Source organism: Mustela erminea, chromosome 10 (genome assembly GCF_009829155.1).
Source record: "Mustela erminea isolate mMusErm1 chromosome 10, mMusErm1.Pri, whole genome shotgun sequence".
Taxonomy (NCBI): Eukaryota; Metazoa; Chordata; class Mammalia; order Carnivora; family Mustelidae; genus Mustela; species Mustela erminea.
Window position 1 is genome coordinate 4,775,645 of NC_045623.1, and position 132,830 is coordinate 4,908,474.

The 132,830-nt window shown below is 43.6% G+C and overlaps 3 long non-coding RNA genes and 12 other non-coding genes across 19 annotated transcripts; 8 read left to right on the plus strand and 7 right to left on the minus strand.

Moving 5' to 3' along the window:
• The first annotated feature begins 4,121 nt into the window (after positions 1–4,121).
• On the plus strand, positions 4,122–6,913 carry LOC116567704. Its single transcript, XR_004276305.1, has 4 exons — positions 4,122–4,317; positions 4,765–4,934; positions 5,610–6,007; positions 6,767–6,913. It is a non-coding gene; the product is annotated as an uncharacterized LOC116567704 (long non-coding RNA).
• A 60,871-nt stretch (positions 6,914–67,784) lies between these two features.
• Positions 67,785–67,858, plus strand: TRNAN-GUU. Its single transcript has one exon. It is a non-coding gene; the product is annotated as a tRNA-Asn (tRNA).
• Positions 67,859–78,117: 10,259 nt separating this feature from the next.
• Positions 78,118–78,190, plus strand: TRNAV-CAC. Its single transcript has one exon. It is a non-coding gene; the product is annotated as a tRNA-Val (tRNA).
• Positions 78,191–82,730: 4,540 nt separating this feature from the next.
• TRNAN-GUU lies at positions 82,731–82,804 on the minus strand. The gene has a single exon. It is a non-coding gene; the product is annotated as a tRNA-Asn (tRNA).
• A 547-nt stretch (positions 82,805–83,351) lies between these two features.
• On the plus strand, positions 83,352–83,423 carry TRNAH-GUG. Its single transcript has one exon. It is a non-coding gene; the product is annotated as a tRNA-His (tRNA).
• A 1,622-nt stretch (positions 83,424–85,045) lies between these two features.
• On the plus strand, positions 85,046–90,044 carry LOC116567172. 3 transcript variants are annotated; one of them, XR_004276139.1, is made up of 4 exons: positions 85,046–86,180; positions 86,602–86,804; positions 87,401–87,404; positions 88,354–90,044. It is a non-coding gene; the product is annotated as an uncharacterized LOC116567172 (long non-coding RNA). The 3 variants fall into 3 exon arrangements; XR_004276140.1 differs by having other exon boundaries at positions 85,046–85,891; positions 86,042–86,804; XR_004276138.1 differs by having other exon boundaries at positions 85,046–86,804.
• TRNAE-UUC lies at positions 85,274–85,345 on the plus strand. The gene has a single exon. It is a non-coding gene; the product is annotated as a tRNA-Glu (tRNA).
• Positions 90,045–91,205: 1,161 nt separating the features above from the next.
• Positions 91,206–91,276, minus strand: TRNAG-CCC. The gene has a single exon. It is a non-coding gene; the product is annotated as a tRNA-Gly (tRNA).
• A 6,538-nt stretch (positions 91,277–97,814) lies between these two features.
• Positions 97,815–97,885, plus strand: TRNAG-CCC. Its single transcript has one exon. It is a non-coding gene; the product is annotated as a tRNA-Gly (tRNA).
• A 1,161-nt stretch (positions 97,886–99,046) lies between these two features.
• On the minus strand, positions 99,047–104,044 carry LOC116567171. Of its 3 annotated transcripts, none has more exons than XR_004276137.1 (4): positions 103,199–104,044; positions 102,286–103,048; positions 101,687–101,690; positions 99,047–100,737 (listed from the first exon to the last, which is right to left on the minus strand). It is a non-coding gene; the product is annotated as an uncharacterized LOC116567171 (long non-coding RNA). The 3 variants fall into 3 exon arrangements; XR_004276136.1 differs by having other exon boundaries at positions 102,286–102,488; positions 102,910–104,044; XR_004276135.1 differs by having other exon boundaries at positions 102,286–104,044.
• On the minus strand, positions 103,745–103,816 carry TRNAE-UUC. Its single transcript has one exon. It is a non-coding gene; the product is annotated as a tRNA-Glu (tRNA).
• Positions 104,045–105,667: 1,623 nt separating the features above from the next.
• On the minus strand, positions 105,668–105,739 carry TRNAH-GUG. Its single transcript has one exon. It is a non-coding gene; the product is annotated as a tRNA-His (tRNA).
• A 547-nt stretch (positions 105,740–106,286) lies between these two features.
• Positions 106,287–106,360, plus strand: TRNAN-GUU. The gene has a single exon. It is a non-coding gene; the product is annotated as a tRNA-Asn (tRNA).
• Positions 106,361–110,918: 4,558 nt separating this feature from the next.
• On the minus strand, positions 110,919–110,991 carry TRNAV-CAC. The gene has a single exon. It is a non-coding gene; the product is annotated as a tRNA-Val (tRNA).
• A 10,253-nt stretch (positions 110,992–121,244) lies between these two features.
• Positions 121,245–121,318, minus strand: TRNAN-GUU. The gene has a single exon. It is a non-coding gene; the product is annotated as a tRNA-Asn (tRNA).
• Positions 121,319–132,830: the final 11,512 nt, after the last annotated feature.

Genomic DNA, 132,830 nt, shown 5'->3' on the forward strand with positions numbered 1-132,830 from the left:
CAGGCAGCTCTCAATTCTTATCATTTGACTTGCTAAGCATTCTTCAAGAGGGCCCTCCCACCTGCAAAGTAAGATAGGAGCTTCCAACTCAGACGAACAACACCTTTTGTGATCTGACCCCCAAACTCAGCTTCTGCAAGTCAGGCTGCCACTCCTCTCCCCCAACCAAGATCCCCCAGTCCAACTCACTGTCCTGTCCCTACCCCTGGCCTACATACCACTCTAGTCACATATCTGACACTGTGAACACCCTCAGGGCAAGAATTCTACCACTCTTTCTCATGACCAGTGTTACCCTGGGACTCCCTTACTGGACAGGAGGAAGGAGCAGGCTGGTGTACTTCACCTTTCTACATCATTGCCATGTGTATTTCCACTACCAGCTTCCATCTCCCCTTGCTTGGAACTGCCTTCCTGCTGCGCTTCCCATATGCTAACCTTGCTCTGTCCCGTACGCAGCTACTAGCCACATACAGCTACTGAGCCCTTAAAATGCAGCTAGTGTAAAATGAGACGTGCTAGAAGTGTCCAACACGCACTGGATTTCAAAGACTTGATATGAAAAACAGAACGCAAAAAAATAATAATGTTTTATATTGGTTACCTGTTGATATAATACAGACTAGAGCTGTGGGATTCAATAAAATGCATTATTAAAATTAATGTCACCTCTTTCTTTTTACTTTCTTAAATGTGGCTACTAAAAATTTTGAAGTTACACATGTGGCTCAGTAGTCTAGACAACCTTCAAGGGACCAGCATGAGGAAAGCCTTCCTCAAAAGGCCCTTCTGTTTGTGCCACTCTTCATGATCTTTTCTGATCCTTTGGAATCCTAAAATGGAGTCCAACATAGAAGCCACTATCTAATTATATGCCATACTATATGCTTCCTGGTACATCATTCTTCTTGCTACATCAATACCATTTATAGATGGGGATTTGTAGTAGGGACTCAACCTTTAACTAAACATGGCATCTTTGCTGGAATAAGATAGCAATACATGGATTTTTTTTGGTTTCTGTTTTGTTTTGTTGACTCATTTACTCTCCCATTGATGATTTCAACAATGCAGGGAGAACTGGAAGTCAGGGGACCTAATGGCTCTGTGGTCTACCTGTAATTAACACAATGCATATAGGTCATGTGCACATAGATCCACGGCTTGGCCCCTTGCAAGGTCTATCTGGTCCTCAGTCTCCACCCTTGTAAAATAAGGTTAATGGTATCAGGCCAATCTACAATACACAGTCAGATTAAAGTAGCTAAATAAGTTCTAACTGGAATGAGAACTACTCTACTTTCCACAGTTCGTTGGGTGTCTCGCAGTTTGTCTTTAACACAACTAATTTTTAGAAAGAGAGAACAAATTTACAGCAACTATCCAAATACCAGGGGTGGTGTGGGAAAGTACCTATCAAAATACTTTTCCTAGTCTGTTCATGATGGAAGACCAGTAATAGGAGAGGAAACTATTACATGCCTGCTGCAAGCTGAAGTCATTTATACCTTATACTCACAACAAATTTTACAAAGTAGACATGACCATACCCATCTGACAGAGTAAAGAAACCGAGGTTCAAAGACAGGCTAAGTAACCAGCCAAAGTGATGTTGCCAACGACTGGAAATCCAGGTCAGTGGTATCATCTTTGTAAAAAAGAAAATCTTTATTATTGCTTGAAGACAAAATATGTGAAAATCAAGAGTATTACAAGAAATATGCAAATAAAAATACAACAATAATGTCTATTCATTTCCTTCAGTAGTTTTCTTGCTCTTGGCTAATTCTTGTCTTTCAGATCAAGAGACCATTTTTTTTTCCTAAGTAGACTTTTCCTTTAAGTAGCAAACAAATAGGGTATATGATGTGCTAGGAACTAGTCCATGAATGTACTGTATTTCTTTAACATCTTTAAACCAGAGTTGTTGGCCAGAGTTTACGTGAGACATTATCACTAGAAGTCTCCAGACACATTTGCAAAAATGTAGTCCCTATGGGTAAGACTGCAGCCAGAAAGGACACTGGGTCATTCTACAAACAAATGCATCCACAAAAAACAGCCTCATATCAAAGAACCTGCCTGTGTTACAAACTGAGGTCATCATGAGCTCAACGAACTGAAAAAAGAAAGTTCCTCAAAATAAAATACTGCACCTTAAAGTGAAACCACAATTACACAGTCTCAAAAATGAACGACTTTCTCAGACTGGTAACAATGTACTGTGCATCTCTAAGAAGCCAAACTCATCTAGGTTTAATTGATTCCACCTTTACAAAATGGAGCCAACATAATCCTGCAGATTTGGACAGAACAAAAGTTCAAATTCTCTACTACAGAAACAGTCCCAGAGTATCAAATCTGTTCCTTTATCAAGTGTCCCCGCAGTAGTATTTATCAGTCACTAGAAGAACTCTGCACAATGCAACCTGTGTGAGCATGAGATTTTACTACAGGGAGGAGACAGGTCAGTTTACCAAGGACACCACACTTCACTTTCACAACTCTTGAAAACTAATCTCTAACAGTAAGTAATTAACAGTAAGTAATTAACACCACACTTCACTTTCACAACTCTTGAAAACTAATCTCTAACAGTAAGTAAGTAATTTTCATTCATTCCAAACTGAAGGAGATAGTGTAAACCTCAAGGAATCTGAGATTGTAAATAACCTCACTTGGGAACCAGGTGTGTGTGTGTGTGTGTGTGTGTGTCCTCTGAGGTACTTCACAGGGTATAAAAAGAAATAATTAGCAAGTTTTAATCTCATGAACAAGATCTTTATCTAAAATTCTCACATATAAAATGAATTCTTTTATGTCATATTTCCTCAAGTGTGTTTTTTCCCTCATTTTAAGAATAAAAAAGACATCCAGAGGAAACAAGGTGTCCTTTTCTCAGCCTCCAAAAACACTAGGGACAGCACAGGTAGCACAGGTGTTTGGTCTTAAACAAAAGTTAAGACTAAGTAGGGAAGAAAATGGAAAACAGAACACAGCCTAGCAAAGCAGCCAGAGATCACATGCAGCAGGTGACAGGAAGCCTTGGGGACACTTCACAGCCACCAGGATGAGCTTCAGGGCTCCACAGAACCTCCACCCAGCAGTCCACAAAAACAAAAACGAAAGGCGGCAAAGAACTCTCACTGTCATCCTGGCAAGAAAGCAGCAGCAGCCTCCTTGAACCCAAGAAAGCCATCCCTCCCTCCACAAACAGGAGGAGCCCCCTTCACACCAACCACACAAGGAAGCCCAAGCGGCCAGACCCAAAATAAAAATAAGAGGAGCGCGGGAAGATAGACGACAGCTCAATTAAATTTATCCTGGGAGCACTGGGAGGCTCCGTCTCTCTGAAGACTCCAACTCAAAAGTAAAAATAAAATTTAAGGGGAGGGAGCCCACAGAAGAGAGGACAATTCAGTTAAGTCTGGGCTGGGAACACTTGGAGACTCTACTTCAGGTGTCAGAGTCAGAAATAAAAATTAAAAAACAAGAGGGGGAGGTGTCAGTTTATTTTGTGTGTGAGTGTGCGTGTGTGTCTGTGTAGCACCTGGAGTGCAGGATTTGCCAGGGAGGGGAAAGTGGCGGCTCCGCCGGTCTTGAGGTGACCAGGCTCAAATCCGGGGTGAGTTTACGCCCTGGGCGACAGGGCAGAGTCCGAGGCCAGACTGCCCGCAGTCGGGAACAATGCTGGGCCCGGGAAAGGAGGGTCTCACACCACTCCCACGGCCCCCGCATGCCGTCGGCATCCCAGCCCCCACCCTCCCCCGGCCCACGTCAGGGCAAGAACGCCCGAACCCGGGGTCCCAGAGCGGGCCTCACCCAGCAGTCAGCGTCAGCCCGTCCTTCTCGGGGTCCAGCACCTTCTGGGTGGACTTCTTCGCAACCCTGTGGCAGGGAACGTCCCGCCGCCGCTGGAAACCGCCCGCTGGAAACCGCCGCTGGAAACCGCCCGCTGGCGGGGCAGGGGCGCCTGCGCCTTGCGGATAACCGCATAGGATCCGGGTCCCTGTCGCGCGGACCCCTAGCCAACCGCCGGCGGCCGTGTCCGTTGCCTGAGCCGCAGCCGCCGCAGCCGCCGCAGCCGCCGCAGCCGCCGCAGAGGAGGCTCTAGGGAGGAGGGGCGGGGGGGGGGGGGGGGGAGGTACTGCGAAATCCAGGGGCAAAAAGGCGGTGTCCACGCGGAATCCCCGCTGCACTGCGGGAGATGCGAGTCAGCCTTTCGGATGCCGGGCGAGCGCAGCCCACTTGGACCTGCCAACGGAGGGCGCTAGTTCGCGGGCCGGCTCTGAGCTCCTTCTTCCTCCTCCCCCGGCTGTCGGTGGCAAGGCCTCTCGGGAAATATAGTTCTTTAGGGGACGAGGTGCAGGGAACTTACCTTTCCAGAGTCCCCAAGTTGCTGGACAGCACCCGCCTGCCCCTTCCAGGAAGAGGCCCAGAGTTCCCAACCCTTCACTCCTTGCTCTGGGCCACCAGCCCATTTTCCTCTAGTGCAATGTGAACCACAAGAACATCTCATTAAGAAAAAGTCAAGGCTTTAAAATGCAAACTATTGAGGAGACTGGGTGGCTCGGTGGGTTAAGCTGCTGCTCAGGTCATGATCTCAGGGTCCTGGGATCGAGTCCCCAATTGGGCTCTCTGCTCAGCAGGGAGCCCGCTTCCCTCTCTCTCTCTCTCTGCCTGCCTCTCCACCTACTTGTGATTTCTGTCAAATAAATAAATAAAATCTTTAAAATGCAAACTATTTTTCCTTTTGACTTCTAGGATTCACACAAAGGAGGGAGTCCGAGTCCCTTTGACCAAACTAAAATCAGAGCTCCAGCTTCACACGAATATCAGTGGCTTTGGCAGCAAGGAAGAGCATCCCTAGACTGTGCGTGAGGAGTCCAGACGGTACACTTGGTTCCTGGGATCCAGCTTCACTGGGGTATGAGGTAGACTTGCCTAGAGGGCTCCTCAGGCTCTTGTCTCTTGCTTTGTAGGAAGTGCACCCACCTTCCCTGTGGTGTGCAAGGTCCCACAGCAATCCAGTAGCAGAACCAGAAATAGAACCTGAGGGACCTGGCTCTCAGGCTGGTATGCTTTCGCAGATTAGGTGCCTGAAACCTGGAACAAAACTTTGAAAAGGAAAATGGCCTGGAGATTTCTTACAAGAGATCTTTAGGATTATTTACTGGCCTCTCGATCCTCTCACACTCCAAATGTGGACAATTGAGCGAGTACTTAAGCTGGCTCTTTAAAATCATGGGCTTTCCGTCCACTTGGAGCACAATTTTTCTCATTCAAGGGAACCTGTATCTTGGGGAGAAACCCAAGAGATGTGACATAGCTTTGTATTCTCATAATTAGCATAATATTTGACCTCTAGAAGCACTTGCTAAAAGTTTATTACAGAAAATGGAATAAGAGCTAGTTCCATCTATGCTATTTGGACAACTCTAAAAATAGAAAACCTCTAACAACTAGAAGAAATGTGTTTGCACGCCTGGGTGATAGAAATGTCCATATCCGAATCCAAGGAACATGGGATTGTGACTATTTCTTAGAAAAAGGAAATCATCTTCGATGATCTGGGTGGTCCCTAAATCTAATGACTGTCTTCTATTTAGAAGAGACAGAAGAGGAGAAGACACAGAGAAGGCCATGTAAAAATGGAGGCAGAGATTGGAGTCATGTAGCCATAAGCCAAGTGATCCCTGGAGCCACCAGAAGCTAGAAGAAACAAGGATGGATTCTGTCAGGGGGTTGTCCAGAGGGAGCACCAACACCTTGATTTTAGACTTCTGAACTTAAGAAATCAGAAAATAAATGTCTGTTATTTTAAGCCACCTTGTTTGTGGTACTTTGTTGTAGCAGCCCTGGAAAATGAATACCACCAGATGCTGGAGACAACCCAGTGTGACTGTCTAGCAAGATCAGAATGACCAATATTGATTATAAGACCTTGAATAAATAAACATTCAAGAATCCATAATGAAACTCAAAAGAATGCTTTGTGATGTCCTAGGTGGGTGTTTCCAGTAGAAAACATAGCATGTACTTTTGACTATTTGGGGCAGAGTTGGTTTTTTGTTTGTTGGCTTTTGTTTTTGTTTTTAGCTTATTTATTTGAAAGAGAGAGTGAGAGAAGGGGGAGGGGTGGGGAGAGGGAGAGGGAGAGGGGCAGAGGGAGAAGAAGAAGCAGTCTCCCTGCTGAGCAGGGAGCCCCATCTTGTCTCTAGGCTGATTATCATCCAAGGACCCTGGGATCAGGACTTGAACTGAAGGCAAGTGCTTAATGGACTAGGTCACCCAGGCCTCCCTGGGTGGGCATTTTTTTAAAAAGAAGAGAATGTGAGAGCCCCAGATGGCTAAGACCCTTTCTCAGTAACAAATGGAGAACCTGATCTGAACTGGGTATGTGTTTCACGATTCTAACCAGGGAAGAGTGCAGGGCCTTAGAGCTTTATAATCCCCCCCCCATACGTCACATACCAGAAAGGATCATGTTTTCCTGATGACAGAAAATTGAATTCACGTCTTCAGGAAGACAGAGCCCAAGAAACCAGGACTGAGTGAGGGAAATGAGAAACCAAAAGGTCCAAAGAATGAGAGAAACACTTACCAATTCTTGATGTTGTCTGCAGGAGAATTTTAGATTTTTGTTTTGTTTTGTTTTTGTATCCAATTTACATATATTCAAACCAACACATATTTACTGAACAAGTCATACCATTAAACTGTAATGACCATAGTTTTCTAATTCCCATTCTTTTCTATTTCACAGAAAATTGTTCTTTCAAGGGCCATGTGAAAACTGCAACTCCTGCCGTTATTGATGTTAAATACTTATCAAACAATTCTACCATTCCTCATTGTTGGGCTTATACCCAGCACAGGGCCAGGGTCAGCAGTCAATCACTATTTGTGGAATAAACAAAATCATTCATTTCTTCGTTAATATCTCCATGAGCATTATTAAGGAATGTTGTTTAGTACAATGTTTTCAATTTAACTAATGTGTTATGAATCCAAATGTTAAAATTCTACCCTTCTTCCCTCAGAAATCTTTCTAAAATATGGGGCACCTGGGTGGCTCAGTGGGTTAAGCCTCTGCCTTCGGCTCAGGTCATGATCCCAGGGTCCTGGGATCGAGCCCCACATCGGGCTCTCTGCTCTGCAGGGAGCCTGCTTCCTCCTCTCCCTCTGCTTGCCTCTCTGCCTACTTGTGATCTCTGTCAGATAAATAAAAAAAAAATCTTTAAAAAAAAAAAAAAAAAAAAAAAAGAAATCTTTCTAAAATATAAAGAGACCTCCCTGTCTTCTTAAAGAGCTTATTCACTGTTTATGAAATCACAATCTGCCCCACCCATCCACTGTGATTCCCTTCAACTCCTCTTACAGGGGTGTTGCTACCAGACACAAAGGAGAAATGCCTGGTAGATCTTCCCCATCTAATTTTAACCATTTTTTGACCCCAAATTCAGTCTCTGCTACCAGAGATCATTTGTTTACCTTTTGAACATCCATATTGGAATGTTTCTATATGTTTAGAACTTCCAGTTCTTAGTTTCCAGATAATCTAAAGGTTAAGGTATTTTACTTTCTAGTTGTCTCTCATCAGAGTTTTTCAGTTTGGAAGGATTTGGGGTTTCTTCAGGTTGACTAAATTATCCTGTGCCTGAACATCAGTCCTAGTTGTAATGATTATTCTATTAATTTTAATGTGTGTGAAAATTCAACTTTTTGATGCAAATTTTCTTATCAGATAAGCTCATTGTGCCTGTCCTCAGAAGTAAGATCTTTTTGTATGCTAGACGCACTGTGGATCTTCATTTGGATATTGCCACAGAGAGCCAGCCCCAGTGAACTTCTGTGACATAGTCTATTTTTATTGATCTTTGCATTCTTATTTTCTTAAATGGGAAAGCAATGATCTAATAAATTAATTTTTTATATCAACTCTTAGCCTAAAATTTAGAATTCATTCGATGTGTATGCTGTGCCCCTGAGAATCTGCATCTATCTAAAATTCCTAAGAAAAGAAGGATGCCCCTCCCTAAGAATGAAATGCCAAACTCAACACCTAAGAAACAAGAAGCCCAATGTCCTTGTTTTCCAGATGCTATATTACTGTAGACACCAAAAACATGTTTTTTCCTCCAGAAAGATTTCCAAATAGTCTTTTCTTTCCAAATATCTGTTAAATGAGGAGATTTAATACTTTAAACTTGATTATAAATCATTTTATATGAGAATTTCACTTCAGGACAGACTTGAAAATGTTTTCAAAAATATGCTAGCCATTTTGATATGTCTGATGGACGCTTGATAACAAAGAAATGCTTTAAGGGGAAAAAAACCTAATCACTTTTTTTAAAAATTAAATTAATTTATTTATTTTCAGAAAAACAGTATTCATCATTTTTTCACCACACCCAGTGTTCCATGCAATCCGTGCCCTCTATAATACCCACCACCTGGTACCCCAACCTCCCACCCCCCCCGCCACTTCAAACCCCTCAGATTGTTTTTCAGAGTCCATAGTCTCTCATGATTCACCTCCCCTTCCAATTTACCCCAACCCCCTTCTCTCTAACTCCCCATGTCCTCCATGCTTTTTGTTATGCTCCACAAATAAGTGAAACCATATGATAACTGACTCTCTCTGCTTGACTTATTTCACTCAGCATAATCTCTCCCAATCCTGTCCATGTTGCTACAAAAGTTGGGTATTCATCCTTTCTGATGGAGGCATAATACTCCATAGTGTATATGGACCACATCTTCCTTATCCATTCGTCCATTGAAGGGCATCTTGGTTCTTTCCATAGTTTGGTGACTGTGGCCATTGCTGCTATAAACACTGGGGTACAGATGACCCTTCTTTTCACGACATCTGTATCCTTGGGGTAAATACCCAGGAGTGCAATGGCAGGGTCATAGGGAAGTTCTGTTTTTAATTTCTTGAGGAATCTCCACACTGTTCTCCAAAGAGGCTGCACCAACTTGCATTCCCACCAACAGTGGAAGAGGGTTCCCCTTTCTCCACATCCTCTCCAACACATGTTGTTTCCTGTTTTGTTAATTTTGGCCATTCTAACTGGTGTAAGGTGATATCTCAACCCCCAAAATACTAGAACTCATATAGCAATTCAGCAACGTGGCAGGATACAAAGTCAATGTACAGAAATCAGTGGCTTTCTTATACACTAACAATGTAAATACAGAAAGGGAAATTAGAGAATCGATTCCATTAACTATAGCACCAAGAACCATAAGATACCTGAGAATAAACCTAACCAAAGAGGTAAAGGATCTGTACTCGAGGAACTACAGAACACTCATGAAAGAAATTGAAGAAGACACAAAAAGATGGAAGACCATTCCATGCTCTTGGATCGGAAGAAAAACATTGTTAAAATGTCTATACTGCCTAGAGCAATCTATACCTTTAATGCCATTCCGATCAAAATTCCACCGATATTCTTCAAAGAGCTGGAGCAAATAATCCAAAAATTTGTATGGAGTCAGAAGAGACCCCGAATCGCTAAGGAAATGTTGAAAAAAAAAAAATAAAGCTGGGGGCATCATGTTACCTGAATGCAAGCTTTATTACAAAGCTGTGATCACCAAGACAGCATGGTCCTGACATAAAAACAGGCACATAGACCAGTGGAACAGAGTAGAGAGCCCAGATATGGACCCTCAACTCTATGGTCAATTAATCTTCGACAAAACAGGAAAAAATATACAGTGGAAAAAAGACAGTCTCTTCAATAAATGGTGCTGTGAAAACTGGACAGCTATCAGTAGAAGAATGAAACTCAACCATTCTCTTACACCGTACACAAAGGTAAACTCAAAATGGATAAAAGACCTCAACGTGAGACAGGAATCCATCAGAATCCTAGAGGAGAACATAAGCAGTAATCTCTTCGATATCAGCCACAGCAACTTCTTTCAAGATATGTCTCCAAAGGCAAAGGAAACAAAAGTGAAAATAAACTTTTGGGACTTCATCAAAATCAAAAGCTTCTGCACAGCAAAGGAAACAGTCAAAAAAACCAAAGAGGCAACCCACAAAATGGGAGAAGATATTTGCAAATGCCAGTACAGACAAAAGGTTGATATCCAGAATATATAATGAACGCCTCCAACTCAACACACACGAAACAGGCAAACATATCAAAAAATGGGAAGAAGATATGAACAGATACTTCTCCAATCAAGAAATACAAATGGCTATCAGACACATGAAAAAATGTTCATCATCACTGGCCCTCAGGAAGATTCAAATTAAAACCACATTGAAATATCACCTAATCACTTTTCTAAATTTACTCAAGCAGATATCTTTGGAGCTGTGCATTTCAATCACAATGTCATCTGCTTTGGATATATTTTCTTTTCTTTTCTTTTCTTTTCTTTTTTTTAACATCAGAACAGTATTAACATTTCAGTGGTGAATCCTGGTAACACATCAACATTACAAGAATGTAAGACCATAACCTTTTATAAATTCAAAAAATTATCTTTGAATGATAAGGTCAGAAAAATAAAGAATCATGGAAACTCTCTAGATAGTAAATACAACTTGCATAGAAGGACGATGTAAAAAGGCTGGAGAGAGATGAAGTTTCATAGGTGAGAAGCCTGTGAAAATATGCTCATGACCTCACCTCTTCCCCCATTACACAAAATGTCACTATTAGGTTTAATATTAGGTAAGACGTACTAAATAATTTAGAACCAGGTGCTAGATTTTCTGAAAATGAGTGGAGGAGGAGGAGTCAAGATGGCGGAGGAGTAGCAGGCTGAGATGACATTAGGTAGCAGGAGATGAGCTAGTTTATCAAACCATTCCAAACACCTACAAATCCAACAGGAGATCAAAGAGAAGAAGGTCAGCAATTCTAGAAGCAGAAAATCAACCACTTTCTGGAGGGCAAGACCTGTGGAGAAGTGAATTCAAAGCCACAGGAAGATAGACCGCGGGGGGAGGGGCCGGCTCCCTGCAAGCAGCTGAGCAATGGAGCACAAAATCAGAACTTTTTAAAGTCTGTTCCACTGAGGGACATCGCTCCAGAGGCTAAGTCAGGGTGAAGCCCATGCTGGGACAGTGTGTTCTCAGGTCCTGTGAGATCAAAGAAGGATTGGGGGTGTCTGAGTGTCACAGAGCTTGCAGGTGTTAGAGCGATGAAGCCAGCTACAGAGACAGAGCTGAGGAGTGAGATCTTAACTCCGGGTTACCTTAAACTGTGATCCTTGGGACAGTCAGGCCACTGCTCTTTGAGTGGGGATCACACAAGATCCGGGGGACCCCCCTGGAAGAGTGCAGGGATCTTCTGGGTTTGGAGACTCCAGACAGGGCTGTGTGCCAGAGACGGAGAAGCTTGGCCGCAGGCTGGGTGAGCTCAAAGCATGGCCAGAGGCCAGGGAGACAGGAGTGATTGAGCGCTTTCCTCCAAGGATGCACTGAGGAGTGGGGCCCCAAGCTCTTGGCTGCTCTGGGCCAGAGAATGGGAGACAGCCATTTTCATTCCCGTCCTCCAGAACTCTATGGAAAGCATTCAGGGAAAAAAGGCTCCTGAAAGTGAACCCGAGTGGATTACTTAACCCAGCCCCTGGTAAGGGCGGTGAAATTCTGCCTTGGGCAAAGACACTTGAGAATCACTACAATAGGTCCCTCCCCCAGGGGATCAGCAATAAATCCAGCCAAGACCAAGTTCGCTTACCAAGGAGAACAGTGGAATTCCAGATGAGGAGAAAGCAAAGCATGGAATTCATGCCTTTCTCCCCATGATTCTTTAGCCTTGCAAAGTTAATTTAATTTTTTTAATTTTATTTTTTTCTTATGCTAATTTTTTAACTTTTTAATCTTTCCCTTTTACCATTTTTAACTAGTTTAACAATACCTTTCATAAAAAAATATTTTTGAACCTTCCTTAATATAGTCATATTTTATCCTATATTGTATCTAACTTGATTTTTTTTTATACACATAAAGTTTTCTCTTCTAAAAAAAATCTGGGATGCAACTTCTTCTAATAGATCAAAATATACCATAAATCAGGCACAGGGCTTTGCTCTAGTCTCCAGCCTGAGTAAATTCTCTCCACTTTTTATTCTTTATACTTCCAAACAACTTATCTTATTCCACTCCTATTTTAGAATTTTTTTAAAAAATTTCATCTTTAGTGTCATATTCCATCCCTTCATCGTCTTTACCCTTATTTTGTGTAGTGTGTGTGTGTGTGTGTGTGTGTGTGTGTATTTTCATTCTATAAAATTTTGGAAGGTAGTTTCTTCTAAGAGACCAAAAGACTTCCAAAATTAAGTGGGTGACTCTGTGACTCTGTTCTCTTCACCAGTCTAATATATATATTTTTTCTTTTTTTATATGTTTTCTTTTTTTCCCCTGAACTTCTTTTTATCCTCTCTCTTCCCCCCCAAGATTTGGGGCCTCTTCTGATTTGGTTAAAGCACATTTTCCTGGGGTCTTTGGTACCTTTTTAATATTTTACTCTCTCCTTCATATATTCTTTTTTTTTTTTTATTTCCAGCATAACAGTATTCATTATTTTTGCACCACACCCCGTGCTCCATGCAATCCGTGCCCTCTGTAATACCCACCACCTGGTACCCCAACCTCCCACCCCCCGTCCCTTCAAAACCCTCAGATTGTTTTTCAGAGTCCATAGTCTCTCATGGTTCACCTCCCCTTCCAATTTCCCCCAACTCCCTTCTCCACTCTAAGTCCCCATGTCCTCCATGCTATTTGTTATGCTCCACAAATAAGTGAAACCATATGATAGTTGACTCTCTCTGCTTGACTTATTTCACTCAGCATAATCTCTTCCAGTCCCGTCCATGTTGCTACAAAAGTTGGGTATTCATCCTTTCTGATGGAGGCATAATACTCTATCCCCAGGGGTACAGGTCTGTGAATCACCAGGTTTACACACTTCACAGCACTCACCAAAGCACATACCCTCCCCAATGTCCATAATCCCACCCCCTTCTCCCAAACCCCCTCCCCCCAGCAACCCTCAGTTTGTTTTGTGAGATTAAAAGTCACTTATGGTTTGTCTCCCTCCCAATCCCATCTTGTTTCATTGATTCTTCTCCTACCCACTTAAGCCCCCATGTTGCATCACCACTTCCTCATATCAGGGAGATCATATGATAGTTGTCTTTCTCTGCTTGACTTATTTCGCTAAGCATGATACGCTCTAGTTCCATCCATGTTGTCGCAAATGGCAAGATTTCATTTCTTTTGATGGCTGCATAGTATTCCATTGTGTATATATACCACATCTTCTTGATCCATTCATCTGTTGATGGACATCTAGGTTCTTTCCATAGTTTGGCTATTGTGGACATTGCTGCTATAAACATTCGGGTGCATGTGCCCCTTTGGATCACTACGTTTGTATCCTTAGGGTAAATACCCAATAGTGCAATTGCTGGGTCATAGGGCAGTTCTATTTTCAACATTTTGAGGAACCTCCATGCTGTTTTCCAGAGTGGCTGCACCAGCTTGCATTCCCACCAACAGTGTAGGAGGGTTCCCCTTTCTCCGCATCCTCGCCAGCATCTATCATTTCCTGACTTGTTAATTTTAGCCATTCTGACTGGTGTGAGGTGATACCTCATTGTGGTTTTGATTTGTATTTCCCTGATGCCGAGTGATATGGAGCACTTTTTCATGTGTCTGTTGGCCATCTGGATGTCTTCTTTGCAGAAATGTCTGTTCATGTCCTCTGCCCATTTCTTGATTGGATTATTTGTTCTTTGGGTGTTGAGTTTGCTAAGTTCTTTATAGATTCTGGACACTAGTCCTTTATCTGATATGTCGTTTGCAAATATCTTCTCCCATTCTGTCAGTTGTCTTTTGATTTTGTTAACTGTTTCCTTTGCTGTGCAAAAGCTTTTGATCTTGATGAAATCCCAATAGTTCATTTTTGCCCTTGCTTCCCTTGCCTTTTGCGTTGTTCCTAGGAAGATGTTGCTGCGGTTGAGGTCAAAGAGGTTGCTGCCCGTGTTCTCCTCAAGGATTTTGATGGATTCCTTTCGCACATTGAGGTCCTTCATCCATTTTGAGTCTATTTTTGTGTGTGGTGTAAGGAAATGGTCCAATTTCATTTTTCTGCATGTGGCTGTCCAATTTTCCCAGCACCATTTATTGAAGAGGCTGTCTTTTTGCCATTGGACATTCTTTCCTGCTTTGTCGAAGATTAGTTGACCATAGTGTTGAGGGTCTATTTCTGGGCTCTCTATTCTGTTCCATTGATCTATGTGTCTGTTTTTGTGCCAGTACCATGCTGTCTTGATGACGACAGCTTTGTAATAGAGCTTGAAGTCCGGAATTGTGATGCCACCAACGTTGGCTTTCTTTTTCAATATCCCTTTGGCTATTCGAGGTCTTTTCTGGTTCCATATAAATTTTAGCATTATTTGTTCCATTTCTTTGAAAAAGATGGATGGTACTTTGATAGGAATTGCATTAAATGTGTAGATTGCTTTAGGTAGCATAGACATTTTCACAATATTTATTCTTCCAATCCAGGAGCATGGAACATTTTTCCATTTCTTTGTGTCTTCCTCAATTTCTTTCATGAGTACTTTATAGTTTTCTGAGTATAGATTCTGTGTCTCTTTGGTTAGGTTTATTCCTAGGTATCTTATGGTTTTGGGTGCAATTGTAAATGGGATTGACTCCTTAATTTCTCTTTCTTCTGTCTTGCTTGTTGGTGTAGAGAAATGCAACTGATTTCTGTGCATTGATTTTATATCCTGACACTTTACTGAATTCCTGTATAAGTTCTAGCAGTTTTGGAGTGGAGTCTTTTGGGTTTTCCACATATAGTATCATATCATCTGCGAAGAGTGATAATTTGACTTCTTCTTTGCCGATTTGGATGCCTTTAATTTCCTTTTGTTGTCTGATTGCTGAGGCTAGGACCTCTAGTACTATGTTGAATAGCAGTGGTGATAATGGACATCCCTGCCGTGTTCCTGACCTTAGCGGAAAAGCTTTCAGGTTTTCTCCATTGAGAATGATATTTGCGGTGGGTTTTTCATAGATGGCTTTGATGATATTGAGGTATGTGCCCTCTATCCCTACACTTTGAAGAGTTTTGATCAGGAAGGGATGCTGTACTTTATCAAATGCTTTTTCAGCATCTATTGAGAGTATCATATGGTTCTTGTTCTTTCTTTTATTGATGTGTTGTATCACATTGACTGATTTGCGGATGTTGAACCAACCTTGCAGCCCTGGAATAAATCCCACTTGGTCGTGGTGAATAATCTTTTTAATGTACTGTTGAATCCTATTGGCTAGTATTTTGTTGAGTATTTTCGCATCTGTGTTCATCAAGGATATCGGTCTATAGCTCTCTTTTTTGGTGGGATCCTTGTCTGGTTTTAGGATCAAGGTGATGCTGGCCTCATAAAATGAGTTTGGAAGTTTTCCTTCCATTTCTATTTTTTGGAACAGTTTCAGGAGAATAGGAATTAGTTCTTCTTTAAATGTTTGGTAGAATTCCCCCGGGAAGCCGTCTGGCCCTGGGCTTTTGTTTGTTTGGAGATTTTTAATGACTGTTTCAATCTCCTTACTGGTTATGGGTCTGTTCAGGCTTTCTATTTCTTCCTGGTTCAGTTGTGGTAGTTTATATGTTTCTAGGAATGCATCCATTTCTTCCAGATTGTCAAATTTATTGGCGTAGAGTTGCTCATAGTATGTTCTTATAATAGTTTGTATTTCTTTGGTGTTAGTTGTGATCTCTCCTCTTTCATTCATGATTTTATTTATTTGGGTCCTTTCTCTTTTCTTTTTGATGAGTCGGGCCAGGGGTTTATCAATTTTATTAATTCTTTCAAAGAACCAGCTCCTAGTTTCGTTGATTTGTTCTATTGTTTTTTTGGTTTCTATTTCATTGATTTCTGCTCTGATCTTTATGATTTCTCTTCTCCTGCTGGGCTTAGGGTTTCTTTCTTGTTCTTTCTCCAGCTCCTTTAAGTGTAGGGTTAGGTTGTGTACCTGAGACCTTTCTTGTTTCTTGAGAAAGGCTTGTACCGCTATATATTTTCCTCTCAGGACTGCCTTTGTTGTGTCCCACAGATTTTGAACCGTTGTATTTTCATTATCATTTGTTTCCATGATTTTTTTCAATTCTTCTTTAATTTCCCGGTTGACCCATTCATTCTTTAGAAGGATGCTGTTTAGTCTCCATGTATTTGGGTTCTTTCCAAACTTCCTTTTGTGGTTGAGTTCTAGCTTTAGAGCATTGTGGTCTGAAAATATGCAGGGAATGATCCCAATCTTTTGATACCGGTTGAGTCCTGATTTAGGACCGAGGATGTGATCTATTCTGGAGAATGTTCCATGTGCACTAGAGAAGAATGTGTATTCTGTTGCTTTGGGATGAAATATTCTGAATATATCTGTGATGTCCATCTGGTCCAGTGTGTCGTTTAAGGCCTTTATTTCCTTGCTGATCTTTTGCTTGGATGATCTGTCCATTTCAGTGAGGGGAGTGTTAAAGTCCCCTACTATTATTGTATTATTGTTGATGTGTTTCTTTGATTTTGTTATTAATTGGTTTATATAGTTGGCTGCTCCCACGTTGGGGGCATAGATATTTAAAATTGTTAAATCTTCTTGTTGGACAGACCCTTTGAGTATGATATAGTGTCCTTCCTCATCTCTTATTATAGTCTTTGGCTTAAAATCTAATTGATCTGATATAAGGATTGCCACTCCTGCTTTCTTCTGATGTCCATTAGCATGGTAAATTCTTTTCCACCCCCTCACTTTAAATCTGGAGGTGTCTTCGGGCTTAAAATGAGTTTCTTGGAGGCAACATATAGATGGGTTTTGTTTTTTTATCCATTCTGATACCCTGTGTCTTTTGACAGGGGCATTTAGCCCATTAACATTCAGGGTAACTATTGAGAGATATGAATTTAGTGCCATTGTATTGCCTGTAAGTTGACTGTTACTGTATATGGTCTCTGTTACTTTCTGATCTACCACTTGTAGGCTCTCTCTTTGCTTAGAGGACCCCTTTCAATATTTCCTGTAGAGCTGGTTTGGTATTTGCAAATTCTTTCAGTTTTTGTTTGTCCTGGAAGCTTTTAATCTCTCCTTCTATTTTCAATGATAGCCTAGCTGGATATAGTATTCTTGGCTGCATGTTTTTCTCGTTTAGTGCTCTGAAAATATCATGCCAGCTCTTTCTGGCCTGCCAGGTCTCTGTGGATAAGTCAGCTGCCAATCTAATATTTTTACCATTGTATGTTACAGACTTCTTTTCCCTGGGCTGCTTTCAGGATTTTCTCTTTGTCACTGAGACTTGTAAATTTTACTATTAGGTGACGGGGTGTGGGCCTATTCCTATTGATTTTGAGGGGCGTTCTCTGAACCTCCTGAATTTTGATGCTCGTTCCCTTTGCCATATTGGGGAAATTCTCCCCAATAATTCTCTCCAGTATACCTTCTGCTCCCCTCTCTCTTTCTTCTTCTTCTGGAATCCCAATTATTCTAATATTGTTTCGTCTTATGGTGTCACTTATCTCTCGAATTCTCCCCTCGTGGTCCAGTAGCTGTTTGTCCCTCTTTTGCTCAGCTTCTTTATTCTCTGTCATTTGGTCTTCTATATCACTAATTCTTTCTTCTGCCTCATTTATCCTAGCAGTGAGAGCCTCCATTTTTGATTGCACTTCATTAATAGCTTTTTTGATTTCAACTTGGTTAGATTTTAGTTCTTTTATTTCTCCAGAAAGGGCTTTTATATCTCTCGAGAGGGTTTCTCTAATATCTTCCATGCCTTTTTCAAGCCCGGCTAGAACCTTGAGAATTGTCATTCTGAACTCTAGATCTGACATATTACCAATGTCTGTATTGATTAGGTCCCTAGCCTTCGGTACTGCCTCTTGTTCTTTTTTTTGTGTTGAATTTTTCCGTCTTGTCATTTTGTCCAGATAAGAGTATATGAAGGGGCAAGTAAAATACTAAAAGGGTGGCAACAACCCCAGGAAAAAATGCTTTAACCAAATTAGAAGAGATCCAAAATCGTGAGGGGGGAGAAAGGGGATAAAAAGAGGTTCAAAAAGGAAGAAAGAAAAAAAAAGAAAAAAGAAAGAAAAAAAAAAGAAAAAAGAAAAGAAAAGAATTTTTTAAAAAAAAGGAAAACACCTGAGAAAAATGTAAAAATGAAAAAATATATATATTAGATAAACTAGTAAAAAATCGTTAAAAAAGAAAAAGGTAACAGTTAAAAAAAAAAAATTTACCCGAAGGCGAGAAAAGAAAAAAACAAAAAAATGAAAAAGAAAAAAATTGAATTAACTGCAAGACTAAAAAAAAAATCACAGGGAAAAAGCCATGAGTTCCGTGCTTGGCTTTCTCCTCCTCTGGAATTCTGCTGCTCTCCTTGGTATTGAAACCGCACTCCTTGGTAGGTGAACTTGGTCTTGGCTGGATTTCTTGTTGATCTTCTGGGGGAGGGGCCTGGTGTAGTGATTCTCAAGTGTCTTTGCCCCAGGCGGAATTACACTGCCCTTACCGGGGCCGGGGTGAGTAATCCGCTCGGGTTTGCTTTCAGGAGCTTTTGTTCCCTGAGCGCTTTCCGTAGAGTTCCGGAGGATGGGAATACAAATGGCGGCCTCCTGGTCTCCGGCCCGGAGGAGCCGAGAGCCCAGGGCCGCACTCCTCAGTGCGCCCTCAGAGAACAGCGCCCAGTTACTCCCGTCTGCCTGACCTCCGGCTGCGCTCCGAGCTCTCCGAGCCTGCGACCAGTTCAAGGTAACACCGAGCTGTGAGCTTACTGTCGGCTCTGTCTCTGTAGCCGGCTTTCCCGTTCCAATACCCACAAGGTCTGCGACACTCAGACACCCCTGATCCTTCTGTGACCCTGCGGGACCTGAGGCCACGCTGAACCCGCGTGGGCTTCGCCCCGGTTTAGCCTCTGGAGCGATGTCCCTCAGCGGAACAGACTTTTAAAAGTCCTGATTTTGTGCGCGGTTGCTCCGCCGCTTGCCAGGAGCCGGCCCCTCCCCCCGGGGTCTATCTTCCCGTCGCTTTGGATTCACTTCTCCGCCGGTCCTACCTTTCAGAAAGTGGTTGTTTTTCTGTTTCCAGAATTGCTGTTCTTCTTCTCTTCGATCTGCCGATGGATTTTCAGGTGTTTGCAATCTTTAGATAAGCTATCTAGCTGATCTCCGGCTAGCTGAAGCAGTCTCAGCCTGCTAATTCTCCGCCATCTTGACTCCTCCTCTACTTTCTCCTTCATATATTCTTATCTGGATAAAATGACAAGACAGAAAAACTCACCACGGGGGGGGGGGGGTGAAACAAGAGACAGTATCAAAGGCTAGGGACCTAATCAATACAGACATTGGTAATATGTCAGATCTAGAGTTCGGAATGATGATTCTCAAGGTGCTAAATAATAGAGAAACCCTGTCTGGAGAAATCAAAGCCCTTTCTGGAGAGATAAAAGAACTAAAATCTAACCAAGCTGAAATCGAAAAAGCTATTAATGAGGTACAATAAAAAATGGAGGCTCTTGCTGCTAGGAAAAATGATGCAAAAGAGAGAATTAGTGATATAAAAGACCAAATGACAGAGAATAAAGAAGCTGAACAAAAGAGAGAGAAAGAACTACTGGACCATGAGGGGAGAATTCAAGAGATAAGTGATACCATAAGATGAAACAACATTAGAATAATTCAGATTCCAGAAGAAGAAGAAAGAGAGAGAGGAGCAGAAGGTATACCAGAGAGAATTATTGTAGAGAATTTCCCTAATATGGCAAAGGGAACAAGCATCAAAATCAAAATCCAAGAGGCACACAGAACCCCTCTCAAAATCAATAACAATGGTCCACACCCCATCATCTAACAGTAAAATTTACAAGTCTTAGTGACAAAGATAAAATCCTGAAGGCAGCCCGGGACAAGAAGTTCGTAACTTATAATGGTAAAAATATTAGATTGGCAGTGGAAAAGCCATCAATATGCTGTCTACAAGAAAGTCACTTTAGACCCAAAATCACCTCTGGATTTAAGGTGAGGGAGTGGAAAACAATTTACCATGCTAATGGACATCAAAGGAAAGCTGGCATGTCAATCCTTATATCAGATCCATTCAATTTTAAGCCAAAGAGTATAATAAGAGATGAGGAAGGACACTATATCATATTCAAAGGGTCTGTCCAACAAGAAGATCTAACAATTTTAGAATTTTTTTTATTTATTTGACAGAGAAATCACAAGTAGGCAGAGAGGCAGGCAGAGAGAGAGAGGGAAGCAGGCTCCCTGCTGAGGAGAGTGCCTGGTGTGGGGCTGGATCCCAGGACTCTGAGATCATGACCTGAGCCAAAGGCAGAGGCTTAACCCACTGAGCCACCCAGGTTCCCCGAATATCTAACAATTTTAAAAACCTATGCCCCTAACACGGGAGCAGCCAACTATATAAACCAATTAATAACAAAATCAAAGAAACACATCAACAATAATACAATAATAGAAGGGGACTTTAACACTCCCCTCACTGAAATGGATAGATCCTCCAAGCAAAAGAGCAACAAGGAAATAAAGGTCTTAAATGACAAACTGGAACAGATGGGCGTCACAGATGTATTCAGAACATTACACCCCAAAGCAACAGAATACACATTCTTCTCCAGTGCACATGGAATATTCTCCAGAATAGATCACATCGTGGGTCATAAATCAGGTCTCAATCGGTACCAAAAGACGGGATCATTTCCTGCATATTTTCAGAACATAATGCTCTGAGCTAGAACTCAATCTCAAGAGGAAATTTGGAAAGAACCCAAATACATGGAGATGAAAGAGCATCCTTTAAAGAATGAATGAGTTAACCAGAAAATTAAAGAAGAATTGAAAAAATCCATGGAAACAAATGATAAGAAAACACAACACTATGAAATCTGTGGGGCACAGCAAAGGCAGTCTTGCGAGGAAAATACATAGCAGTACAAGCCTTCAAGAAACAAGAAAAATCTCAAATACACAACCTACCCATACACCTAAAGAAGCTGGAGAAAGAACAACAAAGAAAGCCTAAACCCAACAGGAGAAGAGAAATAATAAATATCAGAGCATAAGTCAATGAAATAGAAACAAACAAACAAACAAAAATAGAACAAAACAATAAAACTAGGTTCCTTGAAACAATAAAACAATAAAATTTTGGTTCCTTGTAAGAATTAATAAGGTTGGGGCACTGGGTGGCTCAGTGGGTTAAAGCCTCTGCCTTCAGCTCAGGTCATGATCCCAGGGTCCTGGGATTGAACCCCCCATTGGGCTCTCTGCTCAGCAGGGAGCCTGCTTTCTGTTCCTCTCTCTCTGCCTGCCTCTCTGCCTACTTGTGATCTCTGTTTGTCAAATAAATAAATAAAAGCTTTAAAAAAAAAAGAATTAAAGATTGAGAAACTCCTGGCCAGACTTATCAAAAAGAAAAGAGAAAGAGCCCAAATAAATTAAATCATGAATGAAAGAGGAGAAATTGCAACCAACACCAAAGAAATACAAACAATTATAAGAACATACTATGAGCAAATATACGCCAGCAAATTTGACAATCTGGAAGAAATAGATGCATTCCCAGAGACTTATAAACTACCACAATTGAACCAGGAAGAAATAGAAAACCTGAGCAGACCTATAACCAGTAAGGAGATTGAAGCAGTCATCAAAAATCTCCCAACAAACAAGAGCCCAGGGCTAGACAGCTTCCCAGCGGAATCTACCAAACATTTAAAGAAGAATTAATTCCTATTCTCCTGAAACTGTTCCAAATAATAGAAATGGAAGGAAAACTTCCAAACTCATTTTATGAGGCCAGTATTACCTTGATCCCCAAACCAGACAAAGATCCCATCAAAAAAGAGAATTACAAACCAATATCCTTGATGAACACAGATGCGAAAATTCTCACCAAAATACTAGCCAATAGGATCCAACAGTATATTAAAAGGATTATTCACCATGCCAAGTGGGATATATTCCAGGGCTGCAAGGTTGGTTAGACAGTCGCAAATCAATCAGTGTGATACAGTACATTAATAAAAGAAAGAACAAGAACCATATGTTACTCTCAATAGATGCTGAAAAAGCATTTGACAAAGTACAGCATCCTTTCCTGATCAAAATTCTTCAAAGTGTAGGAATAGAGGGCACATACCTCAATATCATCAAAGCCGTCTATGAAAAATCCATCGTGAATATCATTCTCAGTGGAGAAAAACTGAAAGCTTTTCCACTAAGGTCAGGAACACGGCAGGGATATCCATTATCACCACTGCTATTCAACATAGTACTAGAAGTCCTAGCCTTAGCAATCAGGCAACAAAAAGAAATTAAAGGAATCCAAATCTAAAGAAGAAGTTGACTATCACTCTTCACAGATGATATGATACTATATGTGGAAAACCCAAAAGGCTCCACTCCAAATCTGCTAGAACTTGTACAAGAATTCAGTTAAGTGTCAGGATATAAAATCAATGCACAGAAATTAGTTGCATGTCTTTACACCAACAACAGGACAGAAGAAAGAAAAATTAAGGAGTCAATCTCATTTACAGTTGCACCCAAAACCATAAGAAACCTAGGAATAAACCTAACCAAAGAGGCAAGGAATCTATACTCAGAAAACTATAAAGTACTCATGATAGAAACTGAGACAAAGAAATGGAAAAATTTCCCGTGCTCATGGATTGGAAAAACAAATATTGTGAAAATGCTATGCTACCTAAAGCGATCTAAACGTATAATGCAATCCCTATCAAAATCCCATCCATTTTGTTCAAAGAAATGGAACAAATAATCCTAAAATTTATATGGAACCAGAAAAGACCTCGAATAGCCAGAGGAATATTGAAAAAGAAAACCAAAGTTGGTGGAATCACAATTCCAGACTTCAAGCTCTATTACAAAGCTGTCATCACCAAGACAGTATGATACTGGCATGAAAACAGACACATAGATCAATGGAACAGAATAGAGAGCCCAGAAATAGACCCTCAACTCTATGGTCAACTAATCTTCGACAAAGCAGGAAAGAATGTCCAATGGATAAAAGACAGTCTCTTCAGCAACTTCTATTGGGAAAATTGGACAGCCCCATGCAGAAAAATGAAACTGGACCATTTCCTTACACCACACACGAAAACAGACTCAAAATGGATGAAGGACCTCAATGTGAGAAAGGAATCCATCAAAATCTATGAGGAGAACACAGGAAGCAACCTCTTCGAACTCAGCCACAGCAACTTCTTCCTAGGAACATTGCCAAAGGCAAAGGAAGCAAAGGCAAAATGAACTATTAGGACTTCATCAAGATCAAAAGCTTTTGCACAGCAAAGGAAACAGTTGACAAAACCAAAAGACAACTGACAGCAAGGTGGTCTTTAGCTTCCAGGTGTTTGAGTTCCTTCTGAACTTTTCCTTGTGATTGAGGTCCAGTTTCAAAGCATTGTGATCTGAGAATATGCAGGGAATAATCTCAGTCTTTTGGTATCGTTTGAGTCCTGATTTGTGACCCAGTATGTGGTCTATTCTGGAGAAGGTTCCATGTGAGCTTGAGTAGAATGAGTATTCTGTTGTTTTAGGGTGGAATGTTCTGTATATATCTATGAGGTCCATCTGGTCCAATGTGTCATTCAATGCTCTTGTTTATTTATTGATTTTCTGCTTCGATGATCTGTCTATTCCTGAGAGAGGCATGTTAAGATCTCCCACAATTAGTGTATTCATATCAATATGACTCGTTATCTTGATTAACAGTTTTCTTAAGTAATTGGCTGCTCCCATATTGGAAGCATAGATATTTACAATTGTTAGATAATCTTGGTGTATAGTCCCTTTAAGGATTATGTAGTGTCCTTCTGGATCTCTGACTACAGTTTTTAGTTTGAAGTCTAATTTATCTGATATGAGAATCGCTACCCCAGCCTTCTTTTGAGGCCCATTGGCATAAAAGATGCTTCTCCATCCCTTCACTTTCAGTCTTGGTGTATCTTTAGGTTCAAAATGGGTCTCTTGTAGACAACATATGGATGGGTCCTGTCGTTTTATCCAATCTGCAACCCTGGGCCGTTTTATGGGCGCATTTAGGCCATTCACATTGAGGGTGATTATTGATAGATACGTTTTTATTGACATCGAGTTACCTTTGAAGTCCTTCTTTCTGTAGACTGCTATTCTTGGGATTTTTCCTCTTTTATAGAACCCCCCTTAATATTTCCTGCAGTGTCGGCTTGGTGGTTGCATAGTCTTTTAAGCCTTGCCGGTCTTGGAAACTCTTTATCTCTCCATCCATTTTGAATGTCAGTCTTGCTGGATAAAGTATTCTTGGCTGCATGTTCTTCTCATTTAGTGCCCTGAATATATCTTGCCAGCCTCTTCAGGCTTGCCAGGTCTCTGTGGACAGGTCTGACGTTATTCTGATGGGCTTCCCTCTGTAAGTAAGGAGCCTCTTTGCCCTGGCGGCTTTCAAGAGATTATACCTACAATTATAATTCCTCAATTTGACTATCAGGTATCGTAATGTTTCTTTGGAATGTATAATCTTGGGTGGAGACCGTTCAGCCTCTAGTACATGAACGCTGGTTCCATTCACGAGATTGGGAAAATTTTCATGAAGGACTTGTTCCCCTATATCTTCTAGACTTCTTTCTTTCTCCTCCCCTTCAGGGATTCCAATAATTCTGACCTTGGAACGTTTCATGGCATCATTTATTTCCCTGATTCTGTTTTCGTGGCTTCTAAGCTGTTTGCTCCAGGCTTCCTCCTGATCCTTTCTCTCTGTTTGTCTTCCAGATCACTAATTCTATCTTCTGTCTCAGTTACTCTAAATTTGAGAGAGTTTAGATTAGATTGGAACTCATTGAGAGCATTGTGAACCTCCTCCCTGGTAGCTTTAAGCTCCGCCCTAACATTGTAAACATTCTCTCTGGTCGCTTTCAGTTCGGCCCTAATCAATTCTGTTTGGTCATCCATGGCTTTCTCGAACCTAGCTATTGCCTGGATAATTGTTAGCCTGAATTCTCTTTCCGACATATTGTCTGTTGATAGCCGTTAGCTCTGTTGCAGAAGGTCCATCCTCTGTATTTTTCTTCTGTTGGGCATTCCTCCTCCTAGTCATTTTGGTGGGAGATGACTGAACAGATGTAGCTAGATGTATCAACTGTGGTGCAGTCAAGGTGCACCCTGGAACACTTCTGAGCAATCAGGATTCCCCACCCAAACGAGAGACAAAAGAAAAGAAAAAGAAAAAGAAAAAAAGAAAAAAAAGAGAGAGAGACAGAGAGACAGGAAAGGAAGGGAAGATGAAAAAGAAGGTTCAGCCCAGATGGGCCCCAAGGTAAGATTTATGAAGTAGACAAACAAAAAGAGATAAAAAGTCTGATACAAGTATATGACAAGAGAAAAATATATATATATATATATGCAAATAAAGAAAGAACCTCGTCAAAAAGAACCCCAAGTGTAAAATTTATATGCTATCAGGACAAACACAAAAAACACAGAAACACTGGTGGAAGAAGATGGGAGAGTTCTTATAAATTCTCAGTGTGTGCGAGGAAGTTTGTTTTTATTCCTCCTGGATGTATCTTGATATCTTTGTTAAAGCACTCAACTTTCCTAAGATAAAGGGGATTAAAAATTGGTTTACCTATAGGGGTAGTATTGATTGGGGAAAGGGGATTACTTTGAAGTTTAACTCTATATGAATATTAGAGGATAAAAATAAAAAGGAATAAAGTAGACTAAACTAACCTAAAATTTTTAAAAAGGAATTCAAAAAATTAAAATGCAAAATAAAAACATAGGTGTATGTATCAAAAAGTTCAGGTTAGAAAGGTATTATGGAATTTGATGTACTGTACAGCTCACTGTGATGGTAAATAGGTTTAAAAAATTACCTATGTGTAAAAAAAAAATGAACCAGAATAGTGGGAACGAGTGAACAATACAAGTTTTCCTATGAAGTAGTGGTTGTTCTCTTGTAGTCCTTTCTCTCTCTCTCTATCTCTTTTTTTTTTTTTTTTTTTTTTTTTTGTCTTTCTTGGTTTGTTTTCTGGGGGAGGGGCCAGCCACGTGGGTTGTCAGTCAATGATGTTTCCTGAGTTAAGGCCTCCTGCCCTCCTCAAGAGGGTGGGCTCTGAGGAAACTGGTTTTTTTCAGGCTTTTGTTCTCTGGCGGTTTTTATGCTTGTTCACTTTTTTTTTTTTTCTCTCAGCTTGACCGCCTTTGATGGTTTTTGTAGTTTTAGAGGAAAACAAACCGCACCCTGATCTCCCTCTCAGAGAGAAGCCTCAGTCTGGGTGCAGAGCCTAAATAAGTTCCCCCTTGGCTGCTGGCAGAGCAGGTTCCAAATTGCAGACCCTGGGGGCGCAGGATCTTTTGCTTGTACCCAAAGCCAAGGCAGTGGCAGCTGTCTGGGAGCTCCCGACAGCCAGAGAGGTTCCAAGCAGCAATCGCACACTGAGATTTTGCCGCTGGACTGGGCTGGGAGTGACCGGCTTGCGCGCACCTCTTTCAGAGGTGGCTATGGGTCGCGCGCACGTCTCAGGCACTGAGAACCGGGCGCAGGTCCATAAGCACCAGGCTGGGCTTTTGCGCACCTCTGTCAGGGGAGAGTTTGGGGTGCGCAGCTTAGGCTTTGAAACAATGGCGCGGGTCAAAGAGCGCCGGCCGGGCCTTTGTAACTCAGGGGAGCATGAGGGACATGTGCACGTATCTCAAGCTTTGTGGTAGGGCTCGCGCGTTCTGCCGACTGGCGTGGCTCCCATCCCCTCACAGGAGCTAGAACCCATGCATTCTCGGGCGCGCTGGTGGCTTAGGGACCAAGAGCTGGTTTCTCCGCCGCACTCTCTCTGCCTCGGCCCGGGAGGCTGTCCTGGGAACAGGGACTTAAGCCCCTGTCCCTAGCCGCCCCGATTCCCACAATTTCCCCCCACAATCCTTTGCTCTTTTGGAGTGCTTTCAACCAGTCTCCAAGTTAATGCTGGTCCCCAGATGCAGGGCACTCTCGCTCGTATTGGGGTATTACTTTCCAACCGGTCGCCTCTGGTGGCTCCCTCCCCCTTTTGTTTATCTTCCGTTATCAGTCCACCAGTCCCACTCCACTTTACCTGCCCACTGGCGTCTTCTGCCCTTGTAGAGATCCAGACGTATATAATTCTGATCTCAGGGTGATTTCATGGGTGATCGGAGTTCTTTGGTAGGTAATCAGCTCACTTGGGGGTACTGGCTGAAAAGGCGCCTCCTCCTACTCCCCCGCCATCTTGTCAACCAGGAGATCAAAGAAGAACTGAAACAATTCATGGAAACCAATGAGAATGAAGACACTTCAGTCCAAAACCTATGGGATACAGCAAAGGTAGTCCTAAGGGGGAAATACATAGCCATCCAAGCCTCCCTCAAAAAAAATGGAAAAATCCAGAATACACCAGCTGTCTCTACACCTTAAAGAACTGGAGAATCAACAACAAATCAAACCAACTCCACACATAAGAAGGGAAATCATCAAGATTAGAGCTGATGGGGCGCCTGGGTGGCTCAGTGGGTTAAGCCGCTGCCTTCGGCTCAGGTCATGATCTCAGGGTCCTGGGATCGAGTCCCACATCGGGCTCTCTGCTCAGCAGGGAGCCTGCTTCCTCCTCTCTCTCTCTGCCTGCCTCTCTGCCTACTGGTGATCTCTCTCTGTCAAATAAATAAATAAAATCTTTAAAAAAAAAAAAGATTAGAGCTGAGATCAATGAGGTAGAAACCAGAGGTACAGTAGAACGTATCAATGACACTAGAAGCTGGTTTTTTTGAAAGAATCAATAAGATTGATAAACCATTGGCCACACTAATCCAAAAGAAAAGAAAGAAAGCCCAAATTCATAAAATTATGAATGAAAAGGGAGACATCACAACTAACACCAAGGAAGTAGAAACAATCATCAGAAGTTATTATCAACAGTTATATGCCAATAAGCTTAGCAACCTAGATGAAATGTATGCATTCCTGGAAAAATATAAACTACCAAAATTAAACCAGGAAGAAATCGACAACCTGAATAGACCGATATCTAATAACGAGATTGAAGCAGTGATCAAAAACCTCCCAAAAAACAAGAGCCCAGTACCTGACGGATTCCCTGGGAAATTCTACCAAACCTTCAAAGAAGAAATAACACCTATTCTCCTGAAGCTGTTTCAAAAAATTGAAGCAGAAGGAAAACTTCCAGACTCTTTCTATGAAGCCAGCATTACCCTAATCCCCAAACCAGGCAAAGACCCTACCAAAAAGGAGAATTTCAGACCAATATCACTGATGAATATGGATGCTAAGATTCTCAAAAAGATCCTAGCCAACAGGATCCAACAACACATTAAAAAGATTATCCACCATGATCAGGTGGGATTCATCCCTGGGTTACAAGGATGGTTCAACATTTGCAAATCAATCAATGTGATACAACAATTTAATATGAGAAGAGAGAAGAACCACATGGTCCTCTCAATTGATGCAGAAAAAGCATTTGACAAAATCCAGCATCCGTTCCTGATTAAAACGCTTCAAAGTCTAGGGATAGAGGGAACATTCCTGAACCTCATCATATCTATCTATGAACGACCCACAGCAAATATCATCCTCAATGGGAAAAAGCTTGCAGCCTTCCCTTTGAGATCAGGAACAAGACAAGGATGCCCACTTTCACCACTCTTGTTCAACATAGTATTAGAAGTCCTAGCAACAGCAATCAGACAACAAAGAGAAATAAAAGGTATCCAAATTGGTAATGAAGCAAACTCTCTCTCTTCACAGATGACATGATTCTTTATATGGAAAACCCAAAAGACTCCACCCTCAAACTACTAGAACTCATACAGCAATTCAGCAACGTGGCAGGATACAAAGTCAATGTGCAGAAATCAGTGGCTTTCTTATACACTAACAATGTAAATACAGAAAGGGAAATTAGAAAATCGATTCCATTTACTCTAGCACCAAGAACCATAAGATAACTTGGAATAAACCTAACCAAAGAGGTAAAGGATCTGTACTCGAGGAACTACAGAACACTCATGAAAGAAAATGAAGAAGACACAAAAAGATGGAAGACCATTCCATGCTCTTGGATCGGAAGAATAAACATTGTTAAAATGTCTATACTGCCTAGAGCAATCTATACTTTTAATGCCATTCCGATCAAAATTCCACCGGTGTTCTTCAAAGAGCTGGAGCAAATAATCCAAAAATTTGTATGGAATCAGAAGAGACCCCGAATCGCTAAGGAAATGTTGAAAAACAAAAATAAAATGGGGGGCATCACGTTACCTGATTTGAAGCTTTACTACAAAGCTGTGATCACCAAGACAGCATGGTCCTGGCATAAAAACAGACACATAGGCCAGTGGAACAGAGTAGAGAGCCCAGATATGGACCCTCAACTCTATAGTCAAATAATCTTCGACAAAGCAGGAAAAAATATGCAGTGGAAAAAAGTCTCTTCAATAAATTGTGCTGGGAAAATTGGACAGCTATATGTAGGAGAATGAAACTTGGCTATTCGCTTACATTGTACACAAAGATAAACTCGAAATGGATTAAAGACCTCAATGTGAGACAGGAATCCATCAGAATCCTAGAGGAGAACATAGGCAGTAACCTCTTCAATATCAGCCACAGCAACTTCTTTCAAAATATATCTCCAAAGGCAAAGGAAACAAAAGTGAAAATGAACTTTTGGGACTTCATCAAGATCAAAATCTTCTGCAGAACAAAGGAAACATTCAAGAAAACAAAGAGGCAACCCACGGAATGGGAGAAGATATTTGCAAATGACAGTACAGACGTAAGGCTGATATCCAGGATCTATAAAGAACTTCTCAAACTCAACACACACAAAACAGATAATCATGTCATAAAATGGGCAGAAGACATGAACAGACACTTCTCCAATGAAGACATACAAATGGCTATCAGACACATAAAAAAATGTTCATCATCACTAGCCATCAGGGAGATTCAAATTAAAACCACATTGAGATACCACCTTATACCAGTTAGAATGGCTAAAATTAGCAAGACAAGAAACAACGTGTGTTGGAGAGGATGTGGAGAGAGGGGAACCCTCTTCCACTGTTGGTAGGAATGCAAGTTGGTGCAACCAAGTTTCTTAAGACTCCTTAAGAAATTAAAAATGGAGCCTCCCTATGACCCTGCAATTGCACTACTGGGTATTTACCCCAAAGATACAGATGTAGTGAAATGAGGGGCCATCTGTTCCCCAATGGCCACGGTCGCCAAACTGTGGAAAAAGCCAAGATGCCCTTCAGTGGACAAATGGATAAGGAAGATGAGGTCCATATACACTATGGAGTATTATGCCTCCATCAGAAAGAATGAATACCCAACTTTTGTAGCATCATGGACGGGACTGGAATAGATTATGCTGAGTGAAATCAGTCAAGAAGAGAGAGTCAATTATCATATGATTTCACTTATTTGTGGAGCATAACAAATAACATGGAGGACATGGGGAGATGGAGAGGAGAAGGGAGTTGAGGAAAATTGAACGGGGAGATGAGCCATGTGAGACAATGGGCTCTGAAAAACAATCTGAGGGGTTTTCAGGGGTGGGGGGTGGGTGGGAGGTTGGCGGAGCCAGGTGATGGGTATTATGGAGGGAACATATTGCATGGAGCACTGGGTGTGGTGCATTAACCATGAATTCTGTTACGCTGAAAATAAATTTAAAAAAAAAATAGCTTTAACCATGCCGGGGGGCGGGGGGGGGGGGGGGGAAGAATGGCATGTGTAAGGTTTTATAGGTGAGATAAACACAACACCAGGGAAAGTTGCGCAGGGTATGAAGTGGGCACACTGGGGCATGGTTCTGCAACTCTAGAAAGCAGAGTGGGGGAAGTCTGCTGGGAGGGAGTTGGTGGGGGTCTTTTATCTGTCTTCTGCATAGGTATCGGGTTACCTATGGAGACATGACCTGGGCATACATTCTTTTGCGGGAGAGTCAAGTGTTAAGGAGGGGGGCAGGTAGGCTGGAAGATGGCCTGACCCCATTGGTGGCCATTTCCTGGCACCTTATGAAATCTCCATTGAAACCTCCCTTCCCCTCCCATTCCCCCAAAGGCAAGGTACACAACCTGCCATCTCTCACAACCCCGGGGCAGCAGCTCTTCCTGCCCATGGGTCCTGTCCCCATGCTTTAATAAACCACAATTTTGCACCAAAGATGTCTCAAGAATTCTTTCTTGGACATCGGCTCCAGACCTCAAGCCCACCGAACCTCAACTTGGTTCTAGAACTTCATCACTGTTGCATTCCCTCCTTTTTCCTCTGTCTTGTGGTCCTCTGCCGTCACTCTTCTCCTTTCCCTAGGTGTCCTCCCAAGTCAAGCCATGTGCTCACAAGCCCTCAAGAGTCTCAGGTGAGGTGGGATGAGTCCACATCCTAACCATGACAGAATTATAGTGGAATCTAAAATAACTCCTAAGGAGCACCTGGGGGGCTCAGTGGCTTGAGCCTCTGCCTTCAGCTCTGGTCATGAACTCAAGAGTTTTGGGATTGAACCCGCATTGGGCTCTCTGCGCAGCAGGGACCTTGCTTCCCCCTCTCTCTCTGACTGTCTCTCTGCCTACTTGTGATAGCTCTCCCTCTCTCTGTCAAATAAGTAAATAAATTTTTTTTAAAATAAAAGAACTCTTATCTAAAATTTCTTTGCCTTTGGAGACATGTCTTGAAAGAAGTTGCTGTGGCCAATGTCGGAGAGGTTACTGCCTATGTTCTCCTCTAGGATTTCGATGGATTCCTGTCTCATATTGAGGTCTTTTATCCATTTTGAGTTTATCTTTGTGTATGCTATGAAAGAATGGTAGAGTTTCATTCTTCTCTATATAGCTATCCAATTCTCCCAGTACCATTCATTGAAGAGACAGTCTTTTTTCCTTTGGATATTTTTTCCTGCTTTGTCAAAGACTGTTTGACCATAGAGTAAAAGCAAAGGAAACAAAAGTGAAAATGACCGTTTGGGACTTTGTCAAGATCAAAAGCTTCTGCACAGCAAAGGAAACAGTCAACTAAATGAAGAAGCAACACAGAGAATGGGAGAAGATATTTGCAAATGACACCACAGACAAAGGGCTGATCCCCAAGATTTATAAAGAACTTCTCAAATTCAACACCCAAAAAACCAAATAATCAAGTCAATAAATGGGCAGAAGACATGAGTAGACACTTCCCCAAAGAAGACATACCAATGGCTAACAGACACATGAAAAATTGTTCATCATTATTAGTCATCAGGGAAATTCAAATCAAAACCACATTGAGGTACATCCTTACACCAGCCAGAATAAAAATTTAATTAGATTTCAATTAAAATTAGAAATTAACAAAATTAAAAATTAACAAGGCAAGAAACAACAAACATGGGAGAGGATTTGGAGAAAGGGGAACCCTCTTACACTGTTGGTGGGAATGCAAGTTGGTGCACCGCTTTGGAAAACCGTGTAGTGTTTCCTCAAAAAGTTGAAAATAGAGATACCCTATGACCCAGCAATTGCATTACTGGGTATTTACCCCAAACGTACAGATGTAGTGAAAAGAAGGGCCATGTGCACCCCAATGTTCATAGCAGCCATGTCCACAATAGCCAAGCTGAGGAAAGAGCCTAGATGCTCTTCAACAGACAAATGGATAAAGAAGATGTGGTCCATATACAGAATGGAATATTACTCAGCCATAAGAAATGATGAATACCTAACTTTTGCATCAACATGGATGGGACTGGAGGAGATTATGCTGAGTGAAATAAGTCAAGCAGAGAAAGTCTATTATCATATAGTTTCACTTACTTGTGGAACTTGAGGAATAGCATGGGAGACATTAGGAGAAGGAAGGGAAAAATGAAGGGGAGGTCATCAGAAGGGGAGACAAACCATGATATACTGTGGACTCTGAGAAACAAACTGAGGGTTTTAGAGTGGAGGGAGGTGGGGGATGTGTTGGCTTGGTGATGGGTATTAAGGAAGGCATGTATTTCATGGTATTGTACATAAACGATCTTGGAACATTACATCAAAAACTAATGATGTACTGTATGGTGACTAACATAACATAACATAAAAAATAATAAAAAATAAAATAAATAAAATTCCATCTGCCCACAGACTGGCTTTACTGAATTCAGTTTTGTAAACAAAGCTTGAATCCAATCAAATAGCCATTTTTGTCAGTCTAAATGATATCCAGTCACTGTCCCAATTTTTATGTGCTGGTTCTTGGGATTGTGTATACATGGTCTGAACATGATGCAAGTCAATTTGTTAGTTTCTCCTTGTATTTCTGTCAATTTTTACTTTATTCTTTTGGAGTTATGTTTTTAGGTGTATACAGGTTAAGAATTCCTGAATTTTCCTCATGACCATTTACCATATGTAATTTTCTTCTTGATCTCCCATTCTATTTTGAACTATAGCCCATTTTGTCTGGTATTTAATTCATATTTATTTGGTAAATATTTTCCATGCTTTCAGTATCAATATTTCCGTATATTTACACTTTTAAGTTGAGGTATATTGCTTAAAAAAGTATCTAATTGGGATTTTTTTAATCCATGTCAACAATCTTTGTCTTCAACAAGAGAATTTACTCCATTTACTTGGAATATAATTATTGACCGTTTTGAATTTGTTTTCACTAATTCTTTTTTATGTGTGTGGGAAAACTTCTCACCTTTCTTTCTTTTTTTCTTTTAAATGTGTTTCTCCTTTCTTTCTATAGCTCAGATTGCTCAGATTCTCTTATTTTCCTTTCCCTGCTACTAGATTAAAAGTTGTGTTTCTATTTGTGGTTAATCTAGAAATTGTAACAGTCATATTTACTTAAATTCAAAGCTCTCCCAACCACTGGATGGATTATAGGATGCTACTTTCACCACTTCCACAGTCTTGTTGTTCAGGATTTTGTTTCCATCTCTGATTCACTCCACCATGTAGACATTGCTGTTCCAGTTATATAGCTAATGATTGTTTTGATTTACCCCCAAGTGCAACAACTTCCTTGCTTATGGCCTCTTAAATTTTAGATCTTCATTTGGGGCTAATTTCTTTTTCTCCTGAAGGAATTCGTTAGCGAGGGAGTTGTGTGGAGAACTCTATTAGTTTTTGTTTTGTACTTTGCACTTGTTCTTGAAAAATGGTTTCACTAACTACACTATTCACAGTTGGCAATTATTTTCCTATAATAGTTTAAAGATATCCCACCTGTGCCAGATGTCAATCTAATCACCATTCCTGTGTAGGCGATCCATCTTTTCTTTCTGTTTTTATGACCTGCTGCTTGTCTTGTCTTTGCTTTCTGACAATTTTACTATGATGTGTGTAGGTGTTGATTTCACTTTACTTAATCTGCTTTGACTTGTGCACTTCACAGGCTGAGTATGTCTTTCGCTAATTCTGGAAAATGTGCAGCTTTTAAATCAATGAATATTGCCTCTTCTTATTCTCTCCTTTGGAACTTCAAGTGTGTGTGTGTGTGTGTGTGTGTGTGTGTGTGTGTGTGTGCGTGCGCACCACACTGCATGTCTTGCATCCTATTTTTCAAATTTTCTATCATTTTGACTCTATGCAACATATTTAATAGGTAAAATTTGATTAATTATAGCTATTACAGATAAGATGTTTGGACATACATCCCCTGATCTTGTTTTATATTTTCTAACTTACCTTTCTTGCTTTGTCCTTTCCCATGTTACTCAATCCAGCTTGTATTTTTGTTTTGTTTTGTTTTGTTTTTTGATTGGCCAACTTTTGTTCCATTTCATTCACCAATGGTTTGCAGTTACATTCTCTATTTCTAGTTTTCTAAGATTATTTCTGATTTCTAAAAGCATACTCTATGTGTGTTTGGGCTATAGTTTCTTCTCCAAATTCCACCATTTGCCTTCCATATGGCAGGGGTTCCTCCTCAGGATTTTTCTCCAACCATGGTGTTACGGACCAGACGTTTGTGTGCCTCCAAAACTTGTGTGTTGAGATCCTAATCCGAACGAGCTGACATTAGGAGGTGAAGCTTTTGGGAGATGCTGAGGTCATGAGGGTGGAACCCCCAGGTTGGGTTTAGTGCCCTTGTAAATGAGACCCTAGAGTGATTGCTTGTCCCTCCCACCATGTGAGGGCACAGTGAAATGATGGCTGTTTATGAGTCAGGAAGAGGGTTCTCCCACCAGACACTGAATCTGCCAGCACCTCATCTTGGGACTTACCATCCTCCAGATCACTGAGAAATTAACTTCTGTGTTGAAGTCATCCAGTTGGTTGTACTTGTTATAGCAGCCCAAATGGACTGAGATATGAAGCTTATCTTTCCCATTTTATCAGAATTCAAAAATAAACTATTTTGATTCATTCATATACCCAGTCCACCACCATGATCTCTTTCTCTCTCTTTCTCCCTACCATATATGACAGATGTTTCATGTCCTTAACCAGAGAGTGTGTCCTTTAAGTTCAGGACTGCCACACTGCTTTGGACACGATCAATCTTTGCTCAGGAACTCACTAAAGAGACAGAAACTATTTCAAGGGGTCTCATTATTCAGAAAACCCTCTTGAATTTCCTTTGATGATGACATGATTTCAAAGAATGTATTGTGGTCATCTGGTTGACCTGTCTTGTAGTACAAATATTAGGTTTCCCAGACAGGATTGGAAGTAACATTAACATTAAATGTAGACTTCCCATAAAAAAAAAAAAAGAATATCTTGCCATTTGCAACCACATAGATGGATCTACAGAGTATTATGCTAAGTGAATTACATCAACCAGAAAAAGACAAATACCTTATAATTATACTCATATGTGGACTTTTTTTTTTAATGTGTGGAATTAAAGAAACAAAACAAATGAGCAAAGAAGGGGGGGAGCAAAATCAAGAAACCTACTCTTAATTAGAGAGAACAAGGAAGGAGGTGTTTTGGGAAAATGGGTAAAAAGGGGGACTGGGATTAAAGCCTAGACTTAATAATAAAAAAAGTTAAATGAAGAATTCATCACCAGGTGGCAGTGTTGGTCGGCTTTAAATTTCTCCAAATACCATACTATCAGATGTTTGGTGCTACCAGATTTATATTTTCTACCAATAGTTTTCTGAAGCAGTCAATGAGTACACATCCTCCTGTATTCTCAGCTGGTGCTTTCAGGGTTGGGGTCCTGTTTAATCTGTCTTTGGAACCAGCACCCAGAGAAAGCAGTGTCTTCCCCCAGAGAAAGCAGGGTCTCCCCAGGTGGCCAGCACCTGTTTACTGGCTGAGCCCTCTGTTTTCAGGGTGTTTGTCTCAAAGTTGTGCTGTATGTAAAACCTCATATTTGGGTTGTTGATTGAGGTGAGAGGCTGGGGAGCCCATGGAAGCATTCTTGTTGCCACAGGCAAAGATAGCAAGAGTGGTTTCAGCTGCCTTTTGCCTTCTTGGGGCAAGAAAAGGGGCCCGATAGCTCAGACCTGCTCAAAGACTGCTCCCTGGATGCCCTTCCTCCCCCGTAGACTCTTGCGATGGAGAACCCAAGCATCCAGGGTGTTCGCTGCCAAACAAGTGTCTGAAAAGTAGAAAACCAACTACCTGAAGTTACCAGTCTCTGAGTCTCCTTAGAGCAAGAATTCTTTCCTTTCCTTCTCTGGATTTCTAGTGCTTAGTGTCTCATAGATCATCAATATTTTTAAAAATCCATTTAGTATTTAGTTCAACAGACATGTGTTAAGCACCTGCTATATGTCGGGCACATATCTAGGGATGGTAGATATAACAGTAAACAAGCCAGCTCTGTTTGCTGTTCTCTGAGAGTGCATATTTCAGACCAGAGAGAGACAATAAGGAAGTAGGTACATAAACAAGAATGAATGTGCTCAGTCCTATGGGGGAAAAAAAAAACAGGATGGCATGATAAAGTATAGTAGGTGGGGATTAGACCCAGTGGCATGGGTCTCTAAGGAGGCTGAGTCTTCAATGATGAGCAAATGAAGGCAATGTGAACAAATCAGCAAAGAGAAGATCTCCCAAAAGGAAAGGGGACAGAGAGTGAACAGGTCCCATGCAGGGAAAGAGTTTGGCAGGTATGAGGAACAGAAAGAGGGCCAGAGGGATCGGGACCCCTGAAAGGGGGAGAAAACTGGCAGTAGAGCAGAAGGGAGCAGACAGGAACTAAGTAATTGGGGCTTGGTGATGTGATCCTGGAATATGGATTTTATTGTTATTTTTTAAGATTTTATTTTAGAGAGAGAAAGTGAGAGAGTGAACACGAGTGGGGGGAAAGGAAGAGAAGAAGGGAGAGAATCTCAAGCAGACACTACACTGAGATCAGAGCCCATTGCGGGACTCGATTTCATGACCCTGAGATCATGACCTGAGCTGAATTTGGGTGCTTAACCAACTGAACCACCCAAGCACCCTGGACATTATTCTAAGGGTAATATGGAGTCAGACTTAAGAGCACTTAAAGCTGGGTAATAACATGATTACTTGAAAGAATGAACGAACGAACGAATGAATGAATGAATGAATGAATTGTTCCAGTTTAGTTCTGCACCTGTTACTTCACTAACTGTAAAATTCTGATGTAACTTTTCATGTTCAATGAGATTTTCAGATCCAAATGATGTCTAAAGTCCTAGAAAAGGCTATACTTTTGACTGCGAGGAAAGATTTCCCTTAAGGAAAACGTGCATTGGGAAGATGTGAAACCCCATCTAGGGATCATACATTACTTAAAGTTCTTCTTTTACTTATTCTCCCTGTTTACCTTCCTCTTACTCTCACCTTTCTCCTTAACCCCTAAGTTCAAGAGAGAGAAAAAAATAGCAAACATTTCAAAAAGGATTGGCTAATGAACCATCTGTGTTTAGCATTCAGCTGCCCTAAGAGGTTTGAGCTTGAGAATCTTTCCTTTGTGATTAACCCTTTACATATTAGGGGAAGCCACCCACCACAGATACTACATTTCATCTGACACACACACACACACACACACACACACACACACACACACACACAAAGTGTTGGTGCCAGACCTGGAGAGAAGGCTAACTGCAAGAGAATAGCCATCCAGGGGTGGCATCAAATGACAGACAGCAACAGCTCTGTGTTCTTTCTGTAAGCACTGGACCATAAGTCAGGAGACTTGGATTTTGGTCCAGGTTATATGAATTCACTGTCTGGCCTTGGGCAAACACAGACTGAATTATTTCCCTTAGGTTCATTCTCACAAGAGCATGGTAACATCTGTCTCCTTCATGTTACAAAATAAAGTTGCTTAGATCATCATGTATCCTATGCTTTCAGACATAGAAAGAAACCCACAACAGACATCCCCCCATTTCCGTTCAGTGTATTTCCAGAGCTCTTGGCTCAAGGGGCAGTATTGTAAGGCATACTACTCATTGTTTATTCATGGTTGCTGCTTCTCTTCAACTCCAGCAGAAGCAAGTACACTGTGAGGAGAAAGGACAGGTCTCCCACGGTCATGAGGAGCAGAGCAGAGGGATGTCAGAGAAACAAGAACACGTGCAGGGGGACTTTGTAGACGTCATGTCAGAAAATAGGGATATGACTCGTGGGCATTCTCTTTGAGAATTTAAAATTGTGAGTATATGATAACTTCAAATACATGAGGCTCAATATGAAAATAAAGGCAGATGCGCACTCTGCTCTGAGGTTTTCTCTTCTCGCCATAGTCACTCGCCTGGTCTTACGTAATATCAACAAAGTGGGAGGTTTGGGTTCGTTTTTTTGTTTTTGTTTTTGTTTTTTTGAAGACTCTGTCTTCAAATGGAATGGAGGTAAGGTTCATAAAATTCAATGGATTGAACTTGTTATCTGGGATGAATTTTTTCTCTTGGAAGGCAATCTTTATCTTTATTTCCTCTTAAAACCATGGCTAATTGCCCTGACAGGGGCATTCCATTGAGCTGTGTAGTCTCTTTGGTAATGGTACTCCAGTTCGGCCACAAAATTCAGTCTTGGTTTTCCTCATTATTGTTGACTGCTAATATGATTTACTGCTGCTATGTAGACTTAGCTCTTACCCTTTAGCCAAGAGGAAATGACACAGCTGTTTGAGTGTTGAATAAAAAGTGATTGCCCAAGTGATCATCCTTTTCTCTGTTTATGGCAAATTTGACAAAGAAATTACATTCTTCAGAGACCAGGACCATATAATTTTGGTTCTGTATATGATAGGGCACCCATAACCCTTCCCAACTGTTCCTTCCAAACTTCAGTGTCTTTGATTTCTAATGACATTTCTTTATTTTATAGTTCAGTATTTCCTAGAGGAAACAAAAAGATCAACACATAAAGGATTCATATAGGATTATAAGACTCATTGATTAATATACTAAACATCCATATATATTTGATATCAGTTTGCCAGTGCAATACAAAAAACATTAAGGAACTTCCCTAAGAAAAAATTGTTTTTAAAATGAGTGCTTTATAACTTGTTATCTTTGAAAAAAGATATAGTACATCTGAAAGATACACCTTTTTCAATATTCTGGGAGTAGTCAAAGAGAAGCAAATATTATTACTGAGCACAGATCAGGCCATCTTTCAGAGGCTGCCAGAACTACATTGTCTCTCTGTTGAGACTTACAGAGCCAAGTTACTTATGGCTCTGTGCATGGTCAAGTGGCATTCAGTATTGTAAACCAAATCTTAAAAGATGGAGTCAGAAATCTCCTGTCAAGTTTCTGGAAAAAGCCTTTGTGGAAATTCATACCCTTTATAAAGAAATGCAAAAAAAGGGGGCAGAGGAGTCAGATGGCAGAGAAGTAGCAGGCTGAGACTACATCAGGTAGCAGGAGATCAGCTAGATAGCTTATCAAACCATTGAGAACACATACAAATCCAACAGGAGATCGAAGAGAGAAGCAGCAACAATTCTAGAAACAGAAAATCGACCACTTTCTGAAAGGTAGGGCCAGCAGAGAAGTGAATCCAAAGCAACAGGAAGATAGACCACGGGGGGAGGGGCTGGCTCCTGGCAAGTGGAGAAGCAATGGAGCACAAAATCAGGACTTTTAAAAGTCTGCTCCACTGAAGGACATCACTCCAGAGTCTAAACCGGGGTGAAGCCCACGTGGAGTCAGCGTGGCTCCAGGTCCCGCAGGGTCATGGGAGGATCGGGGGTGTCTGAGTGTCACAGAGCTCAAAGGTATTAGAGTGAGGAAGCCAGCTACAGAGACAAAGCTGAGGAGTGAGCTCTCAACTGGTACCTTGTACCGGTCACAGGCTGGATGAGCTCAGAGCACAGCTGGAGGCCAGGGAGACGGGAGCAATTGAGTGCTTTCCTCCAAGCATGGCCAGAGGCCAGGGAGATGGGAGTGTTTGAGCACTTTTCCCCAAGCGCAGCCAGAGGCCAGGAGGACGGGACTGATTGAGCGCTTTTCTCTGAGAACGCACTGAGGAGCGGGGGCCGAGCTCTCAGCTCCTCCGGGCCAGAGATTGGTAGGCCGCCACTATCATTCCCATCCTCTGGAAATCTATGGAAAGCCTTCAGGGAACAAAAACTCCCAAAAGCGAACCCAACCAGATTACTTAACCTGGCCCCTGGAAAGGGCTGCGGGACAATTCCGCCTCGCTCAAAGACACTTGAGAATCACTACAACAGGCTCCTTCTCCAGAAAATCAACAATAAATCCAGCCAAGACCAAGTTCACATACTAAGGAGAAGAGCGGAATTCCAGAGGAGGAGAAAGTAAAGCAAGGAATTCATGGGTTTCTCCCCATGATTCTTTAGTCTGGTAGTTAATTAATTTTTTTTCTTCTGCTAATTTTTTTAAATGTTTTTTAACTTTTACCCTTTCCTATTTTAACTTTTTTAAAAATAGTTTATCTTAACAATATCTTTCAAAAAATAATAATAATATATATTTTTGAACCTTAATTAATATAGTCATATTTTATCCTTCATTGTATCTCACTATACCTTTTGTATACACATAGGGCTTCTTCTTCTAAAAAATGTGGGGTACAACTTCTCCTAATAGATCAAAATATACCCTAAATCTAGCTCTGGGCTAGTTCTAGATTCAAGCCTGAGCAAATTCTCTCCACTTCTTTTTCTTTATTCTCCCCACCAGCTGACTTTATCAACTCCTTTTTTAGAAATTTAAAAATATTTTTTTTTCTCATCTTTATCGGCATATTCCTCCCTTCAATGGGTCTAGCTGTATATATGTTTTTCATTCTTTAAAATGTTGGGTGGTTGTTTCTTCTAAGAGACCAAAACACTCAAAAAATTAAGTGGGTGACTTTGTTATAGTCACCAGTCTAATGTATATATATGAGATATATATAGATAGATAGATAGATAGATGACATATATATTTCTTCTTTTTACAATGTTTTTCTTTATTCATTTTCTTTTTTTAACTTTTTTTTTCTGAACTTCTTTTTATCCCCTTTCCTCCTCCCCACGATTTGGGGTCTCTTCTGATTTGGTTAAAGCACATTTTCCTGGGGTCTTTACCACCCTTTTAGTATTTTATTTGCTCCTTCATATATTCTTATCTGGACAGAATGACAAGGTGGAAAAACTCACCACAAAAAAAAAAAAAAAAAAAGAACAAGAGGCAGTACCAAAAGCTAGGGACCTAATCAATACAGACATTGGAAATATGTCAGATCTAGAGTTCAGAATGATGATTCTCAAGGTTCTAGCCAGGCTCGAATAAGGCATGGAAGATATTAGAGAAACTCTCCCTGGAGAGATAAAAGCTCTTTCTGGAGAAATTAAAGAACTAAAATCTAACCAAGCTGAAACAAAAAAAAAAGAGCTATTAATGAGGTATAATACAAAATGTAGGCTCTTACTGCTAGGATAAATGAGGCAGAAGAAAGATTTAGTGATACAGAAGACCAAATGACAGAGAATAAAGAAGCTGAGCCAAAGAGAGACAAACAAATACTGGAACACAAGGAGAGAATTCAAGAGTTAAGTGACACCATAAGACGAAACAACATTAAAATAATTGGGATTCCAGAAGAAGAAGAAAGAGACAGGGGAGCAGAAGGTATATTGGTGAGAATTATTGTAGAGAATTTCCCTAATATGGCAAAGGGAACAAGCATCAAAATCCAGGAGGTGCAGAAAAACCCCCTCAAAATCAATAAGGATAAATCCACACCCCATCACCTAATAGTAAAATTTACAAGTCTTAGGGACAAAGCAGCCCAGGAAAAGAAGTCTGTAACATACAATGGTAAAAATATTAGATTGGCAGCAGACTTCTTCACAGAGACCTGGCAGGCCAGAAAGAGCTGGCATGATATATTCAGAGCACAAAACAAGAAAAACATGCAGCCAAGAATACTATATCCAGCTAGGCTATCATTGAAAATAGAAGGAGAGATTAAAAGCTTCCAGGACAAACAAAAACTGAAAGAATTTGCAAACACCAAACCATCTCTACAGGAAATATTGAAAGGGATCCTCTAAGCAAAGAGAAACCCTAAAAGTAGTAGATCAGAAAGAAACAGAGACAATATACAGTAACAGTCACCTTACAGGCAATACAATGGCACTAAATTCGTATCTCTCAATAGTTACCCTGAACGTAAATGGGCTAAATGCCCCAATCAAAAGACACAGGGTATCAGAATGGATAAGAAAACAAAACCCATCAATACACTGCCTACAAGAAACTCATTTTAGACCCAAAGACACCTCCAGATTTAAAGTGGTGGAAAACAATTTACCATGCTAATGAACATCAGAAGAAAGCTGGGGTGGCAATCCTTATATCAGATCCATTAGATTTTAAGTCAAAAAGTATAAGAGATGAGGAAGGACTCTATATCATACTCAAAGGGTCTATCCAACAAGAAGATCTAACAATTTTAAAAATCTATGCCCCTAACATGGGAGCAGCCAACTATATAAACCAATTAATAACAAAATCAAAGAAACACATGACAATAATACAATAATATTAGGGGACTTTAACACTCCCCTCACTGAAATGGACAGATCATCCAAGCAAAAGATCAGCAAGGAAATAAAGGCCTTAAATGACACACTGGACCAGATGGACATCACGGATATATTCAGGACATTCCATCCCAAAGCAACAGAATACACATTCTTCTCTAGTGTGCATGGAACGTTCTCCAGAATAAATCACATCCTGGGTCATAAATCAGGTATCAACTGGTATCAAAAGATTGGGATCATTCCCTGCATATTTTCAGACCACAATGCCCTAAAGCTAGAACTCAATCACAAGAGGAAATTTGGAAAGAACCCAATACATGGAGAATAAACAGTATCCTTCTAAAGAATGAATGGGTCAACCAGGAAATTAAAGAAGAATTGAAAAAAATTCATGGAAACAAATGATAATGAAAACACAATGGTTCAAGATCTGTGGGACACAGCACAGGCAGTCCTGAGAGGAAAATATTCAGTGAATCATGCCTTTCTCAAGAAACAAGAAAGGTCTCAACTACAGAACCTAACCCTACACCCAAAGGATCTGGAGAAAGAACAAAAAAGAAAGCCTAAACCCAGCAGAGAAGAGAAATCATAAAGATCAGAGCACAAATCAATGAAATAGAAACTAAACAAACAAAAACAATAGAACAAATCAACGAAACTAAGAGCTGGTTCTTTGAAGGAATTAATAAGATTGATAAACCCCTGGCCAGACTTATCAAAAAGAAAACAGAAAGGACCCAAATAAATAAAACATGAATGAAAGAGGAGAGATCACAAGCAACACCAAAGAAATACAAACAATTATAAGAACATACTATGAGCAACTCTATGACAACAAATTTGACATCTGGAAGAAATGGATACATTCCTAGAGACATATAAACTATCATAACTGAACCAGGAAGAAATAGAAAGCCTGAACAGACCCATAACCAGTAAGGAGATTGAAACAGTCATCAAAAATCTCCAAACAAACAAAGCCCAAAGCCAGATGGCTTCCCAGGGGAATTCTACCAAACATTTAAAAAAGAATTAAGTCCTATTCTCCTGAAACTGTTCCAAAAAATAGAAATGGAAGGAAAACTTCCAAACTCATTTTATGAGGCCAACATCACCTTGATCCCAAAACCAGAGAAGGATCCCATCAAAAACAAGAATTACAGACAAATATCTTTGATAAACTCAGATGCAAAAATTCTCACCAAAATACTAGCCAGTAGGATCCAACAGTATATTAAAAGGATTATTCACCATGACCAAGTGGGATTTATTCCAGGGCTACAAGGTTGGTTCAACATCTGCAAATCAATGTGATACAATACATTAATAAAAGAAGAACAAGAACCATATGATACTCTCATAGATGCTGAAAAAGCATTTGACAAAGTGCATCATCCCTTCTTGATCAAAACTCTTCAAAGTGTAAGGATAGAGGGCACATACCTCAATATTATCAAAGCCATCTATGAAATACCGACCGCAAATATCATTCTCAATGGAGAAAAACTGAAAGCTTTTCTGCTAAGTTCAAGAACACAGCAGGGATGTCCATTATCACCACTGCTATTCAACATAGTACTAGGATGTCCATTATCACCACTGCTATTCAACATAGTACTAGAAGTCTTAGCCTCAGCAATCAGACAACAAAAGGAAATTAAAGGCATCCAAATCTAAAGAAGAAGTCAAACTATCACTCTGTACAGATGATATGATACTATATGTGGAAAACCCAAAAGGCTCCACTCCAGAACTGCTAGAACTTGAACAGGAATTCAGTAAAGTGTCAGGATATAACATCAATGCACAGAAATCAGTTGCATTTCTATACAGCAACAACAGGAAAGAAGAAAGAGAAATTAAGGAGTCAGTCCCATTTACAATTGCACCCAAAACCATAAAATACCTAGGAATAAACCTAACCAAAGAGGCAAAGAATCTATACTCAGAAAACTATAAAGTACTCATGAAAGAAACTGAGGAAGACACAAAGAAATGGAAAAATGTTCCATGCTCATGGATTGGAAGAACAAATATTGTGAAAATGTCTGTGCTACCTATAGCAATCTACACATTTAATGCAATCCCTATCAAAATCCCATCCATTTTTTTCAAGGAAATGGAACAAATAATTCTAAAATTTATATGGAACCAGAAAAGACCTCAAATAGCCAAAGGAATATTGAAAAAGAAAGCCAAATTTGGTGGCATCACAATTCCAGACTTCAAGCTGTATTACAAAGCTGACATCATCAAGACAGTATGGAACTGGCACAAAAACAGGCACATAGATCAATGGAACATAATGGAAAGCCCAGAAATAGACCCTCAACTCTATGGTCAACTCATCTTTGACAAAGCAGGAAAGAATGTCCAATGAAAAAAAAGACAGTCTCTTCAACAATTGGTATTGGGAAAATTGGACAGCCCCATGCAGAAAAATGAAATTGGACCATTTCCTTACACCACACACGAAAATAGACTCAAAATGAATGAAGGACCTCAATGTGAGAAAGGAATCCATCAAAATTCTTGAGGAGAACACAGACAGCAATGTCTTTGACCTCAGCCGCAGCAACTTCTTCCTAGGAGCATCGCCAAAGGCGATTTTTGCAAGGGCAAAAATGAACTATTAAGACTTCATCAAGATCAAAAGCTTTTGCACAGCAAAGGAAACAGTTGACAAAACCAAAAAACAACTGCAGAATAGGAGAAGATATTTGCAAATGACATATCAGACAAATGGCTAGTATCCAAAATCTATAAAGAGCTTAGCAAACTCAATACTCAAAGAACAAATACTCCAATCAAGAAATGGGCAGAGGACATGAACAGACATTTCTACAAAGAAGACATCCAGATTGCCAACAGACACAAGAAAAAAAATGCTCCACATCACTCGGCATCAGGGAAATACAAATCAAAACCCAAATGAGATATCACCTCACACCAGTCAGAATGGCTAAAATTAACAAGTCAGGAAATGATAGATGATGGCGAGGATGTGGAGAAAGGGGAACCCTTTTACACTGTTGGTGGGAATGCAAGCTGGTGCAGCCACTCTGGAAAACAGCATGGAGGTTCCTCAAAAAGCTGAAAATAGAGCTGTCCTATGAGCCAGCAATTGCACTCCTGGTACATACCCTAAAGATACAAACGTAGTGATCCCAAGGGGCACGTGCACCCGAATGTTTATAGCAGCAATGTCCACAATAGCCAAACTATGGAAAGAACCTAGATGTCCATCAACAGATGAATGGATAAAGATGTGGTATATATACACAATGGAATACTATGCAGCCATCAAAAGAAATGAAATCTTGCCATTTGCGACAACATGGATGGAACTAGAGCGTATCATGCTTAGCGAAATAAGTCAAGCGGAGAAAGACAACTATCATATGATCTCCCTGATATGAGGAAGTGGTGATGCAACATGGGGGCTTAAGTGGGTAGGAGAAGAATAAATGAAACAAGATGGGATTGGGAGGGAGACAAAACATAAGTGACTCTTAATCTCACAAAACAAACTGAGGGTTGCTGGGGGGTGGGGGGTTGGGAGAAGGGGGGTGGGGTTATGGACATTAGGGAGGGTATGTGCTTTGGTGAGTGCTGTGAAGTGTGTAAACCTGGCGATTCACAGACCTGTACCCCTGGGGATAAAAATATATGTTTATAAAAAATTAAAAATTAAAAAAAAAAAGAATGTACCTCTATAAGAGATAACAAAATAAGAACCAGCCAAGGAAAGTAAATACGTTTGTTGACTTCTCCTGAATATACATGAAGACCTTTTGACTGGTCCACCTCCCACATAATTTATAAAGGAAGGAAAACAGTTACATGCTAATATGCAGCTGTTTGAAATGGCTTCAGTGTTAAAAAAAAAAATCTCATATTTCAGGTTGTTTTCTATTGGGTAACATGCACCCATTATATGATATTACAAAGCGTTTTGTTAGGCCATGGAATCTGTGGCACAGATTTTGTATGCTCAGTCATAGACTTCATGTAGGGAGAGGAGTTATGTGTAGTAGATGGGTAAGAGCATGGACGATGTAAGTCAAGAGAGTGGGTTTCAGATTTTGACTATTTCTGGGGGTATAGCTCAGTGGCAGAGCATTTGACTGCAGATTTTGACTATTTCCTGTGAATGAGCACTGTGGGCAAGTCACTTAACCTTTAGGTTCTCTGTGCTTGTGGATGATGACTCAATTACATTCTTTTGTTTCTAGTAATCGTCTCTGACTTCTGTAAATGTTTTCTGTTTGTCTCTATGCTTACTCGCATGAAAGAAGGCAGAGCAACCTCCGCGAATCCAGGAAAGTTGGTCCTGACGATGTTATACCTGCACAGCTCTCCTACAGTGCTGGAGGGAGCAGCTCTCTCTATCTTGGGCAAAATGAATCCTAAGGAATCCTCTTTAGTGGTGGTGAATAGACAGACTGGGCCATTGTTTAGTTTAAAATGATGCATTTGGTTTACGTTCCTGGAATATTAATCCCACAATGTTTTATGCTAATTAAGCTATACCATGGTTAGAGCTTCCTTCTGACCACCCAATAAAGTGATTTTTTAGAGCTCCATGACATGATTTACAACAGCCAAGCATTCTAGACTGAACCACATGATAGCTCTTCTTATGGCTTGGGCTGCCATAACAAAATGCCACAGACTATATGACTTTAAAGAGTAAAAATTTATTTTCCTGTAGCTCTGCAGACTGGAAAGCCTAAGCTCAAGGTCTGACAGTGTTCTGTTTCTGATGAAGTCTCTCTTCCTCATTTTTAGGTGACCATCTTCTTACTGGATCCTCACATGGCCTTTCCTCTGTTTGCAGAGAAAGACAGAGGTCTCTTTCTCTTCTTCCAAGACTATGATGCCACTACCTCCTTAAAATCCAATCTCCAAATACAGTCACACGGGCCATTAAGGCTTTGATATATTACTTTGGGGGGCATAATTCATCCATAGCCAATAATAAATATGGAGATTTATTGGCATTGTCTTAATTTCTTAATGCGTTTTTCTAAAGAAAAGCAATTATTTAAATGCATGGCTAGATATGGTTTGACTTTTTTATTTTAATGGATTTTTTTAATGATAAAATACTTCTGCTTCTTTGCTTGACACTGCTAGTCTTATACTTTTAAAGTATATTTAGGTACATTATAAATCCGAAGTTCAGTTTTGTTACATCACCAGCTGTTGAGGTCAAAAGATTACCATAGTTTTATAAAGTGCCATTAAAACAACTGTATGGGGAGCAAGAAACAGGAGCACCATCTTGTAAGACCAGACAAATTGAGTTCTGTACCTCCTGAAAACTGTAAAGCTTGTGAACCTGAGGTCCAAGGAAAATCACACACAAATAAGTAACTTCTGCAAACTTGATCAGCTTTCAGACTCTCACTGAACTTTGCCTTCCTCATTAATTCACCCACAATCCTTTCTCGTACCCATGTTCTTTCATGGTCAAGAATTAAATGTAAAACCCTTCCATGGAATGCATCCAAAGCATAACCCAAGCCTCTAGCAGGAGAAATTCTTGTGCTGGGAAGTAGTGGAACAACTTTGACCTTATATATTGATCCAATAAATCTGAACTTTCAGGTGAGTAGAGATTCTTGGGCACAAGATGGATCACAAGATGACCTTATTTAGAAGAATAAATAAGGTAGTCATATACAGCCCTGAAGAGAAAGACATCAACTCTGGACTGAAGCAAGTTATTTAATACTTGAATTATTGGCAGGTTTAACACTCATCAGATGGACCAGAATAATGAGAAAGTATTATAGGGGTTATTTTATAAAGTACATTTCTAGCAGTTATCTGATCAATAATTGCTGTTGATGGAGTACCTACTAGGAAACAGTATCAAATAGAAAAGAGCATAGATGCTCTGCTTTCCACATTGAGACAACCTTCCAAGGTCACTTAAAGTATTTTAAACTAATATAAAACATATATGCATTGTCTTATAAACAGAGGATTTCATATGAAGGGCAAAATAATTAAAATGTTACTTATTTTTAAAAATGTTTTACTTACTTGAGAGAGAGGGGGCATGAGAGGGAGAGAGAGCATGAGTGTGTGGGGAGAGGCAGGGGGAGAAGCAGAGGGAGAGAGAGAAGCAGACTCCCCACTGAGCATGGAGCCTGACATGGAACTTCATCCCAGGACCCTGAGGTCATGACCTGAGCCAAAGGCAGCTGCCTAGCCAACTGAGCCACCAAGGCACCCCTAAAATTTTAAAATGAAAATCATAGACAGTGATATTTTATTCCATCCCAAATTACTGAGCTCCATTGTAGTGAACGCTGTCAATTCACTATTCAGAATAGGTCAAACATGGGGGTGAAGAGGTACCAAGGGAAAAGAAAGAGCTCTAAATAAATGCTTGTCCTTGCTAAAGAGTTACTCTGGTCTCTCTTTGGGGTGCTGAAATCCACCTGCCCCCACCATACTCTTTCCCTTAACTGCCATTTGTCTCTTACCTCGGTTTGAGTGCCTTGGTGAGAGAGTGAAGAGAAGTAACTCTGGGGATTAGCTGTGTGTTGTAAAGTACTTTTGCTAATTGTGTAGATAAGCACCTGGTTCAGAGGTGGTTAAATCAAGGCCATGGAGCATTCTTGCTTTGCGTGGCAGAAATCTCCAAGTTGTTACTGAGCTTAAATGTAATGTAAACTGCTAAAAATCAATAATTAAACTTATGCCTTTAACTGTTAAGTGACTGATCTAAAAGCCCCACCCCTCTCTCTGAAAAAAACATAAATTAAATAGCCGAAGTCTGCTGTTGGCAACTGCAGTGAGTATATGGGACATGCAGTCTGGGAGTATTTGGATTAGGAGTAAATTGTATGCATGGAGTGTTCAACCACTGAGAAAATATTATGAGTCTTCTAGGACATGTTCACTATTAAATGATATGAATATATATCAGATAAAGCTGAAATCTCCCCAGAAAGGAAACAATTCACAATTCACAAGACTGTACATCCAAAACAGTAAGAAAAAATTAAATGTGCTTTCTTTTGGGTCTTAAAATAATAAAATTCTCTATTATAAAATTTCCTTTAATGCCACTTGGAAGGAAAATATTATCATAAAGGCCAAGTGGAGGGAAAGTCAAGATTCATATCCAATCTATATTGAACTGTATTCAAACTATACTAAACTGTATTAAAAAGTGTTAAGTTTTTCGTAATATGAAGGCAACAAACCTCACTAGAACACCTCAAGAAACCAAAGAAACAGAGACCTCATTTAATCCAAGGGAGAGACTGATGGCTAAAAACAGTCAGGTGTTCCATTCAGCACCTTCTGCTGAGGGTACAGAGTTGTTAAAGAAGAATCTATGGCCCTGTGTTTTTCCTTCAAATTCTGGCTAAATCGTACGTGTATGTTTGTGCACAATGAAGAATTTCATTAGGCCTCAGATTCAGCTCCTGCCTCCTTCCTTTATATGGATTTGTCTTTTAATGTAGATTATAAAATTCTCTCTGGCAGACACCCTAGAATTTTGTCTGCTGTGGTACACACTTCCATTGAGCACTCAGTACACCAGACCTGGCTATCCATGAGTACCTTCTCTCTGGAAGCAAGAGTGCCCTCTACTACTTGATCTTTCCTAGTGCACTAAAGAGTAATCTTCCTGGGAGAAGTGATTCTGCTCAACTAGGCGAGATGATTTTGCTGGGGAAGAGTTTGCCCTCCGTGCTTCTCCGCTGGCATGGCATTAACAGAATTCTTTGAAGGCCATGGCTTCACCAGGGCTCAGTCACCCCACGTTCTTTAGATAATACCACACAGTCATCTAGAGGCATCTCAACTAAGCGAGCATGACTATCCCAAGTAGGCAAGGGTCCTCCCTATTAAATATTATTAGATGTAATTTGGTGCCCTGGGAAAGTCTTGAGGAAACCCATCCCACTAAGGACAGGGCATTGTAAAGGCACAAGAACATGCTCGGAAAACACCTCGACAGTCATGCTGAATAAGTCGCAAACAAGATCCTTTGGTGACATGGTCACTAGATATATAGAAACATGAACCATGACAGCCAGAAGGAACTTTGGCAATGTCATCACATCTGACCCAATGCCAGTTTACAGATGAGGAAATAAAAGTCCATGGTAGTGTGGTGGACTAGTTAGGAGAAATGAGGCTCGATTGTAGGCTTCCGGATTCTTCCCGCCCTGGGCTTTTTACACAACACCAGCATGCATCCTAAAACACACTAGTGATTGAAAGCACATCTCTAAAGCTGTGATCTCTGAATGTTGTTGTTGGCAGTGGAATTACAGTCCTTGGTTTTGCATTTCTAACCAGTATTTTAACCTTGAGGAATTCAATCTGACTGAATCTCATTTTTAATTTTAAATTAGAGAGAATTCTGTCTATCTCAAGGAGTTGTGGTAAAAACGTAACACATATTGCATGACAAGGTACATTCTGTAAATATAATGTTAAAATTGAAATGAAAATTTTTCTTTGGAAGCTTATCTGTGACTTTTGTTTCCAGAAGGTGGGTTGAATACATGTTTTGTTTTATGCAATGGGCAAGCCTGATAGCTCAGTCTTCAGTATTAGTGGAATTTATCTTCTGTTCATGTGCTTATTAACCATTTGTATTTTTTATTCATATCTTTTAATTAAAATTATTTTCTTATTTAGCTGTTTGTGGTTTTCTTGCTGTTTTGTATTTTTTTAATCTCTTAGAAATATTTTTTTTAATATATGATATAACTATTTTCACCCAGGCTGTTTGTCTTTTGTGTTTTTAATTTGTAAGTGTCACAAACTGCCTATGGATTATCAGAGAAGAAGTCATAGAGGGAAAAGAGCTGGTTGTTATTTCTGAGAGTTATTTATTTATTTATTTAATTTTAATTTTTATATATATATATATATATATACTTTTTTTTTTAGCACATCACGGCCAGTGCTTTTTTGTGGGTCAGTCTGAAGGTACAGGAGTGGGCAGGCCCCACAGCCTCTTGCTGGTGCTGAGGCTCACGTGGCACCCCCGCCACCTCAGATGGGAGCTCCAGGGCTGGAGCCCTGTGGCAGAAGCCCCAAGGCAGGAAAGTTCTTAATATTTTATACACATCAGTTTGCCTTGACTATTGAATTTTTACTATATACGAATACTATATGACTCACATCTCATCTGCAACTTCTTAGTATATATCACATTAAATTAAAAACAAAATTTTATAAAACTCTTTTCAGATTCAATTTCCCAAGCAAAAATTTTCAGAGGTTTTCAAGGATTTATCTTCCGCAAAATGAGAGATGAGACCAAGAAAAAAGAAAAGCATGAACTCAAGTGTATCCAAAAAAGGAGAACAGTTGAAGGAAGACCCAGAAGGGCAACTGCCCAGCATTCTCACAGAGCAACCAGTACAGATGGAAGGAAGAAGGACCTTCTCCTGATGTACGATGTGATTTTTTTTTAAAGTATATGCATGTATTATATTCACTAGAAATACTTGAGAAAAAGAGTGGCATGTTTAATGTTGCTAACTTTAAGCACACAAAGCCCTAACTCTGCATTTTTATTTTTATAATATTGCGTTTTTTTTTTAATTTAATTAAGTGTCGGAGTGCCTGGGTGGTTCAGTCGGTTTAGGGAAATGAATTTGGTTTTCACTCAGGTCATGATCTCAGGGTCTGAGAACTGAGCCTTGCATGGGGCTTTATTGTCAGCGTGGAGTCTGTTTGAGATTTTATCTCTCTCTCTCTCTGTCTATCTCTCCCTCTATGCCTCCCACTCTTCCTCTCTCCCTCTAAATAAATAAATAAAATCCTCAAAAGAATTTAATTGAATGGCAATATCAGTCAATACAAAAGTAAGTATAGGTAAGTAAAATCAAAGTCTCTGGCCACCTCCTACCTGCTCAGGAGTCAGTAACTATTTTCATTATGCATCTTCTCAAACTCTAGTGTGCATACTTTTTATTAAGATTATGTTTTACTAAAAAAAAATCATACTATCTATATTCTTTCACAACTGTTGTTTTCCCACAAGGCCATGTCACAGATATACTTCCTTATCAATGAACACATGATCAGCTTAGTCTTTTATATAATTGTACAGATTTCTGCAGATGGACAGAACACAATTTATTTAACCTGCACCTTACTAATAGATATTTGGATTGCCTCCAGTTTTTCACTAATGCAACAAATGCTGCCAGAAACATTCAGACACATGCTTCTTTGTACAAATATTTTCTTAAGATAAATTTCAAGATATAAAATTGCCGGTTCAAAGGATAGATGTGTTTTAAATTTTAATAGATTAGAAAGTGAAAGTTCCTTTCCCCAAAAAGGGCTGTACTGTTTTACACTCACACTAAAAATAGATAAGTAGTCATTGCCCCACATTTTACCAATTGCTGATATTACTAATCTTTTAAAGCTCTGTGTCATAAACCACCAAACACGATAAGCTCACTATTCTTTTCAAAATTTTTTTATTATTAGTGGGGTTTATCTTCTTTTCATATGCTTATTAGCCATTGATATTTTTAAATTCATATCTTCCAATTATTATTATTTTACCATTGGGCTGTTTGTGATTTTCTTGTTATTTTATAGTTATTGGTTTCTTAGGTGTACTCCTTTTATTACATACTCTGCAAATATTTTCTTCCAGGCTATTGTTTTTCTTTTAAGTTTTTAAATTATAAGTGTCCTAATATCACCATCCAGGGCTTGAAAAAAACTCAATTAAAACATGATTTTTCTCTTTGTCTGCATTAAAAATAAATCAAAGCAAAATTAAGCTATTGAGAAAATTGTTATTGAAGGCCCAGTATATTCGGTAATCACAGAGGATACTAAGGTAGAAAGATGAGCCTTGATAATAAAGATCACCTATTACAAGGAGGAGATAGACCTGAAAATAGCACAAGTTCACTAAAATAAATTTAGAACATAATATACATTGGAGACAGGGGAGAATGAATGCCAGAAACTACCTGTGGGTTATCATTATCACATAAGAACTCAGAGAGAGGAAAGAGCTAGTTTGTGATTTCTATGAGTTCTTAACTTTTTTGGACACATCAGTTTGCCTCAACTGTTGAATTCTTATTATATGCTAATAGTGTATGGATCAAATATATTTTGTAACACCTTAGTATATTTCATTTTTTAAAATTGTTTATTCTCAAAATTTTAGTAAGCAAATTCTTCAAATTGTATGTATCTTATTGCCATTAAATCATGTAGATTTTTTAAAGAACAATTAAAGAGTGAGTCATATGAATGTGAAACACAAAAACTATTTCACTTTTAAAGTGTTCATTCTAAATCAGAGAGGGAGACAAACCATGAAAGGCTCTGGACTCCAGGAATGAAACTGAGGGTCACAGAAGGGAGGGATGTGGGAGGATGGGGTAAACAGGTGACGGGTATTAAGGAGGCACATGCAAGGTGATGAGGACTAGGTGTTATACACAACTAAGGAATCATTGAACACTACATCAAAAACTAATAATGTCCCATATGTTAGCTAATTGAACATAATAGAAAATAAAATACTCTAATATTTCAAATTTAATAATTTTTAATAATCTGAAATTCTTCATATTTACCAAAATATGATCCATCTAGCGATATTTTCTAGGAACAATTTATAAAATCATGTTATATGAAAAATAACTCTCCCTCCCAACACCCTACACAGTCCCTCCATCTAAACATCCCCACTTTAAAGGAGGAAAGTATGATAAAGTGTTTCTTTTAAATCACTGAAAACTTTCTTTTATTGGTTCCCCTTCTCTGACTCTGGCATTTGCCTTGTCTTGCATGAACTATCCCACAACAAACTCATAAAATGATGACTCCAACTGCTCATAGTATCTCAAAACCTCTTCCATTATTCGAGGTGTGAAATACAATTGGAAGGCTAGCCTACCATCAACAAGAAACCACAAGGCACTGAAACACTTACCGCATGGCAATCCACAGCCCTGTTCTGCTCCTGTGACCTTTATAGCATTTTTCATTCTTCTCTACCCGATCCCCTGCTTGGTTCAGTTCTTTTCCAGTATTCATCTGAAAAAGATTTTCAAGGAAAGTTCTGCTGCATGTAGAAGGTAAAGTGCTGACCTTGGCAAGTTTTCTTCTCTAAATATCTCTCTTTTACCCCATCCCTAGAAAGACGGAAAATAACCTTTGAATACCTTGAATTTTTTAATAATAACAATAAAAAGTCCAAGTAAACTTGCTCTACCTATACTTCTAAGCAATGAGAGATTTGTTTCTAAACAGCTCTGGGGGATTTCACCATATGACTCCTATTAATTGGAAATTGCTGAGCTAATCTCTCCATGTGACATTACAAATATTAGCTTCCCATCCAACTTTGTTTGAACTTTACTGTATTTCTTTTGCTGTTAGAACAAGAACTGTAAACCTGGAAAGAATTTTTAAGGTCAATCCATTTAGTCTTCTAATATTACATATGAAGGAATAGATGGCTAGAGGTTGTTGCTGATTATCAAATGGCAATTTGATCTGCTGACTTTATTTTTTTTTAAAGATTTTATTTATTTATTTGACAGAGAGAAATCACAAGTAGATGGAGAGGCAGGCAGAGAGAGAGAGGAGGAAGCAGGCTCCCCACTGAGCAGAGAGCCCGATGCGGGACTTGATCCCAGGACCCTGAGGTCATGACCTGAGCTGAAGGCAGCGGCTTAACCCACTGAGCCGCCCAGGCGCCCCTGATCTGCTGACTTTAAAGACCAGCTTGGAATTGAGCAAGCTGTTTGTAGGCACCATCTACATAAAAGATAAGAAGTAAGGAAGCTTGAAGAACCATCTAGATGTTCAATTCTGTGTTGCAAGGGTTTTCTTTTATCCTACAAAGATTATTACTAATGATTGTGTCAATATTTGGAAGCAGTCCATATAAAAGACTGTATTGGGAGAACATGGTAAGGGTCACCAGGTCAGTCAACTAAAGGGTGATTATTATGAATAGGGAATAACCTTGTGGAATGATCTTTATAGAATATATTTTGCAATGGCTGCCTGAATTTTTTTAAAAAAACTGCACATTGCAGCAACATCATAAAAGCTTAGTTTTAGGGGCACCTGTGTGGCTCAGTCAGCTAAGCGTCTGCCTTCAGCTCAGGTTATGATCTCTAGGTCCAGGCTCCCTGCCCAGTGGAGGGTCTGCTTCTCTCTCTCCCACTGCTTCCCTTCAATCTCTCTCTCTCTCTCTCTGTGTATCTCTCTGTCTCAAATGAATAAATTTTTTAAATATCTTAAAAAATATTTTTTAAAGCTAAATTTTAATAAGCTTTGGTTGGGTGGGCTCCTACAGCATGGGTCACTTTGTAAAGCTTTCAAATGCATGATGAACCATTCACTCCATGGTGTAAGATGCTCAGTGGGTATTTTGCCTGCCAATAATTCTCAGTCACATTGCAATCCCCCTTGCAGAAATGGAAATTCTTGCACATTTATAGGTTCAGTCCTTTTATTTAGAGCAAATGAGATGCCAGTTTTTCTTTCATGATATTCTGCTTCTACTTATTTATTTATTGGTTTTTGGTATGGAAGAAATAGGTTATCTTCTGGTGACCTTTTTACAACTGAATATTTTCATACATTAGTCAGATTACACAGGGCATATGGCATACTTTACAAGCTATTGTTGCCTATTCAAATGTCTCCTCAGGTGGAGAGAAAACATTTGGCGTTCATTCCTCTATGATTCATGATCTTTTTTTTTTAATTTTTCAATTTATTTATTTTCAGAAAAACAGTATTCATTATTTTTTCACCACACCCAGTGCTCCATGCAATCTGTGCCCGCTATAATACCCACCACCTGGTAGCCCAACCTCCCACCCCCCGCCCCTTCAAACCCCTCATATTGTTTTTCAGAGTCCATAGTCTCTCGTGATTCACCTCCCCTTCCAATTTACCCCAACTCCCTTCTCATGATCTTCTGACCTTGTTTTTGTGGTGGTCATAGTGACCCAGGTGTGAAAAAAGGACAATTCAAATCTGACTCTTATGTTTGTCTCTTTAGTTTCTATTCCAATGAAAGTGGAATATTGTGAAAACCAATAATTCATGCAGTTAGTTTTTCCTCAGGGAGGGGCAAATGTCTGACTAATTAAAAGAGAGCCCATCAGTACTGGTGCTGGATGTTTAAACCTAACAGTTTCTAGAAAAGATATATTTCTTGTGTAGATATTTGTATCTGGAAAATTGTTTGTTCATCAAAATATTTCTTCTGAATAATGAGTGATCCCATACTTAAAGCCACAAATATCACAATGTTACATGTGGACGTTTTTTAGCTTTGTGTTTAGAGACCTTATTTTCTCTCACTGCATACAGAACTGATGATTTTTATTTTACCATATATGGGGCTTTATCACAGCGGAAACATGATTTAGCAACTGAAGCATAACTCTTCACTTATTTCTACTTTGTAGTTCCTTAGAAATGGCTCATGACATGACATCAAAGCCAAATTCTGCAATTAGAAAAGGGTTTGCATCAACTGGACTTTGAAAACAGAAAACAACAACAAAACCACCCCCAAACTCTTGAAATAACAAAAGAAAAAATGCAGCCAAAAAGGGGGGAAAAATTAGTCTTGGCATTTGCTCATCTCTTTTAACCCTTGTTCCTTCATCAATAAAAACACATCAGAAAAATTGTTGTGAACAAAGGGTCTTCAATTGCAAACAACTCTTTAGGAATGTTTGCAAAGAAATGGCAGAGTACATTTATTGAGCCTGGATCAAACCCACTTGTCTTCCATGATTTAGCTTTGATAGACTTAAATTTTCATTGAGAATTGACATTATAGGACTCTTTCACATAGGCTATGTGGAGACTAGCAGTGAACACTCAACACCAACCAACCAAAGAAAGAAAAGCATATTTAGAAGCACAAGCTGTGAGGCACATCTCACGCAAAGAGATTTCATCTCTAGGTATGTATGCCCTTGAAGGCAAGAATCAGCACCTGAAAGCCAGAACCCCTGTGCTGTTAGGAATGAGCCTGGCTTCTGGCAGTGCCAGAATTCTGTTTTCCCAAAGTAGTTACTTGGTGTAGAAACCTAGTTTCAAACACATCAGACATGTGGAAAATTGGGGTCTTCTCCTTCTTGAACTTCACAGGGTAAAAATCTCTGTCCTTCCACTGCATTCTGCAGGCATAGCTACAAAGCTGGTCTGAACAACTTAGAAAAGCCTTAGTTTCATCGGCACCTGTCTTAGGAAGACATGGGCATGTGACTTAGCTGGACTTATCAGGATATGAACTTGAGCACATATTACAAATGAAAATCAAATCACATTTTTTTTTCAGCCTAAAAGGCATGAACGTAAATTTCTAAGATGATTCCACATTAAACGACGTGGGATAACAGTAGTATGTCTTTCTATGGACCTGTTTCTCCTCCCATACAACTTAAAACTTCTTTACCTCTCTTGAACTTGTCAGCGCAAGCCCATATGCATTTACCTGTGTATCCTAACTAGATACAATACAATATAATTTGTATATAATAATTAATATAATATATAATAAATATAATCCTAATGCATATAATAAATAAAATATAATCTTAATCCTTCCACAAGTAATTATATTGCATATTATTCAACCCTTCCCAAGAAATCCCTTTAAGATCTAAGGGATGACAGCCTCATCAAGTTTTCATTGCCTACCTGGATGCATTTCCATTTTTGGAAGTATCCTCTCACTTTCTGCTTCACATACAGGAACACAAAAAGAAATTCAAAGGAAGGCACCTTGAAAGAAGAACTTCACTAAATAGTTATCAAATGAGAAAATTACATATCCAGATATCCCACACATTCTAATAAGATGAGATATACATGTGTTTGCATGTCTAGATGGGATATACAGTCTCAGCATATAGAAATATGCATAATTTTCTCCTACAACATCATTAGAGCCAATTACATATCTAGCCAATTAGTCTTCAGAGCAATTTTCTTCATATTTTCTTTCTCGTCAGCTAAAATGGCCCTACAAGCACACGGCAACCTCCATGTTCAGCAGTCTGACTCTTCCCCACTCCCCACTGTCAGCTCTCCTCCACCATGCTTAATATTTTATGCCTTCCTTGCAGGGCCACCTTCCTCCTCCCTCTCCGGTTCTGTTCATTCTCCTACCCTCTTCTCGAGTCTCAGATACTGGGCAAGACTCCAGCTGTTTGTAGGTGGACAAAACAGTTACATAGAAATTGTAATAGAAACAAAGAAGACTCCCTGTCTGATGTCATGGATGGCCCCAGACCTCTGCTGGTTCTCTCCATCTGTTTGTCCCTCAGTTACAAAGAAGAGAATATGTCATCACTCCATGCAGAATTTGGTTACCAAAGTGTTCTTCCATTCCAGCCTGCTTCTGGAATCTCTCCCTACTCCATGAGAAGGGAGACTTGCTGGTTCTGGAGAGAGAGAGCATTCATGGCTAAGCTCAGCATTGCACGTTTGTCCCCAAGTACAGAGCAATATCCGGGAAACCCAGCCCTGTCTTGTAAGCCTGAACTCTAATGCGGGCCCTGGGAAATTCCCACCTTCAAGTTGAACACACATTTGTAAGCTGGCGGAGCCTGCCCCTTCCTCATCCGAGGCTCAGCCAGCTCACTCCAGAGCCTGGGAAGACCCGGGTAGCTCATATCCTGCCCTCAGCTCTCTGAACACCTACCTCAGCCTTATCAGAGCAGACGCTAAGTATCAGGACAGCTCTGCCTTGGCTCAGAGGATAGAATCAATGTGGGCTTACAGATTTCCCTGTCTCCCGCTGTCCATTTCCACAGGGGCAAGTCTGAGGCTCCTATGCTTCTATGATAGTGCTTCTCAATCTTTTTTTCAACCTTGTTCTCCTAAGGTGCTTTGTAAGACATGTTATTTATTTTCCTTAATAAATTAGTAAGTTAATTAAATTTCCCTCGTGATACTTTAATAACACAGATATACCATTCTGTTTATACACCGTATGTGTTTCTGTGTTTTATACGTAACACAAATATTGCTTGGATAATTGTTAGCCTGAATTCTCTTTCCGACATATTGTCTATGTCTATGTTGATAGCCATTAGCTCTGTTGCAGAAGGTCCATCCTCTGCAGGTCCATCTATTTTTTTTCTGGTGGGCATTCCTCCTCCTAGTCATTTTGGTGAGAGCTGGATGAACAGGTGTAGCTGGGTGTATCGACTGTGGTGCAGTCAAGGTGCACCCTGGAATGCTTCTGAGCAATCAGGGTTCCCCACCCATTTGAGAGGAAAAAGAAAAGGAAAAGAAAAAAAGAGAGAGGGAGAGAGACAGGAAAGAAAGGTGAGATAAAAGAGGAGATTTAGCCCAAATGGGCCCCAAGGTAAGATTTATGAAGTATACAAACAGACACAAACAAAAAGACTGATAAAAATATATGACAAGAGAGAATATATATATATTTTTTGCATATATATATATGGGAATTGGTTTAGGAATTGGTTTACCTATAAGGGTGGCATTGATTGGGGAAAGGGGATTACCTTGAAGTTTAACTCTATATGAATATTAGAAAATAAAAATTTAAAAAGGATTAACTAAACTAAACTAAAATTAAAAAAAGAAATTTAAAAAATAGAAATGCAAAAGGAAAGCACAGGTGTATGTATCAAAAAGTTCAGGTTAGAAGGTTATTATGGAATTTGATGTACTGGACATCTCACTGTGACGGTAAATAGGTTAAAAAATTATCTATATAATAATAAAAAATTAACTATATATAAAAAAATGAGCCAGAATAGTGGGATCAAATTAATAATAAAAATTGTCCTATGAAGTAGTGGTGGTTGTTCTCTTGTAGTCTTTTTTTTTTTCCCCTTTCCTGGTTGGTTTTCTGGGGGAGGGGCCTGCCACGTGGGTTTTCAGTCCCTGAAGTACTCTCAGCTAAGTCCTGCCGCCCCCGTCAAGGGGGTGGGCTCTGAGGAAACTGGTTTTTTCAGGCTTTTGTTCTCTGGAGGTTTTTATATTTGTTCACTTTTGTTTTTCTCTCTCGACTTGACCGCTTTTGATGGTTTTGTAGGTTTAGAGGAAAGCAAACTGCATCCTGGCCTCCCTCTCAGAGAGAAGCCTCAGTCTGGCTGCAGAGCCCAAATAAATCCCCCCTTGGCCGCTGGCAGAGCAGGTTCCCAGTTACGGTCCCCGGGGACTCAGGATTTTTTGCTTGTACCCAAAACCACGGCAGCGGCGGCTGTCTGGGCAGCTCCAGACTGCCCAACAAGTTCCAAGCAGCGATCACACACTGAGATTTTCCCGCTGGCCCGGGCTGGGAGTGCCTGGTCTTTCTGGTCCGAGAGCACCGGGCTGGCTTTTTGTGTGCACCTCTCTCAGGGGAGGGCGCGGGGCACAACTCGGACTCTGATGGCACAGCAGGGCACTTGCATGGGGACTGCAAAAAGGCTGTGCTTCTGTTGGCTGGCAAGGCTCCCAGCGCCTCATGGGAGCCATGCGCCATGCACTCTCAGGCTAGCTGGTGGTTCAGGGACTGAGATCTGGTTTCTCTTCCGCACTCTCTCTGCCTCTGTGCAAGGGGTGGCTGTCCTGGATCTGGGGACTTAAGCCCCTACCCCGCTGGTGGAAATTCATGTGTATGCCGTTTATTGGAGAGAAGTGGGTGAGCCTGGATCTAGACAGGGAACAAACCATTTAGAATCCCTTTCATTGTACTGGGGAAACAACACTGGAAAGCTGGATCTGTGCAGTAGCTAAATCGAGCGAAGGTTGGTAGCACAGCGGGGCTTTTGCACCCAGCAGAATACCCAGGAGGGAGGTCCAAGACTGGTGCAGAGGCCAGGCTAATCCTAAAGCTCCCAAGAAGAGAAAGCGGTCCTCTAGCACAGCTGTGTAACCAAACAAGGAAGAAAGGACACGTAAAGATTCCTTGCTCCGGATGCCACTGGTTCACTGAAGTGTGATGTAAAGCTATGTCAGGCAGCATTCATGCTTAAGATTGAAAAAGGAGAAGTTCTTTCAAACAAAGGTTGCTGCCTGGCTATAAATCATAAAAGACAAGGCAACAAAGTATGAATCCACCAAAGAGCGGCTGCAGCCTGGCTTTGAGGAGTGACCACTGTGCATGTACAGGACAGAAAGGATGACTGCTCCCGTATTGGCCTTTTCTACTGGCCACACAGAACCTTCGTCGTTCAGTTTACTGCGGTATAAAAACAGCGGCTTTCAAACATGTTGCATCATTTCACAGCAAGAAATAGTCTGTGTATTATGTCTCAGCGCATACACATATAAAACCATATAAGTAACTGAAGTAAAAGTTTAACAAACTCAGTATTGCTTATTTTCCGTATATGCCAGGCATGTACTCTCCTTTCTACTTTTTAAGTAAAATTTTTCTTTTTTTATTCATATATGGATAAATACCCCTATAATAAAATCTATAAATTACAGATAAAATTGAAGATACATATATCATCCATTCAACTACATAAGCAGATAGAGATAATAGTTGTATTTTCTACTCAAATAAACGTTCATCAGAACTCATCAATGGTCTATGACCGCAGTTTGAAACATACCAGAATTTACAACAAATCCTTCCACAGTAGCAGAAAACTCTTAGGAAAGTTCATGGATTCTTCCTCTTCCAAAGGCACACCTGTTCCCTTGTGTGCATTCTCTCAGCATCAGTGCACATGGCATATGCAGAGTTCATGTATGCTTACTATTCTAAGTGTTTTGACATTTTTCTCTTTGACTCATTTGTATTTTTAGCTCCTTTTCCAACCTTTTTAACCACTTGTAATCTTTGCTTTTTAGGGACTATTAAGAGGCAGGCAACTAACCCTCCTATACTGTTGGTGGGAATGCAAGCTGGTGCAACCACTCTGGAAAACAGCATGGAGGTTCCTCAAAAAGTTGAAAACAGAGCTACCCTACAACCCAGCAATTGCACTACTGGGTATTTACCCTAAAGATACAAACGTAGTGATCCGAAGGGGCATGCGCACCCGAATGTTTATAGCAGCAATGTCCACAATAGCCAAACTATGGAAAGAACCTAGATGTCCATCAACAGATAAATGGATAAAGAAGATGTGGTGTATGTATGTATACACACACACACACACACACACACACACACACACACACACAAAATGGAATACTATGCAGCCGTCAAAAGAAATGAAATCTTGCCATTTGCCACAACGTGGATGGAACTAGAGGGCATTGTGCTTAATGAAATAAGTCAATCAGAGAAAGACAATTATCATATGATCTCCCTGATATGAGGAAGTGGAGATGCAACGTGGGGGTTGTGGGGGATAGCAAAAGGATAAATGAAACAAAATGGGATCATCTCACAAAACAAACTGAGGGTTGCCGGGGGCAGGGGCTTAGGGAGAGGGTGGTGGGGTTATGGACTTTGGGGAAGGTATGTGCTATGGTGAGTGCTGCGAAGTGTGTAAACCTGGCGATTCACAGACCTGTACCCCTGGGGCTAATAATACATTACATGTTAATAAAAAATTAAATAAAAAAAAGAGGCAGGCAACTATCTATTATAAATGAGCATCCTGTAGTACATTAGCAAACTTACAAAAACATTTCAAAATTTTTAGAGATATATTCTTATAATAATTTTTTGGTAAAAATTAAAAAGCCAAAGCTAGATAAACTATGTTTAGCAATTAATGTTTATCTTTTTTGGAAATGATTTAGATATTCAATGAATATCCACTATTTAGTCTAACAGTACAAACGGTCTCATTCATATTTATTTAAATTATTTGTTTTTAACAATTATACTTGGATTAGACATTAAACAGTTCATCACCTTCCTTCCTTTCTTTCTTTCTTTTTTTAGTAGGGTCCACGCCCAGCTTGGAGCCCAATGTATGGCTTGAACTCACCACCCTGAGCTCAAGACCTGAGCTGAGATCAAGAGTCAGAAGCTTAACTGACTGAGCCACCCAGGGCCCGAATTAATCATTTTATTTCTTTCATTCACAAATTTTGTAACACAGAGATAACACAAGTTTATTTGACTAGTAAACCCAAGTAGAAGAAGTTGTTTATCTGCATTATATTTAATGCGGATAACTGAAGATGCTCTTGTTTTTATTAAATCAACAAACTTGAATTATCTTTTGTTTACTGAAGATTATCCTAAATTATATGAACTTGAAAACATTTGGGTTAGCCTTCATGCTATTACTGAGAACTTTAGGAATACTTAATTTATAAACACTTAATTTTCCCTAAGCCAATTAAGCAGAACTTTTAAAATTAATTTTGGCGATACCATCCTAAGGTAGCAACATACCATATCTGTAACATACATATATGGACACAAACACAGAGATCTTATAGTTTTGTTTTGTTTTAATTTTAGCTATGTCTCAGGGGAAAGCTCAAGCTCAAGAGAATAGATGGATCCAAATTATGTTTCTAGCAGATGGACTAATTTAAGGTTTCCTGCTCAGATGACCAAAGTCTTTTATTAAAATTTTATTATTATTATTTGCATTCCATGTAAGGAAAGTTTCAGAGGTGTTTTGGACTTACTTTGTCCTTTGTATACTATTCAAAGAATGCTTGGAATCCTCTTTTTTAAGGGTGCCCCCAAAGGTTTCCTGGAGTGGTCACTGCAATTTTAAATGATCCAACAGTTGTTAAAAAACACTGGGCATCACAAGTTTTGCAAGCCTTTGAAACAAAAGAGTACTCCTCAATAGTGAAAACCCTGCAGTGGCATAATGAGCATCTCTCTCTCTGGGCAGCCACCCACCCGATCCCTAAGAAAGACAACCACCCCAACCGAAAGCAGAGAGGTTGGTACGTTGAAGAGGACTCAGTACAAGTGAAAGGCTCTTCATATACTGTCCCTGAGCACAGAAGTCTCCCATGGCTACTGCAGCGGCTTCCAGGAGCCACTGGTCCTGCTGTGAAGTCACTTCAGGTCCTGCTTCTGACAGCAGGCATGCAACCTAAAGGTGTCAGGAGGCAATGATTAAGAAGACTGTTTATTTGGGATCAAAGAACTGCAATTCGGCACACATACTTGAATAACAACCTAAAGAGTTGCTTAGCGAGACCCCCCCCCCCCTTTTTTAAAAACTTTCCCAGGTAGAGTCCAAGTGGCACGGAGTACAGAGTCCAATAGGAGGCTTCTTGAACTCAAGACTTTGAGATCCTAGATCTGACACTTAAATCCACCAAGCCGCCAGAGCGACCCTAGCAGACTTTCCACTGGGGTTGATGGCAGAAAGCTAATCTTGACTGTGATTGATTGCTAAGGTTATCACTAAGCAAAGTCTCTTCCTGTGGCAAGTTATATATTTTCGGGCTCAGTCCTTGTAATATTTGGGGTTTGGCTCAACTCAAAAATTCCTGATTCTACCCAGTGGAGGCGTGCATAAAAGCCCATCTCCTTAATGGCTTCCTGGCTCCATTTTATTTTATTTATTCTCTTTTTATTATTATTATTTTTTAAAGATTTTATCTATTCGTTCGACAGAGGGAGAGAAAGAGATCACAAGTAGGCAGAGAGGCCGGCAGAGAGAGAGAGGGGGAAGCAGGCTCCCCACCAAGCAGAGAGCCCGATGCTCGATTCCAGGATTCCAGGACCATGAGATCACGACCCCAGCCAAAGGCAGGGGCTTAACTAACGCTGCGCCACCAAGGCGCCCCCCACCCCCCGGCTTCATTTTAAAACCCTTCACGCAAGAGGCCCCATTTCATTCGATCTTTCAGATTCTTTTCTAACAACTGGAAAGGAACTCTAAATTTTTGGACTAATATAAATTTTCCCTAATTTGATCGAGATACCAGTTACTTTTAGCAAAACTCACTGGGCTGTGCACTTCAGATTTGTGCACTCTATGTTCAGTCATTTACTGTTCGAAGAAAAAAATGTTAAGATTTCATTTATTCGTTGGATTTTATTTAAAGTATCCAGCTAAAGTGCGAAGTCTCATTTCATTTCGTCCCTATTTTGGTCTAAAAAGGCCCTACTGATGTTTGAAACACCTCAACCAGAAAAATCTAAAAAATGATTTTTAGAAAGATATCAAAGGTATCTTTGGTGACTCCTCCTTCACCTCCTTCCAGACGTGGGGCAGTCCGGCATTTCGAGATGCCTGTAAGTCCAGCGCGCACCGTGCGGTTTCCCCTTTTCTCAGCGCAGAGCGCGGGGGTCTCGGGAAACCGTGCTCTCGAGCCGCTGGTAAGTGGCGCAACTCTGCAGAATTTTAACACTCGCCACAACCTCACCAGACTCTGCTTCGAGGCGATTGCAGCCGAGTGCAACGCAGAGTACTGAGCACTGTACGATGACGGAGAGCCATGGGCCGCCTGGCAACCGCTGTGTTCTAAGTCGTTCTAACAGCCTCGATGATATTTTGCTGCTCCCCGCCTCCCCCCCACCCTTTTTAAACAGAGCTACGGGTCTACGCGGTTTTCCTTCTTTCGGGTTCTCTTTTTCCTTCCTTCCTCATCCGGCTAGGATAAAAGAAGCATTCTCGTCTCTCCAGGATCGGGCCCTCACCGCTGCCCAGGCCGCCTAGGAAGTCTCAATGCCCCCGGACGTGCCTCCGCAGCTTCTCGCCCCCCGCCTCCGCCCCAAGGCGCTAGCCTTTCTCGCCGCGCCTTCCGCGGCAGGCGCCCACGCCCGCCCCACGGAAAGCCGGGGGCGCGTGTGGGGCGGGGCTGGGCGCGCGCGGCCGAAGCGTGCGGACGGCCCGCCCTACGTAGGCCCTTTCTGGGGCGTCCGCTGGGGATGCCGCACCATGAACTGTTAGAAGTTTGAGGAGTTTGGAAAAAAAAGAAATTTCCATTTGAAAAGTTTTTCAGGGGGCGCCTGGGTGGCTCAGTGGATTAAGCCGCTGCCTTCAGCTCAGGTCATGATGTCACAGTCCTGGGATCGAGCCCCGCATCGAGCCCCGCATCGGGCTCTCTGCTCAGCAGGGAGTCTGCTTCTCTCTCTCTCCGCCTGCCTCTCTGTCTACTTGTGATCTCTCTCTGTCAAATAAATAAATAAAATCTTTAAAAAAAGAGAAAAGAAAAGAAAAGTTTTTCAGGATTTCCATTCACGAAGGGCCTAAGAGCTAAAGACGACAGTGGAATCCGACAAGTTCCAGGAGAGCGTCCTGGTGCGTGAGTGACCCCCAGTCTCGGCGTGGGGACGTTAGAGCGACCATCACCACGACCGCTGCCCGCGCAGAGCTTGCCTGCTAGGCACGGGAAACCGAAGGCGGCAGCGGAAGCGCCCCCACCCCCCGCCTCGAAGGCATCCCCGAATGTGGACAAATGCTCTCCTTCTGACCACTTGTATTCCTCGCACCCCCTCCAGCCCGCACAGCGGTCCTGGTGCAGGTCCCCCGCACCCCTGAGGACAGGTGGCGACGAAGGGCCGTCTGGTGAAGGCGGAGAAACGGCAAGTGCCATCAGGCGAGCCCACCGACTTGCACCGTCCCGCGGAGCCCACTCGCCTCAGACCACGAGGACCCTAGCGTTTAAGGCGGGTGGGGAGCAAAGGGGGAGAGGCCGTTGGGGTGCCCTTTTGTCTTCAGAATCGCCCGGCGCCCAGGTTTCACGTGATGAGCACGCGGCGTCTGCTGCGATCCTGGTCTCGGGATTTCCAAGGCTTTGGAACGTCTACTGTCCAGTGCACGGCACATTGCGAGGTAAGGAGCTACTGACTACCTAAGAAGGCGGGGGACGCCGAGGAGCTTGTGTCTCTGTGGCGCAATCGGTTAGCGCGTTCGGCTGTTAACCGAAAGGTTGGTGGTTCGAGCCCACCCAGGGACGGAGTGCCAAACTTTTAACTTGAGTTCCGCGTCTTTCCTGCTGTTTATCACTTGCACATTTCTTCACGTAAAAATGTTACTGGATTCCGGGTCCTATCTAATTCACATCAGCTCTTAAATAAGACCCACCGGCCCCATCTCCCCAACCTGATTCTCTTAGAGTATGGTCTGGCCTATCATTTGGCATGCATATAACTGCAGTATTCCATGACAGTTTTTTGTCGTTGTTGTTGTTGTTTGTTTTCTGCTATGTCCATGAAAATTAGCTCAGACATCTCAGTGGAGCCAATAGAATCCTGCTCCTCCTGCACACCTGGACCGTTAGTGCTGTTGGCTCAGTGCTGTTGAATCTCATGGGCAGAAAGTGAGCTCTTTGCCTTTTACATACTAAGTAGGGTGATTGGAAAACTCTTCTTTTTCTCTCTCTTCCTCTCATTGTGCATCATTATTTTCCCCTATCCGCGTGCATCAGTGTGTGACTGTGGTTTAATTTTATGAAGTGAATTCCTGGGACTAATCTCTGATGAGTGGTAGTTGCCAGGGATCTTTATTCTCTGTTAGGTCGTAAATGACAACTAATATAGCCTGTGAGACTCTTAGATTTCTGTTGTCCTGAGGATTCTGGTTGGTATTTTCTGGTATGTACTTGGGGAATGCTATTGTTTGCTTGGTTCACATATATATTTCTGTATATTGAGAGTATGTGGGTGGTGCTGTGGATATTCTTGGGTGTTCTCTTGACTCCCTACAAAAGTTTAACAGAATGATTTGTTTTCAGTGTTCTGACATTTCGAAATCATATGCCTTGGTGTTGTGCACTGCACAGTTTCTCAGACCTTCTCAGGCTTCATTCCTTGTCACACACTGATTTGGGGGGGGGGGCACGGTGCTTGTTTTTTTTTTTATCACAGCAACCACCAAAATCCAGTTTCATGTACAAGTATCACTGAAGAGAATGTAGCATAATCTAATGTTCATGAATTTTACTGTATGTAAATTACATCTCTATAAATCTGACTTTAAAAAAAGACTGACAATCCCAAATGCTGAGAGGATGAGGAGCACTGGAGACTCTTAATTCTGGAAACGGTAAAAATAAATTCCAAAACTGTTGGGAAAAAAATTTGGCAGTGTCAGCTAAGGGTCATGCCTTCATGGTTATATACTGTGGCCCAGAAATTCTACTTTTAGCTACATACCTTAGTCCCGTGCTCTCCAATATGAGAGGTCAAGCTACATGCAGCTACTGAACACCCGAAAAGTTGTTAATATTGCATGTTGCAATGACAATATTTTGATATAGTAGGTCTAGTACAATATTAGATAGATGTTCATTTTACTCTTTCATTTTACTTTTTAAAAGGTATCTACTAGAAAATTTAGAACTGTATGTGACTGCCATTATATTTTTATTGAAACGGGCTGTCTTAGAGAAATGTATATGTCCACTAAAAGACATAGAAAAGAATGTTCATATCAATCCAAAATATCCTAAACTGGAACCAACTCAAACATCCAAGAGCTTAATAAGTATACTGGGATATAATTCATACAAGGAATACGAAAACAAGCACTGCATGGAAAACATGGATAAATATCACAGACATAATGGTGAGTGAAGAACTCGGACCATGCCTGTCTCCCCCCGCAAAAAAAAAAAAAAAAAAAATATATATATATATATATATATATATATGCTTTATGATTTAATTTATGTGAAAGCAAAGACAAATATATACATAAATACACACACACACACACACATACATACTGATAAAATGTGGGGGGGTTGTGGGGCTTTGGGATGGAGATGACTCCGTGAGCTCTTGGGTGGGAAAAGTCATGAGGAAGATTTCTGTGGTCTGCTAATGTTCTGAACTTTAGTTGGTACTACATCAGTGCTTATTCAGGTTGGCTTATATTGGTAAAGGCTTTTAAATGGTCCACGTTTTGTACTTTATATTTAATAGGCCTTGGTTGGAAAAAGTTCAAAGCCACTGGGCTAGGCTGAAGTGAAGTTGATACTTCTGGTTTGGCTGAGGCAAGAAGGCAAAGTAAATTTAAAGTATCTATTGTGATATTTTTGCTGTCCTCAGACTGTTGGCTTTCCTGTGCTACCTGCTATCTAATTACCTCTGTGTTGCTCACAACCATTACCTTAAGTTGATATTCAACTGTTAAAGGTGTGTCAAAGTGATACCCAAGTGGGCATCGTCAAATCTGCTCTTTTCAGAATAATTATGGCTCAACAGGGATGGTTATGAGCTTAAGAAATCCTGATGGAGAAAGTAGTTCAGTTAGGCTGAATTAAGAGGTGCCAAAGCAAGGGCCTGGCAGGTATTACACAAAGAAAACTGGGGAGGCGGAGTCACCACATTCATCCCACAACTAAACTTTGAAGAACTTCTGGGAGCATTCACACAAATAGCTAAAAATATTGACCTGACGAGTGAGGCAGCTTCACCAGAATTAATTGTTTAGACTAGCTGTTTGCTGGCTTTCAGCTGATCCGTTTACCAAGGAAAGGAAAAACAAAACCAAAATATTCTCAAGTCTTCTGTAGGGTTTTTTCTTTCTCCTCCCTTTTCTGTCTCTTTTCTAAATCCTGTTTTTCTCTTTGTTAAATGACAACATTCTTATAGCTGTTCCATTTCTGTAAGTCGACAATGAGTGGGATAACTCTTTCATAATCTCTTTACTACTGACAGAAATATAATTTTCATATGAACCTCTGTAGACACATCATAGCTAGCTTTGAAATATGTGGAGGGGTGGAAATTCTTCTGTGGAAATGTAGCCCTTGGACCATCCGAAGTTAAACGACCATCTAGTCGTTAAATAAAGCCAATTCCCGGTTAGTGTTTGGTCAATACACCCATTGTCCTTTTCTCTGTCTCTGGGTCACTCTCCATTTTGGTCCTTTGTGTCCCACCCTCAGCTTCTGGTGGATCTGGGAGACCTGTTGTGTTTTCGCTTTGCTCTGGGGTGTTCTTTCAGTCTGGGACAGACTTGGGGAATGAAGAGTATTGGCATCCATCCAGAGTCAAAGTCCCTGAGGTGACAGAGCTTTGCTGGGCTTGGCCTTCTGGCTCCCATGGAAGGTCAAAACCTCGCCATCACCATTTAAGTGCTGTCTCAGAACTTTGTCTTTACTCTTTCATGACTTCCATTCTTGTTCCGCAGTCCTCTTTGTGCTATAGAGAAGTTAGCTTTGCACAATTCAGTAAAAACGCTGCTCTTGAGAATCAAATGCAGTGTCCTGGGAATGGGACAAAAGTTCTACCAGAGACGCACAGTGGCTGACATGACTGTCTTACTCCTGCCTCACCTAATCCGCACAGAGATGGCATGGCTCTATGTGACCTCCTGCCAACCAGAGCCTGGAGTCATGCTCTCGTCCCAGGGACTTTCAAAAACAAGGAAACCTCTGCAGTGTACAACATTGGGCCAACACAGTTCTTCAGCAACATCAGTCAGACCTGGGGGGAAAGGCCTGAAGCCACCACCTGGGTAGAGCCCCATGACCAGCCAAGGGACGGAGACCCCACCTGTGAGAGGGCAGGACTGGCTGAGGCTCCCATTTGTTCCCTTGGGGAAGCCGTGTGGATCTGATGAGGAAGCAGAGGCAGCAGAAGAGATGGCCCCTGGGGTTGAACTGACATTCAGCAGTATCTAGGCAGCTGAAGAAAGCAATTCCGGATTGTTCTTGGGGGTGCCTGGATGGCACAGTGGGTTAAGCATCAGACTCTTGGTTTTGGCTCGGGTCCTGAACTATTGGGCCTGCACTCAGCATGGGGTCTGCTCAAGACTCTCCTTCCCTCTTCCTCTCTTCCTCTGCCCCTCCCCCCCGACTTGCTCCTCTGTGTTCTCTCTCTCTCAAACAAATCTTAAAAAAAAAAAAAAAAAAAAGAATTGTTATTAAAAGCGAGGTGTCTGGGGTACCTGGGTGGCTCAGTGGGTTAAGCCTCTGCCTTTGGCTCAGGTCATGATCTCAGGGTCTTAGGATCGAGCCCCGCATGGGGTTCTCTGCTCAGCAGGGAGCCTGCTTCCCTCCCCCCACCCACCCCCACCCCGTCTCTCTGCCTCTCTGCCTACTTGTGATCTCTGTCAAATAAATAAATAAAATCTTAAAAAAAAAAAAAAAAAGCGAGGTGTCATTAATCTGTTTACTGCTGCAGAGCAATTAGGCAGACGATGAGTTAGTCAGCTTCACCAGATGTGATATGCTGGTTATTATCTAACCTGTACTATCCTATACTGTAGCCAGGGCTATGTGTAGCTATTTAAACTTAATTATGAAGTACAAAAAACAAATTTGAAAATTCAGTTTCTCAGCATTAGCTACATTTCAAGCACTCACTTGCCATAGGCGTCCGGTGGCCTCCGCATTTGAAACTGCACATCTGGCTCATTCATCTGGCACGTCAGTACACATGAGATTTGTTTATTTGAAGGTCTAGACTTGTCTTTCAGCATTAGATTCATTTTAGTCCACCTAGTACATCCCTAGGACCAGCAGCTCCTGTGTCTGTACTGAACTCTCCGCTTTCCCTGAGCTTTAGTGGAGAGGAGGACTTTCCTGCTTTCCCTGGGCTGGTGAAGAGGAACCCATTCCAGACCCTGGCTCCTGCAGGGCAGTGGTGAACCGGGCATGACCAGGGCCTCTTGCCTTGATCACTCAAGCCCAACATTGCTCTAGGTTCCTCTAAAGGCTGCCCCTGCCCACACCTCAACGGAATACTTGTGGAGGCTCCTGGGCTCTGCTTATTACTTCTGTTATTAACTATAACAACTCGATTTTTTCCTTTTATGTAGTTTTAGAGTTACATCCTGTTTGTGGTAGTTCCTACTGGTATTTCAGTTGTGATGCTGATATACAATTAATTTTAAAAATAAATCAAAAGTGTGGGAACTATTAGCTCATCAGTGATAAAGGTACATGGATGTGGTCAAATATGGAAGTGCTCTGTTCCTAATGAACTTGGAGAAGCATGATTCTGTCTCAGTTTTAGGGACTGGCCTCCCTTAGCCTTGTCCCTCCCAGGAGCACTCCCTTTTGCCCTAAGTCAGGTAGGCAGGTATGCTCACCTGTCTGTCTCCTCTGGGCTTTCAACACAAAAGGCACTGTCAACTGTTTTTCTGTTTTTGTTTTTGTTTTTTTCTGGACTCCCTGGGGATGTTCCCTGTTCAGATCATTAAGAAGAATCAAGATTTCAGAAGTGCTTCTGGCTGGGAGATGTGATTACATCATCCCTGAAGCCATGGAGTCTGTTTCTGGGGAAGACTAAATCTTTTTCTGTGCTCTTTCTCTTCTATGTCATCAATTAGTTCTCAGTGTTTTGTAGGCTTTACTTTGAATCTTCTCTCTCTCTCTCTCTTTTTTTTTTTTCCTCAGATGAGGGGTGTTGAATAAGAAGGAGGGGAGGGAAATCTTGGTGAAGTCTTCTCCGTGAGCACTGGCACGATGGCCCAGCACAGGGGCTCTGGGGGCAGACGGCCTGGCTCTGAGTGCTGGCTCTCACCATCAGTGGGATGGGGCCCTTGGCAAGTCAGCCAGCCCTCTGGTGCCCAAGTGTCCTCATCTGCAACGAGGGTGGTCAGAACCTGCACTGTCTCGGGGTTGTATGTGGGCTGGATACACAAGGAACCGTGTGCCCGTCGCACAGTGAAGCTCTGAGAAAGCTGCTAGTACAATGGGAATTAAGACTTTGCTTTCCACTTCTAACTGTACCACACTGCCAGCTTTCAACATTCCTCAGAAGAAATGAGGGGTGTTAAATGGTTTGGTTGGCATATTAGTGACCAGCACCAGAAAAACTGGTTACTTAATGATTTTGAAAGCCATCTGAGTGGAGATAGTGCAGCAGGGGCCTGGATCCAGCGTCCTCAAATCCTTGGACCTTGGACAGGCATGATGATTGTTCAGCTCATGGTGGACAGTCTTTTGCACATGCTTCTAGCAAGAGCTTTTAGTATCTGGTCATACTTAATCCAGGTATTATAAGAAAACTTCAAGTATGCACTAGTGATCCCCCCTTCTTTTAAGAAAAAGAAAATATAATTTATCTGGAAGTTGTAGATGTCATCTTTCAGTGATGACGGTGTATTTGCAGTAAACCGGCATTCACCTTGAAAAGAAATAATGTCTGCATTGAAGGAATTCTGGAGAGAAGCGAAAGAGAAGAGAAAAGTGAAGAGAAGCTCAGTGGAATAAAACTAGTTTTCTGCCTTTTCCCCCTCAGGAACAAGACCTTGAGGAACTGGAGAGATGGCAGCTAGTAAGAGTCAGAGAAAACAGCAACACATTAAGAAGTTTCATAGAGGGGCTCCTGGGTGACTCAGTCCTTGGGCGTTGGGTGTCTGCCTTCGGCTCAGGTCATGATCCCTGGGTCCTGGGATCCAGCCCCCTACCCCCACCCCGCATCCGGCTCCCTGCTCTGTGCGAACTGCTTCTCCCTCTCCCACTCCCCCTGCTGTGTTCCCTCTCTCGCTGTGTCTCTCTCTGTCAAATAAATGATCAGAATCCTTAAAAAAAAAAAAAAAAGTTTCATAGATCTGGACAAGAGAGAGAGGAGAAAGGGGTAGCACATGTGGAGCTGACCAAGGATTCAGACGTGAGGAGCCAAGATCCTGGAGTGGGTTAAGTGAGCTGCATGCTTGGGACAGAATTTCCCCTGGACACATTCGCAAATTAAGCTACGTGCACATAAGAGGCTAGAAGGCAAGCAGAGTGTGGCTGAAAAGAAAGTGGAATTTTCAGCACTGCCATGGTGCTAAGGAGATACAAGCTGAAGTTCAGGATTCATCGAAGAGGAAGGGCCCGAGGAAACATGCCACGGTCTCAGGTGGGGGAGCCCTGGCCATCTGCAGCACAGCAGTTCGAGCAAACTAGCTGGAGACTGAGGCTTCCCCTGAGGGCAAACAAACTGTAAATCAGCTTAGTCAGGGATTAGGGGCGATCTGTTCCTCTGCTGCCTCCTGAGGGAGAGGGTGAATATCTTCAGAGAAAGACAACATCTTTCAAACAGGCTATCATTGTTCACACAACAGTTTCATCATTCAATCACAATACTCTAGGATTGTAAGGGAAGAGAAGCAAGGGGGTGGGGAAGCAAACCATGGAAACTAACTCATGGGTGATTGAGATACTGAGTTATGAGTTATTATTTTAGTTAGTAGAACATGGGGACTCTTGATCTTGGACTAGTGAGTTCAAGCCCCACCTTGGGTGTAGAGAGGTTCCTTAAATTACTTAAAAGTTACCTACAATTACTTTAAAAAGATAAAGTGGTATGATTCAGCTGACCAGAAAAGGGATGACAAGATAAAAAGTTTCATCAGAGAAACAGAATCCATTTTAAAAATCAGATAAAAACTACAGAAATAAAATACATAATAGTTGGCATTTTAAAGAGTTAATAGTTGAGTTTCATAGCAGTTTGGAAGAGAGGTGATTATCCTGGAACTATGTAAGGAGAAGGAAACTCTCCAGGCTTAAGCATAGAGAGCTGAAAGGAAGAGAAATTCAGAAAGCAGTGTAATAGAGATATGGGCCATGTCCTGAAGGCCTAACACACATGTAATTAAAGTCTCGGAGGCTGGAGGAGACAGCAAATGGGGCGGAAACCATATAGAAAGATATTACGGACGATTAAGGAAAAATTGTGATGATCTATCCAACCACATGTGGAAGAAGATCAGTGAACTTCAAGCCAGAGAAGGACAAGAAAATCAGGGGCCCAAGCTGGTGAACTCCAAAGACAAATGAAAACAATCATAGCAGCACCTGGATGGGGAGTGGGTGGTGAATTCCTATTACATCGTCCGAAGATTGGAAGCTGAATTCCCAGCAAAAACAATGAAAAAGGAGACCTTAGGGAAGGGTTAGAGCAAGATCATTTCCAACCTACTAGGTGCTGCTAATCCCTGGCCAGATATCTGTCAAGAGGAAGTGAAGACCTTACCACATTAGTAGCTTACCCCAACTAAAGGAAATGCAAAAGGTAACTCTTCAGGCTACCTGGGCGCAAGAAAAATGTGGAAAAATGAAGGTAGGAATGAAGAGCAACAGGTAGATAGGTTAAATATGTGACTAAGTCAAATAAATATCACTATCCAAACAATAATAATAATGTCTATGAATTCAAAATGTATGTTGAAATGAAAGTAAGGCCAAACACCCAAAAATGAGGGGAGTAAATGGAATTGAGATGTTCCAGAGCTCTAGCATTGTCTAGGAGGTGTTAAAGGTGCTAATATATTCAGTCTTTTGCATAGACTTTATAGACTACATGAAAAAAGTAATTTATTTGTGTACATATGAAACAAATATATAGTTTAATCTTGAATTAATATTACATAGAACTAAAATAATATTTTTGAGAATTCTCAGGTTTTAAAACTAATTCACTTTATTTTGGGGTGGAATATTCTGGCTATACCTGTTATGTCCTGTGGTCTAATCTGTCATTCAGAGACACTGTTAATTAACTTTATGTTTAATGTTAAGGTTATAACATTAAGTATACCGCAAAATGTGATAAAGGTATAAGCCTCTGTGAGTATCAGCCAGCCTAATGTACTTCCATCAGCTCAGGAAGTTTCCTGGCAAAATATTTAAAAAAGGGAAGCCCTGTTCTCGGCTGATACTTCCTGGCAGTGGGAGCACACAGGAGTATCAGATAGGTGCATTTGAATACATAGGTTTTAGGTGTACAAACATGCCTTTATGGTGGGCATCTTTTGCTGAACACACTGTTTGAGGGAGTTATTCGTGTTACTGCCTTATCCATAGTTTGAATGTTTTTACTACACAGTACTAATCCATTCTGAAAATACATGTGAGTTTTATCCAGGTTGGCCTAGTATAAATGACATCGCACCAATGTTCGTGTAGAAGCTTCCTTTGGATGTAAGCATTCGTTTTTCTCGGGAAGTTAATAGCAATTTATTACCAGGTAACAGGGTAGGTATATTTTTTAACTTTATGAGAAACTGCCAAATATCAGGAAAGTGGTCGTGCTTTAAATGGACTGCAATCAATACCACACAGTAAGGTCCTACACACTTGAATGGGGGACACAGAGAGAAAACAACTTGAAAAATCTATTTTTCTAGGCTTCTCCTCTCCACTCTGCTCCCAGTACTTAAGGCCTCTGTGGGGGTGGCTCAGTAGTTTAGGCGTCTCCTCTGCTTTCTGCTGGGGTCCTGATCCCAGAGTCTGGGATTGAGCCCCACTTCAGGCTCCCTGCTCAGCGGGGAGCCTGCTTCCCTCTCCCTCTGGTGGCTGGTGCTCCTGCTTGTTCGTTCTCTCTCTCTCTCTTTCTGTCTCTCTGTCTCTGTCTCTCTCTCACAAATTAAAGGTCTCTGTGAAGGTGGCTCTGGTCACACCAAGTGTCACCACCAGCCTATTCGGGTCTGGCTGCAAAGCCACAGAGAGACACCAAGGCAGCCCAGACAAGAGTCATTCCTAAACGCCAGGTAGGAATAGCCCTTCCCTCCCCAGTCAGGACTCTGTGACTCTTGGGCTCTGTGCCAAACTCTAAAAACCATTTCTTGCGCTTCCTTTTCATCCCTCCGTGCCTGGATTTCACTAGACACTGTCCGATGGTCATGGCCACAAGCGTCTTGTCAGTGGCTTTAAGGCAGCTCAGGCAGGAACCCGAGGGACCACCCGAGGATACCAAAGAGATTGCGGTTTGGCGAGAGGACCGCGGAGAAGCGCAGAGAGAGAGGGCCGGGGAGGGCAGAGCGCGCAGGGCAGGCGCGGCGGCGCAGGCGGGAGGCCGGGCAGAGGGCGTCCTCCGGTTCCTGGGAGGATTCCAGGCGCCGAGCAGCGGCCACGAGCCGAGAGCACCGACCGCCCCGCAGCGAAACGGACCACCGACAGCCCCAGAGGGCGGGTGACCCCCGGCCGGGTGGAGGGGGCGCCTGGGGCTGGGACGCACGTGACCCGCCGCCTCCGGGAGCTGGGGAGTCGGCGGGGCGCCTTCGGCACCGGGGCGCGTCGTTCTGGATGTGGAAGCCCTGCGTTTGATGCGGATCCCGAAGCCAGACTGACGGCGGCCCCCGGCTCTTCGCTTCCTCGGGGGAGACGCGGGATCCCAAACCGGCGCCGCAGCGGGGCTGCGGTCCCTTTACCTGGAGGGTAAAGCCCCCCTTCAGGGGCTTTTTGCGCTTAGGAAAGAAGGTGGTGGGCACAACAGTAGGGGCAGGACGGAAGCTGTTCAGGCTCCGGCATGAAATCCTGCAGCGCGTTTCGTTTCCGTAGTGTAGTGGTTATCACGTTCGCCTCACACGCGAAAGGTCCCCGGTTCGAAACCGGGCGGAAACAACACCCTTTTGCCCCCCTAGTCCTCGTGTTGACAACACACAAGGGAGGACGCTTGGAGCCAAGGGGAAGGCAGCGTGCGCAGCCTCATTTTCCTTTCAGAGAAACAAACACGAAGCCAGGGTGCAGCTCCCTTGCTTCCTGACAGCCTACTGCGCACTTGACAACCTCGCCTCGTTCGTCCGCTGCCGGCCTCGCTGGAGAGCGGGGGCCGCAACCAGTCAGGCAGGCCGAGAAGGGCACCGGGGACAAAGCCCAACGCACGTTTCCTCTACCTCCAGAAACCCCCTAACCTGCTCCACTGGCGCCTCAATCCGCTCTACAGGCGGACAGGCACCCGGGCTCGGAGAACCGACCACGTCCTCCCGGAGCCGTACACTTGGTTTTCCCGAGCCCAGCCCGCTGGCGCAACAGGTGGATTTGCCCCCACAGAACCAAAGAACACGAACTGCACCTGGGACTCGTCGAGTCGGCGTTTCAGGCTCCACCCGATGAGCCCACGGGGGAGCCGAGGAGCCCTTCAGGTGCCATCATCAGGACAGCCCTTGAGTTAGTTGGGAGGCCACCAATAGAGGGACTCTCTGCTCCTCACCCGCACCTTACTCATCGGGAAACCGAGGCTCACCAAGAGAGCATGGCCTTGGCTCTGCCACACACAGGAGTAAAGCTAGACTAGAATGGAGCACCGACCAGTTAGCTTGGGGTCAGACCTCAGAGCCCAAAGTGCTGCTGAGGCTGGGAGAGATGAAGAGCAGCAGGGCAAGAGCTGGGAGCTGTGGGCCGCTGGGAATCGCCCCACTTTTGCTCTGCCCATCTGAGAAATCTAACTTTATTTTCAGGGTTTTCATCTGCAAGGGCCAAAGCAGGGATCCTGTGTGGATGCCTGGTGATCTGTGGGATACAATTTGGATTTTTCACGGCTACTGGTCAGGTTCTAGTCGCAGTCAGTAGGACCTTTCAGCACTGTCTCCTTACTTAGGATTTTCCTTTTCCTCCCCTAAATGTGCTGTGCACCAAAGGGCACGTGCAAAGGTGCCTCTGCAGTGAGTCCCTAAGAGCCAGAGGACCAGACTCATGTTCCTTGGAATCACCTGGGTGGGAGAGCAGAGCTGGGATGAGCAGCCAGGGCAGGAGCTCACCTCCATCCCCCTCAGAAACCTAACCTCTCACTTCAAGGGTTTTCATCTACAGAGAACCTGCAATTTGACTGGATCACTCCTTTAAAACAAAGAAACAAACATATTTTGAAACACACAAAACAAGTTGCAGGTGTGGGAACATCCTGTATCCCTCACCTCAGTGCACCAGTTAGCATTTTCCCACATTGACACACCTCTCTCTCTCTCTCTACCCCCCCCCCAATATATTCAGTCTGGACACCCTTTGAAGACCTCTCAAGATAATTAGTTGGGCCACTGTCGCTCATTTCCTTGGGCAATGTCCCTCAAAACCAGCCTCTGCAGGACCTCTCCTCCAAGGCTAAGGGGAGGGCTTGTCCTCTGGAGGAGGCCCCTCTGGTCCCTTCAGGAACCAGACACCTGTTGCCCTCAGACTGTAGAGAAGCTTCAGGTGGACTGAGTGGAATGGCCTCTCCCAGAAGGTGCAGGCCAGCTTGTGCCCTGCACCTGTAGGAACACGATTAGGGTGTCATGCCCCGCAACCACTTGCCCTCTGGACTCCTTCTGGTGGCTTTGATGGGCAGAGGGTCTAGGGTCAGCGTGAGCCCTAGAACCCCCCACCCCAAGACGGACCCCTCAGGGAGGTGTAGCTCCCCCTTAGCTCCTGCCCTCCTGGTTGTCTGTGCCCTGCAGGGATCTGAAAGGGTCCTGGCCCAACAAATGGGGGAAGAATCCTTTCCTCTGGGGGGAGGATGAGGGGAGCAGGTGGAAAATTCTTCAAAAAGAAGGAGTTTTCAAGAGCTTTCCAGAGTTGTCTGCATTGGTGCTGTCAGGTAGGTGGTGGCCCTGTGATCCTGGTTCTTAGTCTTATTTTGTCCTGGCCTCGAGCTGGTCCTGGCTCCAGTCTGAGTCCAAGCAGACACCGGCAACTTGTGGTTTGTATCCAACTGTGCCTCTCCTCAAAGTGGGGAAGTGCCTGAGCTTCTATTTCCAGGACCCCAAGGGTCAGCGGGGGGTGGGGGTGGGGGTCCCAAGGATGCTATTGATGGGGTTTTCTTCCTTCCTTTTTTCCCCCCTTTTCTCTTCCTCCCTTCCTTCTTTCCTCCCTCCCTCCCTCCCTCCTTCCTCCTTTCTTGCTTCCTTCCTTCGCCTCTATCTTTCCCTCTTTCTTCTTCTCTCTCTTTCTTCCTTTGCATGTTTTGTTTAAGTAATCACTACTCCCAAGGTGTGTCAGCTGAACTCACAATCCTGAGACCAAGAGATGCATGCGCTACTAACTAAGCCAGCCAGGTGCCCATCCCACTCCCTTTCTTGCTGAATCTGTAACTCAGGGACAACAACAAAAACAAACAAGAACAAAAACAAAAACAGTTTAACTATAGATTAGTGGTCTCAGTGCTAGTTACAAGAAAAAAAAATCAAGTGAAATCTTGAGTACTTTTAAAATACTTTTAAGGATTTCAGTAATTTATATATAATGGCATAGAAGATGTTTCTATCATGTGGTATTTCTGAAGAGGACTCCTTGTGTGCATCAGACTGCTTTAATAATTTTGATCTGAAAACTGCTTTATGTTGTCTTCTAGTCTTTCTACTACTGTAGAAAATACTGGTAGATGATATTCCAGTTTATACAAGCCTTGGGTTTATTTTCTCTTCAAAATCCTAGTGACCCTTAGCTGCCTCAATCTCCTATACTGCTTTTACTGGTCCAACAAACACACTTTAATTCCAGTACTACTTAAGAGTTTATACAATATGAAATTGTGTGTTTCAGTAAGATGAATACATCATATTATATATTTTTAAGGAGACTAAGTCTTATAATTCTGAAAATCACAGTGATGTAATTATTCTTACAATTGTGTGTGTGTGTGGGGGTGGTAAACCATTTTAGGTATCATATACAATCCCACCATGCATTTCTCCATTATGTGTCAGGTCAATTTGCAATTTGAAGATCTACTGTGATCTTTAAGTTCTTCCAAGGATATTAAATTGAGTTACTTAATGTATCAGCTTAGCTTAGAGCATCTCTAATTAAGAGATAAATCACAAAAACTCTTAATACGGTGCTGCTGCACATTTTTAGGCATTAGATAGGGGGGTTGATGGAACAGGTTGAGGGCAGTCGACCTTTAGGAGATATCGGTGAGTGTAAAAAACACATGCGATGTCTGCTCCAGCAAGTGAGGGGCTATCAGTGAACAGTAGGGCAACGTTAAAAGATATGAGTGATGAGGGCGGGGGGGGGGGGGGGGCAGAAAAAGATGTGAGTGATTGGAGTCCCTGAAAAGAATGGGGGGAAAGAAGCCATTTTTGAGGAACTGAAGAATTTCCCATCATAATAAAAATGATAAACCCACCAACCCAAGGAGCCAAACGAACAAGATGAATGAGCGCAAGACACATGAAGGAAACCATATCCATTCACGTCCTAATTATATTGCTCAAATCCATGGGAAAAGAATAAAAAAATCTGCAAAGCCGCCAGAGGAGAAAGGTGTGATACCTACAGAACACAAAGATGAAGATGATGTGGGCTTTCTGGTGGGAAGCAGTGTGAGAAGGCCCTGGAGCAAACTTCAAAGTCAACGAGGATGTCCCCTCCAAAAAAGGCTTTCAAAAATGAAGGTGACACTGACACAGAAATGTTGACAGACTACATCACCAGCAGACCCACACTACAAGAAAGGTTACCCGTACCACATGGGAATCTGCATTTAGCCAAAGGGACCGAAGGGCAACAGACTGGTAACTGCGTGGGAAAATAGATAAGATTCTTTTCTTATTACTTAAATCTCTTTAAAAACACGAGACAGATGAAACCAAAGTAGTAAGGATGGGTTTGGGGGTTTCTAACACGAAAAGTAAACGGCACGATGGCTACAGCATAAAGATGGACAGGGAAGAAACGTGAAGAGGTAGGGGATCCCTTAGAGGGAAGCCGGGAAATTACAGATGTATGCGGCTATAAAGCTTGAAGCAGTCGCTGAAATAACAAAACAAAGAGTTACAGCTAATAAGCCAAGGAGGGAAAGGAGTGGATCATAGAAAAACCACGGAAACACTACGTCAGAGCAGTTGCTCTTCCAGGACTTTACCCTGTAGAAGTAGTCGTCTAGTACAAGAACGATGACGACAGCAGTATTTTATCCATACTATCCTCGAATCAACTTAAAGAGTATAAGGAAAGGATTCAATAAATACTGGCACAAACACACGCAGGCAGAAACTTCTCTGCCTCGTTAAAAGGCATTCGGAGGGTTGTACTCATTCGAGGACGTCCGGATTCGCAGCGACCTGTTTTCCTCCAGAGCTCTCCTTCTCCAGAGTCCGCGGTGGCCTTCGAATCTTGGCCTCGGTCCTCCTGTTGTGCACAGGCCAAACGACAGGACCCTTTCTGCCTTCTAAAAGTACTGCCGCGTCCCTGGGTGGGCTCGAACCACCAACCTTTCGGTTAACAGCCGAACGCGCTAACCGATTGCGCCACAGAGACCTTCGGGAACCCTCCGCCCACATCCCGGTAGAGAGCGAGCACGCGCTCAACGCTAGGGGGAGCCACCCGCCTCCTGGGGGGGTGCGAGTGGCCCGCCCCCTCCCGGGAGAAGCCGAAGGCCAACTGGTTCCCGGGAGGTTTCTCCCCGTGGATTCCGCGGGCACCCGACCTTCGGCGCCGCTGGCGCTCGGCTTGCTCCACTCAGCTGCGGTCGGTGTGGGGGAAGCTGGAGAGAGGGTGGGGTGCGGCTGCTCAGAAGGGGGCAAACGCCAAGAGGCGGCAAAGAAAAGCGGGGGAGGCGGGGACGGGATGGCGAGACTGCCCAGGACCCGGATTGAGAGACCGGACAATGGTTTTTTGGTGGTGGTTTTGTCCTTATCGCGTAGGAGGTTCAGAGGAAGGGAAGGAAGATCCGAGAGCGGGTAGGAGAGACGCCACAGCACCAGTACCTGCAGTTTGTCCGATGAGAAAACAGTGCAGCTACAGGAATGACTTTGCGTCAAAAGTCCTATTGCGACTGCAAGACCGGCCGCCGGGAGGGTGGCGCGCCGTGATCGTATAGTGGTTAGTACTCTGCGTTGTGGCCGCAGCAACCTCGGTTCGAATCCGAGTCACGGCACTCTTCTCGGCCCCTCGCGACCCGTCCCTTTTACTTTGTCTTTAAACACCCCCACCCTCGGGGCGCCAGCGCCTCGAACCTGGGGGCCCGAGAGCCCTGCTTTCCGCTGGCCACTGGGCGCCAGGAGGTCTTCTTCATTCACCCGAAGGAAAGGAAAACTCCACTCGCCGCTAACCTCGGGACCTTCTCCGCTCTGACTCGGAGCGTAAGGAAACTCAACCAAAATGGCTTTTCTTCAGCGCGCCTCCAAACGGGAACAAGTCCTGGAGTCCCCAGCTGTCCAGCGAGAAGCCTCGTGGGCTGTCCTTGCTGGGAAGTGGCGTCCCCGTGGTCCTCAAAAAACCTTAAGGATCTTCAAAGACCCGAGAAAAGTGCCTGTCAGGTAAGTGACAGCTCTTCCACAGACCTGTTGAGCGCCTCAGACCTTGGCTCCTGCGAATCTCTGTCTCGGGGGAACTGTTTCAGTCCTTGGCTGTAGTCCTTGGCGTCATCGCAGCAACCTCTCCAGTTGCTCGTGGCATACCCTCAAGGGTTTGAAAATGCCTGTCGGCAGCCCCTTCCACGCCCGACGGTATTTATTCATCGCGATACCACTGAGAGTTGTGCTTGTTGCACATCCTTGCCAGGATGGGGTGTTTCCCATCCTTACCAGTAGTGCTATCTCGATGTGATTTTAACATCCATTTCCCTAGCGGCTAAAAATACTGAGCACCCTTTTATGTGCTTTGTTGGCCTCGTGTATCTTCTTTTCCAAAGGATCTGTTCATGTCTTTTACCCATCTCAAAAACTTGAGTTGCCTGATTTTTTTTTTTTTTTAATTATCAGTTTGGAGGCGCTCACAGCACCCTATAGCTACAGGTGTGGGGGTTTGCTTGCTTGCTTGCTTGTTTTTTTGTTTTTTGTTTGTTTGTTTGGTCAGATATGTTTTGTGAACATTTTCTCCCTGTCTGTGGCATGCTGTTTTCACTGTCTTGGTGGCGTCTTTGAATAAGATATGGTTAAAGTTGATGAAGTCTAACTTGCCCTGTTTTTTTTTTTTTTTTTTTTTTTTTAAGTACATATTTTTTCCTGATTCTTGTTTAGGAAATCTTTGCCTACCACCAAGTCACAAAGTAACCTCCAAAAGGTTTATGCCTTCAACTTTTATGTTTTAGGAGGCACCTCCCATTAATTTTTGTGTGTAGTGTTGGGTAGCAGTAAAGCTGTTTCCGCCCCCGATATTGAACCTATTTCCTTACCCGGTTGAACTGTTTCTGTTGAAAACGAATTCACCAGGTGAGCTGTGGGTCAGTTTCAAGTCTCTCAGCTCGGTCCATTTATCTGTGTGTGTCTCCTGATGCCGCTGGCACATTGCAAGGTCAGTAGGGGCTCAGAGTAAGTCTTCAAGTCGCGTAGGGTGAGCTGCGGGGGCAGCAGGTTGTAGGCGGCATATATCCGGAGTCCAGTTCCCGGCTGCGGAGCCTTCCTTGAAAGCGGTCTCAGTCCGCCGGAATCCACCGGGTGATGTCGAGGACCCCGGGGTGTCACGCCGGGCGCCTCCCTTCCCGCGCTCTCGCGGCACCGCCTGTCCGCACGCTACCGCCTCGCGAAGGCGCGTCACCAGGGCGGCTCTGAGGGGCGACCGGGCCGGGCCGGGGCGACTCGCGCCGGGACGGGTGGGCCAGGTAGGGCCCTGGCGGCCCTCGGGGCGTCTCCTGCGGCCTCTTGTGTTGGAGAGGGCGGGGACGGACCGTCCTTATGAAAGGGCTCCGGGGAGGACGGGTGACCTCCCTGAAGGCTCAAGGCCTTCCACGGCTCAGGGGGATAGGACTTCCGTGGGAAGGCGGTAGAAGAGAGAGCTCCCGCGTGCTCCCTGGTGGTCTAGTGGCTAGGATTCGGCGCTTTCACCGCCGCGGCCCGGGTTCGATTCCCGGTCAGGGAATTGCTTTTTTGACCAGGCATCTTCCCTTCTAGCCCTGCAGCTGCGCGCCGGCGGTGTGCTCCCCCCACCGCACCGACTCTTCCTCTCCCGCGGCCGGGGGGAAACGATGGCTGGCCCCTTGGCAGGGCGCGCCGGGCTTGATTGTGTCCAGGTCCGCCGCCCGCAGAAGTGACCGCAGAGGGCCACTAAGCAGCTGACTCGTGTTTACGTCTACGCGGCGGAGGTTCAAATCCCCGTGGGGCCGCCCCAGAGGCGCCCACCAGGCTGAGCTCTGGATCCCAGGTCTGGAGGCCAGGCCACGTCGCGGGGTTCGTGTGTACCCCGGACGCGAGCCGGTGGGCCCAGTTCCTCAGCTCAGTTCGTGCGGAGAAAGCGTACTACGCGTTCGGACCCGATACCCGCGAGGGCTGAAGGGAGCGGGTCCTCCCCGAAGGCTGTCTCATTCGCAGATTAAGCGGCGTAGGGAGGTGATGTTAGCTGACCCAACAAAAGGCAGCGAGTGAGGGGTGCACTAAACGGAAAACTTACTGCTTCCGTAAGCCGAAGGTAGGGGTAGAAATCCACACCCGGATCCCAAAACGATGATACCCCAGTCAAATCCCCCAGTTTCTCCCAAGGGCTGTTGCATTTAGACCCTGTAGACTTTACCAGGCGCTGGGCCCGTTTTCTTTTTTCCCTTCGACCCTGGCTCTGAAGACCTGTTGAGGTAAATGTGACGTTCCGGTAAGGCTGGAAGAGAGAGCGAGCCAGGGCCGACGGAGGTGCTGTGGACCCAGCAGGCTGCAGAGGCGACAGGTGCGGGGTGGAGACCAGGCCGCGCAGGGGCTGCGGGGTGGTGAGTGTGGGGCCGCTGCCGAAGGCGGATGGCCTCAGGGGCCAACTCGTGGGTTCTCGTGGGGCAGGTGTGCGAGGGGAGAGGGGCGAGTGTCTCTTGAACTCCTTTCGGGAGCGGTTTGGAAGAATGGCGAGGGCTGGGTGGAGGAGAAGGTGGTGACCCTGAGTGTACCAGGGAGGAATGGAAGGCTGTAGGGGTCGGTGGAGGTCCGCTATAGGCAAAGATAACTATTTTCTTGACGGTGGGGTTTTGACTGCATTTTCCGTCCGTTACTTGCTGGGTGCTTTTGTTCTGGCGGTGGTTCCGCCCCCCCCCCCTTGTTTTTCTTTCTTTCTTTCTTTTTTTGCTTCTTTCTGTCTCCTCTCCTCTCCTTGCCCCCAAGACTGTCTTTTCTTCACTCTTGTTCTCGCTGAGACCCTAGGTGTGTGCGCAGTGTGGCACCCTGAGGCTGCTTTCTACAGACCCTTCGGTGGAGGAAGCATGGTTGAGGGGTTGGAGGTGCACAACACCGCCTGGTTCCAGCAGGCCGCACCGGAACCTTCTGTAGTGGTTCACTCCAAGAAATCCAGGAATTATAAATTCATCCCTGCCATCTGGGTAATGATGAAGGCAGAGTTTTCCAAAGTAAGAGAAGAATACCATCTATTTCATTTCTGATTACAAGGTCTTTTTGTGTGTGGGTTTTGGGTTTCTTTTTTTCTTTCTTTTGTGTGGGGTGTGTGTGTGTGTGTGTGTGTGTGTGTGTGTGTGTGTGTTCGTATGTTTGTTTTTCGTTAATTAATCTTGATCGGTACCTTTAAAAAAAAAAAGAGCCTAAAGGTAGATGGCAAGCTTGCCACTAACATTTGCAAGTGTTCATGCAAAAAGTAAAACAGAGGCATCAAATCTCCTCCCGCTCCTGGGTGGACCTTGAGGGCTAGGAACACAGAAAAATGGACATTGTCAGTCCCAGGCTCCCTTGAGAAGGCATATAGGAGGTCCTCACTACGTTAAGGTGGGACCCTAAGATCCAAAGCCCTGGCGGGTAAAGGTGATCCCATCTAGTCCTGCCCCTTCTACTCCGAGGGCTCTTTGGACAAGGCGGCCTTGACTCTCCAAACAGAATAAGGAAAAGGAAGGCTTAAGAGGCCCTTGACAATAAACAAACTGAGTAGGCGGGCGGCACAGGCAAGCAGGCCCTGGCTGGCTCACCGGGTAGAGCAGCCACTCTTGATCCTCAGGCTTGTAAGTCCCAGCCCCACGTTGGACGTAGAGAGAACTTGAAGATAAAATCTTTAAAAGAAAGTAAATAAAAAGCCCCTGAAGAAATTGTGGCGGCGGGCTTGACCTCTACTGGATTTAGCCTTGAGTACACATAGCCTGGGTAAGTCTGGGAGACCGTAGGCCATTAACTTGGTGGGTATGTTTCCCAGTCAGTAACAAACCCCAACCAAGAGCCTGCCAGAGGAGAGCATAGTCAAAGGAGAACATACTCATCCAATAACACTTCATCCAGGTACCCTCCAGTAGCATCTCAAGAGAATCAACTTGCATCTAGAATTCAGTTATAAGACAGAAGGACGAAAGCTCAGATATCTGGAATTTTAGAGATGCTTCCATCCGTCCTTGTCTCAGGGCAGACATGAAGATGGAAATTAGGACATAATTCTGAAAGAAACAAAACTGAAAAGACTGCAGCTACTGCACAAGGTGTGGTGAAGCCAGTCTTCAGAGGACCATACACACCTTTTAAATGTAAATCATGACAATTGGGGCTGATTCCTAATGAGCTAAACCTGCATCTCAAAGAGTTACCAAAAAATTTAAAAAAAATAACAAGAACAACAAAAGCATATGGGACCAGAAATTAAATATAAAAGCAAGAATTTGAAAATTAGAAAAGACATGAAAATAAAAAAGAAAATGAGAAGTGAAAATACAAAAGCAAAAAGTCAGTGGTTGGCTCTTTGAAAAGACTGCTCTGATAAAACTGGGAAGAGGGAAGATGGAAGTCACTGCTACTCAATGGGTAGACACGAGATTAACAATAAATGAGTATCATAAACATGCATATGCCAACCCATTAAAAGTTTTAGAGGAAATGTAGGTATATTGCAGTAATGATTTGGGTGGGGTGGGGAGGAGGACTGGTCCTACAAGCATTAATTTTTTTTTTTTAATTGGAATTCAGAAGTCTTCCTGCAAAGAAAGCCCAAGGACCAAAAAAGGTCATTAGAAGAAATGACTCCAAAAGCAAAGAAATTCTACAAGCATCAAAAGATGACAGAATTCCCCAACTTAGGTTTATGAGTTTGGGTGGAAACCAAAAACCCCAAAAAGGCAATGGGAAAAACAGAAATTACAGGCCTCGCTTACTGCTGAGTATACACAGCTACGGAAAAAAAAAAAAAAAGACTGAATCAAACAAAATATATATTTAAAATGTGTCATGACAAAATTGGTCTTACACTGGGGAAGCAGTTGATTATCATTAGAAAATAAATGAATTCGTCACACTAACAACTTATATGGGAGGAAAATGGGAATCACCAAAGCCCAGAAAAGGTGTTTGAAAAAATTCGTTATCAGTTTATGATTTTTCAGAACCTCTTAGCCTAACAGGAAGAGAACAGCCCTCGTCTGCTGAAGGGGTAGCTTCTAGACCAAAAAACAGACAGACAAAACCCCTTCGACACACATTATAGTTGATGATAGAATACTGACCTTTTCCCCCCTACCCTTGCCAACCAGGAACTGTCAGGAAGCAGACAAAGAGGCCCGCTGCCATCACTTCTCTACACCACTGTGATGGAGATCTTAGCCAGTGAGGAAAGGCAAGAAGAAGTAGGAGAAGTGCAAATGAAAAAAAGAATACTACAATTATTTATATATATGAAATAAATTACTGGAACTATTAAGAGAATCGAGCTTCTTTGGTATATACACAAATAGAGAAAGCAGGCTATGATGAAGATTCAAAATCCAAAGGTGTTAAAAACATTATAAATGTTCAATGATTATAGCATATAAGAATTCAATCCCATGTACTGTGCGGGGGTGGGGGGAGGAGGGGAGAAGAGGGATGAAATATGATCCCTACCTCCACCATAACCAGAGTAACTTCCATGTGGATTAGGCACCAAAATGTGAAACGAAACCACGAATGATTTTAGTTGGTATTAATGTATCGAGGTAGTCGCATGATCTCAAGGGTAAGCAAGGATTGAAAACACAAGACAAAAAGACCAATTTTTAGTGAAGAGGCTAAGTCACCTGCTTCAAGAATCTCTGTTTATTGCAGCACAGAATCAAGGGTAAAAAGTCAAGGCACAATTGAGGCGAATGTATCTGCAGTCAGCATAATCAAGTGGTATCAAAGATTCTTAATGAGTTATTGCAAAAGGAGAAGAAAAAGACAGACCTATAGGAAAAATCACCAAAGTCGGGGGAGAAAACACAGGAGAAAATTCAAGTGGCTAACCAACATGGACCCGTGCTCCAATTCATTACCAAGAAGGGCCTTCAAAACGGAACCCTGATGAGAGAATATTACAGAGAGGCAAAATAACAACAGCACCACTAATAATTAAGTGGGAGTAGGGGGTGAGGTAGAAGGTTATGACCTGGTAAAGCATGGGAGTGGTTGATTAAAGGGCTAATAATATTTTACTTCTTCATCTGTGTGTAGGCTACACAGGTGTGTTCTGTGCATTTTACCTTATGTATGTTACAATTTTTCAAACCCCCACCCTCAATCTTCCCCACTCCCCCCACCTTCCTCCCACCCCCTCCACAAAACTCTTGAGGTTGAATCAATCACGTTTGTTTTTTAAAATTTTTGAAGATTTTATCTGTGTATTAGAGAGAGCGCGCGCGCGCCTGCCTGTGAGCCTGAGCTGCGGGGAGGGGCAGAAGGAAAGGGAGAAGCGGACTCCCCGCTGAACAGGGAGCTCAGCCCGGGGCTCCATTCCAGGATCCCAGATCAGGACAGGAGCGGAAGGCAGAGGCTTTAACCGACTGAGCCACCCAGGCGCCCCTAAATCAAGTTTGTTGTGTTGGTTGTTGTTTAGTTTAGTTTTTAAAGCGGAAAGGAGGGCAATCTCCCCCAATGTCACTAATCTTCACTTTTAAGCTGCTGTTAGGTAGGCAAATCCTCCAAAGATTTTCGGAGGAAAATTAGTCACCCGTAGCGTCTAACGCAGTCACGCCCCTACTACCCTCTAATTGGAATCCTTTCCAAGGAGCGCCCAAGAGCTAGAGAACAAACCTGGGTCCACGGTTCCCGGAGTCTTTAGTTCCTCTTTCTTTCACAAGTATACTCTTCTTCTTCGGGCCCACACCTGTTGAGGCGCATCGCCGGGCACGCGGCGTCCTTCCCCGGAACCGCGATGGGCCGGCGGGAGGAGCGCGGACCGCGGCGACCGGCCGCGCGAGCGAGGGGCCTCCGGCCGCAGCCCCCCTGGCGTCCACCAGCCTGCGCCTTCCTCGGGCCGCCGACGCCGCCCCGGCCACTGGGTGTCTGCCGGGCCCCGGGGCGGCTCCCCTCCGGCGACCTTCCCGTGGCTGCCCTCGCTCCGGGGTGAGACGTGGGTGGCCCCGCGGCCGACCCCAGGTCCAGCACGGGCCTCAGTGACCTGGTGGCCCTTTGGGTTCCGTGGGTCCTGCAGGGGAAAGCCTGAAAGTAACTGTGGTCTTAAGTCCAAGCAGTCTAAACTGCAGACCCCGAGCAGACACTTGGGGGGGTGGACAGGTGAGAACTCGCGAGCGAGGTGGTTGCCGCGCTGCACGCCAAAGGCTACTCCACTCAGGCCCAGCCCCAGGGTAGATCGGCTCCTTCTTGCTTTCTGCTTGGAAATGGCCCGCGGATTCGGGGTCTCGTTTTCCTGCTCCTGGCGGCCAGAATCAGGAAACCACAGGACCTGGCCTGTGCCACCGGGAAAGCGAGGAGGAGGGGCCTCGTGAGCGTCTGAGGTCTGCAGGGGAAGGGAGAGGAGCGGGGAAAGGCACACGAGGGTCGCGGATGGGAAAAAAGGGAACGAGGCAGGATGCATTGGCCGGGAATCGAACCCGGGTCTCCCGCGTGGGAGGCGAGAATTCTACCACTGAACCACCAATGCTTCACACAGGCCTTGGCGCATGGTGGGTCTCTAGAAAGAAGTTCCAGAGTGACCGTGGGAAGGAGCACCGGGGAGCGGAAACGCTCCAGAAGACGTTTACACGGTCGTCTTTGGAGGATTGACCTAGCAAACCCACAGGCACTCGAAGCAAAGTCTTCGGAAGGAGGTTTCCATCAGGCAACAGCGTCAAGTGGGGACATTCGAACAAGATAGCAAAATAAACTGTTCCGTCCGCTCACACCACAACTCTGAGAAAGTTGTGGTGTGAGCAACTGTACAACAGACTCCGGCAGGAAAACGTGGGAAATTCATCCAGACCCCTTGATCAACCCTCAACCTCGAACTGTCGCTATACAGAGTCTGAGAACGTATCTAACTTGCCAGTTCAGAGCAAGTAAAATTCTAACCGGGGAAAGTAAGAAGCAGCAGATGCTGGTTGGAATTGGTAGAGGAATTAGAAGATCTAAGGAAGAAACACATTTCGGTTAATGCAGTTAGGTCTTTGTTACTGGGTTTTTGTTTTGGGAGGGTTTGTGGGTACAATAATTATGTCGTTCTGTGATCATTATAACAATAGTATTTATCTGCCTCTTACGGTGTTCGAAGTATTTCAGTGGGTATGTGATATACCATAATTATGACAAGATTACTAGTAAGCCTGTGACTGATGATTAACTGTTTTGGAGAATCTAATTTCCTTAAATTGAACTCCTGGCTGCAGTGAGTTGTAGCATTTGTTGACTCTGAGATGCCTCTGAAGCACAGGGCTTGGTGTATTGGCCATATAAGGAGCAGGCTATTTTTTAGAAAAACATGGATGGCTGAAATGTCCTTTGATGACACTGAAATAGAGAATTTCTTTCCCCAATTTTCTCTGGGGAAATTCCCTGGGGAAATTAAGAAGGAGGCCCGGGGGGCGGGGGGGGGGGGGTGTGCGGGGTGCGGGAGGACACGGGACCTGGAGAGCTCCCCCACATGTTAGGGCTAGGAATCTGTATGACTTTTTAAGGACAGGAGCCACAGAGGTGCAAAGAAGTCTCTCTCCCTAGAATGCAAGCATTAAAGAGTGAAAATATAAATATCAGAATATCAGTCAGAGGCAAAGGACAAAAAAAAAAAAAAAAAAGAAACAGTTTATATTGGCTAGAAGAGTAACATTCTAGCATCTGTCTAGGATCTAATCCAATTTTTTGTCATGGTATGGCCTCCTTGAGTGGCCAAAGGAGGTGTGGCTAAATGGAAGATCTTCAAATGAAATTTTCAGGTATTCATCCTTTTGTAAGTCTCTCTCAAATACAGGAAAAAAGCAGGACCATTGATCGTTGGCCTCTTTCCAGGACACAAAATAGAGGTAGGATGAGAGAAGCTGTTATCACCCAGATCTTCTGGATTAACTCAGGTATATCCACAAAAGTCTACCTTCCCTAAATGTTACTGGGTCCTGAATGTCTATTGAGGGGAAAAACATGTTGGTATTAAATTTGGGAGGAAAGGGAGCTTGGAGGCCCTAAGAAATGGGGCAGCAAAAGAATGCATCTGAAGTGAGAAGATGATTTTTATTTGAATACCTCAACCTTATAGTGTTGCATAATTTAAGTTTCTTATGCAGACTTTGCTCTGGGTGTCTTTTCTGTTTGATCTATGTGTCTACCAAAGAGATCTATACACATTTATTTTAAGAATTCTTTTCAGAGTCCTTTGAAGACAGTAAGACCTAGGGTGCAACCTAAGATGAAGCTTTGGTGGTTCAGTGGTAGAATTCTTGTTCCACAAGAACAATGTGGGAGATCCAGGTTCAACTCCTAGCTAATGCATACGCCTTCCACTTTTAAGTTTTTCTTTTTGCACAGAGAAAACGGGTTGATTCTGGGTTCTGGTTTCCAGAAGTGGCAGTGGCAGTGCAGGGAGAAAAATAGCAACAATACCTCTTTAGTTAATTCCAGAACAGAAGACCTTAAGGAGCTACCCTAAATAGGGATTTTGTAGGGCTCTGAGCCTTGAATTGATCCCACATGTTTGTTGACCTGCAGTGCAGTCATCACCTGGCAAGAGTATGTCTTTGAAGACTCAGATGTACCTGGTGGTTCTCTGCGATTTGAAATTGTACTTAAAACAATTGGCTCAGTGGGTTAAAGCCTCTGCCTCTGCCTTTGGCTCAGGTCATGATCTCAGTGTCCTAGGATCGAGCCCCGCATCAGGCTCCCTGCTAAGGGGGGAGCTTGCTTCCCGCCCCGCCCCCTCCGCCTCTCTGCCTACTTGTGATGGCTCTCTCTCAATCTCTCTCTCTCTTTCTGTCAAATAAATGAATAATGATAAAAAAAAAAAAACACCCCACTGTTACCCTTGTTCTTTATCCTATCCTATCCTTTGGCCACATAGCACATGTAGTGGAATCAAAAAGTGAAGTTCCTGAAGGATAGAAGTGGCTATAGGAGAGGCATTAGGGACTCAAGGAAGGGAGACACTTGAATGCAGAGAATTGGGTTGTGGGGCTTCTGACCTTCTAAGGAGTTAGGTCCTAGTTTGCTGGTCTTGGTAAAATTAAGGACTTGTATTCAAAATACACTAATAACTGTATAACTCAACAATAACAATTTCAAAACGCAATTCAATAAAGGGCAAATATCTGAACAGTCAAGGATATATATGTGACAACTCAGGATATGAGAAAATTTTCAACATTATTTGTCATTAGGGAATTGCAAATTAAAACAACATTAGTATACCAGTACACACATATTAGGATGGTTAAATCTAAGAAGTTACATTACCAAATGCAGTGAAGATCTAGAGTAGTGGGAACCATCATTCATTGCTTTGGGGAATGCAAAACGATACAGTCACTTGGAGAGATTGTTTGACAGTGTCTTGCAAAGCTAAACCTAAGCTTACATATGTACTGCATCAGTATCCTAGGTCTTTATCGAAATTTTTGAAAATTTATTTCCACACAGAAACTCACACATGAATGGTCACAGAAACGGGAAGCAACTAAGATACCCTTCAGTACGTGAATGGATTGAACTATGGAATGGAGTAGTATTAAGAAATAAAAAGAAATGGGCTACTATTACTAATGGGCTCAGTGGGTTAGGCCTCTCTACCTTGGGCTCAGGTCATGATCTCAGCGTCCTAGGATGGAGCCGGGCATCATTGGGCTCTCTGCTCAGAGCCTGCTTCCCTACCCTCTCTCTCTCCCTGCTTCTCTGCCTGCCTCTCTGCCTACTTGTGATTTCTCTGTCAAATAAATTTTTTAAAATAATCTTTAAAAAAGAAGACTTTGGGCGCGTGGGTGGCTCAGTGGGTTAAAGCCTCTGCTTTCGGCTCAGGTCATGATCCCAGGGTCCAAGAATGGAGCCCAGCATCGGGCTCTCTGCTCAGCAGGGAGCCTGCTTCCTCCTCTCTCTCTCTGCCTGCCTCTCTGCCTACTTGTGATCTCTGTCTGTCAAATAAATAAAATCTTTAAAAAAAGAAAGAGCCTTAAGTTCATATTGCTAAGTGAAAGAAGCCTGTCTGAAAAGACCACATATGACATTCTGGGAAAAGGCAAAACTATAGAGATTAAAAATGATCAGTGGTTGCCAGGACCTGGAGAGGAGAAGGATGATGATGTGCAGTATAAAGAATATTTAGGGTATCAAAAGTATTCTGTATGTCATAGACACATGACATTATCAATTTGTCAAAATTGATTTGTCTTTAAAAAATGAAGAGCTTTAGTTAATAATAATGTGTCAATATTGGTTCATTATTTGTAACATAGGTATCATATAAATGCAATATATTAATAATAGAACTGGGAGAACTGAATAAGAGAACCCTGCTATCTGTTAAATTTTTTTGTAATCCTAAAACAGTTCTAAAATTAGTGTATCAATTGATACAAACCTGAAGTTCCTTTGATCAGATTTGGTGAAGTAAAACAAAAAGTCACAATAAAAATTATTTTCTTCTGAGTGTGTCTCTCCACATGGAGTTCATTCTTGTCCTTAATTTTACCAAGACCAGCAAACTAGGACCTAACTCCTTAGAAGGTCAGAAGCCCCACAACCCAATTCTCTGCATTCAAGTGTTTCCCTTCCTTGAGCCCCTAATGCCTCTCCTATAGCCACTTCTATCCTTCAGGAACTTCACTTTTTGATTCCACTACATGTGCTATGTGGCCAAAGGATAGGATAGGATAAAGAACAAGGGTAACAGTGGGGTGTTTTTTTTTTTTATCATTATTCATTTATTTGACAGAAAGAGAGAGAGAGATTGAGAGAGAGCCATCACAAGTAGGCAGAGAGGCGGAGGGGGCGGGGCGGGAAGCAAGCTCCCCCCTTAGCAGGGAGCCTGATGCGGGGCTCGATCCTAGGACACTGAGATCATGACCTGAGCCAAAGGCAGAGGCAGAGGCTTTAACCCACTGAGCCAATTGTTTTAAGTACAATTTCAAATCGCAGAGAACCACCAGGTACATCTGAGTCTTCAAAGACATACTCTTGCCAGGTGATGACTGCACTGCAGGTCAACAAACATGTGGGATCAATTCAAGGCTCAGAGCCCTACAAAATCCCTATTTAGGGTAGCTCCTTAAGGTCTTCTGTTCTGGAATTAACTAAAGAGGTATTGTTGCTATTTTTCTCCCTGCACTGCCACTGCCACTTCTGGAAACCAGAACCCAGAATCAACCCGTTTTCTCTGTGCAAAAAGAAAAACTTAAAAGTGGAAGGCGTATGCATTAGCTAGGAGTTGAACCTGGATCTCCCACATTGTTCTTGTGGAACAAGAATTCTACCACTGAACCACCAAAGCTTCATCTTAGGTTGCACCCTAGGTCTTACTGTCTTCAAAGGACTCTGAAAAGAATTCTTAAAATAAATGTGTATAGATCTCTTTGGTAGACACATAGATCAAACAGAAAAGACACCCAGAGCAAAGTCTGCATAAGAAACTTAAATTATGCAACACTATAAGGTTGAGGTATTCAAATAAAAATCATCTTCTCACTTCAGATGCATTCTTTTGCTGCCCCATTTCTTAGGGCCTCCAAGCTCCCTTTCCTCCCAAATTTAATACCAACATGTTTTTCCCCTCAATAGACATTCAGGACCCAGTAACATTTAGGGAAGGTAGACTTTTGTGGATATACCTGAGTTAATCCAGAAGATCTGGGTGATAACAGCTTCTCTCATCCTACCTCTATTTTGTGTCCTGGAAAGAGGCCAACGATCAATGGTCCTGCTTTTTTCCTGTATTTGAGAGAGACTTACAAAAGGATGAATACCTGAAAATTTCATTTGAAGATCTTCCATTTAGCCACACCTCCTTTGGCCACTCAAGGAGGCCATACCATGACAAAAAATTGGATTAGATCCTAGACAGATGCTAGAATGTTACTCTTCTAGCCAATATAAACTGTTTCTTTTTTTTTTTTTTTTTGTCCTTTGCCTCTGACTGATATTCTGATATTTATATTTTCACTCTTTAATGCTTGCATTCTAGGGAGAGAGACTTCTTTGCACCTCTGTGGCTCCTGTCCTTAAAAAGTCATACAGATTCCTAGCCCTAACATGTGGGGGAGCTCTCCAGGTCCCGTGTCCTCCCGCACCCCGCACACACCCCCCCCCCCCCCCCCGCCCCCCGGGCCTCCTTCTTAATTTCCCCAGGGAATTTCCCCAGAGAAAATTGGGGAAAGAAATTCTCTATTTCAGTGTCATCAAAGGACATTTCAGCCATCCATGTTTTTCTAAAAAATAGCCTGCTCCTTATATGGCCAATACACCAAGCCCTGTGCTTCAGAGGCATCTCAGAGTCAACAAATGCTACAACTCACTGCAGCCAGGAGTTCAATTTAAGGAAATTAGATTCTCCAAAACAGTTAATCATCAGTCACAGGCTTACTAGTAATCTTGTCATAATTATGGTATATCACATACCCACTGAAATACTTCGAACACCGTAAGAGGCAGATAAATACTATTGTTATAATGATCACAGAACGACATAATTATTGTACCCACAAACCCTCCCAAAACAAAAACCCAGTAACAAAGACCTAACTGCATTAACCGAAATGTGTTTCTTCCTTAGATCTTCTAATTCCTCTACCAATTCCAACCAGCATCTGCTGCTTCTTACTTTCCCCGGTTAGAATTTTACTTGCTCTGAACTGGCAAGTTAGATACGTTCTCAGACTCTGTATAGCGACAGTTCGAGGTTGAGGGTTGATCAAGGGGTCTGGATGAATTTCCCACGTTTTCCTGCCGGAGTCTGTTGTACAGTTGCTCACACCACAACTTTCTCAGAGTTGTGGTGTGAGCGGACGGAACAGTTTATTTTGCTATCTTGTTCGAATGTCCCCACTTGACGCTGTTGCCTGATGGAAACCTCCTTCCGAAGACTTTGCTTCGAGTGCCTGTGGGTTTGCTAGGTCAATCCTCCAAAGACGACCGTGTAAACGTCTTCTGGAGCGTTTCCGCTCCCCGGTGCTCCTTCCCACGGTCACTCTGGAACTTCTTTCTAGAGACCCACCATGCGCCAAGGCCTGTGTGAAGCATTGGTGGTTCAGTGGTAGAATTCTCGCCTCCCACGCGGGAGACCCGGGTTCGATTCCCGGCCAATGCATCCTGCCTCGTTCCCTTTTTTCCCATCCGCGACCCTCGTGTGCCTTTCCCCGCTCCTCTCCCTTCCCCTGCAGACCTCAGACGCTCACGAGGCCCCTCCTCCTCGCTTTCCCGGTGGCACAGGCCAGGTCCTGTGGTTTCCTGATTCTGGCCGCCAGGAGCAGGAAAACGAGACCCCGAATCCGCGGGCCATTTCCAAGCAGAAAGCAAGAAGGAGCCGATCTACCCTGGGGCTGGGCCTGAGTGGAGTAGCCTTTGGCGTGCAGCGCGGCAACCACCTCGCTCGCGAGTTCTCACCTGTCCACCCCCCCAAGTGTCTGCTCGGGGTCTGCAGTTTAGACTGCTTGGACTTAAGACCACAGTTACTTTCAGGCTTTCCCCTGCAGGACCCACGGAACCCAAAGGGCCACCAGGTCACTGAGGCCCGTGCTGGACCTGGGGTCGGCCGCGGGGCCACCCACGTCTCACCCCGGAGCGAGGGCAGCCACGGGAAGGTCGCCGGAGGGGAGCCGCCCCGGGGCCCGGCAGACACCCAGTGGCCGGGGCGGCGTCGGCGGCCCGAGGAAGGCGCAGGCTGGTGGACGCCAGGGGGGCTGCGGCCGGAGGCCCCTCGCTCGCGCGGCCGGTCGCCGCGGTCCGCGCTCCTCCCGCCGGCCCATCGCGGTTCCGGGGAAGGACGCCGCGTGCCCGGCGATGCGCCTCAACAGGTGTGGGCCCGAAGAAGAAGAGTATACTTGTGAAAGAAAGAGGAACTAAAGACTCCGGGAACCGTGGACCCAGGTTTGTTCTCTAGCTCTTGGGCGCTCCTTGGAAAGGATTCCAATTAGAGGGTAGTAGGGGCGTGACTGCGTTAGACGCTACGGGTGACTAATTTTCCTCCGAAAATCTTTGGAGGATTTGCCTACCTAACAGCAGCTTAAAAGTGAAGATTAGTGACATTGGGGGAGATTGCCCTCCTTTCCGCTTTAAAAACTAAACTAAACAACAACCAACACAACAAACTTGATTTAGGGGCGCCTGGGTGGCTCAGTCGGTTAAAGCCTCTGCCTTCCGCTCCTGTCCTGATCTGGGATCCTGGAATGGAGCCCCGGGCTGGGCTCCCTGTTCAGCGGGGAGTCCGCTTCTCCCTTTCCTTCTGCCCCTCCCCGCAGCTCAGGCTCACAGGCAGGCGCGCGCGCGCTCTCTCTAATACACAGATAAAATCTTCAAAAATTTTAAAAAACAAACGTGATTGATTCAACCTCAAGAGTTTTGTGGAGGGGGTGGGAGGAAGGTGGGGGGAGTGGGGAAGATTGAGGGTGGGGGTTTGAAAAATTGTAACATACATAAGGTAAAATGCACAGAACACACCTGTGTAGCCTACACACAGATGAAGAAGTAAAATATTATTAGCCCTTTAATCAACCACTCCCATGCTTTACCAGGTCATAACCTTCTACCTCACCCCCTACTCCCACTTAATTATTAGTGGTGCTGTTGTTATTTTGCCTCTCTGTAATATTCTCTCATCAGGGTTCCGTTTTGAAGGCCCTTCTTGGTAATGAATTGGAGCACGGGTCCATGTTGGTTAGCCACTTGAATTTTCTCCTGTGTTTTCTCCCCCGACTTTGGTGATTTTTCCTATAGGTCTGTCTTTTTCTTCTCCTTTTGCAATAACTCATTAAGAATCTTTGATACCACTTGATTATGCTGACTGCAGATACATTCGCCTCAATTGTGCCTTGACTTTTTACCCTTGATTCTGTGCTGCAATAAACAGAGATTCTTGAAGCAGGTGACTTAGCCTCTTCACTAAAAATTGGTCTTTTTGTCTTGTGTTTTCAATCCTTGCTTACCCTTGAGATCATGCGACTACCTCGATACATTAATACCAACTAAAATCATTCGTGGTTTCGTTTCACATTTTGGTGCCTAATCCACATGGAAGTTACTCTGGTTATGGTGGAGGTAGGGATCATATTTCATCCCTCTTCTCCCCTCCTCCCCCCACCCCCGCACAGTACATGGGATTGAATTCTTATATGCTATAATCATTGAACATTTATAATGTTTTTAACACCTTTGGATTTTGAATCTTCATCATAGCCTGCTTTCTCTATTTGTGTATATACCAAAGAAGCTCGATTCTCTTAATAGTTCCAGTAATTTATTTCATATATATAAATAATTGTAGTATTCTTTTTTTCATTTGCACTTCTCCTACTTCTTCTTGCCTTTCCTCACTGGCTAAGATCTCCATCACAGTGGTGTAGAGAAGTGATGGCAGCGGGCCTCTTTGTCTGCTTCCTGACAGTTCCTGGTTGGCAAGGGTAGGGGGGAAAAGGTCAGTATTCTATCATCAACTATAATGTGTGTCGAAGGGGTTTTGTCTGTCTGTTTTTTGGTCTAGAAGCTACCCCTTCAGCAGACGAGGGCTGTTCTCTTCCTGTTAGGCTAAGAGGTTCTGAAAAATCATAAACTGATAACGAATTTTTTCAAACACCTTTTCTGGGCTTTGGTGATTCCCATTTTCCTCCCATATAAGTTGTTAGTGTGACGAATTCATTTATTTTCTAATGATAATCAACTGCTTCCCCAGTGTAAGACCAATTTTGTCATGACACATTTTAAATATATATTTTGTTTGATTCAGTATTTTTTTTTTTTTTTCCGTAGCTGTGTATACTCAGCAGTAAGCGAGGCCTGTAATTTCTGTTTTTCCCATTGCCTTTTTGGGGTTTTTGGTTTCCACCCAAACTCATAAACCTAAGTTGGGGAATTCTGTCATCTTTTGATGCTTGTAGAATTTCTTTGCTTTTGGAGTCATTTCTTCTAATGACCTTTTTTGGTCCTTGGGCTTTCTTTGCAGGAAGACTTCTGAATTCCAATTAAAAAAAAAAAATTAATGCTTGTAGGACCAGTCCTCCTCCCCACCCCACCCAAATCATTACTGCAATATACCTACATTTCCTCTAAAACTTTTAATGGGTTGGCATATGCATGTTTATGATACTCATTTATTGTTAATCTCGTGTCTACCCATTGAGTAGCAGTGACTTCCATCTTCCCTCTTCCCAGTTTTATCAGAGCAGTCTTTTCAAAGAGCCAACCACTGACTTTTTGCTTTTGTATTTTCACTTCTCATTTTCTTTTTTATTTTCATGTCTTTTCTAATTTTCAAATTCTTGCTTTTATATTTAATTTCTGGTCCCATATGCTTTTGTTGTTCTTGTTATTTTTTTTAAATTTTTTGGTAACTCTTTGAGATGCAGGTTTAGCTCATTAGGAATCAGCCCCAATTGTCATGATTTACATTTAAAAGGTGTGTATGGTCCTCTGAAGACTGGCTTCACCACACCTTGTGCAGTAGCTGCAGTCTTTTCAGTTTTGTTTCTTTCAGAATTATGTCCTAATTTCCATCTTCATGTCTGCCCTGAGACAAGGACGGATGGAAGCATCTCTAAAATTCCAGATATCTGAGCTTTCGTCCTTCTGTCTTATAACTGAATTCTAGATGCAAGTTGATTCTCTTGAGATGCTACTGGAGGGTACCTGGATGAAGTGTTATTGGATGAGTATGTTCTCCTTTGACTATGCTCTCCTCTGGCAGGCTCTTGGTTGGGGTTTGTTACTGACTGGGAAACATACCCACCAAGTTAATGGCCTACGGTCTCCCAGACTTACCCAGGCTATGTGTACTCAAGGCTAAATCCAGTAGAGGTCAAGCCCGCCGCCACAATTTCTTCAGGGGCTTTTTATTTACTTTCTTTTAAAGATTTTATCTTCAAGTTCTCTCTACGTCCAACGTGGGGCTGGGACTTACAAGCCTGAGGATCAAGAGTGGCTGCTCTACCCGGTGAGCCAGCCAGGGCCTGCTTGCCTGTGCCGCCCGCCTACTCAGTTTGTTTATTGTCAAGGGCCTCTTAAGCCTTCCTTTTCCTTATTCTGTTTGGAGAGTCAAGGCCGCCTTGTCCAAAGAGCCCTCGGAGTAGAAGGGGCAGGACTAGATGGGATCACCTTTACCCGCCAGGGCTTTGGATCTTAGGGTCCCACCTTAACGTAGTGAGGACCTCCTATATGCCTTCTCAAGGGAGCCTGGGACTGACAATGTCCATTTTTCTGTGTTCCTAGCCCTCAAGGTCCACCCAGGAGCGGGAGGAGATTTGATGCCTCTGTTTTACTTTTTGCATGAACACTTGCAAATGTTAGTGGCAAGCTTGCCATCTACCTTTAGGCTCTTTTTTTTTTAAAGGTACCGATCAAGATTAATTAACGAAAAACAAACATACGAACACACACACACACACACACACACACACACACACACACACCCCACACAAAAGAAAGAAAAAAAGAAACCCAAAACCCACACACAAAAAGACCTTGTAATCAGAAATGAAATAGATGGTATTCTTCTCTTACTTTGGAAAACTCTGCCTTCATCATTACCCAGATGGCAGGGATGAATTTATAATTCCTGGATTTCTTGGAGTGAACCACTACAGAAGGTTCCGGTGCGGCCTGCTGGAACCAGGCGGTGTTGTGCACCTCCAACCCCTCAACCATGCTTCCTCCACCGAAGGGTCTGTAGAAAGCAGCCTCAGGGTGCCACACTGCGCACACACCTAGGGTCTCAGCGAGAACAAGAGTGAAGAAAAGACAGTCTTGGGGGCAAGGAGAGGAGAGGAGACAGAAAGAAGCAAAAAAAGAAAGAAAGAAAGAAAAACAAGGGGGGGGGGGCGGAACCACCGCCAGAACAAAAGCACCCAGCAAGTAACGGACGGAAAATGCAGTCAAAACCCCACCGTCAAGAAAATAGTTATCTTTGCCTATAGCGGACCTCCACCGACCCCTACAGCCTTCCATTCCTCCCTGGTACACTCAGGGTCACCACCTTCTCCTCCACCCAGCCCTCGCCATTCTTCCAAACCGCTCCCGAAAGGAGTTCAAGAGACACTCGCCCCTCTCCCCTCGCACACCTGCCCCACGAGAACCCACGAGTTGGCCCCTGAGGCCATCCGCCTTCGGCAGCGGCCCCACACTCACCACCCCGCAGCCCCTGCGCGGCCTGGTCTCCACCCCGCACCTGTCGCCTCTGCAGCCTGCTGGGTCCACAGCACCTCCGTCGGCCCTGGCTCGCTCTCTCTTCCAGCCTTACCGGAACGTCACATTTACCTCAACAGGTCTTCAGAGCCAGGGTCGAAGGGAAAAAAGAAAACGGGCCCAGCGCCTGGTAAAGTCTACAGGGTCTAAATGCAACAGCCCTTGGGAGAAACTGGGGGATTTGACTGGGGTATCATCGTTTTGGGATCCGGGTGTGGATTTCTACCCCTACCTTCGGCTTACGGAAGCAGTAAGTTTTCCGTTTAGTGCACCCCTCACTCGCTGCCTTTTGTTGGGTCAGCTAACATCACCTCCCTACGCCGCTTAATCTGCGAATGAGACAGCCTTCGGGGAGGACCCGCTCCCTTCAGCCCTCGCGGGTATCGGGTCCGAACGCGTAGTACGCTTTCTCCGCACGAACTGAGCTGAGGAACTGGGCCCACCGGCTCGCGTCCGGGGTACACACGAACCCCGCGACGTGGCCTGGCCTCCAGACCTGGGATCCAGAGCTCAGCCTGGTGGGCGCCTCTGGGGCGGCCCCACGGGGATTTGAACCTCCGCCGCGTAGACGTAAACACGAGTCAGCTGCTTAGTGGCCCTCTGCGGTCACTTCTGCGGGCGGCGGACCTGGACACAATCAAGCCCGGCGCGCCCTGCCAAGGGGCCAGCCATCGTTTCCCCCCGGCCGCGGGAGAGGAAGAGTCGGTGCGGTGGGGGGAGCACACCGCCGGCGCGCAGCTGCAGGGCTAGAAGGGAAGATGCCTGGTCAAAAAAGCAATTCCCTGACCGGGAATCGAACCCGGGCCGCGGCGGTGAAAGCGCCGAATCCTAGCCACTAGACCACCAGGGAGCACGCGGGAGCTCTCTCTTCTACCGCCTTCCCACGGAAGTCCTATCCCCCTGAGCCGTGGAAGGCCTTGAGCCTTCAGGGAGGTCACCCGTCCTCCCCGGAGCCCTTTCATAAGGACGGTCCGTCCCCGCCCTCTCCAACACAAGAGGCCGCAGGAGACGCCCCGAGGGCCGCCAGGGCCCTACCTGGCCCACCCGTCCCGGCGCGAGTCGCCCCGGCCCGGCCCGGTCGCCCCTCAGAGCCGCCCTGGTGACGCGCCTTCGCGAGGCGGTAGCGTGCGGACAGGCGGTGCCGCGAGAGCGCGGGAAGGGAGGCGCCCGGCGTGACACCCCGGGGTCCTCGACATCACCCGGTGGATTCCGGCGGACTGAGACCGCTTTCAAGGAAGGCTCCGCAGCCGGGAACTGGACTCCGGATATATGCCGCCTACAACCTGCTGCCCCCGCAGCTCACCCTACGCGACTTGAAGACTTACTCTGAGCCCCTACTGACCTTGCAATGTGCCAGCGGCATCAGGAGACACACACAGATAAATGGACCGAGCTGAGAGACTTGAAACTGACCCACAGCTCACCTGGTGAATTCGTTTTCAACAGAAACAGTTCAACCGGGTAAGGAAATAGGTTCAATATCGGGGGCGGAAACAGCTTTACTGCTACCCAACACTACACACAAAAATTAATGGGAGGTGCCTCCTAAAACATAAAAGTTGAAGGCATAAACCTTTTGGAGGTTACTTTGTGACTTGGTGGTAGGCAAAGATTTCCTAAACAAGAATCAGGAAAAAATATGTACTTAAAAAAAAAAAAAAAAAAAAAAAAGACAGGGCAAGTTAGACTTCATCAACTTTAACCATATCTTATTCAAAGACGCCACCAAGACAGTGAAAACAGCATGCCACAGACAGGGAGAAAATGTTCACAAAACATATCTGACCAAACAAACAAACAAAAAACAAAAAAACAAGCAAGCAAGCAAGCAAACCCCCACACCTGTAGCTATAGGGTGCTGTGAGCGCCTCCAAACTGATAATTAAAAAAAAAAAAAAATCAGGCAACTCAAGTTTTTGAGATGGGTAAAAGACATGAACAGATCCTTTGGAAAAGAAGATACACGAGGCCAACAAAGCACATAAAAGGGTGCTCAGTATTTTTAGCCGCTAGGGAAATGGATGTTAAAATCACATCGAGATAGCACTACTGGTAAGGATGGGAAACACCCCATCCTGGCAAGGATGTGCAACAAGCACAACTCTCAGTGGTATCGCGATGAATAAATACCGTCGGGCGTGGAAGGGGCTGCCGACAGGCATTTTCAAACCCTTGAGGGTATGCCACGAGCAACTGGAGAGGTTGCTGCGATGACGCCAAGGACTACAGCCAAGGACTGAAACAGTTCCCCCGAGACAGAGATTCGCAGGAGCCAAGGTCTGAGGCGCTCAACAGGTCTGTGGAAGAGCTGTCACTTACCTGACAGGCACTTTTCTCGGGTCTTTGAAGATCCTTAAGGTTTTTTGAGGACCACGGGGACGCCACTTCCCAGCAAGGACAGCCCACGAGGCTTCTCGCTGGACAGCTGGGGACTCCAGGACTTGTTCCCGTTTGGAGGCGCGCTGAAGAAAAGCCATTTTGGTTGAGTTTCCTTACGCTCCGAGTCAGAGCGGAGAAGGTCCCGAGGTTAGCGGCGAGTGGAGTTTTCCTTTCCTTCGGGTGAATGAAGAAGACCTCCTGGCGCCCAGTGGCCAGCGGAAAGCAGGGCTCTCGGGCCCCCAGGTTCGAGGCGCTGGCGCCCCGAGGGTGGGGGTGTTTAAAGACAAAGTAAAAGGGACGGGTCGCGAGGGGCCGAGAAGAGTGCCGTGACTCGGATTCGAACCGAGGTTGCTGCGGCCACAACGCAGAGTACTAACCACTATACGATCACGGCGCGCCACCCTCCCGGCGGCCGGTCTTGCAGTCGCAATAGGACTTTTGACGCAAAGTCATTCCTGTAGCTGCACTGTTTTCTCATCGGACAAACTGCAGGTACTGGTGCTGTGGCGTCTCTCCTACCCGCTCTCGGATCTTCCTTCCCTTCCTCTGAACCTCCTACGCGATAAGGACAAAACCACCACCAAAAAACCATTGTCCGGTCTCTCAATCCGGGTCCTGGGCAGTCTCGCCATCCCGTCCCCGCCTCCCCCGCTTTTCTTTGCCGCCTCTTGGCGTTTGCCCCCTTCTGAGCAGCCGCACCCCACCCTCTCTCCAGCTTCCCCCACACCGACCGCAGCTGAGTGGAGCAAGCCGAGCGCCAGCGGCGCCGAAGGTCGGGTGCCCGCGGAATCCACGGGGAGAAACCTCCCGGGAACCAGTTGGCCTTCGGCTTCTCCCGGGAGGGGGCGGGCCACTCGCACCCCCCCAGGAGGCGGGTGGCTCCCCCTAGCGTTGAGCGCGTGCTCGCTCTCTACCGGGATGTGGGCGGAGGGTTCCCGAAGGTCTCTGTGGCGCAATCGGTTAGCGCGTTCGGCTGTTAACCGAAAGGTTGGTGGTTCGAGCCCACCCAGGGACGCGGCAGTACTTTTAGAAGGCAGAAAGGGTCCTGTCGTTTGGCCTGTGCACAACAGGAGGACCGAGGCCAAGATTCGAAGGCCACCGCGGACTCTGGAGAAGGAGAGCTCTGGAGGAAAACAGGTCGCTGCGAATCCGGACGTCCTCGAATGAGTACAACCCTCCGAATGCCTTTTAACGAGGCAGAGAAGTTTCTGCCTGCGTGTGTTTGTGCCAGTATTTATTGAATCCTTTCCTTATACTCTTTAAGTTGATTCGAGGATAGTATGGATAAAATACTGCTGTCGTCATCGTTCTTGTACTAGACGACTACTTCTACAGGGTAAAGTCCTGGAAGAGCAACTGCTCTGACGTAGTGTTTCCGTGGTTTTTCTATGATCCACTCCTTTCCCTCCTTGGCTTATTAGCTGTAACTCTTTGTTTTGTTATTTCAGCGACTGCTTCAAGCTTTATAGCCGCATACATCTGTAATTTCCCGGCTTCCCTCTAAGGGATCCCCTACCTCTTCACGTTTCTTCCCTGTCCATCTTTATGCTGTAGCCATCGTGCCGTTTACTTTTCGTGTTAGAAACCCCCAAACCCATCCTTACTACTTTGGTTTCATCTGTCTCGTGATTTTAAAGAGATTTAAGTAATAAGAAAAGAATCTTATCCATTTTCCCACGCAGTTACCAGTCTGTTGCCCTTCGGTCCCTTTGGCTAAATGCAGATTCCCATGTGGTACGGGTAACCTTTCTTGTAGTGTGGGTCTGCTGGTGATGTAGTCTGTCAACATTTCTGTGTCAGTGTCACCTTCATTTTTGAAAGCCTTTTTTGGAGGGGACATCCTCGTTGACTTTGAAGTTTGCTCCAGGGCCTTCTCACACTGCTTCCCACCAGAAAGCCCACATCATCTTCATCTTTGTGTTCTGTAGGTATCACACCTTTCTCCTCTGGCGGCTTTGCAGATTTTTTTATTCTTTTCCCATGGATTTGAGCAATATAATTAGGACGTGAATGGATATGGTTTCCTTCATGTGTCTTGCGCTCATTCATCTTGTTCGTTTGGCTCCTTGGGTTGGTGGGTTTATCATTTTTATTATGATGGGAAATTCTTCAGTTCCTCAAAAATGGCTTCTTTCCCCCCATTCTTTTCAGGGACTCCAATCACTCACATCTTTTTCTGCCCCCCCCCCCCCCCGCCCTCATCACTCATATCTTTTAACGTTGCCCTACTGTTCACTGATAGCCCCTCACTTGCTGGAGCAGACATCGCATGTGTTTTTTACACTCACCGATATCTCCTAAAGGTCGACTGCCCTCAACCTGTTCCATCAACCCCCCTATCTAATGCCTAAAAATGTGCAGCAGCACCGTATTAAGAGTTTTTGTGATTTATCTCTTAATTAGAGATGCTCTAAGCTAAGCTGATACATTAAGTAACTCAATTTAATATCCTTGGAAGAACTTAAAGATCACAGTAGATCTTCAAATTGCAAATTGACCTGACACATAATGGAGAAATGCATGGTGGGATTGTATATGATACCTAAAATGGTTTACCACCCCCACACACACACACAATTGTAAGAATAATTACATCACTGTGATTTTCAGAATTATAAGACTTAGTCTCCTTAAAAATATATAATATGATGTATTCATCTTACTGAAACACACAATTTCATATTGTATAAACTCTTAAGTAGTACTGGAATTAAAGTGTGTTTGTTGGACCAGTAAAAGCAGTATAGGAGATTGAGGCAGCTAAGGGTCACTAGGATTTTGAAGAGAAAATAAACCCAAGGCTTGTATAAACTGGAATATCATCTACCAGTATTTTCTACAGTAGTAGAAAGACTAGAAGACAACATAAAGCAGTTTTCAGATCAAAATTATTAAAGCAGTCTGATGCACACAAGGAGTCCTCTTCAGAAATACCACATGATAGAAACATCTTCTATGCCATTATATATAAATTACTGAAATCCTTAAAAGTATTTTAAAAGTACTCAAGATTTCACTTGATTTTTTTTTCTTGTAACTAGCACTGAGACCACTAATCTATAGTTAAACTGTTTTTGTTTTTGTTCTTGTTTGTTTTTGTTGTTGTCCCTGAGTTACAGATTCAGCAAGAAAGGGAGTGGGATGGGCACCTGGCTGGCTTAGTTAGTAGCGCATGCATCTCTTGGTCTCAGGATTGTGAGTTCAGCTGACACACCTTGGGAGTAGTGATTACTTAAACAAAACATGCAAAGGAAGAAAGAGAGAGAAGAAGAAAGAGGGAAAGATAGAGGCGAAGGAAGGAAGCAAGAAAGGAGGAAGGAGGGAGGGAGGGAGGGAGGAAAGAAGGAAGGGAGGAAGAGAAAAGGGGGGAAAAAAGGAAGGAAGAAAACCCCATCAATAGCATCCTTGGGACCCCCACCCCCACCCCCCGCTGACCCTTGGGGTCCTGGAAATAGAAGCTCAGGCACTTCCCCACTTTGAGGAGAGGCACAGTTGGATACAAACCACAAGTTGCCGGTGTCTGCTTGGACTCAGACTGGAGCCAGGACCAGCTCGAGGCCAGGACAAAATAAGACTAAGAACCAGGATCACAGGGCCACCACCTACCTGACAGCACCAATGCAGACAACTCTGGAAAGCTCTTGAAAACTCCTTCTTTTTGAAGAATTTTCCACCTGCTCCCCTCATCCTCCCCCCAGAGGAAAGGATTCTTCCCCCATTTGTTGGGCCAGGACCCTTTCAGATCCCTGCAGGGCACAGACAACCAGGAGGGCAGGAGCTAAGGGGGAGCTACACCTCCCTGAGGGGTCCGTCTTGGGGTGGGGGGTTCTAGGGCTCACGCTGACCCTAGACCCTCTGCCCATCAAAGCCACCAGAAGGAGTCCAGAGGGCAAGTGGTTGCGGGGCATGACACCCTAATCGTGTTCCTACAGGTGCAGGGCACAAGCTGGCCTGCACCTTCTGGGAGAGGCCATTCCACTCAGTCCACCTGAAGCTTCTCTACAGTCTGAGGGCAACAGGTGTCTGGTTCCTGAAGGGACCAGAGGGGCCTCCTCCAGAGGACAAGCCCTCCCCTTAGCCTTGGAGGAGAGGTCCTGCAGAGGCTGGTTTTGAGGGACATTGCCCAAGGAAATGAGCGACAGTGGCCCAACTAATTATCTTGAGAGGTCTTCAAAGGGTGTCCAGACTGAATATATTGGGGGGGGGTAGAGAGAGAGAGAGAGAGAGAGAGAGAGAGAGAGAGGTGTGTCAATGTGGGAAAATGCTAACTGGTGCACTGAGGTGAGGGATACAGGATGTTCCCACACCTGCAACTTGTTTTGTGTGTTTCAAAATATGTTTGTTTCTTTGTTTTAAAGGAGTGATCCAGTCAAATTGCAGGTTCTCTGTAGATGAAAACCCTTGAAGTGAGAGGTTAGGTTTCTGAGGGGGATGGAGGTGAGCTCCTGCCCTGGCTGCTCATCCCAGCTCTGCTCTCCCACCCAGGTGATTCCAAGGAACATGAGTCTGGTCCTCTGGCTCTTAGGGACTCACTGCAGAGGCACCTTTGCACGTGCCCTTTGGTGCACAGCACATTTAGGGGAGGAAAAGGAAAATCCTAAGTAAGGAGACAGTGCTGAAAGGTCCTACTGACTGCGACTAGAACCTGACCAGTAGCCGTGAAAAATCCAAATTGTATCCCACAGATCACCAGGCATCCACACAGGATCCCTGCTTTGGCCCTTGCAGATGAAAACCCTGAAAATAAAGTTAGATTTCTCAGATGGGCAGAGCAAAAGTGGGGCGATTCCCAGCGGCCCACAGCTCCCAGCTCTTGCCCTGCTGCTCTTCATCTCTCCCAGCCTCAGCAGCACTTTGGGCTCTGAGGTCTGACCCCAAGCTAACTGGTCGGTGCTCCATTCTAGTCTAGCTTTACTCCTGTGTGTGGCAGAGCCAAGGCCATGCTCTCTTGGTGAGCCTCGGTTTCCCGATGAGTAAGGTGCGGGTGAGGAGCAGAGAGTCCCTCTATTGGTGGCCTCCCAACTAACTCAAGGGCTGTCCTGATGATGGCACCTGAAGGGCTCCTCGGCTCCCCCGTGGGCTCATCGGGTGGAGCCTGAAACGCCGACTCGACGAGTCCCAGGTGCAGTTCGTGTTCTTTGGTTCTGTGGGGGCAAATCCACCTGTTGCGCCAGCGGGCTGGGCTCGGGAAAACCAAGTGTACGGCTCCGGGAGGACGTGGTCGGTTCTCCGAGCCCGGGTGCCTGTCCGCCTGTAGAGCGGATTGAGGCGCCAGTGGAGCAGGTTAGGGGGTTTCTGGAGGTAGAGGAAACGTGCGTTGGGCTTTGTCCCCGGTGCCCTTCTCGGCCTGCCTGACTGGTTGCGGCCCCCGCTCTCCAGCGAGGCCGGCAGCGGACGAACGAGGCGAGGTTGTCAAGTGCGCAGTAGGCTGTCAGGAAGCAAGGGAGCTGCACCCTGGCTTCGTGTTTGTTTCTCTGAAAGGAAAATGAGGCTGCGCACGCTGCCTTCCCCTTGGCTCCAAGCGTCCTCCCTTGTGTGTTGTCAACACGAGGACTAGGGGGGCAAAAGGGTGTTGTTTCCGCCCGGTTTCGAACCGGGGACCTTTCGCGTGTGAGGCGAACGTGATAACCACTACACTACGGAAACGAAACGCGCTGCAGGATTTCATGCCGGAGCCTGAACAGCTTCCGTCCTGCCCCTACTGTTGTGCCCACCACCTTCTTTCCTAAGCGCAAAAAGCCCCTGAAGGGGGGCTTTACCCTCCAGGTAAAGGGACCGCAGCCCCGCTGCGGCGCCGGTTTGGGATCCCGCGTCTCCCCCGAGGAAGCGAAGAGCCGGGGGCCGCCGTCAGTCTGGCTTCGGGATCCGCATCAAACGCAGGGCTTCCACATCCAGAACGACGCGCCCCGGTGCCGAAGGCGCCCCGCCGACTCCCCAGCTCCCGGAGGCGGCGGGTCACGTGCGTCCCAGCCCCAGGCGCCCCCTCCACCCGGCCGGGGGTCACCCGCCCTCTGGGGCTGTCGGTGGTCCGTTTCGCTGCGGGGCGGTCGGTGCTCTCGGCTCGTGGCCGCTGCTCGGCGCCTGGAATCCTCCCAGGAACCGGAGGACGCCCTCTGCCCGGCCTCCCGCCTGCGCCGCCGCGCCTGCCCTGCGCGCTCTGCCCTCCCCGGCCCTCTCTCTCTGCGCTTCTCCGCGGTCCTCTCGCCAAACCGCAATCTCTTTGGTATCCTCGGGTGGTCCCTCGGGTTCCTGCCTGAGCTGCCTTAAAGCCACTGACAAGACGCTTGTGGCCATGACCATCGGACAGTGTCTAGTGAAATCCAGGCACGGAGGGATGAAAAGGAAGCGCAAGAAATGGTTTTTAGAGTTTGGCACAGAGCCCAAGAGTCACAGAGTCCTGACTGGGGAGGGAAGGGCTATTCCTACCTGGCGTTTAGGAATGACTCTTGTCTGGGCTGCCTTGGTGTCTCTCTGTGGCTTTGCAGCCAGACCCGAATAGGCTGGTGGTGACACTTGGTGTGACCAGAGCCACCTTCACAGAGACCTTTAATTTGTGAGAGAGAGACAGAGACAGAGAGACAGAAAGAGAGAGAGAGAGAACGAACAAGCAGGAGCACCAGCCACCAGAGGGAGAGGGAAGCAGGCTCCCCGCTGAGCAGGGAGCCTGAAGTGGGGCTCAATCCCAGACTCTGGGATCAGGACCCCAGCAGAAAGCAGAGGAGACGCCTAAACTACTGAGCCACCCCCACAGAGGCCTTAAGTACTGGGAGCAGAGTGGAGAGGAGAAGCCTAGAAAAATAGATTTTTCAAGTTGTTTTCTCTCTGTGTCCCCCATTCAAGTGTGTAGGACCTTACTGTGTGGTATTGATTGCAGTCCATTTAAAGCACGACCACTTTCCTGATATTTGGCAGTTTCTCATAAAGTTAAAAAATATACCTACCCTGTTACCTGGTAATAAATTGCTATTAACTTCCCGAGAAAAACGAATGCTTACATCCAAAGGAAGCTTCTACACGAACATTGGTGCGATGTCATTTATACTAGGCCAACCTGGATAAAACTCACATGTATTTTCAGAATGGATTAGTACTGTGTAGTAAAAACATTCAAACTATGGATAAGGCAGTAACACGAATAACTCCCTCAAACAGTGTGTTCAGCAAAAGATGCCCACCATAAAGGCATGTTTGTACACCTAAAACCTATGTATTCAAATGCACCTATCTGATACTCCTGTGTGCTCCCACTGCCAGGAAGTATCAGCCGAGAACAGGGCTTCCCTTTTTTAAATATTTTGCCAGGAAACTTCCTGAGCTGATGGAAGTACATTAGGCTGGCTGATACTCACAGAGGCTTATACCTTTATCACATTTTGCGGTATACTTAATGTTATAACCTTAACATTAAACATAAAGTTAATTAACAGTGTCTCTGAATGACAGATTAGACCACAGGACATAACAGGTATAGCCAGAATATTCCACCCCAAAATAAAGTGAATTAGTTTTAAAACCTGAGAATTCTCAAAAATATTATTTTAGTTCTATGTAATATTAATTCAAGATTAAACTATATATTTGTTTCATATGTACACAAATAAATTACTTTTTTCATGTAGTCTATAAAGTCTATGCAAAAGACTGAATATATTAGCACCTTTAACACCTCCTAGACAATGCTAGAGCTCTGGAACATCTCAATTCCATTTACTCCCCTCATTTTTGGGTGTTTGGCCTTACTTTCATTTCAACATACATTTTGAATTCATAGACATTATTATTATTGTTTGGATAGTGATATTTATTTGACTTAGTCACATATTTAACCTATCTACCTGTTGCTCTTCATTCCTACCTTCATTTTTCCACATTTTTCTTGCGCCCAGGTAGCCTGAAGAGTTACCTTTTGCATTTCCTTTAGTTGGGGTAAGCTACTAATGTGGTAAGGTCTTCACTTCCTCTTGACAGATATCTGGCCAGGGATTAGCAGCACCTAGTAGGTTGGAAATGATCTTGCTCTAACCCTTCCCTAAGGTCTCCTTTTTCATTGTTTTTGCTGGGAATTCAGCTTCCAATCTTCGGACGATGTAATAGGAATTCACCACCCACTCCCCATCCAGGTGCTGCTATGATTGTTTTCATTTGTCTTTGGAGTTCACCAGCTTGGGCCCCTGATTTTCTTGTCCTTCTCTGGCTTGAAGTTCACTGATCTTCTTCCACATGTGGTTGGATAGATCATCACAATTTTTCCTTAATCGTCCGTAATATCTTTCTATATGGTTTCCGCCCCATTTGCTGTCTCCTCCAGCCTCCGAGACTTTAATTACATGTGTGTTAGGCCTTCAGGACATGGCCCATATCTCTATTACACTGCTTTCTGAATTTCTCTTCCTTTCAGCTCTCTATGCTTAAGCCTGGAGAGTTTCCTTCTCCTTACATAGTTCCAGGATAATCACCTCTCTTCCAAACTGCTATGAAACTCAACTATTAACTCTTTAAAATGCCAACTATTATGTATTTTATTTCTGTAGTTTTTATCTGATTTTTAAAATGGATTCTGTTTCTCTGATGAAACTTTTTATCTTGTCATCCCTTTTCTGGTCAGCTGAATCATACCACTTTATCTTTTTAAAGTAATTGTAGGTAACTTTTAAGTAATTTAAGGAACCTCTCTACACCCAAGGTGGGGCTTGAACTCACTAGTCCAAGATCAAGAGTCCCCATGTTCTACTAACTAAAATAATAACTCATAACTCAGTATCTCAATCACCCATGAGTTAGTTTCCATGGTTTGCTTCCCCACCCCCTTGCTTCTCTTCCCTTACAATCCTAGAGTATTGTGATTGAATGATGAAACTGTTGTGTGAACAATGATAGCCTGTTTGAAAGATGTTGTCTTTCTCTGAAGATATTCACCCTCTCCCTCAGGAGGCAGCAGAGGAACAGATCGCCCCTAATCCCTGACTAAGCTGATTTACAGTTTGTTTGCCCTCAGGGGAAGCCTCAGTCTCCAGCTAGTTTGCTCGAACTGCTGTGCTGCAGATGGCCAGGGCTCCCCCACCTGAGACCGTGGCATGTTTCCTCGGGCCCTTCCTCTTCGATGAATCCTGAACTTCAGCTTGTATCTCCTTAGCACCATGGCAGTGCTGAAAATTCCACTTTCTTTTCAGCCACACTCTGCTTGCCTTCTAGCCTCTTATGTGCACGTAGCTTAATTTGCGAATGTGTCCAGGGGAAATTCTGTCCCAAGCATGCAGCTCACTTAACCCACTCCAGGATCTTGGCTCCTCACGTCTGAATCCTTGGTCAGCTCCACATGTGCTACCCCTTTCTCCTCTCTCTCTTGTCCAGATCTATGAAACTTTTTTTTTTTTTTTTTAAGGATTCTGATCATTTATTTGACAGAGAGAGACACAGCGAGAGAGGGAACACAGCAGGGGGAGTGGGAGAGGGAGAAGCAGTTCGCACAGAGCAGGGAGCCGGATGCGGGGTGGGGGTAGGGGGCTGGATCCCAGGACCCAGGGATCATGACCTGAGCCGAAGGCAGACACCCAACGCCCAAGGACTGAGTCACCCAGGAGCCCCTCTATGAAACTTCTTAATGTGTTGCTGTTTTCTCTGACTCTTACTAGCTGCCATCTCTCCAGTTCCTCAAGGTCTTGTTCCTGAGGGGGAAAAGGCAGAAAACTAGTTTTATTCCACTGAGCTTCTCTTCACTTTTCTCTTCTCTTTCGCTTCTCTCCAGAATTCCTTCAATGCAGACATTATTTCTTTTCAAGGTGAATGCCGGTTTACTGCAAATACACCGTCATCACTGAAAGATGACATCTACAACTTCCAGATAAATTATATTTTCTTTTTCTTAAAAGAAGGGGGGATCACTAGTGCATACTTGAAGTTTTCTTATAATACCTGGATTAAGTATGACCAGATACTAAAAGCTCTTGCTAGAAGCATGTGCAAAAGACTGTCCACCATGAGCTGAACAATCATCATGCCTGTCCAAGGTCCAAGGATTTGAGGACGCTGGATCCAGGCCCCTGCTGCACTATCTCCACTCAGATGGCTTTCAAAATCATTAAGTAACCAGTTTTTCTGGTGCTGGTCACTAATATGCCAACCAAACCATTTAACACCCCTCATTTCTTCTGAGGAATGTTGAAAGCTGGCAGTGTGGTACAGTTAGAAGTGGAAAGCAAAGTCTTAATTCCCATTGTACTAGCAGCTTTCTCAGAGCTTCACTGTGCGACGGGCACACGGTTCCTTGTGTATCCAGCCCACATACAACCCCGAGACAGTGCAGGTTCTGACCACCCTCGTTGCAGATGAGGACACTTGGGCACCAGAGGGCTGGCTGACTTGCCAAGGGCCCCATCCCACTGATGGTGAGAGCCAGCACTCAGAGCCAGGCCGTCTGCCCCCAGAGCCCCTGTGCTGGGCCATCGTGCCAGTGCTCACGGAGAAGACTTCACCAAGATTTCCCTCCCCTCCTTCTTATTCAACACCCCTCATCTGAGGAAAAAAAAAAAAGAGAGAGAGAGAGAGAAGATTCAAAGTAAAGCCTACAAAACACTGAGAACTAATTGATGACATAGAAGAGAAAGAGCACAGAAAAAGATTTAGTCTTCCCCAGAAACAGACTCCATGGCTTCAGGGATGATGTAATCACATCTCCCAGCCAGAAGCACTTCTGAAATCTTGATTCTTCTTAATGATCTGAACAGGGAACATCCCCAGGGAGTCCAGAAAAAAACAAAAACAAAAACAGAAAAACAGTTGACAGTGCCTTTTGTGTTGAAAGCCCAGAGGAGACAGACAGGTGAGCATACCTGCCTACCTGACTTAGGGCAAAAGGGAGTGCTCCTGGGAGGGACAAGGCTAAGGGAGGCCAGTCCCTAAAACTGAGACAGAATCATGCTTCTCCAAGTTCATTAGGAACAGAGCACTTCCATATTTGACCACATCCATGTACCTTTATCACTGATGAGCTAATAGTTCCCACACTTTTGATTTATTTTTAAAATTAATTGTATATCAGCATCACAACTGAAATACCAGTAGGAACTACCACAAACAGGATGTAACTCTAAAACTACATAAAAGGAAAAAATCGAGTTGTTATAGTTAATAACAGAAGTAATAAGCAGAGCCCAGGAGCCTCCACAAGTATTCCGTTGAGGTGTGGGCAGGGGCAGCCTTTAGAGGAACCTAGAGCAATGTTGGGCTTGAGTGATCAAGGCAAGAGGCCCTGGTCATGCCCGGTTCACCACTGCCCTGCAGGAGCCAGGGTCTGGAATGGGTTCCTCTTCACCAGCCCAGGGAAAGCAGGAAAGTCCTCCTCTCCACTAAAGCTCAGGGAAAGCGGAGAGTTCAGTACAGACACAGGAGCTGCTGGTCCTAGGGATGTACTAGGTGGACTAAAATGAATCTAATGCTGAAAGACAAGTCTAGACCTTCAAATAAACAAATCTCATGTGTACTGACGTGCCAGATGAATGAGCCAGATGTGCAGTTTCAAATGCGGAGGCCACCGGACGCCTATGGCAAGTGAGTGCTTGAAATGTAGCTAATGCTGAGAAACTGAATTTTCAAATTTGTTTTTTGTACTTCATAATTAAGTTTAAATAGCTACACATAGCCCTGGCTACAGTATAGGATAGTACAGGTTAGATAATAACCAGCATATCACATCTGGTGAAGCTGACTAACTCATCGTCTGCCTAATTGCTCTGCAGCAGTAAACAGATTAATGACACCTCGCTTTTTTTTTTTTTTTTAAGATTTTATTTATTTATTTGACAGAGATCACAAGTAGGCAGAGAGGCAGAGAGACGGGGTGGGGGTGGGTGGGGGGAGGGAAGCAGGCTCCCTGCTGAGCAGAGAACCCCATGCGGGGCTCGATCCTAAGACCCTGAGATCATGACCTGAGCCAAAGGCAGAGGCTTAACCCACTGAGCCACCCAGGTACCCCAGACACCTCGCTTTTAATAACAATTCTTTTTTTTTTTTTTTTTTTTTAAGATTTGTTTGAGAGAGAGAGAACACAGAGGAGCAAGTCGGGGGGGAGGGGCAGAGGAAGAGAGGAAGAGGGAAGGAGAGTCTTGAGCAGACCCCATGCTGAGTGCAGGCCCAATAGTTCAGGACCCGAGCCAAAACCAAGAGTCTGATGCTTAACCCACTGTGCCATCCAGGCACCCCCAAGAACAATCCGGAATTGCTTTCTTCAGCTGCCTAGATACTGCTGAATGTCAGTTCAACCCCAGGGGCCATCTCTTCTGCTGCCTCTGCTTCCTCATCAGATCCACACGGCTTCCCCAAGGGAACAAATGGGAGCCTCAGCCAGTCCTGCCCTCTCACAGGTGGGGTCTCCGTCCCTTGGCTGGTCATGGGGCTCTACCCAGGTGGTGGCTTCAGGCCTTTCCCCCCAGGTCTGACTGATGTTGCTGAAGAACTGTGTTGGCCCAATGTTGTACACTGCAGAGGTTTCCTTGTTTTTGAAAGTCCCTGGGACGAGAGCATGACTCCAGGCTCTGGTTGGCAGGAGGTCACATAGAGCCATGCCATCTCTGTGCGGATTAGGTGAGGCAGGAGTAAGACAGTCATGTCAGCCACTGTGCGTCTCTGGTAGAACTTTTGTCCCATTCCCAGGACACTGCATTTGATTCTCAAGAGCAGCGTTTTTACTGAATTGTGCAAAGCTAACTTCTCTATAGCACAAAGAGGACTGCGGAACAAGAATGGAAGTCATGAAAGAGTAAAGACAAAGTTCTGAGACAGCACTTAAATGGTGATGGCGAGGTTTTGACCTTCCATGGGAGCCAGAAGGCCAAGCCCAGCAAAGCTCTGTCACCTCAGGGACTTTGACTCTGGATGGATGCCAATACTCTTCATTCCCCAAGTCTGTCCCAGACTGAAAGAACACCCCAGAGCAAAGCGAAAACACAACAGGTCTCCCAGATCCACCAGAAGCTGAGGGTGGGACACAAAGGACCAAAATGGAGAGTGACCCAGAGACAGAGAAAAGGACAATGGGTGTATTGACCAAACACTAACCGGGAATTGGCTTTATTTAACGACTAGATGGTCGTTTAACTTCGGATGGTCCAAGGGCTACATTTCCACAGAAGAATTTCCACCCCTCCACATATTTCAAAGCTAGCTATGATGTGTCTACAGAGGTTCATATGAAAATTATATTTCTGTCAGTAGTAAAGAGATTATGAAAGAGTTATCCCACTCATTGTCGACTTACAGAAATGGAACAGCTATAAGAATGTTGTCATTTAACAAAGAGAAAAACAGGATTTAGAAAAGAGACAGAAAAGGGAGGAGAAAGAAAAAACCCTACAGAAGACTTGAGAATATTTTGGTTTTGTTTTTCCTTTCCTTGGTAAACGGATCAGCTGAAAGCCAGCAAACAGCTAGTCTAAACAATTAATTCTGGTGAAGCTGCCTCACTCGTCAGGTCAATATTTTTAGCTATTTGTGTGAATGCTCCCAGAAGTTCTTCAAAGTTTAGTTGTGGGATGAATGTGGTGACTCCGCCTCCCCAGTTTTCTTTGTGTAATACCTGCCAGGCCCTTGCTTTGGCACCTCTTAATTCAGCCTAACTGAACTACTTTCTCCATCAGGATTTCTTAAGCTCATAACCATCCCTGTTGAGCCATAATTATTCTGAAAAGAGCAGATTTGACGATGCCCACTTGGGTATCACTTTGACACACCTTTAACAGTTGAATATCAACTTAAGGTAATGGTTGTGAGCAACACAGAGGTAATTAGATAGCAGGTAGCACAGGAAAGCCAACAGTCTGAGGACAGCAAAAATATCACAATAGATACTTTAAATTTACTTTGCCTTCTTGCCTCAGCCAAACCAGAAGTATCAACTTCACTTCAGCCTAGCCCAGTGGCTTTGAACTTTTTCCAACCAAGGCCTATTAAATATAAAGTACAAAACGTGGACCATTTAAAAGCCTTTACCAATATAAGCCAACCTGAATAAGCACTGATGTAGTACCAACTAAAGTTCAGAACATTAGCAGACCACAGAAATCTTCCTCATGACTTTTCCCACCCAAGAGCTCACGGAGTCATCTCCATCCCAAAGCCCCACAACCCCCCCACATTTTATCAGTATGTATGTGTGTGTGTGTGTGTGTATTTATGTATATATTTGTCTTTGCTTTCACATAAATTAAATCATAAAGAATATATATATATTTATTTATATATTTTTTTTTTTTTTTTTGCGGGGGGAGACAGGCATGGTCCGAGTTCTTCACTCACCATTATGTCTGTGATATTTATCCATGTTTTCCATGCAGTGCTTGTTTTCGTATTCCTTGTATGAATTATATCCCAGTATACTTATTAAGCTCTTGGATGTTTGAGTTGGTTCCAGTTTAGGATATTTTGGATTGATATGAACATTCTTTTCTATGTCTTTTAGTGGACATATACATTTCTCTAAGACAGCCCGTTTCAATAAAAATATAATGGCAGTCACATACAGTTCTAAATTTTCTAGTAGATACCTTTTAAAAAGTAAAATGAAAGAGTAAAATGAACATCTATCTAATATTGTACTAGACCTACTATATCAAAATATTGTCATTGCAACATGCAATATTAACAACTTTTCGGGTGTTCAGTAGCTGCATGTAGCTTGACCTCTCATATTGGAGAGCACGGGACTAAGGTATGTAGCTAAAAGTAGAATTTCTGGGCCACAGTATATAACCATGAAGGCATGACCCTTAGCTGACACTGCCAAATTTTTTTCCCAACAGTTTTGGAATTTATTTTTACCGTTTCCAGAATTAAGAGTCTCCAGTGCTCCTCATCCTCTCAGCATTTGGGATTGTCAGTCTTTTTTTAAAGTCAGATTTATAGAGATGTAATTTACATACAGTAAAATTCATGAACATTAGATTATGCTACATTCTCTTCAGTGATACTTGTACATGAAACTGGATTTTGGTGGTTGCTGTGATAAAAAAAAAAACAAGCACCGTGCCCCCCCCCCCAAATCAGTGTGTGACAAGGAATGAAGCCTGAGAAGGTCTGAGAAACTGTGCAGTGCACAACACCAAGGCATATGATTTCGAAATGTCAGAACACTGAAAACAAATCATTCTGTTAAACTTTTGTAGGGAGTCAAGAGAACACCCAAGAATATCCACAGCACCACCCACATACTCTCAATATACAGAAATATATATGTGAACCAAGCAAACAATAGCATTCCCCAAGTACATACCAGAAAATACCAACCAGAATCCTCAGGACAACAGAAATCTAAGAGTCTCACAGGCTATATTAGTTGTCATTTACGACCTAACAGAGAATAAAGATCCCTGGCAACTACCACTCATCAGAGATTAGTCCCAGGAATTCACTTCATAAAATTAAACCACAGTCACACACTGATGCACGCGGATAGGGGAAAATAATGATGCACAATGAGAGGAAGAGAGAGAAAAAGAAGAGTTTTCCAATCACCCTACTTAGTATGTAAAAGGCAAAGAGCTCACTTTCTGCCCATGAGATTCAACAGCACTGAGCCAACAGCACTAACGGTCCAGGTGTGCAGGAGGAGCAGGATTCTATTGGCTCCACTGAGATGTCTGAGCTAATTTTCATGGACATAGCAGAAAACAAACAACAACAACAACGACAAAAAACTGTCATGGAATACTGCAGTTATATGCATGCCAAATGATAGGCCAGACCATACTCTAAGAGAATCAGGTTGGGGAGATGGGGCCGGTGGGTCTTATTTAAGAGCTGATGTGAATTAGATAGGACCCGGAATCCAGTAACATTTTTACGTGAAGAAATGTGCAAGTGATAAACAGCAGGAAAGACGCGGAACTCAAGTTAAAAGTTTGGCACTCCGTCCCTGGGTGGGCTCGAACCACCAACCTTTCGGTTAACAGCCGAACGCGCTAACCGATTGCGCCACAGAGACACAAGCTCCTCGGCGTCCCCCGCCTTCTTAGGTAGTCAGTAGCTCCTTACCTCGCAATGTGCCGTGCACTGGACAGTAGACGTTCCAAAGCCTTGGAAATCCCGAGACCAGGATCGCAGCAGACGCCGCGTGCTCATCACGTGAAACCTGGGCGCCGGGCGATTCTGAAGACAAAAGGGCACCCCAACGGCCTCTCCCCCTTTGCTCCCCACCCGCCTTAAACGCTAGGGTCCTCGTGGTCTGAGGCGAGTGGGCTCCGCGGGACGGTGCAAGTCGGTGGGCTCGCCTGATGGCACTTGCCGTTTCTCCGCCTTCACCAGACGGCCCTTCGTCGCCACCTGTCCTCAGGGGTGCGGGGGACCTGCACCAGGACCGCTGTGCGGGCTGGAGGGGGTGCGAGGAATACAAGTGGTCAGAAGGAGAGCATTTGTCCACATTCGGGGATGCCTTCGAGGCGGGGGGTGGGGGCGCTTCCGCTGCCGCCTTCGGTTTCCCGTGCCTAGCAGGCAAGCTCTGCGCGGGCAGCGGTCGTGGTGATGGTCGCTCTAACGTCCCCACGCCGAGACTGGGGGTCACTCACGCACCAGGACGCTCTCCTGGAACTTGTCGGATTCCACTGTCGTCTTTAGCTCTTAGGCCCTTCGTGAATGGAAATCCTGAAAAACTTTTCTTTTCTTTTCTCTTTTTTTAAAGATTTTATTTATTTATTTGACAGAGAGAGATCACAAGTAGACAGAGAGGCAGGCGGAGAGAGAGAGAAGCAGACTCCCTGCTGAGCAGAGAGCCCGATGCGGGGCTCGATGCGGGGCTCGATCCCAGGACTGTGACATCATGACCTGAGCTGAAGGCAGCGGCTTAATCCACTGAGCCACCCAGGCGCCCCCTGAAAAACTTTTCAAATGGAAATTTCTTTTTTTTCCAAACTCCTCAAACTTCTAACAGTTCATGGTGCGGCATCCCCAGCGGACGCCCCAGAAAGGGCCTACGTAGGGCGGGCCGTCCGCACGCTTCGGCCGCGCGCGCCCAGCCCCGCCCCACACGCGCCCCCGGCTTTCCGTGGGGCGGGCGTGGGCGCCTGCCGCGGAAGGCGCGGCGAGAAAGGCTAGCGCCTTGGGGCGGAGGCGGGGGGCGAGAAGCTGCGGAGGCACGTCCGGGGGCATTGAGACTTCCTAGGCGGCCTGGGCAGCGGTGAGGGCCCGATCCTGGAGAGACGAGAATGCTTCTTTTATCCTAGCCGGATGAGGAAGGAAGGAAAAAGAGAACCCGAAAGAAGGAAAACCGCGTAGACCCGTAGCTCTGTTTAAAAAGGGTGGGGGGGAGGCGGGGAGCAGCAAAATATCATCGAGGCTGTTAGAACGACTTAGAACACAGCGGTTGCCAGGCGGCCCATGGCTCTCCGTCATCGTACAGTGCTCAGTACTCTGCGTTGCACTCGGCTGCAATCGCCTCGAAGCAGAGTCTGGTGAGGTTGTGGCGAGTGTTAAAATTCTGCAGAGTTGCGCCACTTACCAGCGGCTCGAGAGCACGGTTTCCCGAGACCCCCGCGCTCTGCGCTGAGAAAAGGGGAAACCGCACGGTGCGCGCTGGACTTACAGGCATCTCGAAATGCCGGACTGCCCCACGTCTGGAAGGAGGTGAAGGAGGAGTCACCAAAGATACCTTTGATATCTTTCTAAAAATCATTTTTTAGATTTTTCTGGTTGAGGTGTTTCAAACATCAGTAGGGCCTTTTTAGACCAAAATAGGGACGAAATGAAATGAGACTTCGCACTTTAGCTGGATACTTTAAATAAAATCCAACGAATAAATGAAATCTTAACATTTTTTTCTTCGAACAGTAAATGACTGAACATAGAGTGCACAAATCTGAAGTGCACAGCCCAGTGAGTTTTGCTAAAAGTAACTGGTATCTCGATCAAATTAGGGAAAATTTATATTAGTCCAAAAATTTAGAGTTCCTTTCCAGTTGTTAGAAAAGAATCTGAAAGATCGAATGAAATGGGGCCTCTTGCGTGAAGGGTTTTAAAATGAAGCCGGGGGGTGGGGGGCGCCTTGGTGGCGCAGCGTTAGTTAAGCCCCTGCCTTTGGCTGGGGTCGTGATCTCATGGTCCTGGAATCCTGGAATCGAGCATCGGGCTCTCTGCTTGGTGGGGAGCCTGCTTCCCCCTCTCTCTCTCTGCCGGCCTCTCTGCCTACTTGTGATCTCTTTCTCTCCCTCTGTCGAACGAATAGATAAAATCTTTAAAAAATAATAATAATAAAAAGAGAATAAATAAAATAAAATGGAGCCAGGAAGCCATTAAGGAGATGGGCTTTTATGCACGCCTCCACTGGGTAGAATCAGGAATTTTTGAGTTGAGCCAAACCCCAAATATTACAAGGACTGAGCCCGAAAATATATAACTTGCCACAGGAAGAGACTTTGCTTAGTGATAACCTTAGCAATCAATCACAGTCAAGATTAGCTTTCTGCCATCAACCCCAGTGGAAAGTCTGCTAGGGTCGCTCTGGCGGCTTGGTGGATTTAAGTGTCAGATCTAGGATCTCAAAGTCTTGAGTTCAAGAAGCCTCCTATTGGACTCTGTACTCCGTGCCACTTGGACTCTACCTGGGAAAGTTTTTAAAAAAGGGGGGGGGGGTCTCGCTAAGCAACTCTTTAGGTTGTTATTCAAGTATGTGTGCCGAATTGCAGTTCTTTGATCCCAAATAAACAGTCTTCTTAATCATTGCCTCCTGACACCTTTAGGTTGCATGCCTGCTGTCAGAAGCAGGACCTGAAGTGACTTCACAGCAGGACCAGTGGCTCCTGGAAGCCGCTGCAGTAGCCATGGGAGACTTCTGTGCTCAGGGACAGTATATGAAGAGCCTTTCACTTGTACTGAGTCCTCTTCAACGTACCAACCTCTCTGCTTTCGGTTGGGGTGGTTGTCTTTCTTAGGGATCGGGTGGGTGGCTGCCCAGAGAGAGAGATGCTCATTATGCCACTGCAGGGTTTTCACTATTGAGGAGTACTCTTTTGTTTCAAAGGCTTGCAAAACTTGTGATGCCCAGTGTTTTTTAACAACTGTTGGATCATTTAAAATTGCAGTGACCACTCCAGGAAACCTTTGGGGGCACCCTTAAAAAAGAGGATTCCAAGCATTCTTTGAATAGTATACAAAGGACAAAGTAAGTCCAAAACACCTCTGAAACTTTCCTTACATGGAATGCAAATAATAATAATAAAATTTTAATAAAAGACTTTGGTCATCTGAGCAGGAAACCTTAAATTAGTCCATCTGCTAGAAACATAATTTGGATCCATCTATTCTCTTGAGCTTGAGCTTTCCCCTGAGACATAGCTAAAATTAAAACAAAACAAAACTATAAGATCTCTGTGTTTGTGTCCATATATGTATGTTACAGATATGGTATGTTGCTACCTTAGGATGGTATCGCCAAAATTAATTTTAAAAGTTCTGCTTAATTGGCTTAGGGAAAATTAAGTGTTTATAAATTAAGTATTCCTAAAGTTCTCAGTAATAGCATGAAGGCTAACCCAAATGTTTTCAAGTTCATATAATTTAGGATAATCTTCAGTAAACAAAAGATAATTCAAGTTTGTTGATTTAATAAAAACAAGAGCATCTTCAGTTATCCGCATTAAATATAATGCAGATAAACAACTTCTTCTACTTGGGTTTACTAGTCAAATAAACTTGTGTTATCTCTGTGTTACAAAATTTGTGAATGAAAGAAATAAAATGATTAATTCGGGCCCTGGGTGGCTCAGTCAGTTAAGCTTCTGACTCTTGATCTCAGCTCAGGTCTTGAGCTCAGGGTGGTGAGTTCAAGCCATACATTGGGCTCCAAGCTGGGCGTGGACCCTACTAAAAAAAGAAAGAAAGAAAGGAAGGAAGGTGATGAACTGTTTAATGTCTAATCCAAGTATAATTGTTAAAAACAAATAATTTAAATAAATATGAATGAGACCGTTTGTACTGTTAGACTAAATAGTGGATATTCATTGAATATCTAAATCATTTCCAAAAAAGATAAACATTAATTGCTAAACATAGTTTATCTAGCTTTGGCTTTTTAATTTTTACCAAAAAATTATTATAAGAATATATCTCTAAAAATTTTGAAATGTTTTTGTAAGTTTGCTAATGTACTACAGGATGCTCATTTATAATAGATAGTTGCCTGCCTCTTTTTTTTATTTAATTTTTTATTAACATGTAATGTATTATTAGCCCCAGGGGTACAGGTCTGTGAATCGCCAGGTTTACACACTTCGCAGCACTCACCATAGCACATACCTTCCCCAAAGTCCATAACCCCACCACCCTCTCCCTAAGCCCCTGCCCCCGGCAACCCTCAGTTTGTTTTGTGAGATGATCCCATTTTGTTTCATTTATCCTTTTGCTATCCCCCACAACCCCCACGTTGCATCTCCACTTCCTCATATCAGGGAGATCATATGATAATTGTCTTTCTCTGATTGACTTATTTCATTAAGCACAATGCCCTCTAGTTCCATCCACGTTGTGGCAAATGGCAAGATTTCATTTCTTTTGACGGCTGCATAGTATTCCATTTTGTGTGTGTGTGTGTGTGTGTGTGTGTGTGTGTGTGTGTGTGTGTGTGTATACATACATACACCACATCTTCTTTATCCATTTATCTGTTGATGGACATCTAGGTTCTTTCCATAGTTTGGCTATTGTGGACATTGCTGCTATAAACATTCGGGTGCGCATGCCCCTTCGGATCACTACGTTTGTATCTTTAGGGTAAATACCCAGTAGTGCAATTGCTGGGTTGTAGGGTAGCTCTGTTTTCAACTTTTTGAGGAACCTCCATGCTGTTTTCCAGAGTGGTTGCACCAGCTTGCATTCCCACCAACAGTATAGGAGGGTTAGTTGCCTGCCTCTTAATAGTCCCTAAAAAGCAAAGATTACAAGTGGTTAAAAAGGTTGGAAAAGGAGCTAAAAATACAAATGAGTCAAAGAGAAAAATGTCAAAACACTTAGAATAGTAAGCATACATGAACTCTGCATATGCCATGTGCACTGATGCTGAGAGAATGCACACAAGGGAACAGGTGTGCCTTTGGAAGAGGAAGAATCCATGAACTTTCCTAAGAGTTTTCTGCTACTGTGGAAGGATTTGTTGTAAATTCTGGTATGTTTCAAACTGCGGTCATAGACCATTGATGAGTTCTGATGAACGTTTATTTGAGTAGAAAATACAACTATTATCTCTATCTGCTTATGTAGTTGAATGGATGATATATGTATCTTCAATTTTATCTGTAATTTATAGATTTTATTATAGGGGTATTTATCCATATATGAATAAAAAAAGAAAAATTTTACTTAAAAAGTAGAAAGGAGAGTACATGCCTGGCATATACGGAAAATAAGCAATACTGAGTTTGTTAAACTTTTACTTCAGTTACTTATATGGTTTTATATGTGTATGCGCTGAGACATAATACACAGACTATTTCTTGCTGTGAAATGATGCAACATGTTTGAAAGCCACTGTTTTTATACCGCAGTAAACTGAACGACGAAGGTTCTGTGTGGCCAGTAGAAAAGGCCAATACGGGAGCAGTCATCCTTTCTGTCCTGTACATGCACAGTGGTCACTCCTCAAAGCCAGGCTGCAGCCGCTCTTTGGTGGATTCATACTTTGTTGCCTTGTCTTTTATGATTTATAGCCAGGCAGCAACCTTTGTTTGAAAGAACTTCTCCTTTTTCAATCTTAAGCATGAATGCTGCCTGACATAGCTTTACATCACACTTCAGTGAACCAGTGGCATCCGGAGCAAGGAATCTTTACGTGTCCTTTCTTCCTTGTTTGGTTACACAGCTGTGCTAGAGGACCGCTTTCTCTTCTTGGGAGCTTTAGGATTAGCCTGGCCTCTGCACCAGTCTTGGACCTCCCTCCTGGGTATTCTGCTGGGTGCAAAAGCCCCGCTGTGCTACCAACCTTCGCTCAATTTAGCTCCTGCACAGATCCAGCTTTCCAGTGTTGTTGCCCTAGTACAATGAAAGGGATTCTAAATGGTTTGTTCCCTGTCTAGATCCAGGGTCACCCACTTCTCTCCAATAAATGGCATACACATGAATTTCCACCAGCGACTAGGGTCTTAGAAGAAGTATTGGTGAGTCAGCCTTTAGTTACCCTTCACCTTTAATCCTTTCTTTCCCTCCCAAAAACTGGAACAATTGTCTGTTCTGAATTTATTCAATCCCCTAGTCTTTACTGATGGTTGCTTATCCTACCCTATGAACCAATCACAGACTCTCAGGACCCCTTTCATGCAATACCATCAGTGCTGCTGCACATACGCCACGCACACGTGCACATATCAACTTATACATATAGATACATACAGTTCCAGTAAAATTGAAACAAATAAGCATATTTTATCACAATTAATTTTCATTGTTCTGGAAAGTCAATGCAATTAGGTGGGAAAACAAGATCAGCAGTATAAATATTTGCAAAAATGAGGTCAAAATATTTTATGTAATAGGTCTATAAATGCAAGAAAATCAATGGTAAACTATAGGAACTGGTAAGAATTAATTAAAATCACCATTTATTGCTGAGTGGAACACATTTTAAAAACTGGATGACTATTTTGACCTTAATTATTTGAAATGATGTCTGTGCATGTGTGCACACGTGTGTTGGTGTATGTAGTGTGTAAGGAAGAGAATGTTAAAATGGTGACAGTGGTTATCTCTTCGGGTGATAAGATTATAACTATTTGTTTTTTTCCTTATCTATAGTTTCCAGATTTTCTATAACGAACATACGTTTTTATAATAAAAAGATAAGTTTTAAAATAAACTTATTTTAAAGAAAGAAAAAAAGAACCTCCCCCATGTTTTAAAACTACTTGCAAGGCCGGGATTCTGGTGATGGCTTCTTTGATATTGATACCCTCTGCCGTCTGTTGGGAACCTGTTCCATCTTTTAAGTCTTTATTCTGCCTACTCAGAGCAACCCTATTCAGCAATATGGGAATCCCGTTGTGCCTCCTTGTTCTGTCATCCCCAGTCTAGCAGACAATGTCAGGATGAACCTATAAAAATTAATGGATTTCAAGAAAAAGAAAGAATGGGTTTCATATTGTAATTTACTTATATAAAACAGAAACTTAATATCCTTTCATTTGCTAAAAGGACAAAGATTTCCTGTACTTTTTAAAAAAAATATTTTATTTATTTGACAGAGAAGGAGAGAGAGGGAGAGATACCACAAGTAGGCAGAGAGGCAGGCAGAGAGAGGGGGAAGCGGGCTCCCTGCTGAGCAGAGACACCCCCCACCCCCGCCAACCCTGATGTAGGGCTCGATGTAGGGCTCGACCCCAGGACTGCGAGATCATGACCTGAGCTGAAGGCAGAGGCCTAACCCACTGAGCCACCCTGGTGCCCCATTTTCCTATATTATTGGTCTGCAATCTGAGAGGAGATTTATAAAGGAAAGCAAAGATTTCATGTTTTATCAAAATAGTTTTCTGTGCTTTATCAGGTCTTTTATGGGTTTTGCTCAACTATGTAACCTCCTGGTATTGGCTTTTAAAATCTTTTATTGTCACTGTGGTCAAATACATAATTAAGTATTGATTCACAATCTGTGATCCTACTTAGTCTGGTATCTAAAACCTTTTGGTATTTTTGATAAACTTGCATCCACCTTGGCCATTTTCTTTCTTTCTTTTCCTTTTTTTAAAGGATTTTATTTATTTATTTGACAGAGAGAGATCACGAGCAGGCAGGCAGAGAGAGAGAGAGGGAAACAGGCTCCTCGATGAGCAGAGAGCCCGATACCGGGCTCGATCCCAGGACTCCATCCCAGGACCCTGTGATCATGACCTGAGCTGAAGGCAGAGGCTTAACCCTCTGAGCCACCCAGGTGCCCCCAACCCTTGGCCATTTTCAAAGTTCTTGGACATTCAAAATTAGACTCAGGAGAAGCAAAGACAAATCTTTGGCTGATTAAGCAGCAAAGACCCCGGCCTTAAAATTGATCAAAACCAAGGCAATTATCTCCTGAAGGAAAATCTGAAAGTCCTCAGTATAAGGTATGTTCAATCTAGGACATCCCACAAAGAAAAACCTTATTGGGCTGACCACAGTTGTAGTTTCAGTCCACTGACTAATTTATGGTACAGCCCAAACAAGAAACCTATCTTGCCACAGTCCATGAAAAGACCCCTCATGAAAATGACTCATCATCAGCTGACCCACTGGGCAGCTGATAAACTTAGAAATCTCGTGAAACAATATGAGAGGAGCTAGCTGTATTTCTAGGACCACCAACGAAGCACAGTTAACTGGTACAGTATCTTTCTTTCCTTTTTTTTTTTTTTAACCAATAACTTGTTATTTTCTTTATAACACTTCGTAATCATTTTATTGGGGAACCTCCTTTGTCTATTTCTCTATGAAGTAATATGGCAGTATTTGTAACGTGTCCTTATACTCCTTGTGGACCTCTCTGCAGGAAATGAAGAATTCCACGAATGGGCTTATACTTGGCATTTTAGCTTGGAGAACACCCTTCAGATTCTTTGGGGAATTAATCATGAAGGACTGATGGATTGAGGTATTGGGGCTGTTACTTGTCCTAATAAGTATGCTAACTCTGGTTGCAATATTACCCAGTAAGTAAAACTCCTTAGTTGGTGGTAAAACCCTGTAATATTGAAAAACTCACTGCTTTCATAGGTTATTTGCTGTACAGACTGAATCTCTTACTTGTTCATTCCTCTATCCTGCCTGAAACCCATATAGTAGCCAAAATACCTTACTGACTTTATCTAAGTTCTTCTTACAATGGCCTGTTATCAGGAATAAATTGTAGCCCCTGGGTTAACATATTATTTTTTCTTGTGACCCGCATTGCCGATGGTCAAGCCTCACCATATCTTTTTGCCCCTACCCTGCAAGAAACCATCGTCTGACTCTACAAACCTGACTGACTGTTGATTTGTGCCAGAACAAACCATACTCATGAGATACCTGAATGAATAGCTTGGCCTCTATCCCTAGAGAGATAGAAAAATTTTACTAGTAAGAATGTATAGTATTCTCTGTGTCCTTAAAAAATATTCAACCACTTTTTCTTTGGCTAATAGCTTCCTTGCCCTACCCTTCTTCCTATGAAAACCTTCCTTTCTAAAAAAACAAAAACAAAACAAAAACAAAAAACCTTCCAAGGCTCAAAATGCGTCTCCTTGGAGCATCTCTGCTTGCTACATGGAATGCCGCCTGATTTATGAATGGCCTAAAAAAGCCAATTAGGTCTTCATATTTACTAGGTTGAATTTCATTTCATGGGATATCGATATATATTTTTAAAGATTTATTTATTTATTTATTAGAGAGAGAGAGAGAGAGAGAGGGAGAGTGAGTGAGCCCGGGCATCGGGGAATGGCAGAGGGAGGGGAGGGAGAATCCCAGGCAGACTCTGTGCCCGGCACAGAGCCGACGTGGGGTTCGACGTGGGGCTCGATCTCACGAGCCTGATGTCACAACCTGGAGATCACAACCTGAGCCAAAACCAAGTCATTGTTTAACTGACTGTGCCACCCAGGCGCCCCTGGATATATATATTTTTAACTTTATTAGAATCTATCAGTTTCCCAGGATGGTTGTACTATTTTACTCTTACCAGCAACAATAGATAAATTGGCTGCACATTTTTGTCACCATGAGTGTTCTCTGTCAAATTTTAGCCATTCTGGGGCAGCGCCTGGGTGGCTCAGTGGGTTAAAGCCTCTGCCTTTGGCTCAGGTCGTGATCTCAGGGTCCTGGGATTGGCCGCGTTGGGCTCTCTGCTCAGTGGGGAGCCTGCTTCCCTTCCTCTCTCTCTGCTGCCTCTCTGCCTACTTGTGATCTCTGTGAAATGAATAAATAAAATCTTTAAAAAAATTTTTTTAGCCATTTTGATAGGCATGCAATGGTATATCAGGGCATTTTAAATTTGTGTTTCTAAGGAGTGGTGGATGATACTGAGAATTCTTTCTTATGCCTCTTGGTCCTAAAGAAATCTTTTGTGAAGAGATTCCAAGTGTTTTGTCCACTTTTATAATTGGCTTGGCATTTTTTTTTACTTTTTTCATTAACTTTTTTTTTTAAAGACTTTATTTATTTATTTGAGAGAGAGAGCATGAGCAAGGAGAAGGTCAGAGGGAGAAGCAGACTCCCCGTGTTGCTGGGAGCCTGATGATGGGGGACATAGTCCTGGTACTCTGGGATCATGATCTGAGCTGAAGGCAGTTGCTTAACCAACTGAGCCACCCAGGCACCCTTATGTAAACTTTTTATATTAGAATAGATTTAGATTTATAGAAAAGTTGAGAAGATAGTACAGAAGATTCCCATATACCGTGCATTCAGTTTCCCCTACAATTTGCATTTTACATTAGAGTGGTATGTTTGTCATAATTGAACGAATACATTATTATTAACTAAAGTTCATATTTTATTCAGATTTCCTTAGTTTTTACATAATGACCTTTTCTTATTCCAGGATTCTACCCAGAATATCCCATTATATTCTCCTTATGCTCTTCTTGACTGTCACAGTCTCTCAGATTTCCCTTCTTACTAATGACCTTGAAAATTCTCAGGAGTAGGGGCACCTGGGTGGCTCAGTGGGTTAAAGCCTCTGCCTTCAGCTCTGGTCATGATCCCAGGGTCCCAGGATCAAGCCCCGTATCCAGCTCTTTGCTCAGCAGGGAGCCTGCTTCCTCCTCTCTCTCTGCCTGTCTCTCTGCCTACTTGTGATCTCTCTCTGTTAAATAAATAAAAAGATCTTTAAAAAAAAAAAATTCTCAGGAGTACAGGTCACAGACTTTGTAGACTCCCTCAACTGGGATTTGTCTGATGTATTTCTCACAATCAGGGTTTATGGGTTTTGGGAGGTAAAGTACCATTCTCACCACTTTGCATCATGGGTCTTGTTAAAAAGAAAACCACAGGCTCAAAATAGCATCATTTAGGTTAAACCCCAAGAAAGTAAACCAAAACTTCATACCTAACCTAAACTGCAGTTTCAGCCTCCCAGAAATGTAACCTTTAACCAGTCAACATGGAATTTCTTGGTCAGTACTAGGGACTTTACTGGTACACTCCTTCCTCTCACCCTAGGAGGGCAACCTTGCCTAAATAACATATTCCCTACTGATAAGTACCTTGGTCTTGTCTTTCTTTCTTCTTCTTTTTTCCTTAAAGTCTTCTCTTTGCCTTTAAAAACCTCCTTTTGGAGTCAGCCGGATGGTATAGTTGGTTGAGTGTCGGACTCTTGGTTTTGGCTCAGGTCCTGATCTCAGCGTCCTGGAAACCAGCACCACGTGGGTCTCGGTGCCGAGCTCGGTGCCGAGCATTCGGAGCGTGGAGTTGGCTTAGGGTTCTCTCTCTCTCTGCCCCTGCCCACCCTGTTCCCTTTCTCTCTCTCTCTCTCTCTCAAATAAGTAAATCTTAAAAAAAAAAAAAAAAAAAAA